Source organism: Electrophorus electricus, chromosome 20 (assembly GCF_013358815.1).
Source record: "Electrophorus electricus isolate fEleEle1 chromosome 20, fEleEle1.pri, whole genome shotgun sequence".
Taxonomy (NCBI): Eukaryota; Metazoa; Chordata; class Actinopteri; order Gymnotiformes; family Gymnotidae; genus Electrophorus; species Electrophorus electricus.
In genome coordinates, this window is record NC_049554.1 from 1008208 (window position 1) to 1148994 (window position 140787).

Genomic DNA, 140787 nt, shown 5'->3' on the forward strand with positions numbered 1-140787 from the left:
TATATACATTAAAATTGCAGCTTTTGTGGACATCGGACCCCCCCAAAAGGTTACTCAACCTTTATAGGGGATAACTGGCTCATGAGAACATGAAAATGTGAAGACAAAAGAATGAATGAATAAAAGACATTATGCTAGTTACTGAAGTATAAACATTTACATGTTACACACTTTCACATATACATTTTGTAAAGGAGGGGAAGCAGAGCTTTCTTGTTTGCATGGCGGATAGATGCACCTCCTTTCTCTTCACCAGTTGTTTTGTTTGATTCATCGTGTTAACTGTGCTGTAATGCATGTGAGTGGTGCAATGACCCTGGGGCCCAGGGAACCCTGTAGATCTGGATGCAAGTTCACACTCGCTATAGTTCAGTTGCCAGATGCCAGCTATCCACTGACCACTCTGCAGTACAAGCAGTCAAATAAACTTTGTGTTGAACAAAGTTTTAAGGCTTAAAGTCATGTATTTGAAAATGATAGGTTCCTGTTTATATGTGTGTCATATGTTTACTGGAAAACCCTTTTGTCCAGTCACTGTGACAAAGGATGTTTTGGCTCCTGTGAATGTGATTTCTGGCCGTTTGGTTGGATTTCCATTGGCTACGAAGCATTTTATTTATTCGGTCGAGTTTATGATTGAGTTTCTCCAACAAATGAACACAGAGGAGTGTTCAATTCCAGTTACATCTTATATTCTATGTGAAACAAATGACTCAAGTGTCAACAGTCATTGTGTTGCTGTATCAATGAGCTTCCATTTTTTGACATATTCATTTTATGTGCGTGACAGTCTCTTTTCAATGTAAAAAAAATGATGCATGCCAGAACTACATTAATTTGTAATAAACATGATTTCCAAAGTTTTTCCCCAATATTTATCTCTAGTGGAATATTAATATTGGCAGTCTTGCAAATAAACACAACCATACAGATGTGAATCCTCAGTGTCAAGCCACCATCAGTCCCACATACACTACTTTTACATTTTATCTATTATCTTTCAGAAGTGTAAAAACATTGTTTTTACTACTGGTGTCATTACATAACACCTAACAAAACATTAATTTGACTTTGACTTATTAAACTCATGGCATTTAATATTTTTCCTTGTATTTTGCACATTCTTACTTGATCATTATTAAGATTTGTTTTCTTCATTTTGTTCAGGTTCATGTTACTGCCCAAAGCACACACTGAGTTACTGCATTTTCATGGCTATATGCTTGGGTACATGGGCTCATTTAGATAGGAAAAAAAGCTCTTTTCCTACTGCCGTAAATTACGGTATGGTTTAAAAAAAAACAAAAAAAACAAACCAACAGTAAAACCTTTAATGTCAGTTTAGAGTATGGTGACACAAAATGCTGTTTTATGAATCAGCTATAAAAGTGACTGTACTGTGTATTGTTTCTTTTTTACAGTGAAATATTGTGTATTTAAATTGTAAATAGTAAACATTACTATTTTGCAATGATTCACTTTGTACTGTTGTAATAATTTAATAAATTACGTTAAAACACATTTAATTTCAGCACATTCTTTAATAAATGTGTGCCATCCTTCATCCTAACACAAAGATGGGTCTCAAATAGACCTTTAAATGTCCAAAATTAATATGATATAATATGAAGTAATATCTATTACTTTTTCAAATGTATTTTTATAAATTTCCTTTTATAGATTTCTTTTAAAACAATGAAATGGCGTAATCTGTATCATCATACGAGATTCAAATCCAGTTTCATCACCCACGTCTTTCCAAAGCCAGCTACTTTGTTTTTCCAGACATCAGTTGGCAGAGGTGTCCCCCATACTATTAATTTCTCCTCAATTTATTAATTACCAAAACACTGGCAGTCTACCTATTATATTTTTATATAAGTTGTTTCATTGTAAGCCGGATACTTTGGCTAACTACATTTTCCAGTACTCCAAACTTTACTTGTCTACACATCAGTGTTCTGTCATTTACATGAAACTTGTTTTCATACAGTCAGACACATTTTAAAACACTGGGCACACAGTTTGTTTTGGTTGACAGAAATGTGATTACAGTCATGTGTGGACAATGATGTCTGTATGGCACGGGATTGGTTGTCCCAAAGATTACATCTCACTTGGTATGTTCAACAAGACATTCTGAAATGTCACAAATATTCTCGGCTGTGGAGAACAGTCAGTACTGCTGTGAAGGCTTCATTAGGTCCTATTCCAGCAGGTGCCTGGCAGTGTCAGCAGACTGGCAGTTCCCACATCAAGTCTGTTCTGAGAGTGAGCATTCTTGAACAAACCCTAATAATAATAATGATAAAGATAAGGCCAGACGTGAGTCCACTGTCAATTTTCATGCGTCTCAATTTAGCATGTCGAATTAAAGTTGCAATGATGCAGTGTTATTATAAAATCTTCATTTTGTGATTTTTATTTTTTTTTGACTGACATTGCATGTGCTGGTGATCTCTCTCATATATATTCAAAATTGTGGTAAAATAGTTTCCAGAAAAACAGAACGTTTCGGACAAAGGTCCTTCATCAGCCATGCAAGCAGAGTGCTTCTGATTTAGTAGTAGGAGGAGCCAGTTTATATATGAAAAACTAGATGTTTAGATAAAAAAACATTCATTCCACAGGGTTCTAAAGTTTCAAAAGTGTAGATTTGTTCTTTTTCTTTGAGTTTCCTCATTGCATTGCTGCCATAGCAACAACTGGCAATGCAAACAGACATGTCGTTAATGCAGTGTCCATTAGTATTAAAATGTCTTGCCACTGGTGTTCAACAAATCAACCAGCAGGCCTTCTCTTGGTTTCTCCAATTTAAAGATGATTACATCTCTTACAAGTAACACAGTAGACGACTCCTGCAGTGATGCATGCGGTGGAATGGGGGATGACAATTGATCCTTTTGTGCTGGTTATTTTAGTGGCTGTGTTGATAAACTTACATACACATATGTATTTTCTTTTATAACTAACTAAAAATAAATACTTTCTTATAAGTAACTAAAAATAAAATTCAACAGTCAAAATTAATTTAACAAATTCTAACAATATAGTACACCCACCACTCTCTCTCTTTGGACATCGCTAATCGCGTACAGGTGACTTTGTGTACTAGAAGTTTGTGTATGTTGGAACCTTACTGTATAGTATGTGTGTGTGTGTGTGTGTGTGTGTGTGTATATATATATATATATATATATATATATATAAATAAATAATTTTTTTATTTTTATTTATTTATTTTTTCCCTACAGTAGCTGTAACCTTCGCAATCTGCAGAAACTCAAACAGCTCAGCTGCCCTGCAAAAACACAACAGGTGGCTATATTTACATCACTCCATGGTGGTACAAGTGACAAAATGTACAGACCTGAGACAAGTGCCTTTGTACCTATTTTGGTAGGCTGTCAAGATCCTCAGACCTGCCAAAATCAAGTTTGGTTTCAAGCAGGAACATGGATTGGTTCTCCGACTCAGCTGTTGACCTAAATAATACATTCATGTTCTACTGATTCCATTCATTTTCCTTGTTCTTATCAATGCTCTTATCAGGTCATTATAGTTTAATGACTGTGGAACCTACGCACATTAAATAACTCTCTTAAGCACATATTCTCGTAATGCCACACACTCATTACAATAAAGCCAAAATATAGTGTTTTTCATCATGGAGTAATATCCATACCTGCTTAAATTGCAGTATGAGTGAGTGCTGAATTGCACATGCCCTTGGGAGTGATGTATTGTTTTCTTATCCCAATTATGCAGTTTTATTGTACAGGTTTATTAAAAACAAAGAAAGGGATGAATTTCAGGACTGCTGATCCTGTTAATCAGTGATGGGTCAGGCCACAATTCTTATCACAGTGTAAATGCTATAAAAGACGATATATGAATATTGTATGGAAGATTAATAAACAGAAGCTGGGTAAACATAAACGTTTATTATTGTATATGAACAGGCTGAGCTGTTCATGAGGAAAACAAAACAACTCATCAACATCTGATCATGTTTTAGACTAGTTCTTTTAATGTGCAGTTCTTTATATTTACAAAAAATGTTATCTACATTCTGTAGTTATTTATAGTATAAACCCTCTCACATTACACATTTATAAAAATGACTGCAATTATTATTTTTTACTGACAATATTTCAAGCCTTTGAATCAAATTCCTTTACCTGTCAAGAGAGAAAAGAACACACAGATTAAAAGCAATATTAAAAAAAAAAAAAAAAGTTGTCATGGGGTTTCTGGAATTACACTCAGATAATAGCCAAAAGATTTGTAGTCAACCCCTGGCTGATTGAAATGGTTTTCCCTCCGTGTAGCGCAGCTCAATAAGTTGGATTTTGTATATGAGCTAGAAGTAGATCCAAAGAACTACAGAGATGACTTCTCTAATATGACTTTTTAATAATAATGCTTGGCTTGCAAGAGCTCTGCAACAGTATACCAGAGGCATGTGAGGGCTCCCCCTTGGCTAATCCATGCTTTAGCTGCGGAAGTCATATGAGATGTCTCTCATCTTAGCTCCTTCTGGGACTGTAGATATTTGTTTCCTACATTACCACCCTATACTACAGTATACACCCTAAACTCCGGATTTGCAATTGTAAGTGCACTTATTGCATATGAAAAAACCCCCCAACAAAAACTGAACTAAACGTCACATATAAAATGGCATGTCAACTGCACACTATAGGAAAGATTTAAGTTTAAGTCATACGAGTTATTTAAGATATCGCCTTGAGGACCTTTGTGAACAACGTCAAGGAAAAAGTCATATGTTAAGACTCCTTGCTGCTAGTACTTAATAAGCTTGGCATGCCCATCTGACTGTCATAAAAGTTATTATTGAAGTGCTTGCCTTGCATATTGCTTGCAACTGAAACCCAGTGGCATTTGACAGCTCCCCCATTGCCAAGTTAGGCATTGTTGAAGCGCTAGTGAGATTAGTTCAGATGGAGCAATTATACTGAGCCCAAGGACATGCACTTACAATAACACAGTAAATTATGTAACAAGATTAATGTCTGAAATACAATATATACATGTCAATTCATACACAAATATTGCAGAAATTTAGTTTGAACATGTTAAAGCTTTGCCCACATTTTAAACACTCCACGCATCGAATTTACTTTAAATTGTTTGCCAATTATTACTTTTTAATAAATACACATGATATTAATATTCTGGGCAAAACTAGAAAGCAGTTTTTAATCTGACATTTGTGTTAATAATATATAATCATGGGGTCAGACACCTATGCTGACCGAACAAGCCGAGTAAAGGAAGTAAAGGAACAGTTTCCCCAAGGACTGACCCAGTGAGGGTCAGACATGTATATTAAAGTTGTTCCTACATGCCTTTCATGATAAAGTTATTTTAGATGTAAGCATATGAACATTGATGTTTTTGTTAGATGTGTTTAGTCATCTGAGTGAGTTTTTTGTTCACAGAAACGGGCAATCATGGTAGAAGGAAAAGTGATGTGATTTGGTCCAGTGGCAAAAACCCAACATGGCAAAATGGAGGACATGGATGGCCCCTCCATGAATCTGCTGTATTGTATAACCTCAAAGAGCTTTATACAGTATGGATGATCAGTATGTTTAATAATCGATCACAATTACAGAAAATTAACATGAAAGAGTATTTTTTTCATGACCCCATGAAAATTTGTCTTGAAATTGTCTCTCAAACCTACTCAGAACTGTTGTGCATCACTGTGAACTCCTACAAGTGGCTCCCAGTATAGGATGCAGAGACAAAATGAAAACTGAAGCTCCGCCCCACATATTCTTCATCACTGATGATGACAATCAGTTGATGCTCACTGGTATGATTCTGTTCAGTAACTTTGAGGAAGACCAATATTCATGGGGCTTTTAGCATGGTTGTTCATGAAGGCTTACATTACTTGGGTTGATTGTTTTTAGAATCATATGCTTTCTGATACACTGATTTAATAGCTGGTTACGAATGTATTATTAAAAAAAAAAATCTATAGTGGCACTTCTATTCAAAAAAGTGTAAGTACATTGCTTATGGTAATGGAAATACTGTAAGGAATGACAGCTACTCTTCTCATAGATTCTTTGTGTGCATTTTGAGCTCAGACAAGCTCAGGTAAGAGTGACAGGAAACTATCTGAAAAGGATGAGGAGATTGAGCAGAAAAGGACAGCCAGAGGGTGTTTAAAGTCCATGCAAAGCACCCTGGACTCTGAGGTCAGGAGTAGGAATGAATCAAGAAGATGGAGGGAGACCTCAGTGAGATGGACATTCAGCTGAGACGCACTATCCACCAGGTTGCTGAGGCCCAGAAACAGCTGAGGAATGTCTATGACAGCTCAATGTAGGACTTTTTACATTAAATAAAGCTATATAAAATATGAATGGGTGCATATACTGTATTCTGCACACATGATTTACAATTAATTACATGCTAATTAAATTCATTACATGGCTCATACAATATATTATGGCAGAGAAGCTGGTAGAGAAGCTGAAAAAAGAGCAAGACACCAGTGCTCATCTGGATGAAGAAGAACCTTGAGGTCACAGTCAAAGATCTGCAGCACCGTCTGGATGAGGCTGAGAGTCTTGCTATGAAGGGGGGAAAGATGTTTGCCAGTGTTTGCAGGGCATCACATTAATAGCTCCTTGCTAACAGATGGAGCAGGCCAACACTCACCTGTTCAGGTTCAGGAAGATGCAGCCTAAGAGAGGAAGCTCATTCTGACATTTCTGAGTCCGAGGTCAACTATCCGAAAGCTGGAAAGGTGAAGCAAAGTCATTAGTTTCACAAAGTGATATTCACCTGATTTTATTGTCTTCATTTAAGGATAAAAATGAATGCCAAGGAAACAAGTCAACAAGACAGCATATATTATTAATGTGGTGAGATGACTTAAATTATGTATTCAGTAAAAAATGCAACCACAACTTTGTTTTTATGATATGGAACCTACTCAGGTGCAGTTTTAACCAGGGGGGTGTATTTATGTAAGCTGTTACTTCTTTAAGGTCAGTGACCTCTCTGTGTCAAGGCAAAATATGGTATTCGTGTTAGACGACTACCTACCTCGGGACAAGACTAGGACCTCTATAAAGTTGGACTAGACACCCTCTGAGTCTCGGTTCCTCTCAAGGTTTCTTTCTTATGTTCTAGGGTTTTTTTCCTTACCACTGTCACTCTTAGCTTACTCACTGGGGGCTTGGACTTGGACATTTGTAAAGCTGCTTTGTGACAACATCTGTTGTAAAAAGCGCTATATAAATACGTTTTGATTTTGAATTTTGAAAATAGACAAACCCTCCTAAAAACCTACAGTTCTAGCTTCATAACTTAATGCTAACACATTAAGTGTTTTGACTGGAAGAAATGTGACAAAATAAAATAAGGAAGCACAATTTACTGTCACATGTTTAATTCACAGTGCTTAAAAGTGTATTTGTAGTTATTAACATTCACATTATTATATTTGATCTAAACCTACATTTCCTCAGAAAGGTCATACAAAACCATGCCAGAAACTGCAAGTTTATGATACAAAAACAAATACATAACAGTAGCTATCTAATTTTGGCTATTTCACAAAGACGCTTCACTGTACCTTCAAAATTACAGTAATTAAAAATAAACAGAAAGGTATCTTTACATTTTTATATTCTATTTCACATTACGCACTTCTAAAAAAGCCTGCACCTGTTAAAAAGAAGCCAGAGTAAACTCTTTCACACTGCAATCAGAAGGGCAATATTTGTGCTTATTCCCAATAAGAACATTATATTTGTAATATTGAGTTTCACTTTGTTAATTTATTCATAAATCCAGTTAGTCATTTGCAAGTTTCAAAATTTTATCTGCCTTGTAAGCATCTACAAAAGGAAATAATATGGTCTGGGAAGTAAATGTTGTGCTAAGCCCCATCGTTATGTGTATGTGTAATGTTACTCAGATGATTTATACAAAACAACAAGGTTGAAAATGTGTATAATTTCAGTTGAAATTTAACTATTATCAGCAATCTATGTATATGAAATGACTAAGGTGATTCATAGCTTTATAAAATGCTTGTAGTGACCATGAAAGAGAACACCAGTGACATTAAATTGCTTCTTCACAGCTGATTTGCGTGTGTCTTCAGTGCCAAAATCTGGCATTTAAAAAAAATAATTATCAGACATAGATTAAAAAAGAACTAATTATTTAAAAAAATCTCTAAAAGGCCAATGGTATTTAGTCCTCCACATCTGTGCTTTGTATCAAAATCCATGTCATCCTGCCCCTACCCAAATATCTAACATTTTATTTTAAATGGTATTTATGAAACTTACATGTAAATAATAACAAATCACAAATTCTTATCCATTACACACTAAAGTATTCTCCCCAAACCTTTTGCATATAACTACTACATACTTAAACTACTGTTATTAACACAGAATGCATTGAAAGTAATATTCTTTAAAGTATTGTTATATGTACTGATTTTTCATGTGAGAAACACAATGACTAATGCATAAAAAATGTAACATTAATGATATGTAAATGTAGAAATCTTGTTGAGGTACATCAGTACAACAGTAGAATAACACAGAGACATTGTCATTGTATTGCTACTTGGAGCAGAAATACGTTGCATCAGCATGACCATATGTAGCTAGAAATTTCTGCTGCGTGAGCAATACCGGTGCTATATATGAGGCTTCCCCACGGCTGGAGTATGCCTCAAGCAGCCTGCAAAGGTGAGAGAGTTTCATCTGCTTCCTGCTTTTATTAAAATACACCTTCCATGTCTTTCACATTTTGAGATTTCAGATTTTTTTTTCAGTTTTTTTTTTCCTATAATGATGTATGATGCATTTCAAGACAATTTCCACACAAAATGTTTCAATTAGTTTTGTTTCTTTTTTCCATTGTCCACAATTTGCCAGGAAATCTGATACTTTTTCCTCTTGGCATCAGACAAGGTACAACATAATAATAACACAAAATAATAATGGTGACTTGTTAGCAGAGAATTTATCTAATTTAAATGTTTGTGTGTGGTAATATGCATGGTTGTTTCCTGTTTGAATTTTCTGATCCTAAATAGAAAACAATTTACATAGATGTACGTATGTACACTTCCCCATTTAATAACTAAACAAAAAACTGATATATATTAGAGGTTTGGGGTGGGGGGGGGGAATAGGCAATGTCATCCAGGGTGAAATATATAAAGCATGTATATGTTTGACTCCACAGTAAAGCCTCACCATGGGGGATGGAGAAATGGAGTGCTTTGGTCCAGCGGCCGTTTACCTCCGCAAGCCAGAAAAGGAGAGGATTGAGGCCCAGAACAAACCTTTTGATGCTAAAACAGCATATTTTGTGACTGAGCCCAAGGAGATGTACCTCAAGGGGACACTAAAGAGTAAAGAGGGGGGTAAAGCCACTGTTGACACACTGTGTGGCAAAGTAAGTGAAAATCCAGTTGATGTAGTTTTATAATCGTATTGGCACCTATTACCTACTATTCAATGCAATTTTTCTGAATTTGTCTGATTCTTGAACAATTTGTTTTATATGTTATTTCAGACACTCACAGTGAAGGACGATGAAGTTTTTCCAATGAACCCTCCAAAATTTGACAAAATGGAGGACATGGCAATGATGACCCACCTCCATGAACCAGCTGTGCTGTATAACCTCAAAGAGCGTTATGCAGCATGGATGATCTACGTAAGTTTAACAAAGACTAAGTATTATGCAGAATTAATTTGAAAGAGCATATTGTCATGATAATCTTTTGACTCTCATTCAGACCTACTCAGGATTGTTCTGTGTCACTGTGAACCCCTACAAGTGGCTCCCAGTATATGATGCAAACGTTGTGGTCGGATACAGAGGGAAAAAGAGAATTGAAGCTCCACCCCACATATTCTCCATCTCTGATAATGCATATCAGTTCATGCTAACTGGTATGAAATTGTTTACATTTTTTTTTTTAATTAAAAAATAATTTAATATCTGTGTTACATTTAGCAGATGCTTTTATCTAAAGTGACTTACAATTATAACTGAGTACAACTTGAGAGTTGTTCAGGGGCCCAGCAGTGGTAACTCGGCAGTGGCAGGGCTTAAACCAGTAACCATCTGATTGCAAGTCGAATACCTTAACCACTAAGCTACCAATGCCCCATGTTTGACAAATATGTATAATTTATTATTAATAAATATATAATAACACTGCTTGATATAAAAAACAGTATTGATGTAACTTCATGTGTAACAATATGCAATCATCCTTCAGATCGTGAGAACCAGTCAGTCCTGATCACGTAAGCTTACATTTCTTTCAAATGAAGTTTTGTAATGAGTGAGACTGATCTCTTGATGTCTATATTTGTATTAGAAAGCACTTGTTCATCTGTTCTATCCCCAGTGGAGAATCTGGTGCAGGAAAAACTGTGAACACCAAACGTGTCATTCAGTATTTTGCAATGGTTGGAATGACTGGACAGAAAAAGACAGAGCCTGTTGCTGGCAAAATGCAGGTAAGTCTTATGTATTAATACCTATTGGAAGAACAGCAGATTGTGACCAGTTGATGGAGTAACCTGAAATTTAGGTAAGTGAATAGTTTTCAAAATTCTAACAGCACTTGCATTTGTGCACATCAGTAAAATATTTGTCATCATCTCCAGGGTTCACTGGAGGACCAAATCGTTGCAGCCAACCCCCTTCTCGAGGCTTATGGTAATGCCAAGACTGTGAGGAATGACAACTCCTCTCGTTTCGTAAGTACACACAAACTACCTGCTTATATAAAAGGAAGGTTGCACTGTGTATTAAAGACATAGAATAACAATATTACATTAATGTAACTGTCTCTTAAATGTCCAGGGTAAATTTATCAGAATTCATTTTGGACAAACTGGCAAACTGGCCTCTGCTGACATTGAAACATGTAAGTTTCAGCAGAGTATATTTACATTCATACTAAATATGTGATTTAAAATAATAAAGCTAACAGTGAAACAGGCCCTGATGACAGTAATCAGTGGAAAAACACAATGCGGTTATTTGGCATTACTGCTCATTGAAACAAATCCACTTAGTAAGAAAAATAAATCTAAGTATATGAATAAGTATATAATAACATGAAAAGAGGGAAAGCTTAGCTAGATGCTTGTAAACAGATCTGCTGGAAAAGTCAAGAGTCACATTCCAGCTGTCTGCTGAGAGGAGCTACCACATCTTCTACCAGCTCATGACTGGACACAAGCCTGAGCTGCTTGGTAAGTCTTACTGCTATCAGACCTTTTTACATTAGCTGTAAAAGGTCTGGCCTATTTGGTTTTATTTTTTCCTGTCACACAGAGGCGCTGCTCATCACCACCAACCCCTATGACTACCCTATGATCAGCCAGGGTGAAATCACAGTCAAGAGTATCGATGATGTGGAAGAGTTCATTGCCACAGATGTAAGGAGAACCTGTGTAAACTTGTATGCTCCCATGAAAAATACACTATGTTTTGATTTGTTATCCCAATTAATTTCACTACACAGACTGCTATTGACATTCTGGGCTTCACTGCTGATGAGAAAACAGGCATCTACAAGCTGACTGGAGCTGTGATGCATCATGGCAACATGAAGTTCAAGCAGAAGCAGAGAGAGGAGCAGGCTGAGCCTGATGGCACTGAGGGTACATACGATTATCACCAATTTATTTCATCCTATAGAAGTAACATACATAGTCTTCAGTTTTCATGAATAACTCTAACACTTTTAAAATTCAGTGGCTGATAAAATCGCCTACCTCATGGGCCTGAACTCAGCTGACATGCTGAAAGCCTTGTGTTACCCCAGAGTGAAAGTGGGAAATGAGTTTGTGACCAAAGGCCAGACTGTACCACAGGTAATGTGATATAAGCCAACAGAGGTGTTAAATAAGGTTTTAATAATCTCCAGCAAATCACAAGTCTATGTTTAAAATTTCCAGGTCAATAACGCTGTCAGCGCTCTTTGCAAGTCTGTCTATGAGAAAATGTTCTTGTGGATGGTCATCCGAATCAATGAGATGTTGGACACAAAGCAGCCAAGGCAGTTCTTCATTGGAGTGCTGGACATTGCTGGATTTGAGATCTTTGATGTAAATATTTGTTGAGTCTACAATGTTTGCTTTACACAGTATAACATAAGTCAGTACTTAGAATATTAATGTTAACATTAATATTTTAAAACAGTTCAACAGCCTGGAGCAGCTCTGCATTAACTTCACAAATGAAAAACTGCAACAGTTTTTCAACCACCACATGTTTGTGCTGGAACAAGAGGAGTACAAGAAAGAAGGAATTGACTGGGAATTCATTGACTTTGGTATGGACCTGGCTGCCTGCATTGAGCTTATTGAGAAGGTAAGGCTGTACAGAGTCAGTAATACAGTCAGTATTCAGTAATACAAATATTTAACAAAGCAGTAGTACTTTAACCACTAATAATGTCATCTTGCTATCAGTGTCACTTAAATTGTTTATTTAAAAATAAATAAAAAATTGATACCAACAGCCAATGGGCATCTTCTCCATTCTTGAAGAGGAGTGCATGTTCCCAAAGGCTACAGATACATCCTTTAAGAACAAGCTCCATGACCAGCATCTTGGCAAAACTAAGGCTTTCCAAAAACCAAGGCCTGCCAAGGGCAAGGCAGAGGCCCACTTCTCCCTGGTGCACTATGCCGGCACTGTGGACTACAACATTTCTGGCTGGCTGGACAAGAACAAGGACCCCCTGAATGAGTCTGTTGTGCAGCTGTACCAGAAGGCAGCAAACAAACTTTTGGCCTTCCTTTATGCAGGCCATGCATCTGCTGAGGGTAAGATTAAATTATTACTGTAGCTATGACCTTGCCTGAGTATTTGCAGGGAGCTGAATTTAAAAAAGGCTAACCCTTTCAGGTAATCTTGATTATTCAAGCATTATTCATACAGCTTAATTCATACATCTTAATGATTACCTACTGATCTGTAGGAATTGTGCAGTTTATGGGCTTAAATGTAAAATTGAAACTAAAGTGTAACATCAATTCATTTGAACTCTGTTCACCAAACAGCTGAAGGTGGTGGTAAGAAGGGCAAGAAGAAGGGTGGTTCCTTCCAGACTGTGTCTGCTCTGTTCAGGGTAGGAACACGTTTATAGTGAAACATGTACATAAGAGGATCTTCTTGAACCAACACTAAAACTTGTAATTATAACAAAACGTTACCAACATATATTGTTTATCATATGTTGTCAACAATGTCAAACTCCACAGGAGAACTTGGGCAAGCTGATGACCAACTTAAGGAGCACACACCCTCATTTTGTGCGCTGCTTGATCCCAAATGAGTCAAAGACTCCAGGTGGGTGTCATGCATGCATGCATGCATGCATTCATTCATTTATTCATTCATGTATTTATTAGTAAGATACTCTAAATGTTGTACCTTTAATGTAAAACTATACATAATATAACTGTTACCACTCTAGGTCTGATGGAGAATTTCCTGGTTATTCACCAGCTGAGATGTAATGGTGTGCTGGAGGGTATCAGAATCTGCAGAAAGGGATTCCCCAGCAGAATTCTTTATGGTGACTTCAAGCAAAGGTTACTTATTTACTAATATTCAATGGAATCAGTGCAATTGTTTTTAAATAAATTGTGAAATGTCATATTTATTGAGCCATTTCCAATACAGGTACAAAGTCTTGAATGCCAGTGTCATCCCAGAGGGACAGTTCATTGACAATAAAAAGGCTGCAGAGAAACTCTTGGGCTCCATTGATGTGGACCACACCCAGTACAAGTTTGGACACACTAAGGTGAATGATATTCATGGCACAACTAAAATGGAATAATATGTCATGTTTTAAACACAGAAGTGGTTGGAGTATTAAAAATTGCTGCACATTTTCTGTTGTTAGGTTTTCTTTAAAGCTGGTTTGCTTGGTACCCTTGAGGAAATGCGAGATGAGAAGCTGGCAACTTTAGTGACCATGACTCAAGCTTTGTGCCGTGGCTACCTCATGAGAAAGGAGTTTGTCAAAATGATGGCGAGGAGGTATGTGTATGTTTAAATAAAGAATGTGCCAAATATCATATGTCATGGCAATGACACTACAGTAATTAATATACAAATTTAGAATGTATAGTCTAAACTAGATTCTAACCTGGATCTTGAATTCTAGAGAATCCATCTTTACCATCCAGTACAACATCCGCTCATTCATGAATGTGAAACACTGGCCATGGATGAAGCTGTACTTCAAGATCAAGCCTCTTCTGAAGAGTGCAGAGACTGAGAAGGAAATGGCTGCCATGAAGGAGAACTTTGAGAAGATGAAGGAAGATCTGGCAAAGGCACTGGCCAAGAAAAAAGAGCTTGAGGAGAAGATGGTGTCTCTTCTGCAGGAGAAAAATGACCTGCAACTGCAAGTGGCAGCTGTAAGTGCTTAAAATACACAGTTCGGCATGCCTTTGTAGTCTCTACAGGAAAAAAGCCTTTAACAAATCCATTTAAAAAAACAGGAAACAGAAAACCTCTCTGATGCTGAGGAAAGGTGTGAGGGGCTCATCAAGAGCAAGATCCAGCTTGAGGCCAAACTCAAAGAGACAAATGAAAGACTGGAAGATGAGGAGGAAATCAATGCTGAGCTGACTGCCAAGAAGAGGAAACTGGAGGATGAGTGCTCTGAGCTGAAGAAGGACATTGATGATCTAGAACTCACCTTGGCTAAAGTGGAGAAGGAGAAACATGCCACTGAGAACAAGGTTATAATTTGTTATACATTATTGCAATATCATTCAATGCAATTTCTTGCCCAGATAGCAAGTTTACACATATATAATTATATCAAGCAAGGCAACTTTTTAAAAATGGACAGAGATATATTAGGTTTCTTTTCTTCTTTTATACAGGTCAAAAACTTGACAGAGGAGATGGCCTCTCAAGATGAAAGCATTGCCAAGCTCACTAAGGAGAAAAAAGCCCTCCAAGAAGCACATCAGCAGACTCTTGATGATCTCCAGGCAGAGGAAGACAAAGTCAATACTCTGACCAAATTCAAGACCAAGCTTGAACAACAAGTGGATGATGTAAGAATTTAAGAAGCAGTATCTGTTGTATATTTAGAATACAGGAATGTTTTAATAGATTTGTCCTAATATGGTGCTCTCAAATGCACTGGTTTAAATAAAATTTAGCTTGAAGGTTCACTTGAGCAAGAGAAGAAGCTTCGTATGGACCTTGAGAGAGCTAAGAGGAAGCTTGAGGGTGACCTGAAACTGGCCCAGGAATCCATAATGGACCTGGAGAATGACAAGCAGCAATCTGATGAGAAGATCAAAAAGTATAACTCATCTCATGATATAAATAACAAACAAAGAAATATATAAAAATAATTAATTACATTTTGTTCTTTTGATAACTTGCACTGAAATCTTTTGCAAAACAGGAAGGACTTTGAAATAAGCCAACTATTAAGTAAGATAGAGGATGAACAGTCAATGGGTGCCCAACTTCAGAAGAAGATTAAAGAACTCCAGGTGATTCATCAGTACAAATTAATAGAATTTAATTTAAAATCCTCTAGTCATATGGAAATATCTAAAATTTTAAAACCTTCCTTCCAGGCTCGCATTGAGGAGTTGGAGGAGGAAATTGAGGCTGAGCGTGCAGCTCGCGCTAAAGTTGAGAAGCAGAGAGCTGATCTCTCCAGGGAACTTGAAGAGATCAGTGAGAGGCTTGAGGAAGCTGGTGGTGCCACTTCTGCTCAGATTGAGATGAACAAGAAGCGTGAGGCTGAGTTCCAGAAGCTGCGTCGTGACCTGGAAGAGTCCACTCTGCAGCATGAAGCCACAGCTTGCTGCCCTCCGCAAGAAACAAGCTGACAGTGTTGCTGAGCTTGGAGAGCAGATCGACAACCTTCAGCGGGTCAAACAGAAGCTGGAGAAGGAGAAGAGTGAATATAAAATGGAGATTGATGACCTCTCTAGTAACATGGAGGCTGTGGCAAAATCAAAGGTGTGTTTATTTCACATTAAGATGAAATTTGTTTAGAATAAACTGGAGGTCTAAAGTTACCTTTAAGCGAACTGTAATTCATGCACATCTTTAACAAGGGAAAGTGAGGTGAAATTTCTCTCAACACAATACATCTACGCCTAAATTTTGAAGCACTAGTTTTAGTGTCTGTCTCTTTATATTATTAATATATTTCTAGGCAAATCTAGAGAAAATGTGTCGTACCCTTGAAGACCAGCTGAGTGAAATCAAAGCTAAAAGCGATGAACATATTCGTCAACTAAATGACACAAGTGCACAAAGAGCACGACTTCAGACTGAGAACGGTAAGTAGTATCAGCACTGTAAAGATCAAATGGTTGAAATGTTGAATTTTGTAGCCTAATTTTCCAACATCCTTTCAAAGGTGAGTTTAGCCGTCAGCTGGAGGAGAAAGAAGCACTTGTTTCCCAGTTAACTAGGGGAAAACAAGCATATACACAGCAGATTGAAGAGCTCAAGAGACAAATTGAAGAGGAAGTCAAGGTGCTTTTAAAAATGCTGTATTTGATGCAATATAGTATGTAATAATTATTGCATAAACCCAATGTAACTCAAGTAGAAATCCATTAAGAAGTAAAGTTTCAACAACTGGCCACTCACTTACAGGCAAAGAATGCCCTTGCTCATGCTGTGCAATCATCTCGTCATGACTGTGACCTGCTCAGAGAGCAGTTTGAGGAAGAGCAGGAGGCCAAGGCTGAGCTGCAGCGTGGAATGTCCAAGGCCAACAGTGAGGTGGCTCAGTGGAGAACCAAATACGAGACCGATGCAATCCTGCGTACTGAGGAGCTTGAAGAGTCCAAGTAAATCCAAAGTTCACTGTAACACACTGTTACAGAAATAACAGACATTTTATTCAAATTTACAATGTATTGGTGTTCATCTCTTTACAGGAAAAAACTTACCCAGCGTCTTCAAGAGGCAGAAGAATCCATTGAAGCAGTGAATTCTAAATGTGCATCTTTGGAAAAAACCAAGCAAAGATTACAGGGTGAAGTGGAGGACCTCATGACTGATGTTGAGAGAGCCAATGCATTAGCTACCAACCTTGACAAAAAACAAAGGAACTTTGATAAGGTCAAGAATCCGTCATCTAAAAATTATTCATGAAGACATGCTGAGCTGTTGAATTAGAATAGCATCTGATTTTCCTTCATACTAACAGATCTTGGCAGAATGGAAGCAGAAGTATGAGGAAGGCCAGGCTGAACTGGAAGGAGCTCAGAAAGAATCTCGATCTCTCAGCACTGAGCTTTTTAAGATGAAGAACTCATATGAGGAAGCTCTTGACCAGCTGGAGACTCTGAAGAGAGAAAACAAGAATCTCCAACGTAAGCTAATTAAACATAAGTATACTTGTTTAAATAATTGTGGATACTGAAAAGTTGCATTCAAATAAGAACATAGAAATGGATTTGTCTTTTCTCCCTCAGAGGAGATTTCTGACCTGACTGAACAGATTGGGGAGACTGGAAAGACCATCCATGAGTTGGAGAAGGCAAAGAAGACAGTGGAGACTGAGAAATCTGAACTCCAGATTGCTCTCGAGGAAGCTGAGGTATGACTGTACATAACTTTATGGTGTTTGAAGGTAAAACTAGATTACACTAAACTGCTTAACATTCAGCATCAAATGTAATTCTGCAGGGCACACTTGAACATGAAGAGTCCAAGATTCTTCGTGTCCAGCTTGAGCTCAATCAGATTAAGGGTGAGGTTGACAGGAAGCTGGCTGAGAAGGATGAGGAGATCGAACAGATCAAGAGGAACAGCCAGAGAGTGATTGAGTCCATGCAGAGCACCCTGGATTCTGAGGTCAGGAGCAGGAATGATGCCCTAAGAGTCAAAAAGAAGATGGAGGGAGACCTGAATGAGATGGAGATTCAGCTGAGCCACGCCAACCGTCAGGCTGCTGAGGCCCAGAAACAGCTCAGGAACGTCCAAGGACAGCTCAAGGTATGACATGTTTTTTAAACTAGGTCCTTTAGACTTGGGCATCTAAACAATTGCTGCTTTCAAATTAGGATGCCCAGCTGCACCTTGATGAGGCTGTCAGAGGACAAGAAGACATGAAGGAGCAGGTTGCCATGGTGGAGCGCAGGAATAATCTGATGGTGGCAGAGATTGAAGAGCTGAGGTCTTCACTGGAACAGACTGAGAGAGGACGCAAAGTGGCTGAACAGGAGCTGGTTGATGCCAGTGAGCGTGTGGCACTGCTGCACTCTCAAGTTAGTTCTTTTCAGCTTCAAATATTGTTGTTCCACTGTTACTGCCTGCTAAATGACCTTAATGACATCTTCCTATACTCTTGCACCAGAATACCAGTCTAATCAACACCAAGAAAAAGCTTGAGGCTGACCTGGTGCAGATCCAAGGTGAGGTGGATGATACGGTCCAAGAGGCAAGAAATGCTGAGGATAAGGCAAAGAAAGCCATTACTGATGTAAGTGAGTGCATAGATTGTGTCCTCATGGTTTAAAATTAGATGGCATGCTAATAAAATCCATGACATGGCTTATACAATAGGCTGCCATGATGGCAGAGGAACTGAAGAAAGAGCAAGACACCAGTGCTCATCTGGAGAGGATGAAGAAGAACCTTGAGGTCACAGTCAAAGATCTGCAGCACCGTCTGGATGAGGCTGAGAGTCTTGCCATGAAGGGTGGAAAGAAGCAGCTCCAGAAACTGGAATCTAGAGTAGGTTGCACTCTTTATAAAAAGAATGTTAAAAGGCTCTTTTGTTTAATTATTTGGTTGTACTATAGTCAAATTTTTACTGGAGTCTTTAGTATGTTTTGTTCATTATACATATGAAAAACAAAGAACCATCAATTTATTAATTCAAATCTTATTATTATGTATGAAATAATCATAGGTCCATGAGCTGGAGGCTGAGGTTGAGGCTGAGCAGAGACGCAGTGCTGAAGCTGTTAAAGGAGTGCGCAAATATGAAAGGAGAGTAAAGGAGCTGACCTACCAGGTACAGCATATGCTTAGTAACAAGCAGGTAGCATTAAGAATAATTCAAAACCTGAAACAGTGGCAACATTTTGCAGACTGAAGAGGACAAGAAGAATGTGACAAGACTGCAGGATCTTGTGGACAAGCTGCAGCTGAAAGTGAAGGTCTACAAGAGACAGGCTGAGGAAGCTGTAAGTTTACCACTGGGTAAAAGGCACTGTGTATTTAGTACATGCATGGCATTACACTTAATGTTTCCTTGTTAATAAGCAATATCTGCAGTTTTTTTTATTCCATATTTGTAAGATGGCTCCAACCCGGGTCAGATAGGTGATGGCAGCAACAGCTTACTGGGTGAGCAACCACGCTCTAATGATGGTGGGCCTGTGTGCGAAACAGTTAGTTTGTAGAACCGGTAAAACAAGAAAAGTAAGTAACCAAAGGTGGGGTGTGAACCCCAGCTGCTTTGTTGCACGGGGGACAAATATCCACGAGACTGCGGCAGCTATAAAACTACCTGCGCAAATATATCGCCGTTCAAAGGAACGGAGGACAATAAAACTAGAGGGAAAAAAACTAAACACCACGCCGAGTGTCTGAAAATGGAGAACCAAGGATGCCACGGGAAGAATGGCAGCCCCAATGCCCTGGGGAAACCAAACTTCCCAAACAAAACCAGAAAACACGGAGGAACCGTAATGGCTAAGGGGAGCCTTGGGAGAGAGACAGATTTGAGGAGGAAAACTGGAGAGGGGAGGGGACGTGTAAAAACACGAACACCCTCGCAGCACAGAAATGAAATTTAGCATGAGGGCTCACAGCCCTCAATACCCAAAGTTACTGGCCAGGAGCTTGGCTCAGAACTTTGGCAAATACCCAACACTGAGTGACTGGGTCACTGGGCTTATATAGGTGTAGTCCAGCTGTTGGGCATTAAGCCTGATTAGTGGTGTGTCTGACTCGAGGCCTCCCTCTGGTGGCCAGAGGGGGCCTCGGCCTGGTACCGTCCCTTACAAAATTAAGCTATATTAACAGCAATAATTGGGGTGACAATTGTTTTTACCAGGAGGAGCAGGCCAACACTCACCTGTCCAGGTTCAGGAAGGTGCAGCATGAGATGGAGGAAGCTCAGGAGCGCGCTGACATCGCTGAGTCCCAGGTGAACAAGCTGAGAGCCAAGAGCAGAGATGTTGGAAAGGTAAATTCCATTCAGTTAAAAAAAAATATTCAAACTGAAGAATTTGAACTGACCCTGTGTATTTGTAAACTATGGTTATATGATAGGGATGTCTTAATTTCAAATAAGTTCTTGTGACAGATGTTTGTAGTTCTAACATTACTGCTTAGTAGCATAGCATATATTGGCACCCTCAAAACTGTTGCCATTTTTTAAATAAAAAGATTACTTATATAAATATTGTAAAGTGAAGAATAATAACAAATAACAAATCTTTTTTAGGGCACAGCTGAATAAAGGGTGAAGACCAAATGTGGCATCAACAACAATCATATAATTTACATTTCTTGTTGTTTGTCCTTATATAAAGTATGGTTCCACTAAACTTCAACTGGCCAAGTCAAATTTATTTATATAGTGCTTTTTAGAGTCCAAGCCCCCAGTGAGCAAGCCAATGGTGACAGTGGTGGGGCAAAACTCCCCAGAGCATGAGGAAGAAACCTTGAGAGGAGTCGAGACTCAAAGGGGAGCCCCTCCTCCTCTACATGGTACTCGGTTATTGCCAGGTGCCATTTCTTCTCATCAAGTTCTTTGTCTGAAAAGAAGCAGTTGAGGAACCATGCATTCAGATGTCAGATCCAGAAAAAGAAGGAGAAAATGAAGGATGTTTCAGTGTATGCTACATACAAGGTCATGTGGACACTTTAAGACAAACACAATCTTAATAAATAAATAGGTAAATAAATAAGACACAAAAATGAAATTATTTTTCCCTCTAATTGTATCCCATTTTAATCACCATGCCTATTCCCAAACACCAACTTCTTCCTTTCATACAACCATGTACAGTATGGAAGCATGTGCTCCTTCCAAGGAACATGACACCAAGCACCACATCTTTTCAAACTGCTGTTCATGTTGCAACAGAGGGGCCACACAACACATTTGGACGATAGTGCTACCTTCTCTTAGCAAGCACACACAGATGTCCACAATTAGCTAGAGTCACAGGGGCCCATTCAGAGAGCAGCACTAATTCCCTTGTACTCCCAGCCAGATGACTGTGGAATCAGCAGGGCTTGAACCAGCAAACTCACAATGACAGAGAGGGCACTTTTCCATTACACCACTCTCTCAGTAATGATGAATGTGACACTTGGCCACAAGTACATAATGGTTTTAAACCTTTTGTTCCAGATGGACAATCTTTTTATATTCTATACATTGTTTTGTGTCATTATAATGATCTTAAATATTATTTCAAAGATTGCAAATACATTTGCTCTAGAATTCATTAATGACAATAACAGAGTGGTATAAATAACAGTTGTACAAACTGATCCCACATCTGAAATGCACAACGCCCACACTCACTAACAACTGTTATCTCTCTTAGTTTTTATGATGAATACCTTCCATTTCTCTGTCTACACCTGTTTTAATTTATTTTTTTTAGCCTTCTGGTAGTGTCTGTTGTCAGCCAGAGGAGGATGGTGAGGTAATAAAAGAGTGTTAACAGGGAAAATAGGCCTAACAGTGCATTAGATATAATAATAATGTAAGGGAGTATAGAGATAAGGGAGTATAGAGATTCTTTGTCCTTTTAGAATGTTTTGTATACAGGGCAGAGGCCTCTGTAGAGAGTCAAAACAAATTGTCAAATTGTCAATGAGAATATAATATTGTAACAGTATAGTCTACACATCATAATGTTGTACACACTGCAATGCTAATACATAATCATTACAGAGAGTATGCATTTATTTATACCTCTTGGGTACCTAAGAAATTTTAAGAGGTGTGATAAAAATTTTAAGTAAAGTTTCAACAGTCTAGGACTGAGCTGCCAAACTATGCACTACGGAGTACCAACCCCTCTAATCTAGGCTAACATCAGAATCCCCAAGAGCACTGCTGTGTTGGTTGCTATATTTGTGTTTATTCCTAATGAGAACATAACTTCCATACTATCAGTTTTACATTACAGTGTATAACATCCAAGAGCATATGCCAAAAGAATATTTTCATTGTGGAAGCAAATTCTATAGTGTATGATAGGTAATAAATCTGCCTACGTGTTTGCCATACTAATTTGATCCCCTGCTGACCAAAGCTAGAGCCACAAGCCTAGTCTGCAACAAAACACCAGTGACATTAGTGTGCTTCTCCACATCTGATCCTGTTTCCTCTTTACTGCCAAGGCCATTAAATAGAACACATGTCCTTCAGGCCTTAATATCACTTTACAATGGTCATACACTATGGAAGTATTTTCCTTGGAGACAGCATATCACAGTCTTCAGGAAGCTGTGATGACAGAGATATCATAATGTTGAATCCTTTAACTCATAAACAGCAACAAATACATGGGCCCCATATTGACACAGATTGAAAGCATCTTGGCAAAATGAGCAAAAACAACTTTTTCTAGAAGCCTCCCCAGTTAACAGTGCCATCACTGTGGACTATAATACTGCTGGCAAGTTTGACAAACTATACCAGAAATTAGTAAACTTTCTGTTGAAGAGGAATATAAACTACACTAAATACACTGTTATTATAGAAACAACACAGTACCACTGCTAAGCAGAGTCCAAAAGTATCCAGCCAGTTGGCTTTCTGGGGTTACAACTGAGTTTTGATGAGTTGAAGGATTGCTAACACAAATTGTGCAATCCAACAGATTGCTGAACAGGGCTGTTTGTAAAAAATAAATGGTTGAAATAAAGGGGATGAGTCACATACCAACACTCACCTGTCCAGATGCAGCAATATGCTTTGGGTTACCATTCTAAGAAAGCATGTTGACATTGTTGAGCCATGTCAAGACAGCCAAGATCTGTAAAAGTGAGAAGGTTATGCAAAATTATTTTTTGACCAAACGCATCTCCTAACTTGTTTTTTTCAAGAAATTATACTGTTTCTATACAAGATCAAAATCAAAATCAAGGAATTGTTGAAATGTAAAGATGAAAAAAGGAAGAATTAATTAAATGAACAAAGAAGAATGAATTAGAGGTAATACATCAACACCATACCATCCAGTTTTAAGCCAAACCTCCACTGTTTTGTACAATTACATACCAAATATAAAACAAAAGTATCTAAGGTCAAAAGAAAATTTTTATTTCACCTGTTGACTTAAAAGACAGCATTATATCACACCTACATAAGTCACGTCACTAAAATAAACAGCTGGAGGATTAATAGCTGCAGAGTGCAGAAGATCGACTTTCACACATCCAAATATTAAGCCAGGCATTACTGAACGACATTTACAATAAAGCTTTTTCAAATTCAGGTTTTTACATTTAAACTACATTTAAACTCCAGTTTTTACATTTAAACTACCATGTAGTTTAACTACTTTAAACTACATGGTTATCAAACTGCAAATGAAAAATTAAACATTATACAACAGCATTAGTTAGCATGAAAAGAGGTATAATGCATCCACAGTACATATAATGCAACTGTACAAATTCAACATCAAGAGTGACTTACATCAGAAACTGCCCTTTTCAAACATTTGGAAAACTCTTTTGGCTAAACTCTTTTATACTGCCTTCACAAGTAGACTAAAATTCTTGTCCCATGAGTACTTGGCAGGGATGGGTTCTAAATTTTCACTAATTCCTAATATGAAGCTTATACTATGATATTGTGTTTCAGAGGCTCAAATTCTGACTCTAAATTATCACTGCTGACCGCAAGTATCGCATTGACTGAATGTCAGTATGTCAAATGCATATTATCTTTAATTTAGAAATACAATTTAAAATCTTTTACTAGTAATAAATCTTTAGTTTCATTTATTTATACTCTGCATGCCAAAACATGGAGCACTCAGCTGAGATAGCCTTGTTAGTGTGTCAGTTGGGTTAGTTTATTTTGGCTTTTGCTTATGTAAATTCATATACCTAAGAACCTTGAAGAAAAATGTACTTCAATAATTTTGTAGCTGGTACAAAATTATTTTGTAGCTGGTACAAAAAAAATGCAGTGAAATGTAAGGCAGCTGCTCCAAAGACTGTGCGAGAGGCAGATAAAAACAATATTTTTGTAAATACAAGTAAAAGTTAAATAATTTTAAAAATAGGAATAGAATAATAATAATAAAAAAAAGGTAAAGAAACGTATATACAATTTAGACAAGTCAAATATAAAAGTAGGGGTATAGGGGATGGGTTGGGGGGGAATATTGAAGAATATTAATGATACAAATAGTACAAGTGAAGTTAAAGTGACCAAGTGTTCTGTCTAAGTGTCTAGCTCAAGTGTCTTAGTGGAGTCCTGCATGTGTGCAAGTATGGATATGTGCTGTGTGTGTGTGTGTGTGTGTGTGTGTGTGTGTGAGTGTGTGTATGTATTTGAGTGCCTTGCAGTACATGTGCAGATATGGCTTGTGCACTTGTGTTTGTTTTGAAATAAGGGATTTTGAGTTAGCCCTTTTGTGTCAGTTTGGCTTGATGACTGTTGTTTTTCACAAACAACAACAATAGAAAACATCGCTACAATCGCAAGGCTGAAGTGACCCTGCAAAAGACCATCACACATCTTTCCCAAATATAATCTAGAATATCTTTTCATTAAATCAAAGACTCATCACTTTAAGGTTGCCATTCATATACACTTAATATTAAATATCCATTTAACCAGAAACTATCACATATTGGGATATTAATAAACAACTTATATTTAGAATGTATATATTATCTGTTTACTATAAAACTCTGATCAATCACACATAATAACAAATTAAAATAACTGTGTTTGATTTGTTCACTTTAGGACTATAAGTGATTATGCTACAGAACACCTTTACTACATAGTATATGTTACATGAGAACGTTGAGATGATTGCCAGTTAAGGAAAATATACATCAAGCAAGAATCCAGGACCAAACATAGCTCTATACTTCTGCTGAGTGAACATTTGCCATCCTATATAAGAGGCTTCCCCAAGCACTACCACTACCCCAGGCACCCTGCAAAGGTGAGGGAGTTGCAGTTTCTTAATTGCTGATTATACTGTTCAAAATCCCTGGGTAATGTTAATTATCTTTTTACTTGAATTGAATTTCCACACAACATTGAAACTGTTTTTCTTTTTTCCCTTTTCAGTATTCACAACCTTCCAAGGCTTTCTGCCTGTCAGTTTCCAAATTTGGGAGCTAATAAGGTAAGGATTTACAAATAACATTGCATTCAGGAAAATTATATTTAGTGTTTTCATTAAAAATTTTATTTTTACTTTAAAGTTCTCTCTCTATGTAAGGATCCAGTGAAAAGCACCAGAATGCAGACATGTACAGTTCAGGACATGATACAGAATAACAAGTAAATGATTTGACTCCACAGTAAAATCTCACCATGGGGGATGGAGAAATGGAGTGCTTTGGCCCAGCGGCCGTTTACCTCCGGAAGACAGAAAAGGAGAGGATTGAGGCCCAGAACAAACCTTTTGATGCTAAAACAGCATATTTTGTGTCTGAGCCCAAGGAGATGTACCTCAAGGGGACACTAAAGAGTAAAGAGGGGGGTAAAGCCACTGTTGACACACTGTGTGGCAAAGTAAGTGAAAGACCACTCATTATAGTCTACTTAAACCTTTTTTCTCAGTTTTGACATATTTACTTTAAAGATACTTATGGCATGATACTTGTTTCATATCAAAATGTTGAAAATTTATTTGCTATTTACTTTTTATATTTTAATTTACTTTATATATATATATATATATATATATATATATATATATATATATATATATATATATGGTCAAATGAAATGTAAATATAAAATTAATATTCTGTTAGGAATATAAATGTGCATGTAATGTATTCTTGTAAGTATTTTAATCAATATACTTTCACAGACCATCACAGTGAAGGAAGATGAAGTCTTTCCCATGAATCCCCCAAAGTTTGACAAAATAGAGGACATGGCCATGATGACCCATCTCAACGAACCTTGTGTGCTGTATAACCTCAAAGAGCGTTACGCAGCATGGATGATCTACGTAGGTTTAACGTAGAGTAACTGAAGTACATTTATAAATAGTAGGTTTTATCATTACAACTAAATAGAAATATTTTTCTTCTAGACCTACTCAGGGTTGTTCTGCGTCACTGTGAACCCCTACAAGTGGCTCCCAGTATATGATGCAGTCGTTGTCGCTGGATACAGAGGGAAAAAGAGAATTGAAGCCCCGCCCCACATCTTCTCCATCTCTGATAACGCCTATCAGTTCATGCTTACGGGTAGGATACTGTTCAGTAGCTTTGCAGAAGAACAGAATTCATGTTTTTTGACATTGTTTCTGATATATACAAGAACATATACTACTTGAGTAAATTTTTGGTTAATCTCAGATAGTGAAAAAACATTTCTCTGTATTAACTGAATGCTGTATTACATTTAAAAATTCTCACTATTTCTATAGATCGTGAAAACCAGTCTGTCCTTATCACGTAAGTGTTGACTGACTATAAGGTTTTCTATAGACTTCTTTGTATAGACTTACGTATTCTAAAGGACTTATTCTATCCCCAGTGGAGAATCTGGTGCAGGAAAAACTGTGAACACAAAACGTGTCATCCAGTACTTTGCAATGGTTGGAATGACTGCACAGAAGAAGGCAGAGCCTGCTGCTGGCAAAATGCAGGTAACTGAATTGGTAAAGTGTACAAAGCATTAAGAAGCGATCAGAGTCCACTCGGTAACAATCGCTTGTGTCTCTAGGGGTCGCTGGAGGACCAAATTGTTGCAGCCAACCCCCTGCTGGAAGCTTATGGTAATGCCAAGACTGTGAGGAATGACAACTCCTCTCGTTTCGTAAGTACATAAGAGCGGTGTCCAAAATTTTAATGGAGTGTAACTAAAAACAAAAACAGGTAAGATCAAAAATATATAAATATGAATATAAAACATCTTTTGAATTTCCAGGGTAAATTCATCAGAATTCATTTTGGACAAACTGGCAAGCTGGCATCAGCTGATATTGAAACCTGTAAGTTTCAGTGATTATGAGTGCATTCTTTTATATCGTTATATCAAATATGGGTTTATCTAACATGGGCATGAAAAAGGAAGTCTGCATGGGAAATAAATGTAAAACTTACGATAACACGATTAAACAGATAACCATACAGAAAACTCACAGCACTGCATATTGTACAGCCACAATCTTTTCAATAATGCTGTTGTGAAGTTATAAGGTTACTCCTTAAAATTCTATGGTAAAATTGAATATAAATATATCACCAGATTTACTGGAGAAGTCAAGAGTCACATTCCAGCTGTCTGCTGAGAGGAGCTACCACATCTTCTACCAACTCATGACTGGACACAAGCCTGAGCTGCTTGGTATGAACTTTAATTCCTATTCACTATGATTTTTCAGGCACTGTTTACATTGACACTTATATCTAAATATTATTTTTCCTATCCACACAGAGGCGCTGCTCATCACCACCAACCCCTATGACTATCCTATGATCAGCCAGGGTGAAATTACAGTTAAGAGCATCAATGATGTGGAAGAATTTATTGCCACAGATGTAAGTACAGCTTCATAGATCTTAAGTGACCACTTAAAAAATGCAGCATCTTCATTTGTCCTTCTTCTTCTCTTTACTACACAGACTGCTATTGACATTTTGGGCTTCACTGCTGATGAGAAAACAGGCATCTACAAGCTGACGGGAGCTGTGATACATCATGGCAACATGAAGTTCAAGCAGAAGCAGAGAGAGGAGCAGGCTGAGCCTGATGGCACAGAGGGTACATACGATTATCACCAATTTATTTCATCCTATAGAAGTAACATACATAGTCTTCAGTTTTCATGAATAACTCTAACACTTTTTACAATTCAGTGGCTGATAAAATCGCCTACCTCTTGGGCCTGAACTCAGCTGACATGCTGAAAGCCTTGTGCTACCCCAGAGTGAAAGTGGGAAATGAGTTTGTGACCAAAGGCCAGACTGTACCACAGGTAATGTGATATAAGCCAACAGAGGAGATAAATAAGGTTTTAATAACCTACAGCCATCAAATGTCTATGTATACATTTTCCAGGTCAATAACTCTGTCAGCGCTCTTTGCAAGTCTGTCTATGAGAAAATGTTCTTGTGGATGGTCATCCGAATCAATGAGATGTTGGACACAAAACAGCAAAGGCAGTTCTTCATTGGTGTGCTGGACATCGCTGGATTTGAGATCTTTGATGTAAATATTTGTTGAGTCTACAATGTTTGCCTTACACAGTATAACATAAGTCAGTACTTAGAATATTAATGTTAACATTAATATTTTAAAACAGTTCAACAGCCTGGAGCAGCTCTGCATTAACTTCACAAATGAGAAACTGCAGCAGTTCTTCAACCACCACATGTTTGTGCTGGAACAAGAGGAGTACAAGAAAGAAGGAATTGAGTGGGAGTTCATTGACTTTGGTATGGACCTGGCTGCCTGCATTGAGCTTATTGAGAAGGTAAATGGTTTAGAGATTAATTAGACCAACTTAAATCCAGCATGTACAATGAACAGACGTAGATGAAGGATATACTATGACAGCAGTCCCATGAGAAAATTCATACTGGAGAATCCTGTGATTTTACACTTATTATACTTATAGTTTCGTATGTAAGTCTACTCTAACAATAATGACATGAATAATAATGGAAAATTATAGTTCTATTTGCTTCTAGAGACTCTGGCCCAAAATACAGAAAAGTGGCTGATGCAACAAATTCCTTTAATAGTGAATAATGACATTTAACATATTAGAAAGGCACTCCAGCATTGTATGGTCAGTGGTCAGATCAGGTCATGGTCAGTGCTTCAGAACAATTCCTAGTTAATGCAACAACCATTTATCGAAGTAGTAATGCAGTGATTTCAAAATCTGTCACCAACAGCCAATGGGCATCTTCTCCATCCTTGAAGAGGAGTGCATGTTCCCAAAGGCTACAGACACATCCTTTAAGAACAAGTTGTATGACCAGCATCTTGGCAAATGTAATGCTTTCCAAAAACCAAGACCTGCCAAGGGCAAGGCAGAGGCCCACTTCTCCCTGGTGCACTATGCCGGCACTGTGGACTACAACATTTCTGGCTGGCTGGACAAGAACAAGGACCCCCTGAATGAATCTGTTGTCCAGCTGTACCAGAAGGCAGCAAACAAACTCCTGAGTTTCCTGTATGCAGCTCATGCATCTGCTGAAGGTCAGTTAATCTCTAAACTTGTTCACTTCTTGTCAAAGTTAAGGGTTAATGTTAAAATGTGATCGCTGTAACTAGCATTAGGACCTTCAACACCATCATTTTAAGGACTCAAACACTTTCATTCAGACAAAATTAAGGACTTCTTGCACACATATTCTGCTGCCATCAGTCCAGTAAGAAAAGACGATGGCTAAACTGATAGTGTGAGAATTCTTTCAAGTGTTACAAGTATTATTACTCAGTATAATAAAAATCAATCTTAATAAAACTAATGATGTGAATTGAAAAGTAAAAGAAATATGAGCAAAACATAAAATTTGAATTCTACCAAACAGCTGAAGGTGGTGGTAAGAAGGGCAAGAAGAAGGGTGGTTCCTTCCAGACTGTGTCTGCTCTGTTCAGGGTAGGAACACGTTTATAGTGAAACATGTACATAAGAGGACCAACACTAAAATTGTAATTATAACAAAACATTACCAAAATATATTGTTTATCATATGTTGTCAACAATGTCAAACTCCACAGGAGAACTTGGGCAAGCTGATGACCAACTTAAGGAGCACACACCCTCATTTTGTGCGCTGCTTGATTCCAAATGAGAGCAAGACTCCAGGTATGTACTCTTATTATTTCTTGGAATTCTAAATCTACTACAAATATTGTAATATTGACCTGGCCCTTCTAGGTCTGATGGAGAATTTCCTGGTTATCCACCAGCTGAGATGTAATGGTGTGCTGGAAGGAATCAGAATCTGCAGAAAGGGATTCCCCAGCAGAATCCTCTATGGTGACTTCAAGCAAAGGTAATTTCTTTAGTGTTTAGTTTTAATATTATTATAAATTGACTGTGCTGCCGCAAAGACTAACATATCTATTTAAAAACAGGTACAAAGTCTTGAATGCTAGTGTCATCCCAGAGGGACAGTTCATTGACAACAAGAAAGCTTCAGAGAAACTCTTGGGCTCCATTGATGTGGACCACACCCAGTACAAGTTTGGACACACTAAGGTGCAAAATGAAATGATGAGATATTTTCATTATTATTACTATTACTTTTCAATGTGCTCAAGTGTTTCCATCCTTGCCTCTGAACTAAGTCTGTATGCTTACACTTTTTGAAAACATACTGATTCATATTTTTATTAACATAATTATTTATTCATAATGATTATGAGTAGTGCAGTCCCTTAGAAGTATACTTATTTTCAGATGCTCTCACTCTCAGTTAAAATCTTTGATACACTTTTATATGTTAATGTGCCTTCATCATAAGCACATCACAAAAGAAAATTGTTGCAGACAAGACTGAATCAGCAAGGACAAATGATAAGCAACAGCACCAGGTTTGGCATGATTCAATAACAGAAAGAGCTCTTTAGCACAAATATGAAGGCAAAGATTTCTTTTTAAATTTGCCATCAAACAAGCCTAAATGCCAGAAAAAAAACAAATGTCTTGTTGGAATTTAATTGTCCCCTTATTATCATAGGTGTTCTTCAAAGCTGGTCTGCTTGGTACCCTAGAGGAGATGCGAGATGAGAAACTGGCAAATCTAGTGACTATGACTCAAGCCTTGTGCCGCGGCTTCCTCATGAGGAGGGAGTTTGTCAAAATGATGGAGAGGAGGTATGTTTCTGTTTAAAGCAAAATAAACAAAACAGCATTTTAAATTTTAAAATTCACTGCAAAAAAATGAACATGAAAACTTGACGGTTCTGATCTGGGCTATTTTCAATTGTAGAGAGTCCATCTATTCTATCCAGTACAACATACGTTCATTCATGAATGTGAAACACTGGCCATGGATGAAGCTGTACTTCAAGATCAAGCCTCTTCTGAAGAGTGCAGAGACTGAGAAGGAAATGGCTGCCATGAAAGATAATTTTGAGAAGATGAAGGAAGATCTGGCAAAGGCACTGGCAAAGAAGAAAGAGCTTGAGGAGAAGATGGTGTCTCTTCTGCAGGAGAAAAATGACCTGCAACTGCAAGTGGCATCTGTAAGTGCTTAAAATACACAGTTCGACATGCCTTTGTAGACTCTACAGGAAAAAAGCCTTTAACAAATCCATTTAAAAAAACAGGAAACAGAAAACCTCTCTGATGCTGAGGAAAGGTGTGAGGGGCTCATCAAGAGCAAGATCCAGCTTGAGGCCAAACTCAAAGAGACAAATGAAAGACTGGAAGATGAGGAGGAAATCAATGCTGAGCTGACTGCCAAGAAGAGGAAACTGGAGGATGAGTGCTCTGAGCTGAAGAAGGACATTGATGATCTAGAACTCACCTTGGCTAAAGTGGAGAAGGAGAAACATGCCACTGAGAACAAGGTTTGTTTATTATATTACATGGTAATGTATTTGTCCCTTTTACAAAATTGCAGAGAATGACTATAACATTTGAAACATTTGATATTATACAGGTCAAGAATTTGACTGAAGAGATGACCTCTCAAGATGAAAGCATTGCCAAGCTCACTAAGGAGAAGAAAGCCCTTCAAGAGGCCCACCAGCAGACCCTTGATGATCTCCAGGCAGAGGAAGATAAAGTCAACACCCTGACTAAATCCAAGACCAAGCTTGAACAACAAGTGGATGATGTAAGTATTTGACAAAGACTATATTTATTTTATTTATTATGTTGCAGTGGTTTAACAGAGGTGTCCTGGTGTGATGTTCTCAAGTCCTCTGGTTTTCATAACATTTAGCTTGAAGGTTCACTGGAGCAAGAGAAGAAACTCCGTATGGACCTTGAGAGAGCTAAAAGGAAGCTTGAGGGTGACCTGAAATTGGCCCAGGAATCCATAATGGACCTGGAGAATGATAAACAGCAGTCTGATGAGAAGATCAAAAAGTATACATCACCTCTCATTACAAATGAAACAAAATCTATTTACTTGACTGCCTCTCAATAAAAAAAAAAATGATACTTTTGCATCAACTATTATTCTACCATAGGAAGGAATTTGAAGTAAGCCAACTTTTAAGCAAGATCGAGGATGAACAGTCTATGGGTGCACAGCTTCAGAAGAAGATAAAAGAACTCCAGGTGATTCATCATTGTAAAAAAAACTGGATTTAATTTACAGTCCTCTGAAATGAAAAGACCTCTAATCTGGAATTCTACCTTCCAGGCTCGAATTGAGGAGTTGGAGGAGGAAATTGAGGCTGAGCGTGCAGCTCGTGCTAAAGTTGAGAAGCAGAGAGCTGATCTCTCCAGGGAACTTGAAGAGATCAGTGAGAGGCTTGAGGAAGCTGGTGGTGCCACTTCTGCTCAGATTGAGATGAACAAGAAGCGTGAGGCTGAGTTCCAGAAGCTGCGTCGTGACCTGGAAGAGTCCACTCTGCAGCATGAAGCCACAGCTGCTGCCCTCCGCAAGAAACAAGCTGACAGTGTTGCTGAGCTTGGAGAGCAGATCGACAACCTTCAGCGGGTCAAACAGAAGCTGGAGAAGGAGAAGAGTGAATATAAAATGGAGATTGATGACCTCTCTAGTAACATGGAGGCTGTAGCCAAAGCCAAGGTATGTTTATTTCACATTAAGACAAAAATATAATTTGTTTAAAAAATAACTGGTCTTTATTTATGTTTAAGTTTTTTACTTGTTTACATCTCTGTCAAAGCCAGCTGTCTTAAAAATTATGCAAAGCATACCAAACAAAATACCTTTTTATTCTGGTCTAAATATTTACCAACTTAATTTAAAATACCAGTTTTGATGCCTGTATTTCATTATTATAAATGTATATTCCTAGGCAAATCTAGAGAAGATGTGTCGTACACTTGAGGACCAGCTGAGTGAACTCAAAACTAAAAATGATGAACATGTCCGTCAACTGAATGACATCAGTGCACAGAGAGCACGACTTCAGACTGAGAATGGTAAATAGGGACAAATCAACAAACAGGTCAAATGACTGTACTTTGCTTGACTTTTGTAACCTACAAAATGTCTTCAAGGTGAATTTAGCCGTCAGATGGAGGAGAAGGAAGCACTTGTTTCCCAGTTAACTAGGGGAAAACAAGCATATACACAGCAGATTGAAGAGCTCAAGAGACAAATTGAAGAAGAAGTCAAGGTAATATTTAAAATGCAGCATTGAGTGCAACTGAAATAAGCATGTTTTATACTCAGGCAGTAATCCATTAAAAAAAATAATTTCAGCAAGTATGAATGCTCAATTCTAGGCAAAGAATGCCCTTGCTCATGCTGTCCAATCATCTCGTCATGATTGTGACCTGCTCAGAGAGCAGTTTGAGGAAGAGCAGGAGGCCAAGGCTGAGCTGCAGCGTGGAATGTCCAAGGCCAACAGTGAGGTGGCTCAGTGGAGAACCAAATATGAGACCGATGCCATCCAGCGTACTGAGGAGCTTGAAGAGTCCAAGTAATTGAATTAAATTAATAGTAAACTACACCACAAAGTGCAAAACTGACCCAAAGATCAAACATTTTTAGAAAAGCATATCATAACATCAAGTCATTGTTCTTAGGAAAAAACTTGCTCAGCGTCTCCAAGATGCAGAAGAATCCATTGAAGCAGTGAATTCTAAATGTGCCTCTCTGGAGAAAACCAAGCAGAGACTACAGGGTGAAGTGGAAGACCTCATGATTGATGTTGAGAGAGCCAATGCATTAGCTGCCAACCTTGACAAAAAACAAAGGAACTTCGATAAGGTCTGGTATTGAAAATGATCTATAAAACATGAAACCATGAGTTGGCATAGAATCTAATTTCCTTCACATTTTCAGGTCTTGGCAGAATGGAAGCAGAAGTATGAGGAAGGCCAGGCTGAACTAGAAGGGGCTCAGAAAGAGGCTCGCGCTCTCAGTACTGAGGTTTTTAAGATGAAGAACTCGTACGAAGAAGCTCTGGACCATTTGGAGACCCTGAAGAGAGAGAACAAGAATCTCCAGCGTATGTTAAATAGATCTAAGCATACTTGTTTGAATAATTGAGAATACAGAAAAGCTGCATGAAATGAATACCATAAAAAATGCATTTTTATCTCCCCCTCAGAGGAGATTTCTGACCTGACTGAACAGATTGGGGAGACTGGAAAGACCATCCATGAGCTGGAGAAAGCAAAGAAGACAGTGGAGACTGAAAAATCAGAAATCCAGACTGCTCTTGAGGAAGCTGAGGTAACATTGTACACAAATTTACCATGTTTAAAGTTAACTTGGTCTTTAGTAAATGATTTAACATTTGACATCATTCTTCAGGGTACACTCGAACATGAAGAGTCCAAGATTCTTCGTGTACAGCTTGAGCTCAATCAGGTTAAGGGTGAGATTGACAGGAAACTCGCTGAGAAGGATGAAGAGATCGAACAGATCAAGAGGAACAGTCAGAGGGTGATTGAGTCCATGCAGAGCACCCTGGATTCTGAGGTCAGGAGCAGGAATGATGCCCTGAGAGTCAAGAAGAAGATGGAGGGAGACCTGAATGAGATGGAGATTCAGCTGAGCCATGCCAACCGCCAGGCTGCTGAGGCCCAGAAACAGCTCAGGAATGTCCAGGGACAGCTCAAGGTAGGACTACATTGGTTATTATTTTTAAGCTTATGTATCTTGGGGCATATAGTCACAGCAATTACTTTAATATAAGGATGCCCAACTGCACCTTGATGAGGCTGTCAGAGGACAGGAAGACATGAAGGAGCAGGTTGCCATGGTGGAGCGCAGGAATAACCTGATGCTGTCAGAGATCGAGGAGCTGAGAGCTGCACTGGAACAGACAGAGAGAGGTCGCAAAGTGGCTGAACAGGAGTTGGTTGATACCAGTGAGCGTGTGGCATTACTGCACTCTCAGGTTAGTTATTTTAGCTTTTAACTTTGGATTTGCTCTGACAGTGATAGGTGAACAATCATAATGTTATTTTTATGTTCCCTTTCACAGAATACCAGTCTAATCAACACCAAAAAGAAGCTTGAGGCTGACCTGGTGCAGATTCAAGGTGAGGTGGATGACACAGTCCAGGAGGCAAGAAATGCTGAGGATAAGGCCAAAAAAGCTATTACTGATGTGAGTGAATATCTCTTCAGATTTTGTACCAGTGTAGTTTAAAGTTAAATGAGAACTAAACTCGTAATATGACTCATGCACTAGGCTGCCATGATGGCAGAGGAGCTGAAGAAAGAGCAGGACACCAGTGCTCATCTGGAGAGGATGAAGAAGAACCTTGAGGTCACAGTCAAAGATCTGCAGCACCGTCTGGATGAGGCTGAGAGTCTTGCCATGAAGGGTGGAAAGAAGCAGCTTCAGAAACTGGAATCTAGAGTATTTTGAATTCAGTCTAATTAGTATGAATACAGAACTACCAAATTTGAATAAAAGAGTGTTTTGTTTATTAATTCCAAATTGAAATTTATATCTTGTAGGTGCGTGAGTTGGAGGCTGAGGTTGAAGCTGAGCAGAGACGCAGTGCTGATGCTGTTAAAGGAGTGCGCAAATATGAAAGGAGAGTAAAAGAGCTGACCTACCAGGTACAGTATGAACTCAGTAATATAGAGACCAATTTTACTTACAAATCAAATAAAATCTAAATCAAAGCCAATCCCTGCAGACTGAGGAGGACAAGAAGAATGTGACAAGACTGCAGGATCTTGTTGACAAGCTGCAACTGAAAGTGAAGGCCTACAAGAGACAGGCTGAGGAAGCTGTAAGTTTACCACTGGGTAACACGCACAATGCATTTGGTATATGCACAGCATTATACTTAATTTGCACCCTGTTAATATGAATCAATATTTTACACTAACTCTAACTGGGGTCATGATTGATTCTTTACCAGGAGGAGCAGGCCAACACTCACCTGTCCAGGTTCAGGAAGGTGCAGCATGAGATGGAGGAAGCTCAGGAGCGTGCTGACATCGCTGAGTCCCAGGTCAACAAGCTGAGAGCCAAGAGCAGAGACACTGGAAAGGTAAATTCCATTTAGTCAAAGAAATGTGCCCAACAGTAGGTTTTTAATAAACAATAATAACAGATATAATAGACAGAAATAAATGACTCAAATAATATGTAAGTTTTAAAATTGAACTTTGCTAAGCTATACTAAACTAATTTATATGTCAATTTTAGGGCAAGGAGATGGCTGAATAAAAGACGAATACCTCATGGGACACCAGCAATCAGCGATATTTATTTCTTGTTAAATTTCCATGCACATTCAATAAAAAAAATCTGCAAATATTCTCAAGATTTTTTTACACCTGGTCAAAGTAAAAACTATAGTAATTCAGATTGACATTCACAATGCTGAAGTGTTTACATATTAAACTTTATGTTTTAGGATCTCACCAACATTCAGGTATATTTATTGAGAGGGACATTTGACTGTTCATTAAAGCTGTATGAATGCTATATGTAAACCTCTAATAACAAACAGAAAACTGATAAACAGGCCATTTCACAAAAGTTCTCCTAATTTATGAATGGATAAGAACAATATGCCCAGGGCAGTGGTATCAAGGTGGTTAAGGTACTTGACTTGTATTTGCATGGTTGCTGGTTCAAGCTCCAACACTGCCAAGTTACCACTGTTGGGCCCCTGAGCAAGGCCCTTAACCCTCATGTTGTACTCAGTCATAATTGTAAGTCACTTTAGATAAAAGTGTCAGCTACATGCTGTAAGTGCAATAATGGGATGGTTAAAAGAAAGGGAAAAAAACCACAACCTTACTCTAGTACTTATTCCATAAGGAAGGCACTCTCATTCCAAGAAGAGTAGGGCTGGGTCTCTCAAATTTATTTATGATGCAAATACACATGGCAACAAAACATACAATTCAGATCAGTACACAGGTGCATGGATAACCTGTTTATTAATAAAACTAACTCAGTAAAGGCAAAGACCCAAACACTTGCTAACAAAACAACAAGGATTGCAGGGGTAAAAGAATATTGATATATATGGCCATGTTATTCTCATAAATTGATCCAATCAAGTACACTAACTGTATACACAGAAGACTATAAAAGCCACATGCACAGTCATTTGCTGGAAACAAATAACAACATCAAAAGTGGTTAAGGCTGATGTCACTGAAGTGCACAAATTCAAAATGAAAATGAAGGAAATGAACTACCAGGTAAAACAAAAACCCATCAATAGGTGGAGTAAATGAGTGGTTCTACTAAATACATTAAGTACAGAAATTGTCTTATTTTATCAAAGAAACAGGCCAGCTCTCACCTTCACAGAAAGGTTTTTTGGTTACCAATCCAAGAGAGTATACTGACAATACTGAGTCCATGTGAAGAGAACCAAAAGCTGTGAAATTGAGGTGATTCCAAGTTACGTTTTGACACACCTCTCAACTTGTACATTTCCACCTAAATACCTGAAACACAAGATCCAAAACAAAAACAGAATAGTTGATATTATACTCCTCTACACTTCTTAAACAATAACAATGAAGAATAAATTAGTGAAAATGCAGCAACAATGATCTTATATAACTTACTTGCGATCATATGCATATCCACTAAACTTACACTGTTTTAAACAACATCTTAACAACACAGAAGCAACCGTGTGCAACATGAACCATGAAATCTTATATGGCAGTGCTATATCACACCACCATCTAAAAAATTAAGTTGTATGGCTCTAAAAATAAACAGGATGAGTGCCCAAGGATCTTATAGCTGCAGAATGCATTAGAAGCCTTTCAAACATGCAGACATTATGACAGGAATTTATCATGTTCATTTGTATCCCAGTGAGTCATCATCAAGCTATTTCAGTCTCGCTGATATCTGCACACCCATATTTCACTACAAATTCCAAACAAAAATCTTAAATCGCAGTTGTATGATGTAAAATTATTAAATGATAAAAACGTTTTGGTTAAAAAAGAAAAAAATAGACAAAAGGGTTTTATATAAAAATACATGTTCTTTTGACTTGAACACACAAAAATCAATAAGTATAATATTACAATATAGTACAATATAAATGTAATAAGTTGAATATTAAAAATGTACATTACAAGATATGGCTAAAAGAGCCTATATTAACTAAGCATTTGGAAGAGTTATTTCAAAGCTGCCTCAGTTATCAACATGCAATTTTCAGCCGAAGCCAATATCATACATCATGCCACAGTCTTAGTTACAGTAAAAAGTGGTATGTTGCATTCACAATAATATAAACTGAAATGTCTAAGGTTAATCTAAAAAAAAACAATAATTATGGGAAAAAATGTTATTTTATGGTTTAAAATTGAAGAGAGACTTACTTTAGAGACTGCCCTTTATAAATGTGTGGAAAACCCTTTGGGGACCTGGATAAACTCTTTTATACTGCCTTCATAAGTGGACTAAAAGCCTTGACCCCTGAGAGACAGCTTCTATATTTGCACTGATTCCTAATAAGAATATTATGCTGTGATATTGTGTTTCAATTTCAATTTATGAATCTAGAATATGGCAGGCATTGCCATCTCAGTTTTTATTGCATCTGCCAAAGCATATTACTTTTCATTTTGAAATACAGTTTAGAAACTGGCACTAGGAATAAATCAATGGTTTTATTTTCATTTGATTCTCTGCTTGCATTCTGCTCAGCTGGACTTATCACTATTTTGGTAGCATTAGTCTAGGTTTCAGGTTTTGTATATATGTAAATTAATTAACTTGATTAGGAAATTAAAACCCTGTAATTAAAATGATGTATCTGTGGGCATCTCAGATAAGAGAGCAGATGACATAAATGATGTATTATATGCTGCTTCTAGTTTAATTGTTTAAGTTTTAAAAAGATGAATTCGACCTGGTATTTTTTTTATAGCATTTTAGAAAGGATATTTGATATTTACACTTTGATTCCCAAAAGGCCTGGGTTTGTTTCTTGTCAAAAAATAGAACATAAATTAAACATAAATGAAATTAATCATTTGGATTGAAAAGGTATAGAATGAAAAAATTGCAATGAACATGTAACAAAACACTAATAACATGTTCTACAAATTTAATTTAGTTTTTTAAGTGCCACAACACTTTCAAAAAAATACTTTTCTTATGAATTTAGGATCACTTGCAGAGGAAATAATCTTATAAATTATATTAAGTGAATTACCCATTAAATCATTTAGCTGCCACACATTTAGGGTTGGATTCAAATATTGAAATATTCAATCATTTTCATTGTAAAAAATCCCCAAAAGCCATAAATGTATTTAAAAATTAATTGAAAAGAACTAAAGAAATTCTTTAAGAGATATAATACTATTTGAAGAATATTGTGTTACATTTTGTTTTGAAATATCTCAACTGTTTTGGTTAGAAGTTTAATTAATCAGCTACTGCAGTGACCAAGCTATAAGAAAACTAAATTTCATAGAATGTGATATGATACATGAGCACATTGTGATGATTTCCAATTAGGGATACTTAGAGCAAGAATCCATTACCAAACATAGCTTGATACTTTTGCTGAGTAAACAGTAATGTAAGAGTAACAGCTATATAAGAGGCTTCCCCAAGCACTAGGACTACGCAGAGCGCCTTGCAAGGTGAGTGAATTTTGGTGTAGTTGTTGCTGATTAAAATTATGTTTTATATTATTTATATTTATATACTATATTCAGAGTTCTTCAATGAGGCTAATTATCTTCTTGATTCAAATTTTGCTTTCACATGCAATTGCTGAAGTTGATTTTTACTTTCCAGTGTCCACAACCTGCCAACTCATTTCTGCCTGACATTTTCTATATTTGAGATCATATAAAGTAAGGTGTTATAAAAATTAGGCATGAGTCAAATAGTATATTGAACATTTAATAAAATATATGAATAAGAACTATATAATTTGACCCCACAGTAAAGCCTCACCATGGGGGATGGAGAGATGGAGTGCTTTGGCCCAGCGGCCGTTTACCTCCGCAAGCCAGAAAGGGAGAGGATTGAGGCCCAGAACAAACCTTTTGATGCTAAATCAGCAGTGTTTGTGACTGAGCCCAAGGAGATGTACCTCAAGGGGACACTAAAGAGTAAAGAGGGGGGTAAAGCCACTGTTGACACACTGTGTGGCAAAGTAAGTGAAAAAATGAGCATGAGTAATTCTAGATACACCTCTGATTGTTAATGTAAATGTGGATAGTCGGATAAAGATATGTTTAATTAATGTATCAAAAAGGATGTGCAAAAACTCACAGAGGGCCAAAAGAGCTACAATAATTTCAGAACAAGCTACTGTTGTGCAGACCTTTAATGTTGTCCTTTCACAGACCCTCACAGTAAAGGAGGATGAAGTCTTTCCCATGAATCCTCCAAAATTTGACAAAATGGAGGACATGGCCATGATGACCCACCTCAATGAACCTGCTGTGCTGTATAACCTCAAAGAGCGTTATGCAGCATGGATGATCTACGTAGGTTTAAAAAAGGATCATGACATTTGTAAATAATTATTAAAGAGTAGAGAGTAATAATGATATGAAAACCTCTTGACTCTCCTTCAGACCTACTCAGGGTTGTTCTGCGTCACTGTGAACCCCTACAAGTGGCTCCCAGTATATGATGCAGTCGTTGTCGCTGGATACAGAGGGAAAAAGAGAATTGAAGCCCCGCCCCACATCTTCTCCATCTCTGATAACGCCTATCAGTTCATGCTTACGGGTAGGATACTGTTCAGTAGCTTTGCAGAAGAACAGAATTCATGTTTTTTGACATTGTTTCTGATATATACAAGAACATATACTACTTGAGTAAATTTTTGGTTAATCTCAGATAGTGAAAAAACATTTCTCTGTATTAACTGAATGCTGTATTACATTTAAAAATTCTCACTATTTCTATAGATCGTGAAAACCAGTCTGTCCTTATCACGTAAGTGTTGACTGACTATAAGGTTTTCTATAGACTTCTTTGTATAGACTTACGTATTCTAAAGGACTTATTCTATCCCCAGTGGAGAATCTGGTGCAGGAAAAACTGTGAACACAAAACGTGTCATCCAGTACTTTGCAATGGTTGGAATGACTGCACAGAAGAAGGCAGAGCCTGCTGCTGGCAAAATGCAGGTAACTGAATTGGTAAAGTGTACAAAGCATTAAGAAGCGATCAGAGTCCACTCGGTAACAATCGCTTGTGTCTCTAGGGGTCGCTGGAGGACCAAATTGTTGCAGCCAACCCCCTGCTGGAAGCTTATGGTAATGCCAAGACTGTGAGGAATGACAACTCCTCTCGTTTCGTAAGTACATAAGAGCGGTGTCCAAAATTTTAATGGAGTGTAACTAAAAACAAAAACAGGTAAGATCAAAAATATATAAATATGAATATAAAACATCTTTTGAATTTCCAGGGTAAATTCATCAGAATTCATTTTGGACAAACTGGCAAGCTGGCATCAGCTGATATTGAAACCTGTAAGTTTCAGTGATTATGAGTGCATTCTTTTATATCGTTATATCAAGTATGGGTTTATCCAACATGGGCATGAAAAAGGAAGTCTGCATGGGAAATAAATGTAAAACTTACGATAACACGATTAAACAGATAACCATACAGAAAAATCACAGCACTGCATATTGTACAGCCACAATCTTTTCAATAATGCTGTTGTGAAGTTATAAGGTTACTCCTTAAAATTCTATGGTAAAATTGAATATAAATATATCACCAGATTTACTGGAGAAGTCAAGAGTCACATTCCAGCTGTCTGCTGAGAGGAGCTACCACATCTTCTACCAACTCATGACTGGACACAAGCCTGAGCTGCTTGGTATGAACTTTAATTCCTATTCACTATGATTTTTCAGGCACTGTTTACATTGACACTTATATCTAAATATTATTTTTCCTATCCACACAGAGGCGCTGCTCATCACCACCAACCCCTATGACTATCCTATGATCAGCCAGGGTGAAATTACAGTTAAGAGCATCAATGATGTGGAAGAATTTATTGCCACAGATGTAAGTACAGCTTCATAGATCTTAAGTGACCACTTAAAAAATGCAGCATCTTCATTTGTCCTTCTTCTTCTCTTTACTACACAGACTGCTATTGACATTTTGGGCTTCACTGCTGATGAGAAAACAGGCATCTACAAGCTGACGGGAGCTGTGATACATCATGGCAACATGAAGTTCAAGCAGAAGCAGAGAGAGGAGCAGGCTGAGCCTGATGGCACAGAGGGTACATACGATTATCACCAATTTATTTCATCCTATAGAAGTAACATACATAGTCTTCAGTTTTCATGAATAACTCTAACACTTTTTACAATTCAGTGGCTGATAAAATCGCCTACCTCTTGGGCCTGAACTCAGCTGACATGCTGAAAGCCTTGTGCTACCCCAGAGTGAAAGTGGGAAATGAGTTTGTGACCAAAGGCCAGACTGTACCACAGGTAATGTGATATAAGCCAACAGAGGAGATAAATAAGGTTTTAATAACCTACAGCCATCAAATGTCTATGTATACATTTTCCAGGTCAATAACTCTGTCAGCGCTCTTTGCAAGTCTGTCTATGAGAAAATGTTCTTGTGGATGGTCATCCGAATCAATGAGATGTTGGACACAAAACAGCAAAGGCAGTTCTTCATTGGTGTGCTGGACATCGCTGGATTTGAGATCTTTGATGTAAATATTTGTTGAGTTCATACTTTTTGCATTAGATAATATACTGAGAGTCCAACAGTTAGTCAACGTTAACATCCATGTTTTAAAACAGTTTAACACTCTGGAGCAGCTCTGCATTAACTTCACAAATGAGAAACTGCAGCAGTTCTTCAACCACCACATGTTTGTGCTGGAACAAGAGGAGTACAAGAAAGAAGGAATTGAGTGGGAGTTCATTGACTTTGGTATGGACCTGGCTGCCTGCATTGAGCTTATTGAGAAGGTAAATGGTTTAGAGATTAATTAGACCAACTTAAATCCAGCATGTACAATGAACAGACGTAGATGAAGGATATACTATGACAGCAGTCCCATGAGAAAATTCATACTGGAGAATCCTGTGATTTTACACTTATTATACTTATAGTTTCGTATGTAAGTCTACTCTAACAATAATGACATGAATAATAATGGAAAATTATAGTTCTATTTGCTTCTAGAGACTCTGGCCCAAAATACAGAAAAGTGGCTGATGCAACAAATTCCTTTAATAGTGAATAATGACATTTAACATATTAGAAAGGCACTCCAGCATTGTATGGTCAGTGGTCAGATCAGGTCATGGTCAGTGCTTCAGAACAATTCCTAGTTAATGCAACAACCATTTATCGAAGTAGTAATGCAGTGATTTCAAAATCTGTCACCAACAGCCAATGGGCATCTTCTCCATCCTTGAAGAGGAGTGCATGTTCCCAAAGGCTACAGACACATCCTTTAAGAACAAGTTGTATGACCAGCATCTTGGCAAATGTAATGCTTTCCAAAAACCAAGACCTGCCAAGGGCAAGGCAGAGGCCCACTTCTCCCTGGTGCACTATGCCGGCACTGTGGACTACAACATTTCTGGCTGGCTGGACAAGAACAAGGACCCCCTGAATGAATCTGTTGTCCAGCTGTACCAGAAGGCAGCAAACAAACTCCTGAGTTTCCTGTATGCAGCTCATGCATCTGCTGAAGGTCAGTTAATCTCTAAACTTGTTCACTTCTTGTCAAAGTTAAGGGTTAATGTTAAAATGTGATCGCTGTAACTAGCATTAGGACCTTCAACACCATCATTTTAAGGACTCAAACACTTTCATTCAGACAAAATTAAGGACTTCTTGCACACATATTCTGCTGCCATCAGTCCAGTAAGAAAAGACGATGGCTAAACTGATAGTGTGAGAATTCTTTCAAGTGTTACAAGTATTATTACTCAGTATAATAAAAATCAATCTTAATAAAACTAATGATGTGAATTGAAAAGTAAAAGAAATATGAGCAAAACATAAAATTTGAATTCTACCAAACAGCTGAAGGTGGTGGTAAGAAGGGCAAGAAGAAGGGTGGTTCCTTCCAGACTGTGTCTGCTCTGTTCAGGGTAGGAACACGTTTATAGTGAAACATGTACATAAGAGGACCAACACTAAAATTGTAATTATAACAAAACATTACCAAAATATATTGTTTATCATATGTTGTCAACAATGTCAAACTCCACAGGAGAACTTGGGCAAGCTGATGACCAACTTAAGGAGCACACACCCTCATTTTGTGCGCTGCTTGATTCCAAATGAGAGCAAGACTCCAGGTATGTACTCTTATTATTTCTTGGAATTCTAAATCTACTACAAATATTGTAATATTGACCTGGCCCTTCTAGGTCTGATGGAGAATTTCCTGGTTATCCACCAGCTGAGATGTAATGGTGTGCTGGAAGGAATCAGAATCTGCAGAAAGGGATTCCCCAGCAGAATCCTCTATGGTGACTTCAAGCAAAGGTAATTTCTTTAGTGTTTAGTTTTAATATTATTATAAATTGACTGTGCTGCCGCAAAGACTAACATATCTATTTAAAAACAGGTACAAAGTCTTGAATGCTAGTGTCATCCCAGAGGGACAGTTCATTGACAACAAGAAAGCTTCAGAGAAACTCTTGGGCTCCATTGATGTGGACCACACCCAGTACAAGTTTGGACACACTAAGGTGCAAAATGAAATGATGAGATATTTTCATTATTATTACTATTACTTTTCAATGTGCTCAAGTGTTTCCATCCTTGCCTCTGAACTAAGTCTGTATGCTTACACTTTTTGAAAACATACTGATTCATATTTTTATTAACATAATTATTTATTCATAATGATTATGAGTAGTGCAGTCCCTTAGAAGTATACTTATTTTCAGATGCTCTCACTCTCAGTTAAAATCTTTGATACACTTTTATATGTTAATGTGCCTTCATCATAAGCACATCACAAAAGAAAATTGTTGCAGACAATAAAAGACTGAATCAGCAAGGACAAATGATAAGCAACAGCACCAGGTTTGGCATGATTCAATAACAGAAAGAGCTCTTTAGCACAAATATGAAGGCAAAGATTTCTTTTTAAATTTGCCATCAAACAAGCCTAAATGCCAGAAAAAAAACAAATGTCTTGTTGGAATTTAATTGTCCCCTTATTATCATAGGTGTTCTTCAAAGCTGGTCTGCTTGGTACCCTAGAGGAGATGCGAGATGAGAAACTGGCAAATCTAGTGACTATGACTCAAGCCTTGTGCCGCGGCTTCCTCATGAGGAGGGAGTTTGTCAAAATGATGGAGAGGAGGTATGTTTCTGTTTAAAGCAAAATAAACAAAACAGCATTTTAAATTTTAAAATTCACTGCAAAAAAATGAACATGAAAACTTGACGGTTCTGATCTGGGCTATTTTCAATTGTAGAGAGTCCATCTATTCTATCCAGTACAACATACGTTCATTCATGAATGTGAAACACTGGCCATGGATGAAGCTGTACTTCAAGATCAAGCCTCTTCTGAAGAGTGCAGAGACTGAGAAGGAAATGGCTGCCATGAAAGATAATTTTGAGAAGATGAAGGAAGATCTGGCAAAGGCACTGGCAAAGAAGAAAGAGCTTGAGGAGAAGATGGTGTCTCTTCTGCAGGAGAAAAATGACCTGCAACTGCAAGTGGCATCTGTAAGTGCTTAAAATACACAGTTCGACATGCCTTTGTAGACTCTACAGGAAAAAAGCCTTTAACAAATCCATTTAAAAAAACAGGAAACAGAAAACCTCTCTGATGCTGAGGAAAGGTGTGAGGGGCTCATCAAGAGCAAGATCCAGCTTGAGGCCAAACTCAAAGAGACAAATGAAAGACTGGAAGATGAGGAGGAAATCAATGCTGAGCTGACTGCCAAGAAGAGGAAACTGGAGGATGAGTGCTCTGAGCTGAAGAAGGACATTGATGATCTAGAACTCACCTTGGCTAAAGTGGAGAAGGAGAAACATGCCACTGAGAACAAGGTTTGTTTATTATATTACATGGTAATGTATTTTGTCCTTTTTTACAAAATTGCAGAGAATGACTATAACATTTGAAACATTTGATATTATACAGGTCAAGAATTTGACTGAAGAGATGACCTCTCAAGATGAAAGCATTGCCAAGCTCACTAAGGAGAAGAAAGCCCTTCAAGAGGCCCACCAGCAGACCCTTGATGATCTCCAGGCAGAGGAAGATAAAGTCAACACCCTGACTAAATCCAAGACCAAGCTTGAACAACAAGTGGATGATGTAAGTATTTGACAAAGACTATATTTATTTTATTTATTATGTTGCAGTGGTTTAACAGAGGTGTCCTGGTGTGATGTTCTCAAGTCCTCTGGTTTTCATAACATTTAGCTTGAAGGTTCACTGGAGCAAGAGAAGAAACTCCGTATGGACCTTGAGAGAGCTAAAAGGAAGCTTGAGGGTGACCTGAAATTGGCCCAGGAATCCATAATGGACCTGGAGAATGATAAACAGCAGTCTGATGAGAAGATCAAAAAGTATACATCACCTCTCATTACAAATGAAACAAAATCTATTTACTTGACTGCCTCTCAATAAAAAAAAAAATGATACTTTTGCATCAACTATTATTCTACCATAGGAAGGAATTTGAAGTAAGCCAACTTTTAAGCAAGATCGAGGATGAACAGTCTATGGGTGCACAGCTTCAGAAGAAGATAAAAGAACTCCAGGTGATTCATCATTGTAAAAAAAACTGGATTTAATTTACAGTCCTCTGAAATGAAAAGACCTCTAATCTGGAATTCTACCTTCCAGGCTCGAATTGAGGAGTTGGAGGAGGAAATTGAGGCTGAGCGTGCAGCTCGTGCTAAAGTTGAGAAGCAGAGAGCTGATCTCTCCAGGGAACTTGAAGAGATCAGTGAGAGGCTTGAGGAAGCTGGTGGTGCCACTTCTGCTCAGATTGAGATGAACAAGAAGCGTGAGGCTGAGTTCCAGAAGCTGCGTCGTGACCTGGAAGAGTCCACTCTGCAGCATGAAGCCACAGCTGCTGCCCTCCGCAAGAAACAAGCTGACAGTGTTGCTGAGCTTGGAGAGCAGATCGACAACCTTCAGCGGGTCAAACAGAAGCTGGAGAAGGAGAAGAGTGAATATAAAATGGAGATTGATGACCTCTCTAGTAACATGGAGGCTGTGGCAAAATCAAAGGTGTGTTTATTTCACATTAAGATGAAATTTGTTTAGAATAAACTGGAGGTCTAAAGTTACCTTTAAGCGAACTGTAATTCATGCACATCTTTAACAAGGGAAAGTGAGGTGAAATTTCTCTCAACACAATACATCTACGCCTTAATTTTGAAGCACTAGTTTTAGTGTCTGTCTCTTTATATTATTAATATATTTCTAGGCAAATCTAGAGAAAATGTGTCGTACCCTTGAAGACCAGCTGAGTGAAATCAAAGCTAAAAGCGATGAACATATTCGTCAACTAAATGACACAAGTGCACAAAGAGCACGACTTCAGACTGAGAACGGTAAGTAGTATCAGCACTGTAAAGATCAAATGGCTGAAATGTTGAATTTTGTAGCCTAATTTTCCAACATCCTTTCAAAGGTGAGTTTAGCCGTCAGCTGGAGGAGAAAGAAGCACTTGTTTCCCAGTTAACTAGGGGAAAACAAGCATATACACAGCAGATTGAAGAGCTCAAGAGACAAATTGAAGAGGAAGTCAAGGTGCTTTTAAAAATGCTGTATTTGATGCAATATAGTATGTAATAATTATTGCATAAACCCAATGTAACTCAAGTAGAAATCCATTAAGAAGTAAAGTTTCAACAACTGGCCACTCACTTACAGGCAAAGAATGCCCTTGCTCATGCTGTCCAATCAGCTCGTCATGACTGTGATCTGCTCAGAGAGCAGTTTGAGGAAGAGCAGGAGGCCAAGGCTGAGCTGCAGCGTGGAATGTCCAAGGCCAACAGTGAGGTGGCTCAGTGGAGAACCAAATATGAGACTGATGCCATCCAGCGTACTGAGGAGCTTGAAGAGTCCAAGTAATCAAATTCAATTAACAGCAAACTACACTATAAACTATGCAAAATTGACCTAATGACAAAGTTCTCAAACAAGCATGTAAGGGCATCATGCAATTATCCTTAGGAAAAAACTCGCTCAGCGTCTACAAGATGCAGAGGAATCCATTGAAGCAGTGAACTCTAAATGTGCCTCTCTGGAGAAAACCAAGCAAAGGCTACAGGGTGAAGTGGAAGACCTCATGATTGATGTCGAGAGAGCCAATGCATTAGCTGCCAACCTTGACAAAAAGCAGAGGAACTTTGATAAGGTCAAGCATCTGCCATTGAAAATGGTCTATGAAATATGAAACCATGAGTTAGTACAACATCTAATGTTCTTTCCAATTTTCAGGTCTTGGCAGAATGGAAGCAGAAGTATGAGGAAGGCCAGGCTGAACTGGAAGGAGCTCAGAAAGAGGCTCGCGCTCTTAGCACTGAGCTTTTTAAGATGAAGAACTCATATGAGGAATCTCTAGACCATTTGGAGACCCTGAAGAGAGAGAACAAGAATCTGCAGCGTATGTTAAATAGATCTAAGCACACTTGTTTGATTAAATGAGGTTTCTAAAAAGCTGCATTACATTAAGCAATATTAAATGAATATCTTTTTTCCTCTCAGAGGAGATCTCTGACCTTACGGAACAAATTGGGGAGACTGGAAAAACAATCCATGAGCTGGAGAAGGCAAAGAAGACAGTGGAAACAGAGAAATCTGAAATTCAGACTGCTCTTGAGGAAGCTGAGGTATAACTGTACACAATGTCACCATATTGATTGCAGAAGTGGGTTTGCAGTATCTTGCTTAACAGTGAACTTCCAACATTCTTCAGGGAACACTCGAGCATGAAGAGTCCAAGATTCTTCGTATCCAGCTTGAGCTCAGTCAGGTTAAGGGTGAGATTGACAGGAAGATCGCTGAGAAGGATGAGGAGATCGAACAGATCAAGAGGAACAGTCAGAGGGTGATTGAGTCCATGCAGAGCACCCTGGATTCTGAGGTCAGGAGCAGGAATGATGCCCTGAGAGTCAAGAAGAAGATGGAGGGAGACCTGAATGAGATGGAGATTCAGCTGAGCCATGCCAACCGCCAGGCTGCTGAGGCCCAGAAACAGCTCAGGAACGTCCAAGGACAGCTCAAGGTGCATCTCAGTTTTGGTACATTTATGTTTACATACCTCTTAAAGTGATTAACAATGATTCTTTTTACATAAGGATGCCCAACTACATCTTGATGAGGCTGTCAGAGGACAGGAAGACATGAAGGAGCAGGTTGCCATGGTAGAGCGCAGGAATAATCTGATGCTGGCAGAGATTGAGGAACTAAGATCTGCACTGGAACAGACTGAGAGAGGACGTAAAGTGGCTGAACAGGAGCTGGTTGATGCCAGTGAGCGTGTGGCACTGCTGCACTCTCAGGTTAGTTGTTTCAGTTTGAGACACTAGTGTTCTTTTGTTAGTAGTTGGTAGTCAATCATAATGTTTTTGTTTGTTTGATTTGCTTGTCAACAGAATACCAGTCTAATCAACACCAAGAAAAAGCTTGAGGCTGACCTGGTGCAAGTTCAAGGTGAGGTAGATGATACAGTCCAAGAAGCAAGAAATGCTGAAGAAAAGGCCAAAAAAGCTATTACTGATGTAAGTGTGATTAACTCTACACATTTTGCATCACTCTGATTTACAGTTGCATTCTAAACTATGATATGTTTTATATACTAGACTCACATACTAGGCTGATGTGAGTGAATATCTCTTCAGATTTTGTACCAGTGTGGTTCAGAATTACTAAAAACTAAAACCCATACATGGCTTATGTACTAGGCCGCTATGATGGCAGAGGAGCTGAAGAAAGAGCAAGACACCAGTGCTCATCTGGAGAGGATGAAGAAGAACCTTGAGGTCACAGTCAAAGATCTGCAGCACCGTCTGGATGAGGCTGAGAGTCTTGCCATGAAGGGTGGAAAGAAGCAGCTCCAGAAACTGGAGTCTAGGGTAGGTTACACTCTTTACATGTAGTAAAAACTCCTGAGTTTGGTTATAAAAATGTTTTGTTTATACATGAAATATGTTTATACATGAAAATATGTCCTATATGTCATATGTCCTATAGGTGCGTGAGTTGGAGGCTGAGGTTGAGGCTGAGCAGAGACGCAGTGCTGAAGCTGTTAAAGGAGTGCGCAAATATGAAAGGAGAGTAAAGGAGCTGACCTACCAGGTACAGCATGAATGCTGTAAGATGCACATACTATATTTGCTTTCAAGTCAAATGAAGTCTAAACTAAGGTCTATCTTTTCAGACTGAGGAGGACAAGAAGAATGGTACAAGACTTCAGGATCTTGTAGACAAGCTGCAGCTCAAAGTAAAGGCCTACAAGAGACAGGCTGAGGAAGCTGTAAGTTTGCACCTGGATAATTTATAGTGTCCAGTGCCTCACACTTTAAATGGCTCTTTGCAAACATGAATAATTAACAGCTGTAATTGGGGTGATTTTGTATTTTACCAGGAGGAGCAGGCCAACACTCACCTGTCCAGGTTCAGGAAGGTGCAGCATGAGATGGAGGAAGCTCAGGAGCGCGCCGACATCGCTGAGTCCCAGGTCAACAAACTCAGAGCCAAGAGCAGAGACACTGGAAAGGTAATTTTCACTTTGTCAAAATATAACAGAATTGTCATTTAAAATAATATATTTATTTAGATAAATAAGTAATCAGCAGTAGTGGCATAGGTTAGTGTTCTTTCATATCATTACTCAAAAATACAGAAAGAATGGCAAAGACAAGATAATGATGAGGTTCACTAATGATGTATTCATCAATTTTAGGGCAAGGAGTTGGCTGAATAAAAATGAAGACCACTTGGGACACTAACAAAAAGTCGTTTGGATTTCTTGTTAACTGTCCATGCACAAATGCAATTAAATAAACTGCTGTAAAAATACTACAAAGTGCATATTGCTTCTACATGATCAAAACCAGGCATGAAAATTTGAAAAAGGTGACAAGTTCAGAAAACACAACACATTGCATGAAAGCCTGAAAGCATTTTCACCAATGAAATTTTTGTCATTTTAATGTGAAAATTAAACATTCTGGTGTACATGACATTATAATTATGCACAGGATAAGATGTCAAATATCCTATACCAAACCATTCAAATTTCATATTGGGCCCAGCCCACTCGTTTCATACTACAATATTGCAAGTTCTTCACAGGGGTCATCAGGTAGACACTTCTCTTCATATGTGTCTTGCTGAATTAAACCCACAACACCTCAAGAAGTGAGCTCTGGCAGTGAGGCCTGGCAGCCGAGCCCAATCCCCGTAAATTTCACATTTAAACCTCTTTAGACATCAACCCAGATTGGCCTCTCTGGTGACTAAGACCATAAGCAGTCACACTAACACCATTAATGCATGCTCCGTGCCTCCACATCCATATGGGCTTTATGCACTAAAATCTACTATACCAACAGCAAACAGAGTTACCTCCCTATATTTACCTACTTCCTAAACATACTGCCCCCCCAACGGCTAACGCCATATCCCACTGGCACTGCTAATGCATGCTTACTGCTGCCAGTTCCATATGGAACTTACTACGCCACCAAGCATTTCCCAACACAACAAATCCATACTGGCTATACACAGCCTCACTGGCACCGTTAATGCATGATACCAGTTCCATCTGGATCTACCATATTAGAAATGATAATGACATGACAACAATCCGTTCACATGTCTAGTCTTCCATGTACCTGAAACAAGAAACACCTCAGCCATTCCATTTTTATAATGCATTTCCCCAACTATAATGCTCTCCTCATCCACAACCATTGACTAGCCCTTTCAGCTGCTTCTGATACTTCCTTCACAGCTCCCCTTACTGTAGTTTAGTTTCTAAAAGTAAGTTTGACAAGATGTGGCAAACCTAGATAAAAATCCTCTAGCACCTATCACTACCAGTCTTATATGCACTTGCCACCAGCGTTCTCTCACCTCAGCCACCAAGTCTACGTATTTCATCTTCTTTCTTCCAAAAGCTTAATCAACTGCATATTCAAACGGAATTGTTAATTATCTTTTTACGTTCAGAGTACAACCAAATCCAGTTATGCTATCCTTTTACTTTCAGAGTACAACCATATCCAGCCTCAGTGCAGTGAAAGCAATGCATTTTGGGACCTGTAGTTTTTACATGTACATCTGCTAATTTCCAGTCTCATGCTTCAACCCATTTACTAATTAAACTACAGGGAAGATATTTGGTTCAGTTAGCCAACACAATTTTATTCATAAGAAATAAAGGTATGGGCATGATCTTCTGAGGCACTGAAAAACACTGAAAAGCTTATAATTCCTGACCAAAAATTTAAGAAAACAATAAATTAGGGCTTTATTTGGACATTTATATGTATAAGAGTATTTTCAAATAGCTCCTCAGTTACCAATTCAGAAAGAAGCAAGAGGCTGTAGTTGGTTTCTTGCCCAGGCTTTGGTTCCACCTTAAATGATGCAGCAGTTGTCTTCTTATTCAAATGTTCCATTCCACCTTAAATCTAAATTTAAGATGGTACTGCAAATACGAATAAAAAGTTCAGCTTCATGAATGACGCAATATGTTTATTTTAAATAGGAAGAAACAGAAATACAAGGGGTGCTTTAGATGACACACCTTTTCATCAGTGCTGCTTCCTTTGTTTCAGGATATTTGTTTCTCGACACTCCAAGTTTCACGTGCCTAAATGAGTTTACATACAAGAAAAAATAAGCCTATGTAAATTTTTTAAACAACTGCATAAATTAACAGTTGAATGTTATGTAGCAACAATTAAACATACACAAACAGCCTCAAATCTGTTCGCTATTGTTCCATTTGACCTGAAACACTAGTTTTACATTAGATAGCTAAATCACAGAAAGCTTCAAATATCTTCAGAACGACACTGTAGATATTAGATCTTATGATTTTTCCATTGAATTAAAATAATAACTACAGATTGGCTGACAAATGACCATGAACTGCTGTTTTGTTGTTTGAATTCAGGGATTCAAGTCTCAAAACAACTTGAGCCTACGTGATTCACATGCAATTTTCTTTTTCATTAAAAATTCCAAATTTCACTTATAAGTGATATGTTTTTATGCAAAACAAATGCTATTGCAAACAAATACTATTAAAACATCCTGCAGAGTAGCTGGACAACAATCTTAGCAAGGCAAAAACCAAAGTAGAATTACAATTACAGAATTGCTCAAAATTACAAAATTATAGTGTTGACCTAAAATACAAAAATTACTCTGATGACACGCATCTATCAAACCCTTCTATACTTTTCTTCTGCACTGATTCTCACACTCCTTGAATTTCAAAGGTTGACCAACCAGACTTGGAACGAAGCCTAAAGAGACCCAAAACATAAAACCCACTTCATTCACTCTATCTGGTCCTTCTTTTTATCAGCATCCTATCATCCCATAGAAATCAGCTGATTATGACACTTATTGAAATGTTTGTTCAATTCAGTATAATTCAATGCAACTTTATTTACCCCATAGGGCAATTACATATAACAAACGTAATTAAAATGCAAGACACTCAAAATGAGTCATAAACACACATGCACAGAGCATCCAAACAAATATGCCATAGCACATAGACACTGTAAATATAATTCAAATACTCTACCTAAAGATTAAAAAGATACATTAATATTTTTAATAAAATAGAAGAATCAAGAAACAACTTATACTTGTCCCACTATTGTGTTCAATGGTAGAAGTGTATAAGTGCGAAAAATAATGGACAAAATTCTCTGAGTAGGTAACAAGCAAAATTAGATGCCAATCTAGTCATTAGTGCAAATTCCTTCCTAGACCACAACAGTGCTGCAGTACCTTTATAAAGAAACAGACCTCTCTGAGTTAATTAGTGGGTTACCAAGGGTGACCTGTCAATGTAAATGGGATGACTAAAGTCGCTTATGTACAAGTCCGCATTGAGGTCTGGTCTCCCCCAAAGATGGAACTATTTACTGGCCGTTTACCGGACAGCCATACAAGCCTTTCTGCTCCAGTGTCAAGGCAAGCTAATCAGCATTTTGAAGAGATTAGCCATATTTCATTTAACTCACTTCAGTCATCAGAATTAAATCTAATTCATGAAATTAAAAATGTTTGAACTTTTATTTGATTGGGCTATATCAACCATTTTCAGTAAAAGATGGTCGAACGTTTAGGAAAGAATTGTATGAAATTTATAGCTGGCTCAAATACAGCCCTGCAGCTGATCAGACTTTCTTCAGCACTGTGCTATCAGAAGAAATCAACTTTGATCAATGATTAGCACTTTTTAAATCTAGGGGATAGTCTAGTAAATGCCTGTAACCTGTTCCGAGTTGTTCCTGGCTGTGAGAATGAGCACAGCATCATGTGCTTCATTTTCTTGCTTGTGCTGACTGAAAACCTATATGAGAAACATTTTGAGTCAAGAGAGAATGATGTTGCAGTGCTGAATATGGGCCACTCTTTGCCGGTGTTACATACCATACAATGGTTTATACTCCCATGATGCTCCTCCTTATTTCTATCCTCCCTGGGTTTCATCTGTCTGAGGTACTCACTAAGCACTTCTTCACTTGGGGCTATCATCCTGGTGTACTCCTGGATCTTGGTTATTTCATCCTGGATAGTGGCTCTGATGTTCAACAGTCCACAGCCCCACTCCTTCCGCTTAGTGTAGAGTATCAGAGTGCTGAATTTGGGATGAAACCCTCTGTGCATTGTGAGGAGTTTCCTTGTCTTGATGTTAGTGACTTCTATCTCCTCCTTAGGCCATCTTATTATGCCAGCAGGGTATCTGATGACTGGCAGAGCATTAGTGTTGATAGCCCGGATCTTGTTCCTCCCTTTCAGCTGACTTCTCAGGACTTGCCTCACTCTTTGTAGATATTTGGCTGTAGCTGCTTTCTTTGTGACCTCTGCATGATTCTAATTTGCCTGGTGCTTATACCTGCACTCAACATCTGTTATGTTACCTTTTGTGCTAGCTACTTTCCCTTTCCTTGTAACCATCTGACCAGTCCGAATGACATTCCAATGGCATAGCTGTATACCCTGGTGATATGGATTAGTGAGTCGATGTCTAGTTCACTTCTGGCATACAGCATAATGTCATCCATGTAGAAAAGGTGCCTGATGGTAGCTGGTATCCATAGCCACTCTTGGTGATGATTTCACAGGCCTATGCAGAACAGCAGCGGAGACATCTCCTTGGTAAATGCCACACCTGATGATGACTCATGCTATTGGCTTGAACTTGGCCTCTAATTTCATCTTCCACAGCCCCACCACCAAGTTCTTGATGAAGGCTCTTAGAGTCCTGTTGATGTGACACAGCCTCGACCATTCCAGGATCCATGTGTGGGGCACTGAATTATAAACTTTCGTGTAGTCAATCCAGGTGATGCACAGGTTGGTCTGTCTGGTCTTACAGTCTCGAGTGACTGTTTAATCACTCCTCACTTGGCCCCTCTGGTGTTCTTGCCAATGTCTTTTCCTGGTCCCACTCATGTATGTAACCATGTGAATATTCATCTTAGCCACAATGTCCTACAGGAGCTTCCATGTTGTGCAGAGGCAGGTTATTGGCCGGTAGGAGGATGGAACTGCCCCTTTCTGGGGTCCTTCAGGATCAGGACTGTTTGCTTTCGGTTAACCATTCAGGGTGGGTTCCATCCATTAGCAGCTGCCAGGCTCTCATGCAGGCACTTTTTTTAGTGATATAGGCCCCAGTATATAGTTGACTGAGATGGATTGCCCCCCGCATAAGTCTCAAATGTCACCCATGCCCCCAACCATGCATCAGTAAAAACACACATGTGCCTCAAGATCAACAGTTTTGTTGCAGATGAACTGCATGTCTGAAAGCAATATTCACAATAGCTGAAGACTCCCCTGTCTATCAGTTAAACCCAATCTGTGAATTCTACAGTTCATCCCTCCCATCTGCACTCTTCATGGTTTATTTTAGTATTGGCCACTTTTTCACTGAACACTTATGAAAGGGAGAATGTTGAGAAATATTTTCAACATCAAGGCAGAAGTTGAGAATGATGAGGAAGGAGAATAATCTCACAACTGTAAAAGCCTCTGCAACAGCAGCCAATTTTTTTCCTTACTCAAGATCACAGCTGAGAAAATGCCACATAAACACAGACACAAATTGATGCTAATGACACACATTTAACTTCTGTATTTTTCTTCTATCCCCCGCAGGAATCCCCAATTTTAATAATAGATACCTAAAACTATGCAGCCCTTCATAGTGATGACGTTTGTATAGCGCTTGCTTTTCTGTTTTTGCCTGTCTATTCTTCCAGAGAAAACTACTGGTTTCTGTTAGATGCATGTTGTGTTCTGACTGGAACACAAATAATGTAAACTAGTGCTGCAGTTTAGAATATTTACATATTTAACAAAGTATGACTTTAAATAAAAAAAGAACATATTTAAATTAGAATAAATCCACAGTCAATAAATAATTAAAAGATCATACTATATAGTTATTTATTGTGTAAAAAGTGGCATAAAATTCATGTACAATAATATAAGAAAGACTTACTTCAGTGAATGTCCTTTTAAGCATCTGAAAAACTGTTTGGAGATCTGGCTAAACTCTTTTATACTGCCTCTAAAAGTGGATTAAAATTATCAACCTCTGACACCATGGTAGAATGGTTTCTATATTTGCACTAATTCCTAATAAGAAGATTATGCTATCATATTGTGTTTCAGAATTTCAGTTTATGAATCCATTTCATCACAGGCAACAGTATATGCACTTTTATTGCCAACTTATCATCTGCCAAGAGTATATTATCTTTCATTTGGAAATAAACATTATAATCTTGCATTAGTAATAAATCTTAAGTTTATTTTTCATTTCACACTCTGCTTGCCAAAACTGAGCTGTACTCAGCTGAGTTGAAGGTCTCAGTAGTTCAGCTGGGTTACCTTATTCTAGCTTTTTGTCTAAAAAGAAAACCAGTAAACCAAGAACCTGCTCAAATTCTGTTATTGTACACATCTGAGAAGAGAGAGTGGAAGGCAGTCATACAGACAATGTATTATATATACTATATGTATTTGTCTTGCTTCTTTTTTGTTGCTAGTGCTTTATTTTGACAGTATATTTGCCCGAAAGGCTGATGCCTCTATTTGTCAAAAATATCACAACATACTAAATACAAAAAGGTTGCAGTGACAGTGAAACACCCCAACATGAAACTAATGATTTATTCAGTGCAAAAACCCATATAAAACAAAACTATTTGTAACATTCTAAAACTGCAAGACAAACAATATTTTCAAAATTGCAACACACAAACCTAAATATAAAAATAACATATATACCCATTACAACAGTAACTACTACACATTTTATTCTGATAGTGAAATGTAAAATTATTTTTAGAGTTTAAAACTGACCAAACACAAATAAAACATTATGAGATTATGTTCTCTCTACAATATATTTTTGTGCAAAAAAACAGATCTGTATAATGGTGTGATGATGACCAATTAGGGAGGAAACACATGAAGATATAAATCCATGTCCAAATATAGCCGGATACTTTTGCTGAGTGAAGAGTAATGGCACTATATAAGAGGCTTTCCCGAGCACTTAAGACTACCCCAAGCACCCTGCAAAGGTGAGAGAAATTTGCTGATTAAAATAATCTTTTCAAAGTATAATTTTTCCAAATTCTTGAATACGACTGAAAATTGACTGGCTAAATGTAATTAGTGTTTGAAGATCCTATTCACTTGGGAAGCTGTGTGCATTAGTTTATAGCTCAAGTAATACTTTCTATTGGATTCTAATTTCATTTCCACACAAAATGTCTTAACTGTTTTTCCTTTCCTTTTTTTTAGTAGCCTCAAACCGTCAGCCCTTTTCTGCCTGCCATTTCCTATATTTGTAATCAAATAAAGTAAGATGTTACTTAAAAAAAATATTGTGCATGAAAAACATTTGAGCTACATAAAATATTTTAAGTTAAATATGTATGACTGACAACCATGTCATCTGACCCCACAGTAAAGCCTCACCATGGGGGATGGAGAGATGGAGTGCTTTGGTCCAGCGGCCGTTTACCTCCGCAAACCAGAAAGGGAGAGGATTGAGGCCCAGAACAAACCTTTTGATGCTAAAACAGCATATTTTGTGTCTGAGCCCAAGGAGATGTACCTCAAGGGGACACTAAAGAGTAAAGAGGGGGGTAAAGCCACTGTTGAAACACTGTGTGGCAAAGTAAGTGAATGCTGCTAGTTAATGTAACTGTTGAAACTATGTTCGAAAACATATTTAACCAGCAAAAGGATGTGAAGCCATGTATGCAAATCTTCAAATGTAAACAAATAATTGTTTTGTTAAGAATGTGGTGTCTTATATTACTAAGATTTTTAGTTTGTACAATTTTAAATCCAAGATTCTTAATGTTCTAAATAGTCGTGTACATTTGATTAATTAATATACTCGATTAGTCTTTCACTTCTACTGTGCACATCTATGAAATTCACAGTACTGAATCTCACAGGGCCATTAGACAAGCCAACTGCATTGCTGTGCAGTACTTCAACCACTGTCATTTCACAGACCCTCACAGTAAAGGAGGATGAAGTCTTTCCCATGAACCCTCCAAAATTTGACAAAATGGAGGACATGGCTATGATGACCCACCTCAATGAACCATCTGTGCTATTTAATCTCAAAGAGCGTTATGCAGCATGGATGATCTACGTAAGCATAACAAAGACTCAATGAATTGCACAATTTGTAGAACATAAATTATACCATCATAATAATGTCTAAATATATCTCTTAACTCCTTCAGACCTATTCAGGGTTGTTCTGCGTCACTGTGAACCCCTACAAGTGGCTCCCAGTATATGATGCAGTCGTTGTCGCTGGATACAGAGGGAAAAAGAGAATTGAAGCCCCGCCCCACATCTTCTCCATCTCTGATAACGCCTATCAGTTCATGCTTACGGGTAGGATACTGTTCAGTAGCTTTGCAGAAGAACAGAATTCATGTTTTTTGACATTGTTTCTGATATATACAAGAACATATACTACTTGAGTAAATTTTTGGTTAATCTCAGATAGTGAAAAAACATTTCTCTGTATTAACTGAATGCTGTATTACATTTAAAAATTCTCACTATTTCTATAGATCGTGAAAACCAGTCTGTCCTTATCACGTAAGTGTTGACTGACTATAAGGTTTTCTATAGACTTCTTTGTATAGACTTACGTATTCTAAAGGACTTATTCTATCCCCAGTGGAGAATCTGGTGCAGGAAAAACTGTGAACACAAAACGTGTCATCCAGTACTTTGCAATGGTTGGAATGACTGCACAGAAGAAGGCAGAGCCTGCTGCTGGCAAAATGCAGGTAACTGAATTGGTAAAGTGTACAAAGCATTAAGAAGCGATCAGAGTCCACTCGGTAACAATCGCTTGTGTCTCTAGGGGTCGCTGGAGGACCAAATTGTTGCAGCCAACCCCCTGCTGGAAGCTTATGGTAATGCCAAGACTGTGAGGAATGACAACTCCTCTCGTTTCGTAAGTACATAAGAGCGGTGTCCAAAATTTTAATGGAGTGTAACTAAAAACAAAAACAGGTAAGATCAAAAATATATAAATATGAATATAAAACATCTTTTGAATTTCCAGGGTAAATTCATCAGAATTCATTTTGGACAAACTGGCAAGCTGGCATCAGCTGATATTGAAACCTGTAAGTTTCAGTGATTATGAGTGCATTCTTTTATATCGTTATATCAAGTATGGGTTTATCCAACATGGGCATGAAAAAGGAAGTCTGCATGGGAAATAAATGTAAAACTTACGATAACACGATTAAACAGATAACCATACAGAAAAATCACAGCACTGCATATTGTACAGCCACAATCTTTTCAATAATGCTGTTGTGAAGTTATAAGGTTACTCCTTAAAATTCTATGGTAAAATTGAATATAAATATATCACCAGATTTACTGGAGAAGTCAAGAGTCACATTCCAGCTGTCTGCTGAGAGGAGCTACCACATCTTCTACCAACTCATGACTGGACACAAGCCTGAGCTGCTTGGTATGAACTCTAATTCCTATTCACTATGACTTTTGAGGCACTGTTTACATTGACACATATCTAAATATTATTTTTCCTATCCACACAGAGGCGCTGCTCATCACCACCAACCCCTATGACTATCCTATGATCAGCCAGGGTGAAATTACAGTTAAGAGCATCAATGATGTGGAAGAATTTATTGCCACAGATGTAAGTACAGCTTCATAGATCTTAAGTGACCACTTAAAAAATGCAGCATCTTCATTTGTCCTTCTTCTTCTCTTTACTACACAGACTGCTATTGACATTCTGGGCTTCACTGCTGATGAGAAAACAGGCATCTATAAGCTGACTGGAGCTGTGATGCATCATGGCAACATGAAGTTCAAGCAGAAGCAGAGAGAGGAGCAGGCTGAGCCTGATGGCACTGAGGGTAAATATGAGAAATTGTCAGGTTTATTGGGCCATATTACTGTGCATGTCAACCGTTTTAAATGAATAACACTACAATCTTTCACACTTCAGTGGCTGATAAAATCGCCTACCTCTTGGGCCTGAACTCAGCTGACATGCTGAAAGCTTTGTGCTTCCCCAGAGTGAAGGTCGGAAATGAGTTTGTGACCAAAGGCCAAACTGTAGCACAGGTAATGTGTTAATAGCCAACAAAAGAGGTAAATAACACTTAAATAACCTCCAACATATATGTATATGAATAATTTTTCTATGTATAATTTTTCAGGTCAACAATTCTGTCAGTGCTCTATGCAAGTCTATCTATGAGAAAATGTTTTTGTGGATGGTCATCCGAATCAATGAGATGTTGGACACAAAACAGCAAAGGCAGTTCTTCATTGGAGTGCTGGACATTGCTGGATTTGAGATCTTTGATGTAAATATTTGTTGAATTTACACTGTTTGCTTTATATTATATACTCATGGTTCAACAGTTAGTACATTGATGTTAACGTTCATGGTTTAAAACCAGTTCAACACTCTGGAGCAGCTCTGCATTAACTTCACAAATGAGAAACTGCAACAGTTCTTCAACCACCACATGTTTGTGCTGGAACAAGAGGAGTACAAGAAAGAAGGAATTGAGTGGGAGTTCATTGACTTTGGTATGGACCTGGCTGCCTGTATTGAGCTTATTGAGAAGGTAAGGGGTGTAAAGGTATTAAGACCTAGGTCCCATATACAAAGACATGGAAGTAGAACTATGTACCCTGAAAATGTTCCTGAAATATGATGATATTCACACATGAAAATATACACTGCAGTGACAAGTCAGACAACAACCATTTATCCAAATACTAATGCAGTAATTTTAAAATCTGTAACCAATAGCCAATGGGCATCTTCTCCATCCTTGAAGAGGAGTGCATGTTCCCCAAGGCTACAGATACATCTTTCAAGAACAAGTTGTATGACCAGCATCTTGGCAAAAGTAATGCCTTCCAAAAACCAAGACCTACCAAGGGCAAGGCAGAGGCCCACTTCTCCCTGGTGCACTATGCCGGCACTGTGGACTACAACATCGCTGGCTGGCTGGACAAAAACAAGGACCCCCTGAATGACTCTGTTGTCCAGCTATACCAGAAGGCAGCAAATAAACTCCTGAGTCTCCTGTATGCAGCTCATGCAGGTGCTGAATGTAAGTTAATCGCTAAATTGTTCGCTTCTTTCAAAGTTAAGGGATAATGTTTAAAATGTGAACTCTGTAACTAGCGTCAACACCTTTAACACCAGCAGGTTTAAGTCTCAAACATTTTCACTGGGGCAAAATTAAGGACTTCTTGCACATATATTCTGTTGCTTTCAGTCCATTAAGAAAAGATGATGGCTAAACAATTTCAGAATTCTTTCAAGTGTGAAAAATATTAAGATTACTCAGTATAAAAAAAAAACTCAGCCTTAATAAAACTAATGATGCAATTTTAAATGTATAAAAAATATGAGGAAAACTGTAGCATCATATTTGAATTCTACCAAACAGCTGAAGGTGGTGGGAAGAAGGGCAAGAAGAAGGGTGGTTCCTTCCAGACTGTGTCTGCTCTGTTCAGGGTAGGAAAACGTTTATATATATATATATATAAAAATGTGTGTGTGTGTGTGTGTGTGTGTGTGCCGATGGTAAACACAGCAGTTTGTACAGATGTAATCTATATAAACTGTTCGCAATGTCAAACTCCACAGGAGAACTTGGGCAAGCTGATGACCAACTTGAGGAGCACACACCCTCATTTTGTGCGTTGCATAATTCCAAATGAGACCAAGACTCCAGGTATGTACTCTTATTATTTCTTGGAATTCTAAATCTACTACAAATATTGTAATATTGACCTGGCCCTTCTAGGTCTGATGGAGAATTTCCTGGTTATCCACCAGCTGAGATGTAATGGTGTGCTGGAGGGAATCAGAATCTGCAGAAAGGGATTCCCCAGCAGAATCCTCTACGGTGACTTCAAGCAAAGGTAATTTCTTTAGTGTTTAGTTTTAATATTATTATAAATTGACTGTGCTGCCGCAAAGACTAACATATCCATTTAAAAACAGGTACAAAGTCTTGAATGCTAGTGTCATCCCAGAGGGACAGTTCATTGACAACAAGAAAGCTGCAGAGAAACTCTTGGGCTCCATTGATGTGGACCACACCCAGTACAAGTTTGGACACACTAAGGTGCAAAATGAAATGATGAGATATTTTCATTATTATTACTATTACTTTTCAATGTGCTCAAGTGTTTCCATCCTTGCCTCTGAACTAAGTCTGTATGCTTACACTATTTGAAAACATACTGATTCAGGTGTTCTTCAAAGCTGGCCTGCTTGGTACCCTAGAGGAGATGCGAGATGAGAAACTGGCAAATCTAGTGACTATGACTCAAGCTTTGTGCCGCGGCTTCCTCATGAGGAGGGAGTTTGTCAAAATGATGGAGAGGAGGTATGTTTCTGTTTAAAGCAAAATAAACAAAACAGCATTTTAAATTTTAAAATTCACTGCAAAAAAATGAACATGAAAACTTGACGGTTCTGATCTGGGCTATTTTCAACTGTAGAGAGTCCATCTATTCTATCCAGTACAACATCCGCTCATTCATGAATGTGAAACACTGGCCATGGATGAAGCTGTACTTCAAGATCAAGCCTCTTCTGAAGAGTGCAGAGACTGAGAAGGAAATGGCTGCTATGAAGGAGAACTTTGAGAAGATGAAGGAAGATCTAGCAAAGGCACTGGCAAAGAAGAAAGAGCTTGAGGAGAAGATGGTGTCTCTTCTGCAGGAGAAAAATGACCTGCAACTGCAAGTGGCAGCTGTAAGTGCTTAAAATACACAGTTCGACATGCCTTTGTAGACTCTACAGGAAAAAAGCCTTTAACAAATCCATTTAAAAAAACAGGAAACAGAAAACCTCTCTGATGCTGAGGAAAGGTGTGAGGGGCTCATCAAGAGCAAGATCCAGCTTGAGGCCAAACTCAAAGAGACAAATGAAAGACTGGAAGATGAGGAGGAAATCAATGCTGAGCTGACTGCCAAGAAGAGGAAACTGGAGGATGAGTGCTCTGAGCTGAAGAAGGACATTGATGATCTAGAACTCACCTTGGCTAAAGTGGAGAAGGAGAAACATGCCACTGAGAACAAGGTTTGTTTATTATATTACATGGTAATGTATTTGTCCCTTTTACAAAATTGCAGAGAATGACTATAACATTTGAAACTTTTGATATTATACAGGTCAAGAATTTGACTGAAGAGATGACCTCTCAAGATGAAAGCATTGCCAAGCTCACTAAGGAGAAGAAAGCCCTCCAAGAGGCCCACCAGCAGACCCTTGATGATCTCCAGGCAGAGGAAGATAAAGTCAACACCCTGACTAAAGCCAAGAGCAAGCTTGAACAACAAGTGGATGATGTAAGAATTTGACAAGCACAATCTTTGGTTTATTTACAATATTGCAATGGTTTAACAGATGTCCTGGTTTAATGTCCTGGTGTTGCGTTCTCAACTGTTCTGGTTTTCATCAAATTTAGCTTGAAGGTTCACTGGAACAAGAGAAGAAACTCCGTATGGACCTTGAGAGATCTAAGAGGAAGCTTGAGGGTGACCTGAAACTGGCCCAGGAATCCATAATGGACCTGGAGAATGACAAGCAGCAGTCTGATGAGAAGATCAAAAAGTATAACTCACCTCACATTACACATGAAAAAGATAATTATTGACTGCCTCTGAATAGAAGCATTTATTGAATCTACTATTATTATACCATAGGAAGGATTTTGAAGTAAGCCAACTTTTAAGCAAGATCGAGGATGAACAGTCTATGGGTGCCCAACTTCAGAAGAAGATTAAAGAACTCCAGGTGATTCATCAGTACAAACTAATAGAATTTAATTTAAAATCCTCTAGTCATATGGAAATATCTAAAATTTTAAAACCTTCCTTCCAGGCTCGCATTGAGGAGTTGGAGGAGGAAATTGAGGCTGAGCGTGCAGCTCGCGCTAAAGTTGAGAAGCAGAGAGCTGATCTCTCCAGGGAACTTGAAGAGATCAGTGAGAGGCTTGAGGAAGCTGGTGGTGCCACTTCTGCTCAGATTGAGATGAACAAGAAGCGTGAGGCTGAGTTCCAGAAGCTGCGTCGTGACCTGGAAGAGTCCACTCTGCAGCATGAAGCCACAGCTGCTGCCCTCCGCAAGAAACAAGCTGACAGTGTTGCTGAGCTTGGAGAGCAGATCGACAACCTTCAGCGGGTCAAACAGAAGCTGGAGAAGGAGAAGAGTGAATATAAAATGGAGATTGATGACTTGGCGAGTAACATGGAGGCTGTGGCAAAATCAAAGGTGTGTTAATTTCACATTACAGCAATTTATTTTGAAAATATCCAAGGAACTTTTCTTAATTTAAGTCAAATGTTCTACTTTATGCACATGTCAAAGGCAAGTGGGGTGAAATGTCTCTCACATATTAAGTTATTAAGATATGGTCTATAACAAAAATATTTTGCACTGGTCTACATTATTCACCAACGTCATTTAAAGTTAACATCTTAATTGTCCATATTTTCTATAATGTATATATTTCTAGGCAAATCTAGAGAAGATGTGCCGTACCCTTGAAGACCAGCTGAGTGAAATCAAAGCTAAAAGTGATGAACATATCCGTCAGCTGAATGACATAAGTGCACAAAAAGCACGCCTTCAGACTGAGAATGGTAAGTCAAAACAACTAAAGAAGTCAAATGGTTGAGATTGTTTGACTACAGTAACTAGATTTACCATTTTTTAAAGGTGAATTTAGCCGTCAGCTGGAGGAGAAAGAAGCACTTGTTTCCCAGTTAACTAGGGGAAAACAAGCATATACACAGCAGATTGAAGAGCTCAAGAGACAAATTGAAGAAGAAATCAAGGTACTGCTAGGACTACATTACTCAATATCTTTGGAATATACACCTTTTAACAACTGAGCAGCAATCCAGTAACAAATGTGCTTACATTTTCTGAATTTGCTAGGCAAAGAATGCCCTTGCTCATGCTGTCCAATCATCTCGTCATGACTGTGACCTGCTCAGAGAGCAGTTTGAGGAAGAGCAGGAGGCCAAGGCTGAGCTGCAGCGTGGAATGTCCAAGGCCAACAGTGAGGTGGCTCAGTGGAGAACCAAATATGAGACCGATGCCATCCAGCGTACTGAGGAGCTTGAAGAGTCCAAGTAATCAAATTCAATTAACAGTAAACTACACTACAAAGTATGCAAAATTGACCTAATGACTGAAAGTTCTCAAACAAGCATGTAAGGGCATCATGCAATTATCCTTAGGAAAAAACTCGCTCAGCGTCTACAAGATGCAGAGGAATCCATTGAAGCAGTGAACTCTAAATGTGCCTCTCTGGAGAAAACCAAGCAAAGGCTACAGGGTGAAGTGGAAGACCTCATGATTGATGTCGAGAGAGCCAATGCGTTAGCTGCCAACCTTGACAAAAAGCAGAGGAACTTTGATAAGGTCAAGCATCTGCCATTGAAAATGGTCTATGAAATATGAAACCAGGAGTTAGTACAACATCTAATGTTCTTTCCAATTTTCAGGTTTTGGCAGAATGGAAGCAGAAGTATGAGGAAGGCCAGGCTGAACTGGAAGGAGCTCAGAAAGAGGCTCGCGCTCTCAGTACTGAGCTTTTTAAGATGAAGAACTCATATGAGGAATCTCTAGACCATTTGGAGACCCTGAAGAGAGAGAACAAGAATCTGCAGCGTATGTTAAATAGATCTAAGCACACTTGTTTGATTAAATGAGGTTTCTAAAAAGCTGCATTACATTAAGCAATATTAAATGAATATCTGTTTTCCTCTCAGAGGAGATCTCTGACCTTACGGAACAAATTGGGGAGACTGGAAAAACAATCCATGAGCTGGAGAAGGCAAAGAAGACAGTGGAAACAGAGAAATCCGAAATTCAGACTGCTCTTGAGGAAGCTGAGGTATAACTGTACACAATGTCACCATATTGATTGCAGAAGTGGGTTTGCAGTATCTTGCTTAACAGTGAACTTCCAACATTCTTCAGGGAACACTCGAGCATGAAGAGTCCAAGATTCTTCGTATCCAGCTTGAGCTCAATCAGGTTAAGGGTGAGATTGACAGGAAGATCGCTGAGAAGGATGAGGAGATCGAACAGATCAAGAGAAACAGCCAGAGGGTGATTGAGTCCATGCAGAGCACCCTGGATTCTGAGGTCAGGAGCAGGAATGATGCCCTGAGAGTCAAGAAGAAGATGGAGGGAGACCTGAATGAGATGGAGATTCAGCTGAGCCATGCCAACCGCCAGGCTGCTGAGGCCCAGAAACAGCTCAGGAACGTCCAAGGACAGCTCAAGGTGCATCTCAGTTTTGGTACATTTATGTTTACATACCTCTTAAAGTGATTAACAATGATTCTTTTTACATAAGGATGCCCAACTACATCTTGATGAGGCTGTCAGAGGACAGGAAGACATGAAGGAGCAGGTTGCCATGGTGGAGCGCAGGAATAATCTGATGCTGGCAGAGATTGAGGAACTAAGATCTGCACTGGAACAGACTGAGAGAGGACGTAAAGTGGCTGAACAGGAGCTGGTTGATGCCAGTGAGCGTGTGGCACTGCTGCACTCTCAGGTTAGTTGTTTCAGTTTGAGACATTAGTGTTCTTTTGTTAGTAGTTGGTAGTCAATCATAATGTTTTTGTTTGTTTGTTTGGCTTGTCAACAGAATACCAGTCTAATCAACACCAAGAAAAAGCTTGAGGCTGACCTGGTGCAGATCCAAGGTGAGGTGGACGATACGGTCCAAGAGGCAAGGAATGCTGAGGAGAAGGCAAAGAAAGCCATTACTGATGTGAGTGAATATCTCTTCAGATTTTGTACCAGTGTGGCTCAGAATTACTAAAAACTAAAACCCATACATGGCTTATGTACTAGGCCGCTATGATGGCAGAAGAGTTGAAGAAAGAGCAGGACACCAGTGCTCATCTGGAGAGGATGAAGAAGAACCTTGAGATCACAGTCAAAGATCTGCAGCACCGTCTGGATGAGGCTGAGAGTCTTGCCATGAAGGGTGGAAAGAAGCAGCTCCAGAAACTGGAGTCTAGAGTATTTTGCATTCAGTCTAATTAGTACAAATTCAGAACTACCAAATTTGATTAAAAGGGTGTTTTATATAATAATTCAAAATTGAAATATTCTTCGTAGGTGCGTGAGTTGGAGGCTGAGGTTGAAGTTGAGCAGAGACGCAGTGCTGAAGCTGTTAAAGGAGTGCGCAAATATGAAAGGAGAGTAAAAGAGCTGACCTACCAGGTACAGTATGAACTCAATAATATGTATATACTACATTGCTTACAAATTAAATAAAATCTAATTCATGGCCAATCTCTTCAGACTGAGGAGGACAAGAAGAATGTAACAAGACTGCAGGACCTTGTGGACAAGCTACAGCTGAAAGTGAAGTCCTACAAGAGACAGGCTGAGGAAGCTGTAAGATGTAATCCTGCACTGCACAATCAGTGTGCAGTGCATTACACTTACTGACTCTTTGCTAGCCTCAACTAATGTTTTACTTCATATTAACATCACTGATGGGAGTGATGATTATGATTCTCACAGGAGGAGCAGGCCAACACTCACCTGTCCAGGTTCAGGAAGGTCCAGCATGAGATGGAGGAAGCTCAGGAGCGTGCCGACATCGCTGAGTCCCAGGTCAACAAGCTGAGAGCCAAGAGCAGAGATGTTGGAAAGGTAAATTAATTTTTTTAAAGTAATTACCCTGACAGTGAGATTTTTAATAAACATTTTCAAATGGGATATTTAGATAACTTGGAGAACTTACCAATAAATCCTAGTTGCACATATCTGTTCTTTCACTTAAATATGTCATTGCCATTTGCAAACCCTTAAATCAAAAGAACCTAAAAAAAAGAAAGTACAGATTTGTAAAGTACAGATCAGTCTTAATGACATGTGACTCTATTTTAGGGCAAGGAGATGGCTGAATAAACGATGACAACCTGATGGCATGCCAAAAAGCAATGATAAAATATGCATTTCATGTTAAATGTCCATGCATAAATTGAATAAAACAGCAAAGCTTCTTTGAAAAATACTTGCAGTTTATTTAGCTATTTTCAAAAAAGGACTACAGTATTCAGTATTCAAATTCAGACTGAGACTTATATTATAGAACAGAAAAAATCTTCATACTAAACATAATATCTACAATCATACTTTGGTGCACACTTGTTTGTGTTAAAAACAAGTATCCAGGTACCAGCATATTTGACTGTTTACAGAAAATCTGAATGCTACGTCATATATATAATACAAACCTGTCATGAGTACTAAAAACAACCAGCACAGATTACTAGTTTGTAAAAATAATAGTCATAAGAGTATTATTTCACGTATGAACAGAGACAACAACCAATCAATGTGATTTAATACATTAAATAGGTTTAAGAGACATTTGTTTATAATTCAAATGATGGGGACACCACTGATTTTAAAAAGGTGAAAGCATTTGATATGTAAATGCTTTATTTATTATGATTTATTATAATGTGCTTCAACAGGGCAAAATCTCAGATACTAATAACAAGTGCTTCATGATTTTAAAAAAAAACTTAAGATTTTTGTAGCTACTAGATATATTCCCGATTTATTTATCTAGGAACCTAAGATGCTAGTGAGCTGGCTAACTAGATTTCACGGAATTATCTATTAGCTAAATAACACTTGGCTAGATAGACCATTTTAATGCATAAGGGGTAAAAACGGAACACCAAGAGACGGTGATAAACTTACTTCTCTCTCACTGAGATGAAAATATTCGTCTTTTGACACTGTTCCCTCCTTTCACAGAAAGCGTAGATAGTTTAGCAAACTTGCGCAGGTTAAAAATGCGTAACCTTATCTAGCTACATTAGCTATTAATTTTAGGAAATCTCCCGCGCAATGTTCTACGTTGAGTCGTCCCCATAGCAACAGAACTAGCCACGAGCTCTGGCATTTAACTGCGCTGTCGAAGGTACATATCCCATAATTTTCCCACAGTTGTCCTGTATTTCACATTAAAGTGGATATCTCAGGAGAAAAGAATGAGTTCACGGCTGTAAATCGGATAGAGCCCTATTTATATCCAATCAACCCTGTATCAAGTGTCACATAAAAACAGAAGTCCGAAACCTCTGCTGATGGTGGAAGCCAAGCACCTCAAAGGATGCTGATGGAAAAATGCCACTAATTATGGTCTCGGAAATCTGTAACATGTAAGAGTATAGAAATCAAAATCAATGTAAAACCTACAGTCTGCATACACTGGAAACGTGACAATGATCTTAAGTTGCTCATATAAGCAATTTAGGAATGTTGTTCTTGCATTAGGCACTATATCTATATTACATTAAAACAATGACTAAAAACAGAAGCACATTACTCATGTTAGTATATAGTAGTCTCATAAGTGCAGAAGAATAACATGCAGAAGAATAACTTTTATAGATATAAAACTTTTATAGATATATAATATAATGGAAGGAATTTGTGGCAGACCTTTGTAGCTAAGTGAGGTCATTCCAGTGTTTAATGACCTCATTAGGAAAAGACAAAAAATGCCAGTGGCCCATCTGTTTGACTAAAATAATCCTGGATTACACTCAGGCTAACTTCAGGTCAACTAAAATCTTAGTCCCCAATTACATATTAATTTAACTAGCAGTCTTAGATTTACATCAAACATTTCCAGTAAACATAGTTGATGTTATAAGCAAAGAATAATAATTGTTTTACCAATAGGGAAAGGAGCATCAAAACATATTTGAGGAAGGTTGATCAGACAAATCCAGGTTTCCTCAACATGACTTTGCACCATTTCACAAGGCACATATCACCAAATGTTACCAGGAACATAATAGCTATTTTTATTGCTTCAGTGGCCTGCACTCTCCTGATATCTCAACTCTATCAAGCAGCTTTGGGATGATTTGGAAAGGACTGTTTGCAGGACGTCTGTGCAGCAATCTAGATTACATCAAAACAGTCATTTCCATATGTTACAAAATTAAACAATGTTACAAGCAATAAATAAGCAATTAGCCATCAGCTATTCATTATACACTACAAAGGCCTATGATGATAATAAAGTAATTCCCCAACAGCATTTCCCTTAAGTAACAAGCATGAGGTGTTTCAGTCTTGCTTCTGACCACATCACAGCACAGAAGTGCAGCATAGCGTAGTAAATTTTGTGCTTACCTCAGAGTTCAGGTTTCACATTTGATACTGCTGGATGTGAGTACAGCACTTGGCACATACATATATATTAAATATGTGTATTAGGTACACTATTTTGATGGACAGGCTTGCAAACAGAGTTTAAAGTTTAAAGGAAGTAAAGGATTATTTTTAAAGAGCGTAAAACGGCAATATGGTATTCCTTAGGTTTTCATATCCTACACAAACACCCTTAGGTGTTTCCATAATCTGGAAAAGTTCAGCCGCAGGTATCATCACACATACACACAATGGAAGATTAACTTCCTTCTTCTGAAGTCAAAGAAAGATTGTTTTATCCAAGACCATGATGGTTATTCTGTAAAACCAAACGCTACAGTAAAGGTAAAACCCATGATATAAATTATATTACTATAAATCCATTTTATCATTTAAGAAAGATATCCAGCATAAGTCATATGCTAACCCTACATAATGCTGAGAAACTAGTACATATCTTCATACTCTTTTCAGCCTTAGGGCAGAAAATACAAGAAAATTCTTAAATACAAGTTGGGTAGGGTTGGGTATCGCTTGTTTTTTCGATACTTTTAAAAGTAATGTGCCAGTGCCTGACCAGTACTTTTAAAAAAGACAAAAAATAAAGGTTTACTACATTAAAGAATGTCTTTAAATTTGAACTTCAAAGTGAACAATATATTCCTTAAATATATAAAATGTATAAATATAAATAATATACACTCACATTATCCCGTACACCCAACGTGGAGCACATGACAATCAAATGCTACCCTTTCTTTTTTTCCTCTGAAATTTATTTTTGGTCCATAGTCGGTGCTGTTTGTAGTCAGACAGACATGGACATTGCCTTGTGTGAACTACATGAGGCTCTCATCCAACACCAGACTCATAAACTAGATGCAGCACTGATTGTGGTGGGGGATTTTAACAACACCATCCTCAAGCATGTAATGCTTTGCCAGAGGCAAAAGGACACTGGAATACTGTGACACTCCATTCAAACACAAGACATAGTGTCATCCACCATTTAGGAAATTGAACCATGTTGCCATCTTCCTCATGCCTAAATATAAACAAAGGCTGAAACAGGAAGCTCCTACTTCTAGGGAGGTCGCTCACTGGAAGGACCAATCAGTGGCCACTTTGCAGGACACGTTTGATGACACAGACTGGGATATGTTCAGGTGCAGTTCGGAAGATATCAGTGATTTTACAGAAGCAATTGTTTGATTTGTTGGAAATCAGAACATTTCCCAACCAGAAGCCATGGGTGGATTAAACCATCCATATCACCCTACAGTGTATTACCTACAACAAAGGGCTCACCACAGAGTACAAGGCTGCATCCTACAGTGTGTACAAAGCAATGAAGGAGGTGAAGCAACACTACAGGAGGATACTAGGGTCACAATTCCAGCAGTTTGGCTCTAGGAGCCTGTGGCAGGGACTGAGAACAATAACTAACTATAAACAACCACCACCCACCAGAATGGTGAATGCATACATGTCTCTGACAGAAGAGCTGAAGGTCTTTTATGCTTGCTTCAAGGCTACAGCCAGTGGTTCTAATCCTGCTAGCAGAATCAACGGCACTGATGGCAATATGTACAAAGAGTTCATCATCATGACTTCACCATCACAGAGCACAAAGTGAGAAAAGCTTTAAGGCGAGTGGACATCAGTAAAGCAGCTGGACCAGATAGGATCTCAGGTAGGGGCCTCAGAATCCTTCTGGGTGAATGTTACCCCAGCGGAGCGTGTGGACAGCTTCCAATACCTTGGAAGCTGTCCACTGATTCATTGGACTTGTTATGGTCCTGCCACATAAAGACCCTGGTGAAGAAGGCCTGTCAGTATGTTTACCACCTTAGATGCTTGAAAGACTTTAAAATGCCCTCCGCAGTGCTAAAGAACTTTTATACCTGTGACATCTAAGAGTGTCCTCACGAGATGTATTACAGCCTGGTTTAGGATCAACACCAAGCAGGATAGGCAGGCTCTCCAGAGGGTGGTGTGATCAGCTGAGCACATCATCTGAATGGAGCTCCCATACCTGCAGTCTATCTACAGCAAGCAGTGCTGAACTAAGCCACAAAAGGTAGTGAAAGATTTCAGCCATCCCAACAATGGATTATTCTCTTTTGCAGGGAGGGAAATGCTTGCAGGCCATTCTGGCCTTAAGATGGGATGACAAATAGGACAATAAATATTCTAAAATATTTTATACATATTAAAACTGTTTTATATATTTTAGATTTCCATATTCTTCCCTTTGTATATCTTATTCTTTCTATTGTATTTTGTATATTCTGTTTTTACCTGGCAATGGACAATTGTACAAGCTTTTCACTACATGTTGTGTATGACAGTTTGTACTGTCATGGCAAGGACCCCCTGCTCAGACTGCACCCAGGTCTTAGTAAAGGTCTCATAGACCTTTATGTACTGTTAAATGACAGTAGTATACGTAGTGCGGGGTTGGGAGGGCAGCTGCTACACTATCTGTGCTTATATAACAATCTACGCAGGAAAACATGAAAACAAAGGACATCATCAATACGCGGTGGCGCCCTCCATCACATCCTAGGATCACTTTCACTTAAATAGCTCATAAACTCTTGAACAGAGTTCCAGAAAGTATTCACAGTGAAAGCTATAGGGTGTTTAAAATTAGTGTCACATTATTTTCTATGTAAAGTACTTTAGACTCAATATCTTGAGAACACAGATAGTGAAGCGCAGTCAAAAATAATCAGCCTTTAATCTAATAAGACAGCCTCTTACTTTCACTGCTCCCAGAAACCCAAATGACAAAATAAACGCAGGTATGGGTATGCTGATGGCTAGGAGCCTTCATTTGTACAAGGTGGAATAAGTATAGTAACTGAATAAACTAGTTTTGAAACTTAATGAAACCTAATATCAATATTTTCTCATTACTAAAGAGTAACCTGTACATACACATGATAGGTTTTCATTAGCTGTACCTCAAAGCCAGAAAATAAATCTTAGTGAGAAGGTGGCTAGAGAATGATGGTTCCTGGACACAGACTACTCCCATGTAGACTGGGGTTTCAAATGATCAAATTATACTCCTGGTTGCATCTCCACTTATCTTTCACGTAACTATAACATCTATATATCACTTAACTATAAAATGTAAAAACAATGCTATACAAAATCATCAAAATATATTATGCTTAATCAATACCACTTTGGTAAGAATGAGAACAATCCTTATTGTTATTGTTATTGATGGACAGTGTCCCCACAAGATAAATATGTGGCAGTGTATGCCTGTGCTGGAATATATCCAACACTGTGTAGGAACAGGTAAGACTATATTCATGTGTGCCAGTGCAATTATACTGAAATTTTAAGAGTGGATCCTACACTGCAGTAAATACTGTGTGTCAGGGATGAATAATAACAATTTGACAATAGGAAAAACAGGCTATTGAAAAAAAACACAATTCTACACCTTTATTTAGAACCGTAACCTTAAAAAGAGCATCAAATTCCAGTTCAATTACCATTTGTTTGTTTGATTTTTTTTTATTATTAATTTAAAGCATACAAAATTCAAACTGACTGGAGCAACTGCTTGAGGTTACGGAATTGAGAGTAATCCAAAGATTTTGGTTGCTAATCCACATATAGAGAATCATAAAGCTTTCTTAACTATTAAGACTCATAAATGGACAAATTAAGAACTGCATATCATGACCAATAAACAGTTTTACTCACATTAAAGATAAATTTAAATCACAAAAGTTAATTACTGTCAAATGTCAATTGTCACAAAAGCTGCACTGTAGGACTAGCTAGTGAATTCCAGGGGAAACCCATGACTCATAACATGCACACTGTTCACATACACAATATACCGTATTTGGCAATTTATCAATCCATTTCATGTGAAAACACCAAAAATGTAGTAATTGCAGAAAATAAAAATCAACAATAACTTACTTCACAGACAGTCCCTTCCAAGTAACTGGGAAACTCTTCAGTGATATGAGTAAACTTTTTTTTATCCTACTTTCACAAGTAGATTAAAATTCTGGAGTCCAATAGCATACCCATGAGAGCACTGCTGAGCTAGCTTCTATATTTGTATTTATTCCAAATAAGAACATTAAGATATTGTGTTTCAGGATTTCATTTTGTGAATGCAGGTTATGACATCCAGCAGCCTCTGAACTTTAACAGCCAAGTAACCATCTGCCAAAAGAGTATTGTGTTTCAGACTGTCTGGTAGTAACAATTATATTTTGATACTGTTTAAAACACAGGGAGCACTCAGAGGGCTTACAGTTTTGTTAAAAAAAAAAAAAACAACAACAAAAAAAAAAAAAAAAAAAAAAAAATGTAGACAGATATTTTATTTCTGGGTATCTTCTATTTCAGAAACAAAATGAGTTCTAAGGATTTTAGGACTCTGGATAATAAGGCATCATACACATTGCAAATGCACTTTAAGTTTTAAGTGTCAGTTTTAATGGGTTTTGATGGTTTCAAAAGGTTTTACCAGAGAAACCATGCTTGTTATTTTCTTAAAACAAACACTGAAGTGACACAGACACATATTCATAATTATACACACAATTATTAATGGAATTTTGTGTGTAATTTAATGCTGTATAAGCATTTTGTTTGTTTAGAACACAAATGGAAATATAACCATTATACATATGACAGTTGAAGGAACCATGATTTTAAAACTAGAGTCATCAATAATTTGAATAATATCTTGAGAATTTATGAGCTGCTTGATATAACTACAAAGTGACTAAACATGGGGAAAGAACTGTACTTGCACAACAGTGTCCACTGCTCTTTAGTGAAATAATAACATCTGTGATGTGTGACCCTATGACAGGACACCAGGTTGAAGAAGCATGATATTCTACACGAGGATGTTGTCTCTATGGCAATGTTTCCACTATGACCGTGTTGCCAATTAGGGAAGAAATACAGCACATCAAGCAAAAACACATGACCAAATGTAGCTTGCTCATTATGCTGGGGGAACATTAATAGGGCTATATAAGTAGCCCTGTTGGCACTGAGGCTCCAGCAGTCACGAGGTAAGGGTGAGGAAATATCTCGTATTTTATTGTAACCCTGAGTAAATCAGCCTTCTTCACATTGTTTCAAATTCTTGAATTGTGCTGTTTAAATATTTTATTATGATTTTTTTCAGGTCTCATAATCAATCAGCCATTTTCCTACTGCCATTTAATTTACTTGGAATTAAAAAAAAGGTATGTTAATGCATGTAACTGTATTTCATTGTGTAGTTGTGTAGTCCATTGTGCAGCTTTGAGAACATTTTGTGTTTAGTTTATATATTTCTACTTAATATTTTTTTGAAAGTATAACACAACACACAAAATACTGAATATTAGATGAAGACTACATGAAGTACTAATGTGAACATACCACAGAAATTACATATCAAAATTGACTCCACAGTAAAGCCTCACCATGGGGGATGGAGAAATGGAGTGCTTTGGTCCAGCGGCCGTTTACCTCCGCAAACCAGAAAGGGAGAGGATTGAGGCCCAGAACAAACCTTTTGATGCTAAAACAGCATATTTTGTGTCTGAGCCCAAGGAGATGTACCTCAAGGGGACACTAAAGAGTAAAGAGGGGGGTAAAGCCACTGTTGACACACTGTGTGGCAAAGTAAGTGAAAAAATTCTTCTGATTCTGAATGTAACCACCAAGGATATTTCATGTTTAGTTGTGTGTTTTTATGCATAAAGGTCATAGGCCACCCAGCTTGGTAGAATTTACCATGTGACCACATTGGTTTAAAGTGAATAAACACTTGAAAAATGTAAACATTTAATCATAATTTCTTTGGGTGGCTTAATTACATTTGCATAGCACTGCAGAGTTAAATTTCTTTATGAGATGGAGCCATGTTAATGTTCAAATGTAACTCTATAATTATTAATTTAAGATTATATTGTAATTCATGATTATGCATGTATGCATACCTAAAGCTAAAATGAATTTAGCTTTAAGTTTCTAGTATTCAAATCAGATAAGCAGCCCTTTCACCTATGCAGTGTGATTATAGCCTAAAATAACTTATTTAATCATTTTCTTTTCACAGACACTCACAGTTAAGGAAGATGAAATATTTCCAATGAATCCACCAAAATTTGACAAAATAGAGGACATGGCTATGATGACCCACCTCAATGAGCCTGCCGTGCTGTATAACCTCAAAGAGCGTTATGCAGCATGGATGATCTACGTAAGTTAACAATTATTAAATTGTATGACTGGTAAATAAGGTTATACTAACATGAATATAAATATCATGAGTAAATGCAAATACTCCCATTTACTCCTTCAGACCTACTCAGGGCTGTTCTGCGTCACTGTGAACCCCTACAAGTGGCTCCCAGTATATGATACAATCGTTGTGGTCGGATACAGAGGGAAAAAAAGAATTGAAGCCCCGCCCCACATCTTCTCCATCTCTGATAACGCCTATCAGTTCATGCTCACGGGTATGACGATGTTTGACATCTGTATTAAAAACCGTGTCCTCGGTGATGCAACAGAAACGTACTCACCATATCATTGTGGGTTTGCTGGTTCAAGCCTTGATGCTGCTACAGCCCTCTGTGACCAGAGGTCCACAGGAGCAAAACTGGCACACCCCTCTGTGGGTGTGGCGGATGGCATTCCTCTGTGCCCTGTCATTCACAGCAAGATTAGCCAGTAGCGGCAGTCTGTGCACTTGCACTTGCTGAAGAGAGCAGTTAGTGCTTTCCTCTGAGTCAGTTCAGCTGTCCTTTGTTGCAGTATGGACGGCAGTTTGAAAAATGTTTGGCTTCATGTCTCAGAGAAAATACTGTGTTTACCACACCCTCCATTTTGTATGAGAGGACAAGGCTAGATAGCTGATCAGTGAGTGGGAATTTGCATAACGACTAAAAGCTGGGAGAAAAATGGGATGTTTTCTTAAAAACAAATATTACTCCAGTCTCACAGATATTGCTCATCACATATAACAATTCTCAATACTTCTTTAGATCGTGAAAACCAATCCGTCCTGATCACGTAAGTGCAAACCTGCCTTCAACTTGCCTTAAAAACACTGTTTTGTGTATGATAACTCAGCTGATAACCACAAGAAGAGTGGGTGCAGATGCACTGATGGTTGATCTTAATATTACCTATTAAACAAAACATTCGATAGAGCACATAGAACATATACAACAGATTTAACATTACTAATGTAAGACTGTGATTTAGATGTAATGATGTTAGGCACCTATTGTATTCTGACATACATAAGTTATGCTAACTATCCTCAGTGGAGAATCTGGTGCAGGAAAAACTGTGAATACCAAACGTGTCATTCAGTATTTTGCAATAATTGCCATGACTGGACAGAAGAAGGCCGAGCCTGCTGCTGGCAAAATGCAGGTAACAATCATTATTGCCTATATATGATTAATCAGTCATAGGATTCCTGTCATTAACCATAGTTCTTCTTCATAGGGATCGCTGGAGGACCAAATCATTGCAGCCAACCCTCTGCTGGAGGCTTATGGTAATGCCAAGACTGTGAGGAATGACAACTCCTCTCGTTTTGTAAGTGCAGTGTACAATTCACAGAATATATTGAATAATCAAAATAGACAAATGTGGGTTGCACTAATTTACAAACATTTTGAACTTCCAGGGTAAATTCATAAGAATTCATTTTGGGCAAACTGGCAAGTTGGCCTCAGCTGATATTGAAACCTGTAAGTTTTTCACAGTGGTGCATTCTTCTATTAAGCATAATTTTATCTTCAAATTCATGAATGCATGTGTTAAATAAGCATAATAATATATATGTGAATTAGAGTTTGTTGTAGAATTAGGATGGGAAAACTAAACAAATATATATATCATGCATCCATGGAATAAATATTTTATCTTCTCTATTCCCTTTAGTCTATGCCTGAGGGGTTCATAATTTGATCTACTTGTTTTCTCTTTGAAATAAAGCCACAAAAAACAGTGAAATAAATTTCATCAAAACAGAATGAATAATAATACATATGTATGAACAGATTTACTGGAAAAGTCGAGAGTCACTTTCCAACTATCTGCTGAGAGGAGCTACCACATTTTCTACCAGCTCATGACTGGACACAAACCAGAACTGCTTGGTATGGAATCTATGACTTATTGTTACCATGTTTTACAATAAGTATAACTGTAAGACTCATCAAGCTGATTTTATTTTACCTTTCACTCAGAGGCGCTGCTCATCACCACCAACCCCTATGACTACCCTATGATCAGCCAGGGTGAAGTCACAGTTAAGAGCATCAATGATGTGGAGGAATTCATTGCCACAGATGTAAGTACAACTTCACTAAACTTGTATGACTTTTTAAATTATGCCTGATCTTAATTTGTCCTCCACTCCTTTTCACCATGCAGACTGCTATTGACATTCTGGGCTTCACTGCTGATGAGAAAACAGGCATCTACAAGCTGACTGGAGCTGTGATGCATCATGGCAACATGAAGTTCAAGCAGAAGCAGAGAGAGGAGCAGGCTGAGCCTGATGGCACTGAGGGTAAATATGAGAAATTGTCAGGTTTATTGGGCCATATTACTGTGCATGTCAACCGTTTTAAATGAATAACACTACAATCTTTCACACTTCAGTGGCTGATAAAATCGCCTACCTCTTGGGCCTGAACTCAGCTGACATGCTGAAAGCTTTGTGCTTCCCCAGAGTGAAGGTCGGAAATGAGTTTGTGACCAAAGGCCAGACTGTGCCACAGGTAATGGGTTAATATTTACCATTAAAAGAGGAAATAATGTTAGAACAGAGAACCAAAAAAACTGTATAAATTTTCCAGGTCAACAACGCTGTCATGGCCCTTTGCAAGTCTATCTATGAAAAAATGTTTTTGTGGATGGTTGTGCGTATCAACGAAATGTTGGACACAAAACAGCAAAGGCAGTTTTTCATTGGTGTACTGGACATTGCTGGATTTGAGATCTTCGATGTAAGTGTGCACTATTTGCATTCCACAGTATGTATAACATTTACCATGCAATAATTAGTACACTAATGCTAACCACTTTATGATAATACAGTTTAACAGCTTGGAGCAGCTGTGCATTAATTTCACAAATGAGAAACTGCAACAATTCTTCAACCACCACATGTTTGTGCTGGAACAAGAGGAGTACAAGAAAGAAGGAATTGAGTGGGAGTTCATTGACTTTGGTATGGACCTGGCTGCTTGTATTGAACTTATTGAGAAGGTACGTGGTTTAGAGAAGTTGAGATTTGGACTAACTTGGCTTATTTGGTATGTCAGTACCTAGTGAAATATCTACATAGGCAGCATTTTTTTTAAATCATCAAATAAATCTCCCTGACACAAAGGCATTCTCACTTCTTAAATACCTTTAAAATGCTTCATTATAGTATTGAGATATTATAATATTGCCAGTGCATAATGTGTATTTATAGATTAGCATGCTAGCTGCTTCAGTTGCCTTGGCTATTAAAGGCTTCAGGAAACACAGAAGCTTACAAGGAATTGTGGCCTACTCATTGGAAATGAAAATTGTATTCCAACTGAGGCTCTGACCCAAACTGATCAAGCCTAGCAGATCAGTAACAAAATTGCAATTAAATGGTTTAATAATTTGGACAAAGATCCTGAAATCTGCAGTTTCAACTTAACGTGTCAACTGTTATCTTTGAAATCAGTAAATTGGATGATGATCACTTGAGTAATACCACAAAGGTTCCAAGTTCCAACTGCTAATCCAGTCATTTATTCAAAATGTAAAATCTGCCACCAACAGCCAATGGGAATTTTCTCCATCCTTGAAGAGGAGTGCATGTTCCCCAAGGCTACAGACATGTCCTTCAAGAACAAGCTCCATGACCAGCATCTTGGCAAAAGTAATGTCTTCCAAAAACCAAGACCTGCTAAGGGCAAGGCAGAGGCCCACTTCTCCCTGGTGCACTATGCCGGCACTGTGGACTACAACATTTCTGGCTGGCTGGACAAGAACAAGGACCCCCTGAATGACTCTGTTGTCCAGCTATACCAGAAGGCAGCAAATAAACTCCTGAGTCTCCTGTATGCAGCTCATGCATCTGCTGAAGGTAGGGTCATGGTTAGGAGTGAAGTGATTCAATTAAGGCTATGTACCTTGTAAGCCCACATTTCTGCTTTATTTTAAAATTAAAAAAAACAAAGAATTAGACATGACTATTTGTTTCATAATAAATGCACAAAGTTGTTACTATTATATTACATCTTATTTGGAGCTAATCAAAAATGGGTAATGGGTGACAGTGTTAAGAATAAGGAAAATTCCAGATATTCTTGTAGTAATCTTGAATATCTGAAATAGTATAAATGTATACAATATCAATGCAAGTAACAAATACCTTCAAACACATACCACAAGATTACAGAGATGCTAATTGTAGCATCATTATTCTAAAAGATTATGATTGTCAGTAGATGCTGAATGGACAAAAAATTATGATGCATCTGTTTGAAATCTTTAGGTAACAAGCAAAAAAAGTAAAGTCAATTATTTTTAATTGTCTACCAAACAGCTGAAGGTGGTGGTAAGAAGGGCAAGAAGAAGGGTGGTTCCTTCCAGACTGTGTCTGCTCTGTTCAGGGTAGGAACACGTTTATAGTGAAACATGTACATAAGAGGACCAACACTAAAATTGTAATTATAACAAAACATTACCAAAATATATTGTTTATCAGATGTTGTCAACAATGTCAAACTCCACAGGAGAACTTGGGCAAGCTGATGACCAACTTAAGGAGCACACACCCTCATTTTGTGCGCTGCTTGATTCCAAATGAGAGCAAGACTCCAGGTATGTACTCTTATTATTTCTTGGAATTCTAAATCTACTACAAATATTGTAATATTGACCTGGCCCTTCTAGGTCTGATGGAGAATTTCCTGGTTATCCACCAGCTGAGATGTAATGGTGTGCTGGAGGGAATCAGAATCTGCAGAAAGGGATTCCCCAGCAGAATCCTCTACGGTGACTTCAAGCAAAGGTAATTTCTTTAGTGTTTAGTTTTAATATTACTATAAATTGACTGTGCTGCCGCAAAGACTAACATATCCATTTAAAAACAGGTACAAAGTCTTGAATGCTAGTGTCATCCCAGAGGGACAGTTCATTGACAACAAGAAAGCTTCAGAGAAACTCTTGGGCTCCATTGATGTGGACCACACCCAGTACAAGTTTGGACACACTAAGGTTTCATCCCTTTTCTGAAAAAAAATAAAAAAAATTGGAACTACTACATTATAAATACACATTTCATAAAACATTCTCACATAAGAATATAGCATGTAGAAACATATAACATGGACAATCAATCAATGATTAAGGCTTTGAACAAGATTCAGATTTTCAATACAGTGCTTGCAGTTTAACAGAAAAAGTATTAAACTTTTTTGCCTTAACAAATTTAATCATATGTGTTTAAAAATCACATTTTGACTGCAAAACATGTGGATGTTCAAAAACATACTACAATACAGCCCTTGATCTTATATCGGTAGGTGTTCTTCAAAGCTGGTCTGCTTGGTACCCTTGAGGAGATGCGTGATGATAAATTAGCAATTCTAGTGACTATGACTCAAGCTCTGTGCCGTGGCTTCCTCATGAGGAGGGAGTTTGTCAAGATGATGGAAAGACGGTATAGTTTACATAAACTAAAACATAATTAAACACAAAAGGCACTGGAAAATAATAAGTATAAAAGCTTCTGTACATGTGTACTTATGGAACTGATCTGGGTCATGTTACTTATGGTTCTGATCTGGGTCATGTGCAATTCTAGAGAGTCCATCTATTCTATCCAGTACAACATACGTTCATTCATGAATGTGAAACACTGGCCATGGATGAAGCTGTACTTCAAGATCAAGCCTCTTCTGAAGAGTGCAGAGACTGAGAAGGAAATGGCTGCCATGAAAGATAATTTTGAGAAGATGAAGGAAGATCTGGCAAAGGCACTGGCCAAGAAAAAAGAGCTTGAGGAGAAGATGGTGTCTCTTCTGCAGGAGAAAAATGACCTGCAACTGCAAGTGGCATCTGTAAGTGCTTAAAATACACAGTTCGACATGCCTTTGTAGACTCTACAGGAAAAAAGCCTTTAACAAATCCATTTAAAAAAACAGGAAACAGAAAACCTCTCTGATGCTGAGGAAAGGTGTGAGGGGCTCATCAAGAGCAAGATCCAGCTTGAGGCCAAACTCAAAGAGACAAATGAAAGACTGGAAGATGAGGAGGAAATCAATGCTGAGCTGACTGCCAAGAAGAGGAAACTGGAGGATGAGTGCTCTGAGCTGAAGAAGGACATTGATGATCTAGAACTCACCTTGGCTAAAGTGGAGAAGGAGAAACATGCCACTGAGAACAAGGTTTGTTTATTATATTACATGGTAATGTATTTGTCCCTTTTACAAAATTGCAGAGAATGACTATAACATTTGAAACATTTGATATTATACAGGTCAAGAATTTGACTGAAGAGATGACCTCTCAAGATGAAAGCATTGCCAAGCTCACTAAAGAGAAGAAAGCCCTCCAAGAGGCCCACCAGCAGACCCTTGATGATCTCCAGGCAGAGGAAGATAAAGTCAACACCCTGACTAAAGCCAAGAGCAAGCTTGAACAACAAGTGGATGATGTAAGAATTTGACAAGCACAATCTTTGGTTTATTTACAATATTGCAATGGTTTAACAGATGTCCTGGTTTAATGTCCTGGTGTTGCGTTCTCAACTGTTCTGGTTTTCATCAAATTTAGCTTGAAGGTTCACTGGAACAAGAGAAGAAACTCCGTATGGACCTTGAGAGAGCAAAGAGGAAGCTTGAGGGTGACCTGAAACTGGCCCAGGAATCCATAATGGACCTGGAGAATGACAAGCAGCAGTCTGATGAGAAGATCAAAAAGTATGCAGAATCTCACAAAATAAATGAAAACAAAATCTAGTTTGCCTTTGAATACAAATGTCTAAATTATGAATCCATTATTATATAACAGGAAGGACTTTGAAATAAGCCAACTTTTGAGCAAGATAGAAGATGAACAGTCAATGGGTGCCCAGCTTCAAAAGAAGATTAAAGAGCTTCAGGTGATTTCTTAGTGCAAAAGACGGACATTTTATTTAAAATATCTGAAACAGAAACCTATAAAATCTAAAACCTACTTTTCAGGCTCGCATTGAGGAGCTGGAAGAGGAAATTGAGGCTGAGCGTGCAGCTCGCGCTAAAGTTGAGAAGCAGAGAGCTGATCTCTCCAGGGAACTTGAAGAGATCAGTGAGAGGCTTGAGGAAGCTGGTGGTGCCACTTCTGCTCAGATTGAGATGAACAAGAAGCGTGAGGCTGAGTTCCAGAAGCTGCGTCGTGACCTGGAAGAGTCCACTCTGCAGCATGAAGCCACAGCTGCTGCCCTCCGCAAGAAACAAGCTGACAGTGTTGCTGAGCTTGGAGAGCAGATCGACAACCTTCAGCGGGTCAAACAGAAGCTGGAGAAGGAGAAGAGTGAATATAAAATGGAGATTGATGACCTCTCTAGTAACATGGAGGCTGTGGCAAAATCAAAGGTGTGTTTATTTAACATTAGGACAAAAAATGTCATGGTTCTAAAATTATAGGAAATTTGTACAGTAGTTGATTCCATGTTTTAGCATGAACCCAGGATACAAGATGAAATCTTGCTCAAAATCTACTGTTTGAAAGGCAAGAGAGTATCTCAGCCTATACTTTCACACACAACTTACACAAAGGTAAATTGTTTTTCTTCAATAAAACTTTTGCATTGTATAAACCTGAATCTATTTCCAGGCAAACCTAGAAAAGATGTGCCGCACCCTAGAGGACCAGCTAAGTGAATTCAAAGCTAAGAATGATGAACATGTTCGTCAACTGAATGATATAAGTGCACAAAAAGCACGACTTCAGACTGAGAATGGTAAATAGTCATAAAGTTTGGACAGTGCAAAAAGTTACAAGTATACTCTTGATTTTCCACAGCATAATTTATCCACTTCTCTTCCAAGGTGAATTTAGCCGTCAGCTAGAGGAGAAAGAAGCACTTGTTTCCCAGTTAACTAGGGGAAAACAAGCATATACACAGCAGATTGAAGAGCTCAAGAGACAAATTGAAGAAGAAGTCAAGGTATTGTTAGGACTACATTATTCAGTATCATTGGAATATATACCTTTTAACAACTGAGCAGCAATCCAGTAACAAATGTACTTACATTTTCTGAATTTGCTAGGCAAAGAATGCTCTGGCTCATGCTGTCCAATCATCTCGTCATGACTGTGACCTGCTCAGAGAGCAGTTTGAGGAAGAGCAGGAGGCCAAGGCTGAGCTGCAGCGTGGAATGTCCAAGGCCAACAGTGAGGTGGCTCAGTGGAGAACCAAATATGAGACCGATGCCATCCAGCGTACTGAGGAGCTTGAAGAGGCTAAGTAATTGAATTCAATTAACAGTACACTACATAACAAAGTATGCTAAATTGACCTAATCACTGCAAGTTCTTAAAAAAGCATGTAAGTGCATCACGCAATTATCCTTAGGAAAAAACTCGCTCAGCGTCTCCAAGATGCAGAAGAATCCATTGAAGCAGTGAATTCTAAATGCGCCTCTCTGGAGAAAACCAAGCAGAGACTACAGGGTGAAGTGGAGGACCTCATGATTGATGTCGAGAGAGCCAATGCATTAGCTGCCAACCTTGACAAAAAGCAGAGGAACTTTGATAAGGTCAAAATTCTGTCAGCTGAAAATAGTCCATGAAGCCATGCTGAGTTGTTGAGTTAGAATAGAATCTAATTTTCCTTCACACTTTCAGGTCTTGGCAGAATGGAAGCAGAAGTATGAGGAAACCCAAGCTGAACTAGAAGGGGCTCAGAAAGAATCTCGATCTCTCAGCACTGAGCTTTTTAAGATGAAGAACTCATATGAGGAATGTCTAGACCAGCTGGAGACTCTGAAGAGAGAAAACAAGAATCTGCAGCGTATGTTACTCAGAAATAAGCACACTCATTTCAAAAGAGTTAAGAAACTTGTATTAAATGAAGCACGTTTAAGTTCATTTCTATCTTGCTCTCATTTGTTTGTATATTTCAAAATAATGAAAAGTTTCATGAAATGGATAACATTCAAGTGAAATTCTGTTTTCCTCTGACCAAAATCTGTGGATTTTTACCTCCCCCTCAGAGGAAATTTCTGACCTGACTGAACAGATTGGGGAGACTGGAAAGACTATCCATGAGCTGGAGAAAGCAAAGAAGACAGTGGAGACTGAAAAATCAGAAATCCAGACTGCTCTTGAGGAAGCTGAGGTAACATTGTACACAACTTTACCATGTTTAAAGTTAACTTGGTCTTTAGTAAATGATTTAACATTTGACATCATTCTTCAGGGTACACTCGAACATGAAGAGTCCAAGATTCTTCGTATACAGCTTGAGCTCAACCAGGTCAAAAGTGAGATTGACAGGAAACTTGCTGAGAAGGATGAAGAGATCGAGCAGATCAAGAGAAACAGCCAGAGGGTGATTGAGTCCATGCAGAGCACCCTGGATGCTGAGGTCAGGAGCAGGAATGATGCCCTGAGAGTCAAGAAGAAGATGGAGGGAGATCTGAATGAGATGGAGATTCAGCTGAGCCATGCCAACCGCCAGGCTGCAGAAGCCCACAAACAGCTCAGGAACGTCCAAGGACAGCTCAAGGTGCATCTCAATTTTTGTTACATCTATGTTTAGATGTCTCTTAAAATGAGGCTACGTCTTGATGAGGCTAAGTGATCTGACTTAGGATGGCTTTTAATAATGAATACTTTCACAATAGGATGCCCAATTACACCTGGATGAGGCTCTCAGAGGACAGGAAGACATGAAGGAGCAGGTTGCCATGGTGGAGCGCAGGAATAACCTGATGCTGTCAGAACTTGAAGAGCTGAGAGCTGCACTGGAACAGACAGAGAGAGGCCGCAAAGTGGCTGAGCAAGAGTTGGTTGATGCGAGTGAGCGTGTGGCACTGCTGCACTCTCAGGTTAGTTGTTTTAGCTTTTAATATGGTTGTTCCACTGTTACTGTCTGCTAAATGACATTAATGTTTTTTAATTAATAGAATACCAGTCTAATTAATACCAAGAAGAAACTTGAGGCTGATCTAGTACAGATTCAAGCTGAGGTGGACGATACAATCCAGGAAGCAAGAAATGCTGAAGAGAAGGCCAAGAAGGCTATTACCGATGTATGTGTCAAATTAAATACCCACACTTTTTTACCCACTCAAACTATGATTGATTGAAGACATAATCAATTGCCTGATTCATACAATAGGCTGCCATGATGGCAGAGGAGCTGAAGAAAGAGCAGGACACCAGTGCTCATCTGGAGAGGATGAAGAAGAACCTTGAGGTCACAGTCAAAGATCTGCAGCACCGTCTGGATGAGGCTGAGAGTCTTGCCATGAAGGGTGGAAAGAAGCAGCTCCAGAAACTGGAGTCTAGAGTATGCTGCACTCTTTATACCCTGAAGAACCAGTGAATTTGCTCACATACCTTTTAGTTTACCAGTTCAGTTCTTATATTGTTCAAATTTTAATTTGTTTCTGTTCTAGGTGCGTGAGTTGGAGGCTGAGGTTGAGGCTGAGCAGAGACGCAGTGCTGAAGCTGTTAAAGGAGTGCGCAAATATGAAAGGAGAGTAAAGGAGCTGACCTACCAGGTATCAATATAAACTGTAATGCTTTGATTCAGTATGGTTACAAACCAAACAAAAGCTGAGCCATGGTGTCTCTATCTAGACTGAGGAGGACAAGAAGAATGTGACAAGACTGCAAGATCTTGTGGACAAGCTACAGCTGAAAGTGAAGGCCTATAAGAGACAGGCTGAGGAAGCTGTAAGTTTTCCACTGGGTCACAGGCACTGTGCATTTACTATATGCATGATATTACACTTAACTGCACCCTGATAATATGAATCAATTTTACACCATATTACCAGCTCTAACTGGGGTCATGATTGATTTTTTACCAGGAGGAGCAGGCCAACACTCATCTGTCCAGGTTCAGGAAGGTGCAGCATGAGATGGAGGAAGCTCAGGAGCGTGCCGACATCGCTGAGTCACAGGTCAACAAACTCAGAGCCAAGAGCAGAGATGTTGGAAAGGTAAATGCTATGCATTCAAAGAAATGTACTCTAGCATAGAATTTGTTTAATTTACAAAATTATGAAATGCTTACAAGATATACTACCTCAATCAAATATTACCATTTTGTAAGTTTTAAGTATGATAATAGACTAAAATTAAATGAAATTTTAAAAATTAGCAAGTCGTAAGAATTATATAAAGTTCCTAAATTAAGAAATTTCATAAGAGCAACAATAACGATAATAATAATAATAGTAATTCATTTTAGGGAAAAGAAGTGGCTGAATAAAGGATGAAGACCATATGGGACAACAACTAATCGTATAATATGTATTTCTTGTTAAACGTCCAAAGTATGGATACAATAAAACTCAGTTTCATTACACTCAAGTGTGCTCATTTGTTCAGACTACAATGGACAGATTAGGTTAAATGCAGATTAGGTTTTACATGTGAAAAAAAAAGTATGGCTACACGTGATAAAATACAAAATGTAGGCAATTAACCCATGTATAGTTTTTGTTACTTAAAAATCCTTACTTTAAAAAATACACACACACATCTTTTTTTCAATTTTATATCTGTATTTATAATGCAAAAATAAATTAAAGAGGACATACTTGGCCAAAACCAAGCACCATTTGACTCAATATTTGGTGATCACTTGGTGAAGTCAAGGACACATTCCAGTGCAATTTATTAAAATTTCTTTCTTAATCAGACAACGCTCAGGATGCTCCCAGTGTCTGTAGTGGGACTAAGAATGTCTCAGTATGTGCATCTGACATTTCAGTCATAAGTTTGATGACTTGGTGACAACTTACATTCTTCCTTAGAGAAAGGTCAAGGTTGTCTAAAAGGAGGGAACACTCCAACAAGTCTTATATCCTAATAAAGAGTGGAATAAATTTTTTCACTGTATGTTTTTCAGACATAAAAAATAGCCTATAAAACCATGTCATTGTCACAAATATTACATTGCAGACCATAATCTCCAATATTTCATTCATTTGAATAAGACCGTCTAGATGATAAATGGTATTGTAGCAATCAACTATTTTTATAGTTTTAGGTGTTTTATAGTTTTATGATTTCTGATCTTCAACTTCAAGTCTTCAATAGAACAGTTCACTGACTCTTGTGAGGTATAAATATTATCCTCACAAATTTACAGAATTGCATCTTCTTGTGCCTACATTTCCTTCTTTGTCAGATAAAACTCTTCCAAGACCTTTGGAACAGTGTTCCAGTGACATATGAGAGCTTTTCCATGACTAATCTGAGCTCTACGCTACATCCTTATGCCAAGGTACATTAAAGAGATTGAGCTCATCGTAAGACCTAAACAATGTCTGCACTCCTGAAAATGATACCCTTCACATAACAAGCACCCACTCAAGTGAAATGTTGCCACAAATCATATACTAAGACACTTCTTGGTGGTTTATTTTCAAAATGCTATTTAGCACAGTACTAACTGGAAAAATTATTTTATATTATTCTCAAATGTATTCCTTAGTGAGGCCAAATGGAGGTCAAGAGCTTAAAATCTTAAACATTACAGCATCAAGCATCTATAATAAATCATTACAATATACACATACCCCTTTGTGTAAATTGTGTATATTGTCTTTGGTATTGACATGATTGAAAACAGAATTTTGCCTTCATGGAATTTTTGAAGTATGTACACGTGAAGTATGCAAAAAATTCACAACTAAAACGCATGCCCAAATACAGCAAGTCGGTTTTCCTGAGTAAAATTTCTCTCTCTACAAGAAGCTTCATCTGTCTATATAAATGCCACCTTAGACTCCCAACACTGACAAGACTAGGTAAGTTATAATGGAAATACCTATGTTCTAACACTCCTATTTAAAATTATGCTGCTGTCTGAAATGTAGCCAAAAGGTCATTTAATGAAAAATTGTTAAGTGAAAACTAAGTTGAATCTCCCTTTCACAATCTCCAACCTGCAACACATTTTCTCCACAAAATTTCCTCAACAATAGCTCATAAAGGGTCAGACTTATTAAGCATTTTGTATGTGCTAAGATAATTTATCAAAGAAGCCCGTGGAGACAAGGTCACATCTGAGTTTTAGTGCTAAAACTGTCAACAGAAAGAGAATATTTCAGCAGTGAATTACTAGTACTAATAAAGTCATATAGACTGCCAAGTCATGTTATATTGTCATTACTTAATTAAATTAATTAAGAATTACAAATACTGAGGAACAAGCCCATTCCTGGCCTTACAAAACCTTTGCCATTTGTTTCATTCCAGCATATGGTGACAAGATATGCAGGCATTTTGCAGTCTGCTCTTTCCTTTACATTGTCAACATTTCTGAGGCCAGTGATGTGTCTAGTGGGATATTATGTAGTTTCAAGAGATATTATCTATAGCAGAGGTATGTTTTTGTGTATATGAAGTTTAGCAAAATATTGTGTTGAGTATATAGAAAATAATTAGAATTGTGGTTAACATGCATTCTTTACAATTAATAGAATTCAAGGGATTGAATATTCCATGAAGTTATCACCATCAGACAGTGTGGTTATGTGTGTGGTGAGATGAGAGGTAAAAAAAAAAAAAGCCCTGTTCTGAAAAAGCTCTCACTACTCAATCACTATTCAATCAAAAAATCACTATCCAAATGTGGGAACATTGTGAAATAGTTTGTCAGTCCAAAATACTCCCATGTTCTCCCCCTCCTACAGTTTCACAATCACCTCTGTTCCAGCCCTCGTGGAAGGCATTGTCTGCAATCGCAAACACATTGTATTATTGTTGGCAAGTGAATAAATAACTCTTAGACAATTAGAAAATAGTCTTCCTCTAAACAGTAAAACAAATCTTTAGGCTGTCGCTTGCAGTTCGTTGAACAGGAGTTGAGAGGTCATCTTTTTCATATCGCTAATGATTCGTATTCTTCAGACCATAAACCCCAAGAGGGAGTCATGTAGAGAGTCGTGACTACACACAGCAGTCACAGACAAACTCAAAGGTCAATGTCCGCACAATAGCTAGGTTCACTAATGTAATCTGGACTATAGATGGGAGTCATGTTTATGCCTCCATTTCTTGCTGATGAAACCTTGTTCTGGATAAATCTTATATTAGGGATCTCTGGAATGTTTGCTCGCTTCTTAGTAAATCTGTGTGACAGCCCGAATGCTGCAGGATGAGAGCAGGACGCATAGACCTCGTTGACGTAGACAGACATGTATTGAAAAAGACGGAAGACAAAGACACTCACATATAACGTAAACAATGAACACTGACATAGTGAAAGTGGACACGAATACGTTTAACATTAACACTGTGAACATTAACAGGCACGGAAACGACACGAAGAAAGGCAATGACCGACCGCGCTGCACACACTGAAGGGGGTTTAAATACACAAAGACAAAACACTAACCAGGTGCAGGTGTGTGCAGGCGTGGTTACAAATCCACTAAACAAACAAGACCCTCCCACTGCACGCCACGGACCAAACCACGTGACTCGTGGGAGAAGAGCGTTCCGTGAAAATCTGAGCCAAAAAGTCAGAAAGCAACTTTGGATTAATAATAGTGGTGCAATTTAACAGTACAAGTCATGTGTTTACAATAATCTGCATTATTAAACTTTATATTTACAGACTCTAGATGCATGTGAATTAATGTGTCAATTAAGCAATAGAACATGATAGGGAGTGTGTTGTTGCAAATAACGTCATGGTCATGATTTGGTCGCAGACATGAGCCAAAGGGAACAATTAGAACACATTGTAAAAAATACACAGAATAAGATGTATAATATCCCATACCATTAGAACTCCATTAGAGCTTTACATAGGTGTCTGCTTATTGTCTTCAATACAGCAGCCACTACATCGAGCTCTTCTCAGGGGTCATCATCTGTATCTCATTGAATTAAGCCCACAACAACTCCAACAGTGAAGTCTGGCATCCCACACTCACCCTCCTCCAAGCTCACTTTTAAACCAAGCCATACCTCTTTAATCACTATGACAAACATAACCCATAAAAATCCATCATGACCTTCCCAGGGTCTAAGCACACTACTACCATTAATGCGTACTCAGTGCTGCTAGTTCCACGTGCATTTGACCTACTTTATCAGCAAATATTTTCCAACACAACAGACTGGTCCAAGCCTCCCCATTGACTTAAGATGACACTATTAATGCCTGCTCCATGCCACCGGTCCCATCTGGATCTGCCACTTTACACACAGACACAACCACCTCAGCCACTCAACCTTTATGGGGGCTTCTTTCTGGCATTACATAGATGCAGTGGTAGCTCAGAGGTTAAGGTACTTGACTAGTCATCAGGTCATTGGTTCAAGCCAAATGGCCACTGTCACGGGAGGCTGATCCACTCGTAGTGGGAATCACGCCACTTTCCATCCTTGCTCCCAATCCCTGGAGTATTAATTGGGTGCACCTGTCCTTGCACCTGTCCTCACTAATGAAGTGTCTATTTAACACCCACAGGTGCCTGAAGACAGTGCTGCACATTAGCAGACTAATCCCCAGCATAAGCAGGTTATTGTCGCTGTGTTGCCTTCAAGACGAGGACTACCTTGGATAACATATGTGTGTTTTGTGCATCAGCTATTGCATTAACTATGGATAATAAAATGCACTTCCCCGCAACCCTGCCTCTTACTTTCTCCAAGCTGCCACTGTTGGGCTCCTGAGTAAGGCCCTTAACCTTCAATTTCCCAATTTCCCAATCTGTCAAAATTGTTCGTCGGCTTGGATAAAAGCATTAGGCAAATGTAGACTCTATGAATATGACTCTTTTAAAAATACAGTACAACAGCTTGAATTAAATTAATTTATAGACACACCACCAGCTTTATTAGAAACATTTGTTAATTACAGATATTGTACATATATAATGAAAAGCTATAGCATATCTGTTGACATGGATAAGTTGTGTTAGCCACACTACAGACAACCACACAACTGCTGATGGCTGGATAGTTTAATTCTCAACCAAGCAGTGACACTGACACATAAAAACTCTATTAACTCATTTCACAATTCCACTACAATACTACTACATCAGTGTCACAACTGGGTTGAAAGTGGTCCAACACACAAATAAAATCCAGTCAGCACTGGTTCTGCAGTCATCTGAAGGGAAGCTAACACAAACTGAACAGAGTGGCTGACAAGGCAATGGATATGTGGACATTTACCGTAATTGTTATAAGGACAGAAGTCTACCATATTGAATGAATTGGCATGTTTGAGCAGGCTGTTAGGACCAACATGTTTGTACATCACACAGTATTAAATGCAAGTGACATCTCAGAAGGACAAATTTACAAGGTGAAAGCTGCAGAGAAAGTTTTGGGCTCCAATGATGTGTACCACACTCATTACAAGTTTGGACTCATCAAAGTCTAAAGAATTCTTAATATTAATAAATTTACTATATGGTGAAATTATTTGCTTGATTAGTTTTATTAACCTGACAAAATTAGCTAATCTTCCAATAAGTCTGATGCTGAGGAATAATTCTCTTAGAATAAAGATGAGGATGGAAAGACACCTGAATGAAATGGTGATTCAACTGAGCCATTCTAACCATCAGATTGCTGAGGTCCAGAAACAGCCCAGGAAAGGACAGGTCAAGGTATTATGTACATAATATTTTACTATCCTATCTCTTAGACCTTCTGGGATTAAGTAACAGTTCTGACTATTCTTGATGATGCTCTTGAGGAAATCAAAATCCTGATACAGGTCTGTGAGCTGAAGAGAGAGGTTGAGGCTGAGCAAAGACACAGTGCTGCTGTTGTTTAAGGAGTACACAAATAAAAAAGGAGGGTAAACTATTTACATACCAGGTTTGAACACATTGCATCTTACATGCTGTACCTAATAATCAGAACTTAAAAACACCTACCTGTAACGGCCCGAGTGCCGTCGGGCGAGGAGCAGGACGCGCAGACTCCATCGACGTAGACAAACATTTATTAACAAACAAAGAAGACAACAGCACTGTAAATGGTGAACATGCAGGTGAATATGCGTAACATTGACGATGTGAACACAAACAAAGGCAACATGAACATGATCAATAACCGACAACCCTGCACACACCAGCAGGGGTTTAAATACATATAGACAAACACTAAACCATGTGCAGGTGTGTGCTAACAAGGAAGGTGTGTTTAAAAACAAGACACATACAATGACTACCCACTGCACGCGGCGGGCCAAACCATGTGACTAGTGGGGAGAGGAGCAGTCCATGACAGAAACCCCCCCAAGGGGCATGGCTCCCTACGCGTCCATCCCGGGACTGCGTACCCCAGGCCTCCGTGTATACATACACACAAACACATACATCAAATGGCAAAACCTGGTGCCCACCCAACACAAGGCAGGCAAGGAACCACCAACAAGAGAGACCTCCCAGTATGAGGGAGAAAGGCAGAGTTTGTGCCTCTCTCAGGGTAGTCCGGTTGTGCTCCTTGGTGGGTCCTTCTGCTCCAAAGGTGTGGCTACGACTTTCAGCAGTTGGACCAAAGGTGCAGCCAATTTGTTCAGCAGCAGGTCCAGAGGCGTGGCTAGGTCGTTCAGCAGCAACCACTTTTTTGGAGGGACCCAGCCTGCACATACAACATATAGCACCCACCTGCACTGTGGGGGGCACACTCAACAACAAACAAACGTGCCTGCTAACACAAACAAGGCGCGGATACACAAACAGATACGCCTATATTCACACGCACAAAAGGCGCAGTAATGCAGCGCCCACTGAGAGCGCAGGCGCTGGAGGCGTGTCCTTGGCCCCACTGGACACGCAAAGGTGCACGTCTGCCCCAGCTACGAACGTGCTACTTCCCTTCACGGTCATCCTCCAGCCACCATGGAGTGCCCCAGAGGCAGTCCACCTCCTGGGCTTTGGGCGGACCCTTCCAGTATTCCTGGCATGTCCGCAGAAGAGAAAGAACCTGGGCTTTATCCTCACCAACCAGGGACCAAGCCGGCTCACCAAACCGCCTTCAACACGGTCCTTGCAGAGCCCCGCGATCCTGGCTCGGTAGCTCTAGGCCCCCCTAAGAAATTCCAGGGGGCGTTCCCCTCCTCCTTTGGAGTGGCCGCAAACACCTGTTGCAGTCCTCTCCCCAATATCCAGGGATCCCGGCAGCAGTTTGAGACGTGTCTAAGCACTTCCCTCTAGGAGGTCCTGGCATCCTGTGGTGGTCGGTTATTCTGTAACGGCCCGAGTGCCACAGGGCGAGGAGCAGGATGCACAGACTCCATCGACGTAGACAAACATTTATTAACAAAGACGACAACGGCACTCACATATAACCTAAAGGCGAATATGTGTAACATTGACGATGTGAACACAAAGGCAACATGATCAACAACCGACAAACTGCACACACCAGCAGGGATTTAAATACATACAGACAAACACTAAACCATGTGGGAAGAGGAGCAGTCCATGACACTACCAAATATCTGAGCAAGATTGATTAATATTTAAAGGCACAGACCATGAAAGACAAGAAGCATGTGACAAAAGAACAATTGTCGGCAATCTTCCACTGAAAGTGAAGGCCTATCATAGAAAAGCTGAGGAAACTGTAGGCTTACTAATTATTGATAGTAAAACCTTCTTCAACAAGGTGATTTAAAAAGAAATAAAATTAAACCAACCAAATTCACATTGGTCCAGTTTCTGAGTACAATTAATAATGTAGAAATCTTTAATAATGTACTTAATAAATGAATTCCAGAAAGCACTAAAGTCCAAGTGTACAGATATTCATATGGTTCCTAATATTCTGTCAGACCCCTGTAGTTATAAAGTGCAAAACCAATAATCCAGAATAACACTATTATAATGCTATTACTGTTATATAGTGTGAGGAAACTAATGTGAGACGTTGTATAAACACTGATACTGATGTAACAATAAGATACCAAGATGATACTTCTGAGATGCTACAAATAAGATTGCTTGAAGTATACAATTGGACATAAAAATGCATGTCAGACTGTACCTTATTTACACATCAAACTGATTTTTTGGTTCGCTTCATTAATTAATTCTAGATGGACAAAATTCAAACTCTGCGGCCTCCATACCTAGTGGCTTAATTGTGGTTTAGAGCTGATACAACTATCAGGCACAGCAGGGATTTTTTTCATATCTTAGTATGACTGTTGGATCAAACTGACAGGTTTATTTAAAAATAAATAATCTAATCTAATACACCTTCCTCTAATCTTCATACACTCCTGAAGGCCTTGATTAACTGGATGAGGTGTGGAACTAATATTAAATTAGGGCTAGAAATAACCTTTGAAAGGTGTTAGATCTCACAGACTGGAGCTGGGTGACTGTGGCCTGTATTCTCTAACTGTATGTCTACAAGATACGTGTTTTTAAAATAATAGCTGGTGAGTATTATTTTGGGGTTATTCTGCCTCTACAAAAGGCAGCAGCAAAGAGATGAACTCTTTCATTTAGCTTGGAAAAAGCAGGCACTATGGTATCTGTCACAGGAGAGCATCACAGACATCATAGACAAGATTTTCTTTCTACTTAAACTACCTGCTATTACTGGCACGTTCATGACTTACATACATACAAAATTTTTTGGTCAAAATACTTCTTCATAATAGGTAAACCAGAACAGTCAAAATCAACAAAACACTGGCATATAAATAAAGAGTAGCATTAATAATAGGGAAACAAATGTTTATGTTGCAGATATTCATCTAGATCCATGACATGCATGAGAATTCTCCAAGAAACAAGCAGCCATGCTGAATAACTTGTATTTCTAAAATATTCACCATTAAAAAGTACTTACATCAGTAAAAGTACTTACATCAGAATCTTATGTGCTCTGGTTTGCTTCAATTGTGTGCAGCTGTGGAGGTCGATTTGGTTATGACAGCCACAGATTCTCGTGTTGTTCAGTAACCATGTCACAATGAGGCTCAAACACTTGTGCCAAACAGTGATGCTGTGAGATCATTCCTATAAACAAGAAGGTATGAGTATTTTATCTTCTTCAAAGGCTGCCAAACAGATGGCTATCAAGTATCACTCTTTTATTAAAGTCATAAAGCCTTCTTCTAGTCTAGATAGGCCTATTCTAAAATAAACTGACCTCTGGACACATACTTTTTCCTCAGATACAAATAGTGTACACTTTTAACAAAGAAAGTGTAAAAGCTCTGGGTGGAGAAGTACAACTCTTCTTGTTGGAGAAGAGGTTCCTGACCTCCTCCAACAATGCCACTCTAATAAAGAGTCCTGTTCAAGTATTTTAATTTATTATTCAACCAAAATAGCCAAATGAGCCAAATAATACACTCAATTGTGTTATTTCTCAAAGGGGTATTTTCTCATTTGTTTCACTGATCAACACTTGGTAAAAATACAATTGTGATGAGCGAATATGGGGCGGAAGCATTCACTGAGAAGAGCAAGATTTATTAGGGGAAAATCCAAAATCAGACTCATAATCACAGTCCAGGGTCATAGAGCCAACACAGAGAGAATGGGAATACATAATAAAAAGGAACACAAACACAAAAAGGGAAGCAGGCTACAACAAAATAATGAACACAAGCAGCGATATCAACAAACAACTAACAGAAATGAGGCACAGATTAACAATGACCAGCAAACTAAGACAGAAAATAGAGGGTATATATACACACAGACTAATGTGTGCTAACAAGGAACAGGTGATATAAATGAGAGGCAGAGAAAACAAAACTAAGGAACATAATAATAACAAAGAAAAAAACAAAAACAAAGCAAAGAAAAACAATTAAATAAAGCAAGGTAACCAAGGAGACAGGATGCTAAGAGGGACCAATCATGACTGCAATTTTGAAAGTACAGAAAAAGAGCCATTGTTAGAAGACTTCACACCCTGACATATCACAAATACAAGCCTAAACTAAAGTGACATTTACCTGACTCTTTTATCCAAAGTGACTTACAATTATGACTGAGTACAACCTGAGCAACTGAGCATTGCTCAGGGGCCCAGTGGCAACTTGACAGTGGTGAGGCTTAAACCAGCAACCTTCTGACTACAATTCAAGGACCTTAACCACTGAGCTACCACTACCCATTTCATTAAGCCTTCATTGAAGTTTCCTTCAAATATTTATTTTGGTGGACGTTTGGCCTAAGATCAGCCTTGCTTCAAATGTATGCAAATGTTGAGTTCCATTTGATTAAGACAGCTACAGATTTTCAGGTTGTTTAGTAACCATGTTACATCGAGGTTCAAACACTTGTGCCAAGCATTGATACTATGAGCCTAAGGTATACTGCAAATAAATGCTTGACGTGAGCATGATAATCACTGGTATTATTTTTGGTTTCGCAGGGTCACAGCACTTTAGCATCATATAAAGGAATCAAATTTTTGCAATATTTTTCCAGCACTGTCCTCAGGGACCCCCACACAGTTCACATTTTTGCTCTATCCCACCTGTTCTAAGCATACTGTTAGACTCTGGCCATGCTGAATAAAACTGTCAAATGTTTCTACCAGGAACATGTCCCTGGCCTCAGCTAGAAGGTGTGTTAAAGTCCTGAAAAGCTATGACAAACACTAAGAAATAATGAATGAGTTTAGTTTTAATAAAAGAATGGCTACTGACTGATAAGACTATAGGTCAAAGTGTTCTTTTGCATCTACAGTTTATATTAATAATCATGTAGACAATCTACCTAAGTAACAGTCACAAATGGTGAAATTAGTAATTATTATTATTATTATTATTATTATTATTATTATTATTATGTTATTATTATGCTATTGCATTATTACATTATGATGCTATAGCATTTCAGATCCCCCAAAATGCCCAGATAGTGCTGATTATGCTAGGATATGAAAGATTTTTCTGTCATTCTAAAATCTCAGCGTCTGCCCAGTTTTGATTTCTGATGGTTGCAGATTATTAGGCTTAGATTTTAAAAGGGGTGCATGATTAAATATGCAGAGATAATGGTGAGGACTTGTTTCTCTCTTTATTACAGCAAATTAAATAGTTAAATTGGGTTGATTAGTGTAATCTGCTTTGAAAAGAGTGGAATACAGATCAATGGAATCCAAAACTTGGTGTCTGCCTATAATAAACTAGTTATTTTTGACCAGTGTGTGGTTCCTGTCAAGACAACCAAATTGAGACTAATGTTACATTAGGAGAAAAACATATTTTGTGTTCACAAGAACATGTCCAAATAACAAGCTGTTAAAATAACTATAGTTTGTATGAATTAGATAAGTTCTTTAACATTAAAACAGCAGCAGCCAGCTTGAATAATTATACAATACATTTCTATAGTTACTCACTGACACTTTTACTGCTTTTTCAGGAGGAGGACCAGCATCAGGACTGCAACTTTATACCAGTGACCTTTGGCTACTCCCACACAGCCAAACTAGCAGCTCCTTTTAAGACAGTCAGCTAAACAGGTTGCAACCTACTTCATCAGTAAAAGGGATAATATCTAAATTTCAAAATAGCAGGACAAACTCCATGATTGGGAGGAGAACTGAGTGTGCTGACATCTGTTTATCTGTGATTTATAATTGTCACCATTCCCCACTTAAAGGTGTTGTGGTTCTCATGGAGCTGTGTGTCATGTTGTTCTGTGTTTTCATTTGTTGAGTTTAGTTTCCAAGGCAAAAAACAGTTTAATTTTGGTGGTTGTCTCCAACCTTTATCTCCTGTGGTGTGAATCCCCTCTCTCTATTCTATTCACCTGTCTCATTTCCCCGTGTATATAAACCTCTTGTTCTGGCCTTAGTTGTCGGTTCTTTGTTGCTGTGAAATTGTGGTTTGTATAGTTGCTCAGTGTACTCATGTTTAGCTCAGTTGGATTATCTCCTGAGTTCTTTCTGTTTTATCCCAGTTACGCTTGGTTTGTTCTTGTTTTTGCTTTTGTTTTATACCTTTTAATAAAGTCCACTTGCTCTTCTATCCTGCATTGTGCCCTGCCATCAGCATGTGACAATTAATAAAATAACTTTTACATAAGATTTAACAAAACAGATTTTCTGTTGTTCCTATATTAATTTCTGTCCCGGTGATGAGTTAAATATTTTTAAAAACAGAAATATATAAACTGAAACTGTCTCATCCCAATAAATAATACAGTCATCAAGAAGCTACCAAGGAAACTACATGCCGATGTTTGCCATTATTTTACATTTATTTCATAAACTCTGACATTCTAACTAAGAACCTAACCAAGAAAGAGATTTAAAGAGATAAGGTACCAATTTAGGATAATGATTTAATTCTGAAGGAACACATCTCAAACAGCTTCTTGATTATAACTTTGGGTAATAACGTATCCCATTTCATGTGCATATAAAAGTTCAATGCCAGATGATAAAATCTAATTAATCTAATTTAACTGCAGCACTTGGTATTCTGTAAGCATAACTAGGCCTACATGGACAACATTAAAACAAGGTAATGTTGAAGGCTGGCCTTAAAGACCAGCCATGCCATTGTCAACTGTGAAATGAATTTAATAATATGGATCTTTAAGGTCTCTGCCTCAGACCCACATAAGTGAAAAATAGAGAGACAAGATAGTAACCAAAAAGAGCAAATGCATCACTACGCACTTGCTCAAACCATATTCAAGAAACATTAGGGTAACCCTAATGACTGTGATCAAACATTGATATGTACACATATACAATTGGAAAATCTACTTTAAGATTCGAAACAACCTTTTTTATTTAAATTAAGTGAAATGACCATTTCAAGAGTTATAAGAGTTATTAAATGGTAATTTATTATTATGAAAAAATATAACACCCTGGAGCCATAACCACACTTTTTTTCCACAGAGAAACTTACTTCAGATTATTATTAATGACGTTATTTTTTAAAACAAGCAAGTGTTCCTTGTGAGTCTTTTTAAAAATTCTGGATGACATTTTACTCATACCTTCAGCTCAAGAGACAATTTGCTACTTCCAAACAGTTCTTCAAGTTACGTTTGTTAGTAAAGTTTAAAGAGGTCTTTTCTGTCTCTGACCACTTTAACACAGAAGCAGAACAGAATTGTCCCACTGCATAGTAATTAGGTGATTATTACTCCTGTTTCCAAATCATTTTTGAGCAAAAATAGGTTAATGCAGTACCTATTTGAACTACTGCATTCTCCAGATTGTTATAAGAGATGCCAGTTGTTCATCCGGGTCATAGGCTAAACAGCTGCAACTCACACCAAAAGGTTAGGGCAGTTAATTTGGGAACTGTTTTAAAGACCAGAGATATGCCCACTACAGCTGTTTCCACGCCCAGCCCTCATTCTTTGAGAGCATACATTATTATTATTAGCTTCTAAAACAATTTTTCTATACACACAAAGACATTATTAAATGAAGTATAGTCACTTGATTTAGTTGCTGTCTATAAACACACAACAATGTAGGAAACACCCAATAGCAAATTTCTAATATTTCATTTTAAAACATACATTCTAGTCCCCCAGTGATGGGTCCACTGAAAAGGCAGATATTACAGCATCATTATAAAAGATTAAAATTTTCAGAAACAGAAATACAAACTTTCTATGAGTTAAAACAACACAACAGTCTGTTAGGCTATTTTTCCCTTACAAATATCATTAATCTGTCCATACTGAAATGGCTCAATTGATAAAATCTACAAAAATAAATAAGGGAGATAAGTTCTATTGATACAACATAAACAGCTTACATCATTTCCTACATATAAATCTATGGATCTATTAATGGCAAACACTCACAGCCAAATGTAGTGAAAGTCATCGAACAGACAAAAACATCCTGACCAAATAGAGAAAGTGGTTTCTGCTGAGTGAACAGAAGCATTCCTATAAAAGAGGCAGAGGCAGGCATCCACAGTCACAGACACAACACAGTCAAGGTGGGTACTAACAGGGTTGAATGGTAAACAGGAACCATAAAATAACCATTAAATGTTTGATATGTCGATTTTTGTTAATTATGAGTGGACCAAAAGGTAAATACAGCTGTTTTTTTTCTTCTCAGTATCAGTTATCCACAAAACTACAGTTATTCTCTTTCAGAACATTAAGAAAGGTAATCTAATTGTTCAACAAGGCACTCGGTTTTAATTTAAATGCGGCTGAGAATTTTTCCTTTACACTCTTTTCTCTTTTTTGAAAACAAGGACAAATATGGGAGACAGTGAGATGGAGTGTTTTGGCCCAGCGGCCGTTTACCTCCGCAAGCCAGAAAAGGAGAGGATTGAGGCCCAGAACAAACCTTTTGATGCTAAAACAGCATATTTTGTGACTGAGCCCAAGGAGATGTACCTCAAGGGGACACTAAAGAGTAAAGAGGGGGGTAAAGCCACTGTTGACACACTGTGTGGCAAAGTAAGTATAGGCTGTCAATTTATTTGCACACCTTTACGGATATATCCATGTTTAACATCAAATCAACATTCCTGCACCTTTATTATCTATCTATTCCAACGGTCACCTCTCTATGATTAACAGACTATCACAGTAAAGGAGGATGCAATCTTCCCTATGAACCCTCCCAAATTTGACAAAATAGAGGACATGGCCATGATGACCCACCTCAATGAACCTGCTGTTCTGTATAACCTCAAAGAGCGTTATGCAGCATGGATGATCTACGTAAGTTTTAAATGAACAAGTAGTCTGTTTTATATCAGTATGGTGTAGGGCAGGTGTTTCAATGGTTTCAACACTTGCTAATGTAATCAAGATGACTTAATTTGTATCCAATGATGCTTAATAATCTGTCATTTTTGCAGACCTACTCAGGGTTGTTCTGTGTCACTGTGAACCCTTACAAGTGGCTCCCAGTATATGATTCAATAGTCGTGACTGGATACAGAGGCAAAAAGAGGGTTGAAGCACCACCCCATATCTTCTCCATCTCTGATAATGCCTATCAGTTCATGTTAACAGGTATAAAGAACATAATATTAGCAGCATAAACACTTCCTACCTTCACTTAGACTGTATTACTCTATATAGCTTCTCTGAAGTTCCAAGGACACCTGTGTAGACCCATAAAACATGGAGAGAGTGAATGAATAGTGGATTTCATGGCTTATCACATTTTCTTTGACTCTTCTAGATCGTGAAAATCAGTCTATCCTGATCACGTAAGTTTTTTTATGCAAGTCAAAACAGTCAAAAAATTTAAAGTGATTTTTGGACCCAAATAAAATATTTTATTCAAATAACACCTCATTAATACCAACCAAACATTGCTTGTTTTACCCTCAGTGGAGAATCTGGTGCAGGAAAAACTGTGAACACGAAACGAGTCATCCAATATTTTGCAACAATTGCAGTGTCTGGACAGAAGAAGGCAGAGCAAGTTCCTGGCAAAATGCAGGTCTGTGCATTAGTTATCTAATGGCATCTGATCTCATACTCTTAAGTTCTCTTGGACATATCTATAATCATGTCCATACTCTTGAACATATCTATTCATGTCCAGGGGTCACTGGAGGACCAAATCATTGCAGCCAACCCCCTGCTGGAAGCTTATGGTAATGCAAAGACTGTGAGAAATGACAACTCCTCTCGTTTCGTGAGTAATATTCAAGTAAAATAGTCAATGTATAACAGCTCTTGTGAATATTATACAATAGTGGGCTAAACATGTATTTTTTTCTGACACTGTTCAGGGTAAATTCATAAGAATCCATTTTGGATCCTCCGGAAAGCTGGCTTCTGCTGATATTGAAACATGTAAGAAACACCTACTGTTTACTAAACTGTCAGCCATCTAATAAATAGTTGCGATTTAGTGTGCTAGATTTTTTTCATTTCCTGTAGATCTCCTGGAAAAGTCAAGAGTAACATTCCAGCTGTCTGCTGAGCGAAGTTACCACATCTTCTACCAGCTAATGACTGGACACAAGCCTGAGCTACTAGGTATGAAATCTGAAAGTCTGATTTCTGACAAATCTTTCAATATTTATGTTACCAGCTACAACGTCAAATTTAAAACCTCTCTTTCGCAGAGGCACTTCTCATCACCACCAACCCCTATGACTACCCTATGATCAGCCAGGGTGAAATCGCAGTGAAGAGCATCAATGATGTGGAAGAGTTCATAGCAACTGATGTAGGTCACCATTCCAAAGCACATGCCAAGTTAATGCTGTAGGAATTATTTACCTAATTCTGTTTTTTCCATTGGTTTTAAAATAAAGGTTGGTTAAATTTGTGATTGTTATCTTATATTAAGTGATAAAAGCAGAATAATGTTATCTGTCCTTTTCTTACTCAAGACTGCTATTGCCATCCTTGGCTTCAGTGCCGATGAGAAAATTAACATCTACAAGCTGACTGGCGCTGTGATGCATCATGGCAACATGAAGTTCAAGCAGAAGCAGAGGGAGGAGCAGGCTGAGCCTGATGGCACAGAGGGTAAATATGACTAATTATCACCAAAACTTTAGTGCAGTATTGTTAATTTTAAAAATGTGATATAATCACCTTTTTCCACTTCAGTGGCTGATAAAATCGCCTATCTCATGGGCCTGAACTCAGCTGACATGCTGAAAGCTTTGTGCTACCCCAGAGTGAAGGTTGGAAATGAGTTTGTGACCAAAGGCCAAACTGTACCACAGGTACTATATTCTCTGTCTGTCTGTATGCCTATCTATCTAGCTAATGCAATTACTCTAATATTTCTACAAGGTAAAGTAAAAACTCATATAACCTTACATACATGTTGTATTTCAGGTCAACAATGCTGTCATGGCTCTTTGCAAGTCTGTCTACGAGAAAATGTTCTTGTGGATGGTCATCCGAATCAATGAGATGTTGGACACAAAGCAGCCAAGGCAGTTCTTCATTGGAGTGCTGGACATTGCTGGATTTGAGATCTTTGATGTAAATTTTTATACATTTGTACATTATGATACCATTCTTCTATTATACTTTAGTATTTTAAATATATTTTTAATAATATAGTTAAAAGATGTTAAGCATTTGGCTATACTTTTGACAGTTCAACACTCTGGAGCAGCTCTGCATTAACTTCACAAATGAGAAACTGCAACAGTTTTTCAACCACCACATGTTTGTTCTGGAACAAGAGGAGTACAAGAAAGAAGGAATTGAGTGGGAGTTCATTGACTTTGGCATGGACCTGGCTGCCTGTATTGAACTTATTGAGAAGGTAAGTGGCTTAATGCAGATCTCCAAGGGCAAATATTTCTGAAATTATCAAGCTTATATTTTTCAGTATTGAAAACTGAATATCACCCACAGCCAATGGGCATCTTCTCCATCCTTGAAGAGGAGTGCATGTTCCCCAAGGCTACAGACACATCCTTCAAGAACAAACTCTATGACCAGCATCTTGGCAAGTCCAAGGCCTTTGAGAAGCCCAAACCAGCAAAGGGCAAGGCAGAGGCCCACTTCTCCCTGGTGCACTATGCTGGCACTGTGGACTACAACATCGTTGGCTGGCTGGACAAGAACAAGGACCCCCTGAATGAATCTGTTGTCCAGCTGTACCAGAAGGCATCAAATAAACTTCTGGCCCTTCTTTATGCAACTCATTCCTCTGTTGATGGTATGGCATTTAATAATTGGCAGGGGGTTTTTTTTTTATTAACTGCAATAATTTGTAATAATTAAATTGTAAGGAGAAAGGCTTCAAATATAACCAACTTAACATTTATAATTAGAAATGATTGAAGATGTACAAGAATAATGCTGAATAATTTATTTATTGATTTATAATGATAAACAGATACTGCTGGCAGCAAGAAAGGGGGCAAGAAGAAGGGTGGTTCATTCCAGACTGTATCTGCTTTGTTCAGGGTATGTGCTGTGATAAGCCAACACTTATGTTACGAGGACTTTTAAATATCTTTAGGTTCATTCTTAACATTTCCATTCCCCTAAATGTAGTCAATAAGCAAGATTGGTGTCCACTTTGTTTTTTATTTTTGAACAGGATCTATAATGCTAATGAAGCTAACATAAGTTTTTGCTCACCAAATATGTTTATGCCCACCAATTACCATCATGCAAACTGCATGCCCAAATTATCACACTCTTAACTTAAATCATGTTAAGGAGTTAAGAAATTGTATGATACTGATGGACATACCAGTATATTTGTAGCTTCAAGATGGTGGATACTATTGCATTTAGCTATGTGATATACTTTGTACATTCCTAGAATTTACACAAAAACATTATTTTCTACAGGAGAACTTAGGAAAGTTGATGACCAACTTGAAGAGCACTCACCCTCACTTTGTGCGTTGCTTGATTCCAAATGAGTCCAAGACTCCAGGTGAGTGAAATTTAAAAGAATATCAACTCTACTAAACTCTATTACAGTGGTTAAAATACATGTCACAACAATGTACCAAGATGTTATTCCCCTACATGCTTGCTTGGCTAGGTCTGATGGAGAATTTCCTGGTTATCCACCAGCTGAGATGTAATGGTGTGCTGGAGGGAATCAGAATCTGCAGAAAGGGATTCCCCAGCAGAATCCTCTATGGTGATTTCAAACAGAGGTACAGGATTTCCCTACAACTAAACACTCTAAAAACTCAAAGAGATAGTGTTTTTTTATTTAGCAAGTTCATAATAATGTTTCTAAAATACATAAATTTGCAGATACAAAGTACTGAATGCAAGTGTCATCCCAGAAGGACAGTTCATTGACAACAAAAAAGCTGCAGAGAAACTCTTAGGCTCTATTGACATTGACCACACCCAGTATAAGTTTGGACACACAAAGGTAAGATATACATGTAAAAGTGTTTAATCACCAAAATGTTAGCAAAGTCTGACTAGTTGTAGTGCAGTGCACATCAGTGTTGTAACTCTACTACCGAGCGCAAATAACCCTATGTATTTGCTATACCTACACAAACAACCTTTGGACTGCACATTATTTTGATTAACTCTTGCCATAGGTGTTCTTCAAAGCTGGTCTCTTGGGTACCCTTGAGGAGATGCGTGATGATAAACTAGCAACTCTTATAACTATGACTCAAGCTCTGTGCCGTGGTTATCTCATGAGGAAGGAGTTTGTCAAGATGATGGAGAGGAGGTATATTTTGTTTATATAAACCAAATGAACAGATATTAGTATATTTTCATAGTGATAACATACTTGAATTAACCCGAGTCATCTTAACTTCTAGAGATTCCATCTATTCTATCCAATACAACATCCGCTCATTCATGAATGTGAAACACTGGCCTTGGATGAAGTTGTACTTCAAGATCAAGCCTCTTCTGAAGAGTGCAGAGACTGAGAAGGAAATGGCTGCCATGAAGGAGAACTTTGAGAAGATGAAGGAAGATCTGGCAAAGGCACTGGCCAAGAAGAAAGAGCTTGAGGAGAAGATGGTGTCTCTTCTGCAGGAGAAAAATGACCTGCAACTGCATGTGGCAGCTGTAAGTACTTAAACTGTAGTTAAAATGTCTCCAGACCATGCAAGAAATAAAATTTAATAAAATTAAACTAAATTAACAGGAAACTGAGAACCTTGCTGATGCTGAAGAAAGATGTGAGGGGCTCATCAAGAGCAAGATCCAGCTTGAAGCTAAGTTGAAAGAGACAAGTGAGAGACTGGAAGATGAGGAGGAAATCAATGCTGAGCTGACTGCCAAGAAGAGGAAACTGGAGGATGAGTGCTCTGAGCTGAAGAAGGACATTGATGATCTAGAACTCACCTTGGCTAAAGTGGAGAAGGAGAAACATGCCACTGAGAACAAGGTTGATATTTGAATCAAATGCCATGTACCTTTATAAGAACAAAAACAGAAAATTTATACACTGCTCTTTTTCACAGGTCAAGAACTTGACAGAGGAGATGGCCTCTCAGGATGAGAGTATTGCCAAGCTCACTAAAGAGAAGAAAGCCCTCCAAGAGGCACACCAGCAGACCCTTGATGACCTCCAGGCAGAAGAAGACAAAGTCAACACCCTGACCAAATCCAAGACAAAGCTTGAACAACAAGTGGATGATGTAAGAACTTAATTTTTAATGCAGAAATATTTAATGTGTGTCATAGAGGGTCAACCTTAACTATAACATTTTCCACAAAAACATAGCTTGAGGGTTCTCTAGAACAAGAAAAAAAGCTCCGTATGGACCTTGAGAGAGCTAAGAGGAAGCTTGAGGGTGACCTGAAACTGGCCCAGGAGAACATAATGGACCTTGAGAATGATAAACAGCAGGCTGAAGAGAAAATCAAAAAGTATGTTTTTTTCCCCAAAATATTTATTTTAATTATAAGAATTAAAAATGACAATTTATTTATAAACACTCTCCTTTTAAATTACCTGCAATAGGAAAGACTTTGAAATAAGCCAATTTCTAAGCAAGATTGAAGATGAGCAGACAGTTGGTGCTCAACTTCAGAAGAAGATAAAGGAACTGCTGGTAAACATTCATTTTTGTACATTAGTTGACATTACCGGTTGAGAGAGAGGGATGTTTAAAATAATGCATTTATATCATTTAGGCTCGCATTGAGGAGTTGGAAGAAGAAATTGAGGCTGAGCGTGCAGCTCGTGCTAAAGTTGAGAAGCAGAGAGCTGATCTCTCCAGGGAACTTGAAGAGATCAGTGAGAGGCTTGAGGAAGCTGGTGGTGCCACTTCTGCTCAGATTGAGATGAACAAGAAGCGTGAGGCTGAGTTCCAGAAGCTGCGTCGTGACCTGGAAGAGTCCACTCTGCAGCATGAAGCCACAGCTGCTGCCCTCCGCAAGAAACAAGCTGACAGTGTTGCTGAGCTTGGAGAGCAGATCGACAACCTTCAGCGGGTCAAACAGAAGCTGGAGAAGGAGAAGAGTGAATATAAAATGGAGATTGATGACCTCTCTAGTAACATGGAGACTGTAGCCAAAGCCAAGGTATGAGTAGATGACCTTATCATTAGACTGAACAGACTTCCATAACTTGAATATAAACCAATTTTTCTGACAGGCTAATCTGGAGAAAATGTGCAGAACCCTTGAGGACCAACTAAGTGAAATAAATGCAAAATATGATGAAAATGTTCGCCAGCTGAATGACATGAGCATACAAAAAGGCAGACTCATTACTGAGAATGGTAAGTCAGAAAGAATACTATAAATTTCTGATTTATTTTAAATGAAAATGCACTAAACCAAAATCACTAAACAGGTGAGCTTGGACGGCAGCTAGAGGAGAAAGAATCTCTAGTTTCTCAGCTGACTAGAGGGAAGCAGGCCTACACTCAGCAGATTGAGGAACTCAAAAGGCAGATTGAAGAGGAAGTGAAGGTAAAAACAGTGTCAACTGTTAAATAAATTTGACAACTATTCTGTTTTAATAGAGAAAAAAACAATCCAAAATTTTAATGTCAAGTGTATAATGTAAAGCGTTTAAATGTCATGACACTATGCAATAACTAATAGTTATTCAAATAAGTTCCTCAAAAATGTATTTTATTAGAGTCCATAACATCGTCTTACAATTTAGAATCTTATATAGCCCAATCAAACTTCTAAAGACTGGAAAGTGGAAAAAATGTTTAAAAGTCTTTAACTTCCCACAATGGAAGTGGAACATCACTTAAAATTTGGAATGTCACTTAAAAACTGCTTTAGGCAAAGAATGCCCTGGCTCATGCTGTCCAATCAGCCCGTCATGACTGTGACCTGCTCAGAGAGCAGTTTGAGGAAGAGCAGGAGGCCAAGGCTGAGCTTCTACGTGGAATGTCCAAGGCCAACAGTGAGGTGGCTCAGTGGAGAACCAAATATGAGACAGATGCCATTCAGCGTATTGAGGAGCTTGAGGAGGCTAAGTAAATAAATCTAACTTACTAAAAACAAAAATGTCTCCAAATGAAGCAGCTTTGATTTTTAAAAATCCCATTGTTTGCAAATCTATCCATAGGAAAAAACTTGCCCAGCGTCTACAGGATGCCGAGGAAACCACTGAAGCTGTAAACTCGAAGTGTGCATCTTTGGAAAAAACTAAACAGAGACTACAGGGTGAAGTAGAAGATCTCATGATTGATGTAGAAAGAGCAAATGCAGTAGCTGCCACTCTTGACAAAAAACAAAGAAACTTTGACAAGGTAATAAGAACTTCAGAAGTTTTTAGAATTCCATGTCTCCATCAGTCACTCCTCATGTAAACTAATCACCCAAATAACTCTGGTGTTGTCAGATCTTGGCAGAATGGAAGCAGAAGTATGAGGAAGGCCAGGCTGAACTGGAAGGAGCTCAGAAAGAATCTCGATCTCTCAGCACTGAGCTTTTTAAGATGAAGAACTCATATGAGGAAGCTCTTGACCAGCTGGAGACTCTGAAAAGAGAGAACAAGAATCTGCAGCGTATGTCAACCAAGCATAAGCATCTACATTTTTTTTTGCTGCAGGATATCAAATACTAAATAAATGTGTGCCTTTTTTCCATAGAGGAGATCTCTGACCTGACAGAACAGCTTGGAGAAAATGGAAAAACCATAAATGAGCTGGAGAAGGCAAAGAAGACAGTAGAGACTGAAAAATCAGAAATCCAAACTGCTCTTGAAGAAGCAGAGGTATTTCATCTTTGTTGGTTATTTTGCATTAGGTCATTCATGTTCAATATGACATTCCTATATTATTAATAATTTGATACTTCTCATCCATGAATACCAATAATCTTATACTCTCCAGGGCACACTTGAGCATGAGGAATCCAAGATTCTCCGTGTACAGCTTGAGCTCAACCAGGTCAAAAGTGAGATTGACAGAAAGCTATCTGAGAAGGATGAAGAAATTGAACAGATCAAGAGGAACAGTCAGAGGGTGATTGAGACCATGCAGAGCACCCTGGATTCTGAGGTCAGGAGCAGGAATGATGCCCTAAGAGTGAAGAAGAAGATGGAGGGAGACCTGAATGAGATGGAGATTCAGCTGAGCCATGCCAACCGCCAGGCTGCTGAGGCCCAGAAACAGCTCAGGAATGTCCAGGGACAGCTCAAGGTACATCTCAGTTTTCAATTTATGTCTCAGTTTAAAGGCTTGATATATCTCTTAACAATGATTCATTTCACATCAGGATGCCCAACTATATCTTGATGAAGCTGTCAGAGGACAGGAAGACATGAAAGAGCAGGTTGCCATGGTGGAGCGAAGGAATAATCTGATGCTGGCAGAGATCGAGGAGCTGAGATCTGCACTGGAACAGACAGAGAGAGGACGCAAAGTTGCTGAACAGGAGCTGATTGATGCCAATGAGCGTGTGGGACTCCTGCATTCTCAGGTAAGCTTACCATCTTATAAGTCTGTTCCTTTAATATTCCTTCACAAATGATCTCAATGCCCATTTTGTTTTCCCTTTAATCAGAATACCAGCCTACTTAACACCAAGAAAAAGGTTGAGGCTGAGGTCATGCAGATCCAAAGTGAAATGGAAGATACAATCCAGGAAGCAAGAAATGCTGAAGAGAAAGCCAAGAAGGCAATTACTGATGTGAGTGTTTAAGTACATACATTTTGCACCCATGCACACTTTACAATTTAAAATGAATTACCAGTAAACAAAACCCATGACATGGCTTATACAATAGGCTGCCATGATGGCAGAGGAGCTGAAGAAAGAGCAGGACACCAGTGCTCATCTGGAGAGGATGAAGAAGAACCTTGAGGTCACAGTCAAAGATCTGCAGCACCGTCTGGATGAGGCTGAGAGTCTTGCTATGAAGGGTGGAAAGAAGCAGCTCCAGAAACTGGAGTCTAGGGTAGGTTGTGCTGCATACCAAGTAAAAACATAAATAAAGAAATAGACAAACAAACAAACAAACAAATAAATAAATAAATAAATAAATAAATAGAGGGGTAATTTTTGTTGTTGTTAAAACAACTTTGTTGCTAGGTTCGTGAACTGGAGGCTGAAGTTGAAGCTGAGCAGAGACGTGGGGCTGATGCAATCAAAGGAGTTCGAAAATATGAAAGAAGAGTGAAAGAGCTTACCTATCAGGTACAATTCCAGCTATTGTGATTTTTCCTCCCAATCCTTTATAGAACTCTAACTATCCTCTTCTGTCTACAGACTGAGGAGGATAAAAAGAATATGATCAGATTGCAGGATTTGGTGGATAAGCTACAGCTGAAGGTGAAAGCCTACAAGAGGCAGGCTGAGGAGGCTGTAAGTAGACATAACCTTAGGCTGAATTATTCTACAGAGTAGTTAAATGTGGGATGGTATACTGAAACGCTCCGGGAAGACATATATGTCACTCATGAAAACAAGACTCAAATTCACTTTTTTTTTGTTTGCTTGCTTGCTTGCTTGCTTTTTTGCTTGTTTATTGTCAACACAGTATATTCAGAATAATAGGGAAATGCAAATTGCCTCATTATCTGAACTTACTGTAAGAATTAAAAAATGGTTTCACCATGCTCCAACATATTTCTGTTATTTTCTAAGAGCCCAATAACAGTAATTGATGACAACAGGAAGATTTGACTACAGGATTCGCAATTGCTAGTGCATTAACAAAGATTCAAGAATCACTGCTTCTAGCAGTTAACTGGGTGAACACTATACACTTTTTTACACCATCCATTTCTGCCCATGAACACAAAGTAACCCAAGTATCTAAGGTTTATGGTCCGCAACAGATTTCAATTACAGGTTTTTAGAATTACCAAAATTGTAATGACTATTTTGAAACAAATGAGGTAGGCTGTTTATTAATAATAATTCGTTATTTAAATGGTCATATGGCATTATGTTAATGTTGCCTGAGAGGAGAATAAAATATTCTTATGAGCATCTTATGATGCTTAGCATCGTTAGCTGCAAGGGAGTTGATGCAGTTGACCTGCCTTACATGTATTTCTCTTGAAGGTGGGTCATTCAAAGCACAGATTAGCACTCTCTCCATTTGTAAATGACAGATTTATTTATCTGATTTGTTATGTAACGTATGTCATTAGTTAAACAGTTCAATGTATTGCACAAATTTTATATATAGTTACCTGTCCAGCAAGAACGTCACTAATTCTGCATAACTGGCAAGCTAGCCAGCTAGCTAACCTAAGTAATTAACTAGCTAGCTAACTTAGTTTTCAACCCTAACGTATTCATTTACCTCTTGCATGATGCTACTTAGCAAGCTAAGCTAAACGAACTAAACTGAGCCCCCCCTATTTACAACCTTCTGACCGTTTTGCCAAATAAAAATTTTATATGTAGATAGTAAAAGACAAATAAAATACTTATACTCTGAGTACAATCAATAAAAATACACCTTTGTATAAAAAAGTGACTTTTGCAATTACGTAAGGAAGAGGCTTGTTAAGATAATTGATATAAAGCACAAACAATGAAGAAATTAAAGTGAACAAAACCGCATAAATGTATAACCTACATTTACCTGAAGTGTTTTTGAGGGGAAAATTATGTTATAATATACATCTGCCATTTCACAAAGCCCCATGTTTATCGTCCTATTTTCATATTCTATAGGAGGAGCAGGCTAACACTCACCTGTCCAGGTTCAGGAAGGTGCAGCATGAACTGGAGGAAGCTCAGGAGCGCGCCGACATCGCTGAGTCCCAGGTGAACAAGCTGAGAGCCAAGAGCAGAGACACTGGAAAGGTAAGTAGCACTTTCTGCATGATACTGCTTATCTGAGTGAATTTCTTGAAAACACCTACACTCAAAAACCATCGTGAGATGCTAGAACAGATTTCAGATGTTAAAACACTCTCACTAATATTGTGATGACCTTAAGAAACCATAGTTTCATTAATTTATTTTTATTTAGCCTGGCCCAAGAGTGAAAAATGATGTCAAGTGAGAGATCTGTGTTTCTTCCTTTCATTTCAGGGCAAGGATACCCTTGAGTAGTGAAGGAACACTGGAAGGATGTGGTAACAATTGTTTGGTAGTTGTGTGCAATGTAAAAACAAATACCTCCCATGTTTTTACCATGAAAGTGTCTTAATTCCTCCCAATAAGAGTTGGTCAGTTTCATTGTGCTGTGCTAAATAAAATGTTTTAATACAAGCCTACAAGGTATGAGCCTCATTCATAAAAGTCAAGCAATTTATAAAAACCTAGCAACAGTAACAAACAAGCACCTCACACAAAGTTGACGTGAAAAATATGAATGTCTTTATCACCAGTTCTCTTATAAATGTTTTTTTTTTCTTTAGTTTCTCAGGTGAATGACTCAATATGATACAAAGTTAGCATTTCTGAACATTTTTGTGCCATCTGTACAAAATGGAGTAATACGGAAGACTGGAGAAAAGAGGAAAATCTTCACAAACAGCAGAAGGAAAAAAAGGCATGAGGCAAGCATTCCTATTGACATTATTAAATCCATCGCAATACAGAAGGCTTTTACATAATGTATAATATAACATATTATGACTACATAAATAAAATAGCAAATAAATAGCCATAAATTTAAAATATTTTAATTTTAAACATAAGTACATCACACCCATTGAAAGTCAAGCCTTAAAACCAAGTGATCCCAGTGATGCATTATCACCTGCTCAGTCTGTGGCTTCCTCATTGTGCTCTTTTAAATAAATATTTCCGGGAAATACTTCCAGGACTAACTATTAAAACATTTTCTGTGTTTTCTTTACAAGCCTATGCTAAAAATAGCAATTCCATTGAAGAATTCACACTTACCATCCAATATAATTCTAAAACTTGGTTTACAAGAAAACTGCCATTTGGGTGTGGAAAAGACCATGCATTTCAGCTGGTCAATTTCTGTTCCTTCTCCTACTAATGCCAAATGCTGAATTTTTATTTACTAATCAAAGCTTTGGGATCTCTTGAAGATAAACAAAACATTCCCATTAAATGTAGGCATAACTAAACTTCTAAAAAGATACATCTCAATAAACATTTTCCATGCAGTACACATACGTCTATCTCAAAATAAAAGCTCTAAAAAAACCACGAAGATATTTGAAATACATTTTTGAAAATGCATGTGCCCAATTAGACCAACAGTTGCAGTTCGGGGCAGTTTCCAAGCTATGAATGTGCTCCTGTGGAAAAACAACTCTGAAACAACTCCTTAATTGACATACAGTGCACTAAACAGGATTTAAAAGTTTTTAGCTTAAAGCCTGTACAGTACATTTCATATCAAACTGAAAACCATTTTGGGATTAGCCCTGGAACTATGAGTCAGCTAGCCACTTTCCCATCATGCACAGGGAAAGCAACAATCAGTGAACATTCTCATAAAAAAAACCAAAACAAAACAAAACAAAAAAAAAGCTGAACTCATTTTGCTCAGCACTGTCCTAGAACCTCAAATTGACATTAATACAACTCACAGGCAAAGTAGTATATCGCTTTCCTACAGACAGGCAAGAGTATGGGCCAAGAGTTCAAAAAAGGGAGCATAAGGCCATGCCAATTCTAGAGACTAAGCTAAAAACCAGGAATCAGTGGTGTTGTGATCCTTTGTCAGGGATCCAATTGGAAGTATTTATAACCCATCACTATCCTTCTTAGGTATTCACATTTGCTTAGGACTGGGCAAACTCCAGACCCCTACTTCATGTCTGTCCAATAGGAGTAGTGCACCAAGGCACTGTTGGGTAGCAAACCAGGCAGCCATTTTTGTACACAATACACTTTTGTACACCTTTGAACATTCTACAAATATTGTATCTGGTATAATGTTTAAAATTGTCTTTTTTTAATTTTTTCTTTCTTTTTATTACAAAGAAAATGGTCAGAAAGGGAGCATCCTCTCTAGACAGAGAACATATGCATTAAAGGGAAACCATATAGAACACATTTAAAACCCCAGGTTTTTAGCAACCATAAAGGCCTGGGCATCTTCAATCCAATAAGAGAAAGAAGGAACAGAAAGGCTAAGAAACCAGAAGCCATACTAATGCAAGATGCACATGTTCATAAGAAGGGCTATAATGACCAACAAAAAGTAGCAATATTATAAACACTGGTCAAGATCCAACAGACATCTTGTCATCAATGAACTGTTGGATTTGGCAAACACTTTAGAACACAAACTGATGTTTATTTATGGCAATTTTACTTTTTACTTAAATAAAAAATAATAACAATTAACTTCATACATGTTAGTTGCAGAGGAGTCTGTAGAAGATCTCAATCAACCTGTCCAGCTGTGCTGTGAATGTCAACTGATATTTTGGAAAAAAAAAACACTTCAAAATGTGGTGCAAATGAGGTGGAAATGGGTACAGGGGTTTTGGGAGGCCAACGGGAACTAAGAGGAGCACAAGGGTATAGAACAAGGGATTTGGGTTTGAGGAGGGCACACAGGAGCAAAGTATAGAGAGATAGAGACTGCTTAAGGTTGAAGGATGAGGCAAAGAAATGTTAACTGGGCCCAGATGAGGACTCCTACAGGACAGTGCAAACAGTGGGCCCTCCCACATTCAGAAGTATTCTCCTGAAGCAGAGACAGAAAGGGGCAGAAGACAGGGATCGGGGAATAAATGAAGGAGGAGAATCACTGAGAGTGAAGTTCTATGGACCTTGGTAATTCTTTGGAACAAAGGACCCACTTACCTTCTCACTGTAGTCAAAGCACTTATCAGGTCCTTTCCTGTATCGAGCAGAGCTCAAGACTTCACATGGAATCTCCTCTTGAACTTGACAAATTAAATTAAGGAAAAACTACACGATTTGTTTTCCCATTGCTTACTTAGGGAACCATAAAGAAAAGGCTTGCATGTAACACTGTATCAGTTGTCAGCTACAAAACAACAGAAACATCACATGAAAAAGGACTCTTGTACTGAGTAAATCACAAGTACAAAACCAACTATAGAGGCAAGCTGTCCTATGCTGGAGGGATACGCTCGGTCCTGACCTGTGAGAGCCTCTCAATCTCACACGAGCTGCATGGTAGTGTCTCAGCCACCACAAACAGGAGGTTGGTGTTCTCTATCCTCTTAGCATGGAACAGTCTGGAAGACAGAGATAAATATAGTCAAAGATAAGGTCAGTCACATTGTGCATGTGTATGTGTGTGAGAGAGAAAGAGAGAGGTTGAGAGAGAGAGAGAGTGCATTCTGCATTTAGTCAGGAGTTAATGATTCTATAATATTCTAAATACACAAATTCAACCTCGCCAATATACACAGGCACATATACATACAACACACTATTGCACCTGGAGCAGTTTCCACAGTCTTGTAGCACATTGAATGAGTTGGTGGTGTTGGTGAAGAAGAACTGACTCTGAATGGTCACACAGCTGGTGCTTCCTTTGGTCTCAGTTCCCTCAGCAAAGGTATCACCTATAACCCAGCACAGCCATAGCTGCAGCACAGCTTATGAAACATCACTAAATCTATGAACAAGGGTAGTCAACCACCTGCAGTGAAGGCCAATTAAGAAACAAACATGGTAATTTTACACAGAGTACAACACACTGACCTGTGCTGAGCCAGCTGTTGTAAGCCAGGCCATAAAAGACTTGTTGCAGTAGGGACCTAAAACAGGAGTGAGCTACAGTTTTTCCTTTGCATACATGAACAATAATCATGTCAGTTGAGTCTAGATAGGTGCAAGTTAAAGATGAACAATGGTGTAAAGAATGAGGTTTCCATACACACACGATGTATACAAAGCCCTCCTGCCTACAGGTTTTAGCAACTGATTGGCTTGGTATATATGGTTCATAAACTGTGAGCTGGGCATGATAAAAGATTTCACATAAAACTCAGTTGCTTAAGAAAGGCTTACCATGCTACTGCAGATGTCCACCAAGCCAAACTAAGCAAGTCGGCAATGGAGGGCTATGAAAAAGAGAAACACGGCAATGGAGACAAAAACGACTAATAAAAGCAGAAGGAAAGTGACCTGAGATAGATACAGGCACACAGAGATAGAGAAGACATCTCTCAGTATGCTACTGCATGGCTGCCATAGAGCAGTCACAGCAGAAAACACCAGAACACCGTATTACCTCTGCCAGTTTCGCTGCAGGAAGTTGTCGGCTAGCGATAGACTCCAATTCCAATGACGGGTACTCACTGATAGCATTATTAGGTCTAGCATCTTAGATTATCTTCTGCATGGTGCAATACAAAAGCCACTCAAAGGGTCAGAGAAGAGAGCAGAGGCAACAGCTTCCTAAAACCCACCACAAAGACACGTCGCGGTGCAGCTCCTGTGCGGCTGCTGGCAGTGGGCTCGCAGGCCGACAGGTACTGGAAGGACTGACGGCGGCCGTAGATAGAGTTGTTGTAGAGTGCATGCATTAGGTAGGGATCCACGTCTCCGAAGAACAGCCCCACCTAGGAGGGTGGTACAGTGAGCACTGGGTCGGGCCTCTGTCACGGCTGAGATACCTAGCTCATGCAGCCAAAACTAGTTTTGATGCCTCTTTTTCATATCAGGGGCAGGAACCGACAGACAGTAATTCACTCAACAATAAATGAACTACCTGAATGTCAGTTTTTGGTTAAACCTATGCTACTTGGTAATTAGCTGGAAAATGATGTTTATTCATGCATTCAGTCTAAGAAGAGTGCTTAGGTTCAGTCTGACAGTGCTGTCCACCTCAGATGCTAGTTGGCCTTTTAAGCGTGTAGGAGCTTCAATAAAATTGGCCAGGACAAAAACATTCCTAGCAACACTTTTTTCTTACCTTACACTGGGTCAAATATTACACTGTGTGCACTCTATTCACTAATTCATTCATTTGTTAAATTCCCAGTTATCTAGTTACTACACCTCACCAAGTGTAAGATACCATCCCTTGCATAAGTAAATAAACTGAGATAGATTCAACAAAAATATATATGGAAACTGAGTCTGAAAGAGTCTGAAATATATGATTTGGGGAAAATACTACCCTGCCAGTAAAGCCAGGTTGTGTTTATCTAGAAAAGACAAAATGACTAGACATGAGCATTATACCTTTTTCCAGTGGTCCCTCTGATTAGACATGATCAGAAATCCACCATCATCGATCAGATAGCAAAGCAGATCCTATAACATCAGCAGCGTTAAGTCGATGTTCAACCTGGGACACAACTGCATAACCAATGCATGCCTACACAATGGATATAAAAACAATGCAAGAAAAATTCCTTACATCACTGTTGACTTCACAGTCCATCTCACAGGATCTAGAAGGTCCACACTGCACAACACACACACACTTAGATGTGAGTTTCATTTTATACGTTTACCTCAAGATGATTATATTTTTCTGTAACACACTCCAAGCCAATATCTGTCCCCTTTACCTTATGAGAACCCTGTCTGCTGTCTGACACATTGCTGGCCAGGATCTTAAACTTGTCGACCCATGCCTCCAAATCCAGCTTAACCCCGACCACTGAAGAACACACACACACACACACACACACACACACACACACACACACACAGTCACAACAGTCACAAACCAGCAAAAATATATCATATATTGTCATACCATGAAGGACAGCAAAGAATAGCATAATATTTTCCCAGATGTAGCAAACTCATTACAAAGCCTTTCATGAGCTGCTCTTTTTTGCTGCATAGCACACACTAAACTGTGCAGTGGTGTGGCCCCCCAGGACCTGGGACTGACATAGTATACGCTCTCAAAATAAGACACACACATGCATATGCACTCACCTGCCGGCTTCAGGGTTTTGCCTCCAAGTGTGATCTCCACCGCAGTTGTGACAAGGATACCCACTGTGCCGTTTTCCGTGATCAAGGGGTCATCCATAGCTTCAGGTCAAAGGCCAGAGAGTCAGAAGTGAATGTGCTACATTTCAACAAAGGGATATTGCATGTGTACATCAGCATAAGTAGATATACTAAAGCAATTAGCCACGAGAAGCCCCGCGTTACAGCTATTTTTTCATGTGTAAGGCCATTTTAAGCATGATGCGAAGCAGATCAATAATTTAACACAATAAGCACTTGTTCACAATAAACACTTGTTCAACCAGGCAATGTGGTCTGCTAACAACCTTTTTTAGCAGAAGATGAATCCAGAATCCAGACATTGTGAGGTGGTCAGAGGTGTGCGTATATCAACGATTCTAGAATAGCTTCCAAAACGACTCAGCCAATCAGATTTTATGACTGAAAGTATCCATTTAATAAAACATGATTTGCATTTACACAGTAGTCATGTACTTATGTACTTCATATCTCAATCCCAACCTGGGGACTGCCATCCATAGTACATCTGGGTATTCCAGGTAAGTCATGTTTGGAGGCGGGGGGGAGTGTGGCTGAAGAGCTGTGTAACTCACACGTGCGAGTCGGGGCTCTGAAGATATATCCCTTAGAATCCAGGCTGCGTCGGTAGAAGTTGGAATTAAGTGGCTCTAAATCTTCTTCCCATGATTCCGAAGCTCTGAACACACACACAAACCCAAAACCACATACACATACACACAAAAGGAGTTTACACACAAAATCATATTTTCTAGACAAAGAATTTCATAGCAACTCGGACTCCCCTATGTAACCCTATTCTCCTTCCACATGCCCTTGCAAACTACCATGTTCTGCCAATTCTTCAAACACTCACATGTTTGGATACACTCTTGTAACACCTCCATCTGTGGATGCAAACAATGCCAGAAAGCCATACCTGCCAAGGACAGAAGAAAATGGCAAACCTTGATCAATTTCACTAAATAACGCTTCTAATAAGGGTTGTCCTTGGTTACAACCCTCCAGGCTGGACAGCGTGTTTATGGGCACCCTCACGTATTCAGATCTTTGTTCTTCCACACTCTTGTGGCCAGCTGCCAGACTATTCCAGAATCCAGAATGAGATTATGGATGAGGCCCTGGTCACCTGTATGAGAGACACTGTATCATTAAACAGATCTTCAGGATGTTGTTTTGACACACTAAAGGTTCTGTTCCCAGCATTCTCCAATGACAGTTCAACCTGCATATGGTGTGGAGAAAGAGGGGGAAGAGAGAGAGAGAAGCATGAGAAAAATGAGAAAATGTCCAATGTAAATGTAAAATGGAATGGTGTCATGTATCGTGGTCAATGGTGACATTTCCGCATGCCCACGGTGGAGAGAGAGAGAGTGTGCGTGTGGGTGCGTGTGAGTGAGAGAGAGAGAGAGAGAGAGAGAGAGAGAGAGAAAGAAAGAAAGCTGGGGGGTTGGGGTGAGAGAGACAGAAGGAGAGTGAGAGAGAGAGAGTGAGAGAAAATGAGACGCTGTTGTGATAGTGTTATGGTGAATGGAGAGTACCACTTGTACTAACAGTCAGTCAACACTGGAGTTTTTCTTAGCTACTGCTTAGTTCCAATTTATCAGCATGACAGATGGAAACCCTAAGCAATCATATATCAGCATGACACAGCTCAGCTTTGGAGGGGGAAAGTGGTTCAAGTCTGTTGTAGGAATAAGTCCACTCCCAGAGGAGTCTGAAGACTAGGCCATACACCGTGCAGTAGACTGTTCATGGGCTTTAATCTTTAAATCATGGACCATTCGTGAAAAAGAGCCTACTGGGATGTTGACAGACTGAAGGAGAAACAGAAGGAAGGAGAAGAAGAGACAGGAAGGATAAAACACATACAGTCCTCAGACTCTGGCGTGATCTCCACCATCAGAGACAGGAAGTTCTCCAGAAACTGTGTGTTATTCTCAGCCATGTGCAAGCGTTTGCAGTACTCCCTATAGGGGAAAAATCATCACACCATCAAACCCACTCCTCTCTCTCACAGTCCTGCAGAATTTATTTCTCTCTCTCTCTCTCTCACACACACACGCATGCACACAAACACTAGGCTCTAGTACCACAGCTTCTCGTTATCTCTCTCTCTTTCACTCATACATCTTTCTCTCTTGGCTTAGCACTAAGTCCACATAGTACCTTGGGGCCAGGAACACGTGGCCCGCTGACTCAAAAGAGCTTGGCAGCAAAGACTGCAAATCTAGAAGAAAAAAAAAAACAAGAAAACGTTTTCTGGACAGAATCTTCTGCATATAGCATGGCAAAGATGGTATTTCAGTTAGAAGATTCTGTTTGGAAAACTACACCAAGGACTGCATAAGATACATGTATACCAGTGCAATGCTGGTAAGAGTGATGTTGTAGCTCCCCCTAGGGGTAGTATTAATAAAAAGCAGTCAAAGGATTTGTGTTGTTGGTTATTGAGGGTTACAACCCAGATGAATAAAATGTCTTGTAGGTTTTATGTGCTTAGTATCTCACCCCTGAAAAGGGGAGCAGAAAATGCAGTGAGCAAAGTTTGAGGACACCTTCAGAAACAATCTGTTGTTATAAAGAATTCTGATGAACAGCATGTGACAGCCAGCGATCCTCTCTGGATCCAGGCTGATCCTCAGTATGTATGAGTCAAATTTCTGTTCTGCTAAGGGTAAAGGTCACAACATTTATACAGGAGTCTCTAGGGGTGTGATGTATTAAGAATAGAGCATAGAAAAGAGCACATAGCCTTTAAGACCTCCTGTGCTGAGGGTCAGACAGCGTGAGGTATGCTTTTCCAGTTGCACACTGTTTCAGTCAGGAATCCTGGAGTGTTGTGTCTTTTGCCAAGCCGTGAAGGGTAAGTCTCAAGTTCAGTGACCAGCTGAAGATGCAAGTGTTGACTCTCAAGTTTCATGCACTCAAGTCTCAAAACAAATGGGTTCTCTGGCAAATCCACCATTTTAAATGATCTGCATGTCGTAGTTTGCCAAGCCAAGTCTCAGGTCTCATGACTCAGACCACAAGGCAGGTCATGTTGACCTCCCTGGAGCAGTTTCCCAAAATCCTCACAGTGCTAAGATTAACTCTAGAAGTAATTACACAGAACATTTTGCTCCAACACAAATAATGTCCAGCAAGTGTCAAAAACAGAGCGCAAAATGCCTCTCAGCTTTCACAGGTGCCCTTATCTTAAACTTTTACAAAGTTTCCCAGATGCCTTGTACAACATTAAACATAAAACAACAACGTTAAAGATTAATACATAAATTTTAAATTCATTGTTATATAAGATTCTGTCTTTTTAATCAATTGCTAAATTGTTAATATTAATATTAACAACTATAAGGACTACTGCTGCACTTTGCCCTCTGCACAATCCCATACATCTAGGAAATGCAAATACATTTGCATTGATTTATGGACATTAGAATCCCACCAGATTTTATGTCCACGTCTGTTGTAGGACTGTCAGGCATACCCACACACCCCCTAATTCGAGCCTTCAAGTTGTCACTTGGCTTCAGAAAGTTCCAGAAAAAGAGATGACAAATGAACAGGTGGGGATAGAAGAGGACCTTCTAGAAACTTCTAGAAAGGCTGCCTTTGTATTGTAATGGGTTTTTTTTCTTGAGAAAGCTGCATTACTTTTGACTTTATACTCCCTCTGCTAAAACACTAATTCTTCTTTTCTGTGTCCGTAAAAAAAAAAAAAAAAAAAAAAAAAAAAAAAAAAGGTTGATTATGTAAGAATAATTACTCACATTGCAGCTGAAGCATGACGTCACTGAGGTCAGCCTGGATATAGTACTCGCTGTACAGAGGCAGTACCAAGCCAAGACTGGAGGGGGCAGCAGCAGATCAGAGAAGGAATAAAGTAGCATGCGATATGAAAAAGGGACAGACAGCAAAGTAGAACATCCAGCTAAGGCTCACCTGTAGTCAGTGTCATTGACAGGAGTCCAACTATACATCCGAATTGCCTCTTCTATGTACCGCTGGACACAAAGAACAAACACTTAGTCACACTTTAAATGTTAAATAAAAAAACCATAGCAAAAGCAAAGCTTTGCTTGTAGATGAGTTTAAAGAGTTTGTTGAACTTAGATGCATCATAAGGCTTCTTAGTCATGTACGCAAATCATTTACATTGTCACATTGTGAAAATGAGTTAAAACCATCACTGGATATTTACAAGCATACACACACACACACACACACACACACACACACACACACACACACACACACACACACACACACACACACACACAGTGTATACAAAACAGATAATATCACATAACACTAGTCATATACCTCATCCATTGACTTAACAAGGGTCTTAATGGTCATCTCACCCACTCTACCATCTATCATTTGTCGTCGAATCTTAGAAGTAGAAATGAACAAAAGGTCATATTATTCTAAATACATTTTCACAGCGGGCTTAAAAAACACCCATTCATTGGTTTAAGACACCTTGGCATTATACTTGACACAGAGCCAACTCAAGAGTACTATGCGCTAAACATGAATAAGAACAAGCAAGACATGCAAAAAGTTGGTAAGAGAATATTTTAAAAGGCCCTTACAGTTGAACATTTTATTTTCCATTTAATGCTATATTTTAACATTTTCTAGAGTTATTCCTGTTCCTAATTATATCTGCAGTACAATGGAATCTCCCTTTAAAGACATTTGAATCAAAATCTCGGAAAGCAGAAAGGCTGTTTATGTTTATGTATACCTCTTGTTTACTGCTGTCTTCCACCTCAGCATCCAAAAAGTCCAAAGTCACAGGTTCAGGGAGGTCAACCACCTTGGATACAGAATTTACCCCATTATTCTGTTATAATTCACCTACTTCAGGCATGATACTGATAGTACCATCCATTGCCATATACTACTCTTCTAATCAAATCCCTTAAGTATATTAATATCAAACCGCAAAAGTGTCAGTTGGACTTATTTTTTTAAACAAAATTGGCTTTGAAAGGCTTTATCACAAGATTAAGTGTTAGATGTTAGTCATCAGTGTGATTCATCATCCAAGACTCCATCTCATAATCAGTGTCTATGTATCATTAATGTCCCTCACACACCAGACAACCAACAACTTCCAAATCCAGACATTGCTTTTCCAAAGGCAGCATTCCAATGTGCTGAAGCTGTGTGAAATGGGCGAGAACATTCTAGACTTCCCATCAATCGCATGATCCTCCGTATGCATTTTTAGGGTTGGCTGCCATTTCTTTTAATAGTGCAGAAAAAGCTCCTGTATACATTCACTCGAACTGGCAGAAATATTTATGCAGTCCATGATGGATATATCTCTGCATTAACATATAGTGAGTGAGCTTTTCTCCTTCTCTGGCCTAGAAACTCCAGCTTAGAAGCTTTTTGGACCTTGTTCTGAAGGTTAGGGTGGAGTAGCAGGTATCCATTTGGGTCAATGGCGAAGATGTATCCATTGGCTCCCAGCTATAAATAAAAACAACAACAAAAGTCTATGTATTTAGCTCTAATGAGGATATGGCTAAAACAGAAGGCCCAATATTGTGTGAGAGCAAAGCTCACATGGTAACGTGGTGCAAGCCTCTTTAGTTCATCCAGGTGCACATCTACTGCCATCACGCCCAGAATCAGTTGGTTCTGCAGAAAAGTCATGAACACAGAACAGGTTGAGTAAATAAGACACAAACCAGTGTACCAAGTATACAAAAATGGACATACCATGTGTGTAAGGATTAACTGCAGCGAGAGTGACAGTAATGGCGAAAACCTCATTTCAGTGCGAAATCCCTTCTATTTACTGACTTCACATTTATAGAAGTATTACTTCCTCACACCCAAGTACAGTGAGCACATACTTACACAGATTTAGAATCTTTGCTAGCAATTATGTGCTACATGTATAGCAGTTGACTATATGACTTCTAACAAGTTAAGGACATACCTGAGAGTTTCCATCCTTAGTGAGATTAAAGACAGGCATTGTCCCGGTCACCACCAGGCCCAGACCCTGGCAGGACCCACATAATTACATAATCATTACAGGAGCAAAAAGGCCTTCTAAATGGTACATTGCCTGGTACTGGGGTTATGAAAATAGTGTTTACAAGGAAAAGAGGTTTAAACATTTAATTAGACATATTAATAACACAAAACATAAAGAGATTCCTCATCCTCATAAAATGAGCAGGGGCCTCTGTAGGCCTTTGCAAAGGATTCTGGGTAATCCTCTGCAGGCCTCTGTATAAGACACATCATCCCTACACCAGGTACAGAAAAACAACATTATCTTGCAGATGTAAGATGGTCATTTAAAAAAAAATTTTTTTTTTAAAGAGAAGTCCTCTCTTGGAATATAATGGTACCAAGCTCCTACTGGTGTAAGTACCGAATATCAATTTGCATGATGGTAAATGTAGCAGTTGGACATAATGGTCAAAAATTCAAAGATCAATATGTAAAAAGGCAATTATATAATCACCAATGAAAAAGAGAATCAAAATTAAACTCCTATGTATCCCTCAGACTTTCTCCGGAGAGTACCTCAAATGCATGCCAAAACTTGCAATAAAGACAGGGACCAACTATTCTCTTCAACTAATTCTGAAGTCTGCATCTTTATTTTCTATTTGAATGTATAACTTTAAAACCAGCAAATTGGGAATTCAGGAACAACAGTACTTCCCTCACAGTATTGTTGCTTGTTTCATTTACCCTCCCAAGCACTTTAAAAGAACCAGAGAAAGGGAGACACAATGTGGGGGGTCTTTTGAAATGCTGCTTTGGAGACAACCAAATGAGCTACAGTGTCAAATGCCCCTTAGGGACTTGCAGTTCATTATTGTAATTTATTTATTATGGTCTCCTATTCCTCTTTCACATAAAATCCCCATGACACCTTACTGATTAAATAAAAGAGCACCCGACATGGTTAAAGGGCAAATGTCCAGAGAGGGGACATCACTGTTTCCCCCTTGGATCTAACTCTGAATTTGGGTGCTCTTTTTACCACTGCTTCTGCACACCACTTAGATGCTATAAAAGGAACAGCACACGCAGTGCAAACATAATGGATTGACCAGTTACCACAAATGCCTCTCAGAACCTGCATCAAATATGCACTGTTTTCCATGCTGTGCCAATAAACAAGGCAGAAGAATATAGAAGATTGGTAATGAGCACAACAACAGTGGTAGTAGTGGTATGAGTGAAGCCTGCTCCCACATCTCCTTGTGCTGCCGCCTGAGCTGCACATCCCAGCTCAAGGTGTTGGGAGGAGATCTCAAACAGAGACCCAGTGGATCTACACTATCCTTCAGCCTCTGCCGACATACCCATCTCAAGCCCTCCACATTTGGAAGGGAAAAGACCAACTTTTTAATCCAATCCCTTTTCCCTTAACCCAGTTTCAAAGCTCAGCTAAATAGTATCAGTAAGAGTGGCAATAGACAGCTTTACACCCATTTTTGCAGATTTGCAAGTCGTGAACCACATTCAATTTATCCAATATAAAGTTCTGATGCACATTCATTGACAAAGTATTTGGATCAGCTAACTCTCACCTTCAGTCATAGTATCCTTTTATAGGCTTGCCTGACGTTTAGGTGCATTATATACCTCTATATCTTTATAGTTAGTTAATGGTTGGTTGGGAACCAAAATGTTCCCAGTGGCTTCTGTAGTGGTTGACTGTATGGTAGTGGGTGTTGTGTGGGAATTAATGTGTCAGGAACAGCAGTGTTGGAGTTTTATTTTATGGGTCTGTCACTGCAGCACTGAGAGTCAGTGACAGTCAATGGCATAAGAGATGAAGAGTGACTAAAATTGTGCATGGCAACCTGTAGTTACTTACAGGCTAAAGGTAAACAGGTATATATTGCACCTATAAGATATTAGTTGAGTGTACTGAATCCTTTGTAGACCACTTTACTCCGGTTTAGAGATATTAAAACCCTTTTGCTTTTTACAGTATTCGAGTAACTATATCTCATCACAGATATCGCTGCATAGAAATGGATCACTCTGTCTGAGTGTTTCTTTATCAGTGCCAAGGCCTTCAGTGGTACCCATATGGCAGTAACACAGCAGAATGCCATTCTGGAGCTGGTGAGTAGAGAATAATGAATCAGAGAGACCCACTCACCAGGGCATCTTGGTAGACATTGGTCCACTGCACCTGCTTGGCCCCAGCCAAAACCATGGGACGACCCAGCACGTCCAAATACTCCTATGACACACACACACACACCCACCCACACATACGTCAGACATACGCAAATGTGTCAGGCGCACGCCAACGCATTAGCCACACCCACATGTGTTAGGCACACACATGCAGGTATGGCTTGATTAGCATAGCATGGCTTTGTATTACATCCATTATAAGTAACTTAGGTTCAGAGCATTGAAGTGTGGCGTGTGTGTGTGTGTGTATGTGTGTGTTTGTGTGTGTGTGTGTGTATGTTTGTGTGTGTGTTTGTGTGTGTGTGTGTGTGTGTGTGTGTGTTTGTGTGTTTGTGTGTGTGTGTGTGTGTGTGTGTGTGTGTGTGTGTGTATGTGTGTGTGTGTGTGAGTGTGTGTGTGTGTGATTCTCACCTGAGTGTTAATCCTTATGGCACAGATGGAACGGATCTCAAAGTAGTAACCTTCAGGAGAGAGATAAGGAGGGTGGGGAGATGACGAATGAGTGAGTAAGAGGATGAGAGAGAGAGAGAAGAGGGGCGGAATCTTCCTTCTCAACAATGTAAATGCATATGCAAACAGATCAGCAGATACAGCAGAGTAAACAATGTAGGCATCACATGGGAAGATCATATAAATGTACATACCAATATGTATCCCACACATAGACACAGTGGGCCAATGCACTATTACAGTAGTACTGACCCTTTGCTCAGAGCAGTGCAATGCATAACTCTATACCAATGGTTTGTGTGTGTGTGACTCCACCCCCCCAAACTCTACCTTCACCATCCTCCTGACCAACACACTCACGCAAACCCCACCTTCACAGTCCTCCTGACCAACACACACACCCACACCCCCACAAACCCACACACACAAATACACCCAAACCCCACCTTCACCCTCCTCCTGATCAATACACACACACACACACACACACACTCACACACACAAACCCCACTCACCTACCTCCTGACCAACACACACACACACACACACCCAAATCCCATCTTCACCGTCCTCCTGACCAACACACACACACCCACAAACCCCACATTCTCCTCCTCCTGACCAACACACCCACACCCACAAGGCACACCTTCAATGTCCTCCTGACCAACACACACACCTTTGTTTGCGCAGGCGATCCACTGCAGCGGAGTGACGTCGTAATTGTGCTGTCCCACGGAGAATGTAAACACTCGAACCTTCAGGGGAGAGTTCAAACATCCAAATTTTACTCTAAACTATACATACCAATGATAAATATGAGTATGATAAATATATAAATACACTTTTCAGCTCAGAGTGGAAAATACTGGCAACACATCCTCTCAGAGCAGAGAGGACAAACATTTGTGAGTTCATATTGACTGAGGATGTAAACATCTGCCATCTGTAAATTGAATTAGTTGCTGCTAGCGACACATCATGGTAGGAAAGTGTTTCCGATTGATCATATCACTGCTCCTACAAGCACACCAACAGTAAAAGCAGGGGCAGTTAAGTACTGAAAGGGGCCATGACCAACACACAGGTAAGTTAATTCAGTGGCAATTCAGTACTGAGAGTAGTACAACACCAGGTTTTACTACTGAAATCTCCTTGCCAAACAAGGACATCTAATTAGTGAGTTCGGGTGACACTATGATAGGTTGGACTAACTGGAGATTAAGGGAGGAGCTGAATCAGAATATGGTATTTGGAAAAGCACAAATATTTTTTAATGAATAATTATTTTGTACAATTTATTTTTAGTATGTAATAACAATTTAAATGATTATATAATTTTTTAATTATTTGCTTTCAGTGTTCCTCATAACTGGGAGGTATTATAACATTACTTGTCTTTTGACCTGCAAAATGTCAAACGTGAGGAGATTAACCTATGTTAGCTCTGGCAGAGTAGTTACTAGCCAGTTCCTCTACACGCTGTACTCACTGCTCAGTCAGCCTGTGTGTCACATGATTGCAGCTATCACATTGGAGAAATAGCTATTTATGATTGTCCTAGCAAAGCTGCTGTGCCAGATGCAACAGAGCTTGTCTGACTGGGAGATTAGCGTTCAACTGTTAACCCTGAAATTTAGCCTATAATGTTGGAAATAGAGAAGTATCACCTTTGGGGTGATTGTTACAAATTACAGTTGTTAGGACTGAGATTAGGCAATTTTCCTTTTTCAGACAGCAAGATCAATAGAGATAATTAATTCCATTTTCAGCTCCATTGTCTACCAGTTACCTTCATAGTTTTGACCAATCATTTGCAGTCCCAAAACAACTACCTCATTTCCAACATGGATGCCCTTTTATTCAAATACAAATAATTTTGCTGCCTCAACAAATACAGACATATACAAATACTGAGCTCTCTGTGCATTCCTACTGGAGACCAAAATGTCCCAATACTTATGCCAACTCCAGCTTGATGCCCATGTGCAGTACAGATTTGTCATTTTTTATTCTAACCTGTGCAGTAAAGTGATGAGGAGCTGCGAGAGAGGCAGCTGCCTAACACTCACTGTCTTGTTGGGCCAGTTGTACTGCTCAAAGACATCCTGAGCTCGATCCTCGCCACCGTCCGTAAAGAGCATAACTATTTTATTGCAGTTCGCTCTGGGTACGTTCGTCTTCTGTGAAAGAGTGCGAGAGGCAGAGAGCAGAAGAGAGGAAACCGGGGAAGGAAAACGTCAGTGGCAGAAGTTTTATGTTTTTACAAATGCAGTTAAAAAATCAATAATGCAAACCCATCATTATGCTAACTCAGTAATCGGTGAAGTCAAATTATGATATACTGTTTAGTATTACATGAGCACTCTGACAACCTGAAGATTTCTTATAAGTAAATAAACAACACAAATGTATAAATCAACTGGCTTTGTGATAGGGTTCATTTTCCTAAACACATTAAAGCAAAGGGATCATCATAAGAAGTTAAAGCGCATTTTTTCAAGCATGCTCTCTCTCGACCACTGATCTTTATAAAATGTTATGTAGCTTTTGGTGACTTAGTGTCTTACATTTAGCAGCTGATTGAAAGCAAAGTGGAAGCCTGATTTGTAGTCAGTCGTGCCTTTGGCCTGCATCTGTGCCACATGCTCCTTGAAGATCTTTTTGTTCCGCACATTCGCCTGGACCAGGTGCTTAAAGCATGGGACCACTGCCTCAGCCTTCTCATTAAACTGGTGAAAGAGAGGACAGGGTTAGTGCAGTGAGGCAGAAACAGCACGGGAAACAGACAGAAAGCAGTAGAAAAAGTGAGAGGCCGTGAGGAAGACACGAGGAAGAGTGGGAGTGGGCAGAAAGCGAGAAAAGAGAAACTGTGTGAGGGACAGAGGCAGAAAAAAGATCAAAAGAACGGAACTTAGAAAGAGAGACGGAGGAAAAAAAGAGAAACTGCAAGTCATAACACTCCCTGAGGACTTGAGGAAGTCTATATGGAGACAGCTCTCACAGTCTGTAAGCGCGCGTGCGTGCGTGCGTGCGTGCCCGGTATCACCCTGCTCACCCGAGCCACGTTCACGTAGTCGTCATCAGACAGGGTGTCCAGCATCTCTGTCACTGAGGCCTTGATCAGTTTCAGAGTCAGACCACTCACACTGCCACTCCTGCCAAGAGAGTCAGAGAGGAGATGAAGTGGGGAGGGAGAGAGAGAGAGAAGGGGAGGAGAAAGATTACATAAAAATAAAAGAAGAGAAAGATACAGATTCATTTGTTTCATTTTGATGCATTATTTAATACATACACAACTTTACACCTGCACAATAAATACATTCATTTTTTGGACCAGTTTAATAAATGACATTGTAAGCTTTATGAATTTACAAAATCGTCCAGTAACCCAAATGTGTACACCATGGCAATCACAGCCGAAAAATCCTAGAAAATCTCTCTAGCTGTATACTCACACATCCACGAGGATCACCATGTCTTTTGGGGATGAAGCTCCCTGAATATACCTGCCATTCAGAGGTAACAATGTCCAGAGGTAATACAACGTTCAGTGGTAACACAAAACACAATCACATTTATTCATATGATGTCACTCACATCCCAAACGTCATTAAAGAGATTCTTCATTCAAAAATGCTTACCAGGCCAACACCAAGACAAAAGTCCGCAGAGCGAAATATATTTTAGCCGAAATGCTCTAGCCCTTATTGTCTTTATTGTTAACACTGGTTAGCATACTTTGGTGAAGTATTCGCAGACAAGGAAGAATTACAAAGACAAAGACTAACCAGGGTCTGCGCCGCACATCATATAGGTCGATCTTATCTGGTGCTCTCCACGGCGTAGCTGCAGAGAGAAACAGCAGCCTAGCTTAAAGCGATATTTCACTTAGTTGGAATGAGGGCCTACAAAAGTATCTTAATGTACTCTTATGTAAGTGTTACAAAAACAACCATATGGGGATGTGATGGTGTTCTTTCATCTCAGTGAAGATAAATGGGGTCTGATCTGTCTGGTCTGGTTTGTCTCACAGGCAGGAACTGAATGTCGCGTCGCTGTACCTTAAAGGAGTAATTTACCCAAACACGCTAACCCTATGTGGTTGCTATAGTGTAGTGAATAACAATGCAACTGCTCCTTGGGGAACTGGGGTTCACTTCCTGTCTAGCTAAGTGTTCTATGCTATACTTGTAAGGGTCCTTAGGTGAGACTCCTAATGCTACACTTGCCTACCTTTGTAACAGAATTGTAAGTTGCTCTGGATAAGAGTGTCTGTAACAAGTACATAACAGACCACGATGGCCAGTAACATTATGTAAGAGTTTATGCTATCCAATTCTCATTGGATTTCATTTACTGCCATTTTTAAGGTCAAGGATTCTATTGCTGAAAATTTCGCTACATCAAGATAAATACATATGATATGGCATAAGTGGGTCAGAGGTCGTACCTGGATAATACCTGGTGACCCCGGTGGCACTACCAAATGCCTGCCAAAGCAGTGAAGGATCCTCTCTGCTGTTTTCCATAAACACCCTCTCCAGAGCCTGCGTCCAGTTCAGCTCATTCAAAATCACTGGCGCTGTAGTGCAGAGACGGAGATATGGAAATAAGAAATAGTTAGCAGGGTAGAGGGACAGAGAAAGAGGCACACAAAGACAGAGGCAGTGACAGAGTCAGAGACAGAGGCAGACAGACCAGACCAGACTTCATCACCTTATTTATAGCCCAACTGGGACTCCAATCTTTCTCAGCTATCAGTCAGCCATCTCTGCCTCTCCGGGGTACCATAACATCACACCTACACTCTGGAAGCCACATTTCTTTTTGGTGAGTCACACAATTTCCACTACAGGGCTGTCATGCACCAGCTAGCCTTGACAAGTTCCCATCATCACAATAAGTTTGGCTGAAGTTTGGATATGGTCAAATTTTACTGCTGTGAAACGGGACTCTACGAGCAGGTCTGATTGGTGGCGCATATTCAAAATATAATCTATCCTTCCCAAATTCATCTGCAGTGCAGTGCTCTGGTACAGTTGCCCCAAGCTCAACAATACATGGAAACAATTTCTTCATCTAAAATAAATACACAAACTTAAATCTACTGGCCCTGCTCTAAGACAACAGGATTCACTTTACTAAAATTGTTGTAGCAGGAAGACCATTTGAAGTATTTAAAGTTAACTTAACCTTGAGCTGTCTCTCTTACAGCTGAGATGATATGAATCAGCTTGTATGACATCATAGATAATTGGTTAGAACATTGCTTACATCATCAGAGGAGATCAGACCTGTATCATCTATCCAGACAAATAAGAACATCTTTTGTTTTTTTGTATATTGAAAGCAAAAGTAAACCCCAAGTTTGATTCATACCGCCTTTGTAGATATCAGTGGGGATCTGTACAGCAGTGTAGGAGTAGTTGACATTATTTTTGAAGTTTGGGTCGTACACAAACTCTAGCTTCAAGGATGTCTGAGCCTCCATCTCATCTCCGTCCTAGTGAAAAAATTTGTATCTAGTAAAAAGGTTTTGCACACACACACGCACACACACACACACACACACACACACACACACACACACACACACACACACACACACACACACACACACACACACAGATAACAGATACACAACCTGCACATGTACTCGCACATTCACTTGGATGCACACTGAGACACACACATGCAAACAAACACATTCTCCCACTCTGAATACATCCAAGTCCCACTTTACCAAAGTTAGTGTCTTAGGGAAACTCCAAGCTTTATTAAATGAATGACTGAGGAAACAGATAAACCAATGTAAGCAGTGCACTCACATAATCCAGCTCAGACTTGGAGTCATAGTACTCAACGTCCCACTCCTGCAAAATCAGAAATTATTTTATAATAAACCTGTGAAATTCCAAATTGCACACAAAGTTAGAAGCTGGAGCAGGCAAAAGTTAATATGGTGGTGCCCTGCCCAAACTGTGATGCATTAGACATACACAGATGTGCCAAAAGGGACTTTCTGTCCATTGCTAAAATGCACATAAATACATCCAAGGGATTTCATGTTTAACATTTATTGTTAGCTGTAGCTATAACTAACAGCAGCAAAGTACAAGGTAGACTAATAATCTGTCACATTACACAGCAGATTAGCTACCAGGAGAGCAACGCTCTGGGAACTGAGCACATTTTTTCGGCAGAAAAATACAGAAGACACTCAGATTGTTTCCTTCTGAGAGTCTAAGCATTTCAGACATTGTACTGTTGAACACACATGCATGAAAGATGCTGTGTTGTAAATGGAGGCCTGCCAAAATTAGACTTGCCTTGTGTTCTTTTCATATGTGGCCCTTACACAATTTCAAGTTTCAAGTTTCAAGTTTGGTTTATTTGTCACATACATAGTCATACACAGTATAACTCACAGTGAAATGGTTTGAGAGTGCTCTGTCCAAACTGAGGGAAAAAAAAACAGGGGTGCATAGAGAAATATATATCTATATATATACAAAATATATGAACAATGTATGTACAATATACGTATATTATGTTTATATACACAATGTACAATGTATATATGGATATGTATATATGTATGTACACAATGTACAGTTCCATCTTGCAATTGAACATATTTACAGTTACATGTTACATGGTGGTGGTGGCCCCCACAGTTTATCAGTTTCCCTGATTCAGGGCCGAATGGCCTGTGGGAAGAAGCTCCACTTCAGTCTCTCTGTCTTGGTCTTCAGGGAGTGAAAGCGCTTCCCTGACCTCAACAAAGAGAACAGCCTATTGTTGGGATGGGTGGGGTCCTTCACAATCCCCCTGGCCTTGGTCTGGCACTGCTTGTAATAGATGGTCTGCAGGTCAGGAAGTTTCGTATGAGTGATGTGCTCTGCTGAACGCACCACCCTTTGGAGTGCTTGTCTGTCCTGTTTGTTGCTGTTCCCAAACCAGACCGTGATGTTCCCCGTGACGATGCTCTCGATAGTGTAGGTGTAGAAGTTCCGCAATACCTTGGAGGGCAGTCTGAAGTCTCTTAGGCGTCTGAGGTGGTAAAGAGGCTGACGAGCCTTTTTTGCCAGGAAGTTGGTATGGTGGGACCAGGACAGGTCCTGCAAGATGTGAACACCAAGGTACTTGAAACTATCTACTCTCTCCACCGTGGTTCCACTGATCCTCACAGGTTGGTAGTGCCGCTCCTGCTTCTTGCTGCAATCCACGATCAGCTCCTTTGTCTTACTGACGTTTAGGAGGAGATTATTTTCCTGGCACCAGTTCTCCAGGTGTTTAATCTCCTCCAGGTAGGCCCTCTCATCGTTGTCCGAGATCAGGCCCATTACGACGGTGTCGTCAGCAAACTTGACAATGATGGTGGAGCTGGAAGTGGCTGTGCAGTCGTAGGTGTGCAGTGAGTAGAGCAGGGGGCTTAGGACACAACCCTGAGGAGCTCCAGTGCTGAGGGTGAGGGTGGATGAGACACAGTTGCCCACCCGTACTGATTGTGGTCTGTCTGTTAGGAAGTTGGAGATCCAGTCGCACAGGGATGTATGCAGTCCTAGATCCTCCAACTTAGTAGTGAGTAGGGAGGGAATGATAGTGTTAAATGCTGAACTGTAGTCGACAAACAGCATTTTAACATAATTACCCCTCCCTTTGTCCAGGTGGGTCAGTGTGGTGTGGAGCAGATGTGCAATTGCATCATCAGTGGAGCAGAATGCAAACTGCAGTGGGTCCATGGAGGCTGGCAGTGAAGATGTGATGAAATCTCTTAAAATCTCAATTTTAAGTATTATTGGACATGAACATGCCTTATACAGTAAATATGTTTTTAATATTATGTATTATGTACATTATAGAGCTACTATATTTTAATATGTAATTGACATGCTATTTGTATGTCACATTTTTATCATATATGCTATACCTGATTTTATGATATATAGGTACTTTTGCATATTTATGGATCCAGTCTGTTACAAGAGTCTACAATCACATTTTTTTTAGCTCTCAGTGGCGAGCTCTATTAAAAGCGCTTCATTATCACATATATATGTTTAAGGCAATGCAGTTGTGGCTGTGCCCACATGCGTGTCACCGCATTCTACCCTTGTGTGTGAATGTGTTTTTGGAGGAGGCCAGAGTCTCATGGACTCCATGTGAATATGCAGACGTGGGTTTTGGATCATTTTCTGGCGTATATGTGGGGGCTGTTAGACTTTTTCAGTGGATGATATGCCAGCCTTTGACCTGAGCCATAAACCAGCTAGAAAAATGGACTGCCATTATCTGCCTATCTTAAGACCCTCCAGCAACACATCCAGTCCAAATCTCCATCTCCATGTTGAAGTGAACTCTGCTACCACTAAGTCAGTGACTCAGAGAGTGTGTGTGTGTGTGTGTGTGTGTGTGTGTGTGTGTGTGTGTGTGTGTGTGTATGTGTGTGTGCACACATATATGGAGCCCCTATCTGTCTCTTTATGAACATTCTGCTGATATAAACACATTTAAAATGGGCTCAGATGAAGAGCAGCAGTTCCTCACCCTCACATCCTCTTAATTAAACGTTTATCAGAAGCACCTGAGCTTCTGAACCCTTTATCATTTTGGCCTATGTGCTTCTGGTGACAGTAGATTTAAAGCAGATTTCTTACATGGTAAATTACTAAATCACAGCACAGGTATCTGTCCAGGTCTTTTACTGATCGAATCGGCATAGTCCGTCAGAAGCCCAAGCTGTAATTTATCCATCTTTTAAAGATATGCTTAATTTCTCCACACAAACAAAACCAGAAGGAACAAATATGGTTGTAAACATCAGCCCCCATTAACTGATACCTGCAAATACTGTATCAAATATCCCCTGACCTTGATGCTGTCCTGCCATCGATGTTCTTTCTGCATCTTCTCTGCTTCATTGGCTAGTTTCTGTAAAAAAAATGTACAATTGCTATTTTTTGTCATTCTGACCAATACTCAAAAGTATGAAGTACTGCATTTTTTTTAACTCACATTTCAATACCTGGCAAGCAGGCTTACCAAGGTGCATCAATTCACTCACCTCTAACGCTTTCTTTTTCTTCGCCAGGAGTTTCTCGATGTCCGATGCAACCTTTTCCACTATGTCTCTGGGATTGTTCCGCACGACACTATATTGCCTCCTCTTCTCACTGTAGATCTGAAAGAAGAGTCAGAAACAGGTGATTCATTTTCAAATATTGAAGACACTCATTCCAGTTCCAAATAGCCACCTCCTCCTCATCAAACATAATTAACTCTCCAGCTGTCCTTACAAGTTTTAGTACAAAAACCAGACTTTCAGTGCTTAATAAATTCTTATTTTCTGAAAAGCACCACTGCCAGAACATTAATTGAACTAGAACAATTTTAACTAGAGAATTCTGTCCCATATTGTGAGAAAAATTGCAAATATGTTTTTCCATATGATTGTGTTAATTACGGGCCGGACGCGATCTGAGACGAGTTCTTTAAATATGTAATTTTGATACATGTGCTGCCCTCATAAAGCCACTGCTTTCCTCTGGTAAGATATGCTGCTTTTTACTAATTGAAAGCTACTTGGTAAATGTTTTGCTGTGAATGTCCACAAGTGTTGCCCTACTGAAGCAGTCAGGAACGGTGAACCGTTTATCCTTCACTTTCTGCTTGCTGTCTGCTGGTTGCTTGCTGGCGTGTGTGCGTCATCTAGCCATGTTGACAATGTGTTTCCCTGGTGAAAGACGTGAGGGGGCGGTGCTTAAAGGGGCAGGCCGGCTAACGAGGATGGCTCGTTACTTCTGTGAATAACCTGTTCTGGCGGCTCATCTCTGGGACAGCCTCCACAGCTTAAGTGCTCAGATCAATATGAAGACTGGGCATGACTCCTACTTGCAAATCTGACTGTCATTCACACACACACACACACACACACACACCCAAAACACTGCATCTCCATCTTCCAGAACCAGAGATTATATACTGCATGTACAAATTAATGCAAAGCATGCTTGCTCTTTTCCTTTCGAACATCCTCCAACATAAGACACACGTTCACATTTCTCAAGTGTTTCCTGTCTCCTGATTCCTGCGCTAAGTTCAGGTTTTGTAGCATTAAAAAGCTGTGAGACCACGCTGTTTGTGAGCAGCAGTGCCTGTACCAAAGCTGCGGGGGGGCAGCAGCCTCACATGGAAAACCAAGCACAAACCCCCAGCTGACTAAAGCCCACTGTGCCATCTGTACAGTCCTCACAAAATGAGCACTGGTTTCAGAACACGGGTCAAAGGAAAGGTTATATGGTCATGGGTCAGCACTGGGGAACACTGTAGATGTGCACCAGGTTTTATACAAATGCGAAGGCTTCAGTTTATAGAACCAACTATAGTTACCATGGAAACTGATAATACCTCCATCCCCCATGCTGCACAACTCTGTTTAGCTCTGTGCACATGTGTGTGGTGCACCGCTACAATATGAAGCTGTTTCTGAGAATATTTAACAGATCTATGCACTAAGTAAAAGCTACTGAACATTCCAATATAGGGAGAGTCTATTGACTGGATCAGCGTGATTGATCATTGTGAATGACAGGATTGTTGCCCGTCTTCCCTGTTCAGTTTTCTTACCACTGTGGGCAGGACTGCTGAGTGGTATTTTAAATCCTCTGTGACAGTATCTCCTTCTAGAGAAACAATGCTACAGTAACGCAGTGCACCCCCTCACTTCTGGCTACGGGTGATGTGTTTCAAAAACAAGCCAGTCCTCTAATTCTAGCAAATCAAATCATCTTAGAGACATTCCAGGGCAGCATTTACCAGCCTAATAGCTTTCCACACAAACCAAGCAACCAACCCTTGTGACTATCTTCCAGTGTGAAACTACAGTTTCAAGTTCACAGCAGAATCAGTGATACCCGAGTCACTACTGGGGACTGTGTCTCAGATAAAGAGGTCACGCATGCTCAATTTGTCTTCCAGATACAGAAATGTGTACCTTCTGAAAGCCATTGTAATTCACCTGAAAGGAGCTTTATCCAAAGAATTATGGAGTAAAATGAGGTAGGCGAGCTAGCACGGCAAATCCTGTGGCCTGCCAACCTTCCCGAATGTTCCTCATGCTTCCCAGAGTCTTCATGGCGTTTCCGCAAACCACTTGCCTTGCTGATTAAATCTTGTCACAAAATTGTAATAGGATCTCAGCCAGTCATGGTCAATTTCAGAGAGCTTCATTTCAGACACCAACAGGCAAAAGTTTCTCCCCTCTAAAAGGTCACAGCACAGTGGTTCAGAAAATGTTTTTAAATTAATTTCCTCTGACAGCCCAATAGTAATTATGCCATATGTTCTTTGTGGCATGCTGGATTTTTTTTATTGCTTTTTATTAATTTCACTTTTATTAAATAAACTGAATAAATTATTCATAAGTATCCACTCTCCCAAGCACTATACATGTTCAAACTAGCAAAAGCCACGCAATAATAATATAGCCTCTACATCACTAGTGGTGGGTTTGGAGTGGCAAATTTAAGATAGTCTGAAGAGTAAGAAGACTAAGCTAGTCTGTACTGCTTCACTCACTGTTGGATTATGGTGAAAGTAATGAGGAAATAACAGCATGGATCTCATCTGCAGCAGTAACACCATCTGCTCAGCTCAAAGTCAGTATGAAGGGCGTCCATCCATCCATCCATACATCTATCCATCCATCCATCCTACCATCTATCCATCCATCCATCCATCCATCCTACCATCTGTCCATCCTTTTCTGTTTTTCAGACACAACCCTTCCTCATCCCACTTACTAACACTGTTC

The 140787-nt window shown here is 38.9% G+C and overlaps 10 protein-coding genes, 2 long non-coding RNA genes and 2 pseudogenes across 15 annotated transcripts in view; 11 read left to right on the forward strand and 3 right to left on the reverse strand.

Moving 5' to 3' along the window:
* Positions 1 to 1521, forward strand: part of LOC113583593 (plexin-A2-like) — a 90424-nt gene extending 88903 nt beyond the window's left edge. Inside the window, exon 32 of the mRNA XM_035520207.1 lies at positions 1 to 1521. This exon is cut by the window's left edge and continues 310 nt beyond it. The gene's annotated coding sequence lies outside the window, so the exon portion shown is untranslated.
* A 9673-nt stretch (positions 1522 to 11194) lies between these two features.
* Positions 11195 to 12263, forward strand: LOC118240379 (myosin heavy chain, fast skeletal muscle-like; the record flags this gene model as incomplete). Its single annotated transcript, XM_035520584.1, has 5 exons — positions 11195 to 11297; positions 11380 to 11483; positions 11570 to 11708; positions 11803 to 11921; positions 12006 to 12263. Coding segments are annotated over 5 exons (630 nt in total), but the record flags the coding sequence as incomplete, so codon positions are not given.
* Positions 12232 to 14308, forward strand: LOC118240380 (myosin heavy chain, fast skeletal muscle-like; the record flags this gene model as incomplete). The annotated part of the gene is made up of 7 exons (XM_035520585.1): positions 12232 to 12420; positions 12572 to 12878; positions 13116 to 13183; positions 13317 to 13404; positions 13532 to 13649; positions 13741 to 13864; positions 13967 to 14308. Coding segments are annotated over 7 exons (1047 nt in total), but the record flags the coding sequence as incomplete, so codon positions are not given.
* On the forward strand, positions 14127 to 15242 carry LOC118240381 (myosin heavy chain, fast skeletal muscle-like). Its single transcript, XM_035520587.1, has 4 exons — positions 14127 to 14150; positions 14205 to 14486; positions 14571 to 14813; positions 14961 to 15242. The coding sequence occupies exons 1-4, from the start codon at positions 14127 to 14129 to the stop codon at positions 15147 to 15149; spliced, it is 738 nt and encodes a 245-aa protein (XP_035376480.1). The 3' UTR covers positions 15150 to 15242.
* A 3-nt stretch (positions 15243 to 15245) lies between these two features.
* On the forward strand, positions 15246 to 16929 carry LOC118240382 (annotated as a pseudogene).
* A 45-nt stretch (positions 16930 to 16974) lies between these two features.
* LOC118240383 lies at positions 16975 to 18554 on the forward strand (annotated as a pseudogene).
* Positions 18555 to 20143: 1589 nt separating this feature from the next.
* Positions 20144 to 40043, reverse strand: LOC113568867. The gene is made up of 6 exons (XR_004775354.1): positions 38719 to 40043; positions 37671 to 37818; positions 36288 to 36390; positions 23001 to 23084; positions 20747 to 20840; positions 20144 to 20236 (listed from the first exon to the last, which is right to left on the reverse strand). It is a non-coding gene; the product is annotated as an uncharacterized LOC113568867 (long non-coding RNA).
* LOC113568865 (myosin heavy chain, fast skeletal muscle) lies at positions 25604 to 36992 on the forward strand. The gene is made up of 39 exons (XM_035520210.1): positions 25604 to 25819; positions 26124 to 26267; positions 26352 to 26508; positions 26691 to 26718; positions 26801 to 26912; positions 26990 to 27082; positions 27194 to 27257; positions 27515 to 27613; positions 27704 to 27807; positions 27892 to 28030; positions 28126 to 28244; positions 28328 to 28477; positions 28572 to 28742; positions 29170 to 29476; positions 29812 to 29879; positions 30002 to 30089; positions 30162 to 30279; positions 30362 to 30485; positions 30967 to 31103; positions 31219 to 31474; positions 31559 to 31801; positions 31894 to 32070; positions 32179 to 32324; positions 32429 to 32519; positions 32605 to 32994; positions 33227 to 33353; positions 33432 to 33550; positions 33660 to 33856; positions 33963 to 34146; positions 34222 to 34387; positions 34490 to 34614; positions 34696 to 35004; positions 35081 to 35284; positions 35372 to 35497; positions 35582 to 35752; positions 35854 to 35958; positions 36039 to 36134; positions 36267 to 36398; positions 36557 to 36992. Exons 1-39 carry the CDS (start codon positions 25619 to 25621, stop codon positions 36575 to 36577), a joined length of 5808 nt encoding a protein of 1935 aa, XP_035376103.1. The 5' UTR covers positions 25604 to 25618; the 3' UTR covers positions 36578 to 36992.
* A 100-nt stretch (positions 40044 to 40143) lies between the features above and the next one.
* LOC113568831 (myosin heavy chain, fast skeletal muscle-like) lies at positions 40144 to 69206 on the forward strand. Of its 2 annotated transcripts, none has more exons than XM_035520205.1 (40): positions 40144 to 40209; positions 40302 to 40514; positions 40708 to 40851; positions 40942 to 41098; positions 41281 to 41308; positions 41391 to 41502; positions 41580 to 41672; positions 41784 to 41847; positions 42105 to 42203; positions 42294 to 42397; positions 42482 to 42620; positions 42716 to 42834; positions 42918 to 43067; positions 43159 to 43329; positions 43757 to 44063; positions 44399 to 44466; positions 44589 to 44676; positions 44749 to 44866; positions 44949 to 45072; positions 45559 to 45695; positions 45811 to 46066; positions 46151 to 46393; positions 46488 to 46664; positions 46773 to 46918; positions 47023 to 47113; positions 47199 to 47588; positions 47788 to 47914; positions 47995 to 48113; positions 48237 to 48433; positions 48540 to 48723; positions 48807 to 48972; positions 49074 to 49198; positions 49285 to 49593; positions 49667 to 49870; positions 49964 to 50089; positions 50273 to 50443; positions 50562 to 50666; positions 50749 to 50844; positions 50956 to 51087; positions 69082 to 69206. In XM_035520205.1, the coding sequence occupies exons 2-40, from the start codon at positions 40314 to 40316 to the stop codon at positions 69100 to 69102; spliced, it is 5808 nt and encodes a 1935-aa protein (XP_035376098.1). In that variant the 5' UTR covers positions 40144 to 40209; positions 40302 to 40313; the 3' UTR covers positions 69103 to 69206. The 2 variants fall into 2 exon arrangements, with proteins under 2 accessions (XP_035376098.1, XP_035376097.1); XM_035520204.1 differs by lacking the exon at positions 69082 to 69206 and adding an exon at positions 51274 to 51389.
* LOC113583818 (myosin heavy chain, fast skeletal muscle-like) lies at positions 40149 to 88945 on the forward strand. The gene is made up of 40 exons (XM_035520206.1): positions 40149 to 40209; positions 76834 to 77046; positions 77483 to 77626; positions 77729 to 77885; positions 78414 to 78441; positions 78699 to 78810; positions 78886 to 78978; positions 79070 to 79133; positions 79446 to 79544; positions 79635 to 79738; positions 79822 to 79960; positions 80053 to 80171; positions 80250 to 80399; positions 80491 to 80661; positions 81214 to 81520; positions 81983 to 82050; positions 82173 to 82260; positions 82333 to 82450; positions 82533 to 82656; positions 82965 to 83101; positions 83246 to 83501; positions 83586 to 83828; positions 83921 to 84097; positions 84217 to 84362; positions 84454 to 84544; positions 84627 to 85016; positions 85258 to 85384; positions 85473 to 85591; positions 85695 to 85891; positions 86000 to 86183; positions 86272 to 86437; positions 86640 to 86764; positions 86846 to 87154; positions 87273 to 87476; positions 87555 to 87680; positions 87770 to 87940; positions 88050 to 88154; positions 88234 to 88329; positions 88467 to 88598; positions 88850 to 88945. The coding sequence occupies exons 2-40, from the start codon at positions 76846 to 76848 to the stop codon at positions 88868 to 88870; spliced, it is 5808 nt and encodes a 1935-aa protein (XP_035376099.1). The 5' UTR covers positions 40149 to 40209; positions 76834 to 76845; the 3' UTR covers positions 88871 to 88945.
* LOC113568830 lies at positions 51476 to 57545 on the reverse strand. 3 transcript variants are annotated; one of them, XR_003409647.2, is made up of 3 exons: positions 57073 to 57545; positions 53125 to 53190; positions 51476 to 53025 (listed from the first exon to the last, which is right to left on the reverse strand). It is a non-coding gene; the product is annotated as an uncharacterized LOC113568830 (long non-coding RNA). The 3 variants fall into 3 exon arrangements; XR_004775355.1 differs by lacking the exon at positions 57073 to 57545 and adding an exon at positions 54838 to 57033; XR_003409648.2 differs by lacking the exon at positions 57073 to 57545 and adding an exon at positions 54996 to 57029.
* LOC113583819 (myosin heavy chain, fast skeletal muscle-like) lies at positions 58386 to 69206 on the forward strand. Its single transcript, XM_035520203.1, has 40 exons — positions 58386 to 58444; positions 58552 to 58764; positions 59110 to 59253; positions 59348 to 59504; positions 59687 to 59714; positions 59797 to 59908; positions 59986 to 60078; positions 60190 to 60253; positions 60511 to 60609; positions 60698 to 60801; positions 60886 to 61024; positions 61117 to 61235; positions 61331 to 61480; positions 61577 to 61747; positions 61936 to 62242; positions 62585 to 62652; positions 62785 to 62872; positions 62945 to 63062; positions 63145 to 63268; positions 63396 to 63532; positions 63648 to 63903; positions 63988 to 64230; positions 64323 to 64499; positions 64619 to 64764; positions 64857 to 64947; positions 65035 to 65424; positions 65669 to 65795; positions 65872 to 65990; positions 66094 to 66290; positions 66399 to 66582; positions 66666 to 66831; positions 66933 to 67057; positions 67144 to 67452; positions 67526 to 67729; positions 67823 to 67948; positions 68032 to 68202; positions 68302 to 68406; positions 68488 to 68583; positions 68713 to 68844; positions 69082 to 69206. The coding sequence occupies exons 2-40, from the start codon at positions 58564 to 58566 to the stop codon at positions 69100 to 69102; spliced, it is 5808 nt and encodes a 1935-aa protein (XP_035376096.1). The 5' UTR covers positions 58386 to 58444; positions 58552 to 58563; the 3' UTR covers positions 69103 to 69206.
* Positions 88946 to 102821: 13876 nt separating the features above from the next.
* Positions 102822 to 115890, forward strand: LOC113583807 (myosin heavy chain, fast skeletal muscle-like). The gene is made up of 39 exons (XM_027020367.2): positions 102822 to 103022; positions 103146 to 103289; positions 103430 to 103586; positions 103759 to 103786; positions 103911 to 104022; positions 104128 to 104220; positions 104318 to 104381; positions 104469 to 104567; positions 104657 to 104760; positions 104927 to 105065; positions 105150 to 105268; positions 105384 to 105533; positions 105652 to 105822; positions 105915 to 106221; positions 106402 to 106472; positions 106866 to 106953; positions 107065 to 107182; positions 107286 to 107409; positions 107588 to 107724; positions 107819 to 108074; positions 108154 to 108396; positions 108473 to 108649; positions 108736 to 108881; positions 108976 to 109066; positions 109149 to 109538; positions 109612 to 109738; positions 109813 to 109931; positions 110259 to 110455; positions 110548 to 110731; positions 110824 to 110989; positions 111074 to 111198; positions 111317 to 111625; positions 111702 to 111905; positions 111990 to 112115; positions 112213 to 112383; positions 112518 to 112622; positions 112695 to 112790; positions 114117 to 114248; positions 114480 to 115890. Exons 1-39 carry the CDS (start codon positions 102822 to 102824, stop codon positions 114498 to 114500), a joined length of 5811 nt encoding a protein of 1936 aa, XP_026876168.2. The 3' UTR covers positions 114501 to 115890.
* The window catches only part of cacna2d2b (calcium channel, voltage-dependent, alpha 2/delta subunit 2b), a 34264-nt gene continuing 8536 nt past the window's right edge, over positions 115060 to 140787 (reverse strand). Inside the window, exons 3-38 of the mRNA XM_027020387.2 lie at positions 138040 to 138156; positions 137847 to 137906; positions 134801 to 134845; positions 134352 to 134475; positions 133423 to 133554; positions 132761 to 132818; positions 132428 to 132478; positions 132028 to 132127; positions 131540 to 131701; positions 131042 to 131152; positions 129649 to 129727; positions 128931 to 128980; positions 128479 to 128562; positions 126280 to 126345; positions 125901 to 125975; positions 125730 to 125804; positions 125071 to 125142; positions 124641 to 124712; positions 124260 to 124321; positions 124088 to 124164; positions 122487 to 122547; positions 122190 to 122287; positions 121356 to 121446; positions 121174 to 121236; positions 120893 to 120996; positions 120261 to 120359; positions 119882 to 119973; positions 119728 to 119775; positions 119550 to 119621; positions 118772 to 118924; positions 118371 to 118423; positions 118062 to 118117; positions 117796 to 117922; positions 117480 to 117589; positions 117189 to 117271; positions 115060 to 117069 (exon numbers count right to left, since the gene is read on the reverse strand). Coding sequence (XP_026876188.1) covers positions 116968 to 117069; positions 117189 to 117271; positions 117480 to 117589; positions 117796 to 117922; positions 118062 to 118117; positions 118371 to 118423; positions 118772 to 118924; positions 119550 to 119621; positions 119728 to 119775; positions 119882 to 119973; positions 120261 to 120359; positions 120893 to 120996; positions 121174 to 121236; positions 121356 to 121446; positions 122190 to 122287; positions 122487 to 122547; positions 124088 to 124164; positions 124260 to 124321; positions 124641 to 124712; positions 125071 to 125142; positions 125730 to 125804; positions 125901 to 125975; positions 126280 to 126345; positions 128479 to 128562; positions 128931 to 128980; positions 129649 to 129727; positions 131042 to 131152; positions 131540 to 131701; positions 132028 to 132127; positions 132428 to 132478; positions 132761 to 132818; positions 133423 to 133554; positions 134352 to 134475; positions 134801 to 134845; positions 137847 to 137906; positions 138040 to 138156 — 3084 coding nt within the window. The 3' untranslated portion in view covers positions 115060 to 116967. The remainder of the gene's footprint in view (positions 117070 to 117188; positions 117272 to 117479; positions 117590 to 117795; positions 117923 to 118061; positions 118118 to 118370; positions 118424 to 118771; positions 118925 to 119549; positions 119622 to 119727; positions 119776 to 119881; positions 119974 to 120260; positions 120360 to 120892; positions 120997 to 121173; positions 121237 to 121355; positions 121447 to 122189; positions 122288 to 122486; positions 122548 to 124087; positions 124165 to 124259; positions 124322 to 124640; positions 124713 to 125070; positions 125143 to 125729; positions 125805 to 125900; positions 125976 to 126279; positions 126346 to 128478; positions 128563 to 128930; positions 128981 to 129648; positions 129728 to 131041; positions 131153 to 131539; positions 131702 to 132027; positions 132128 to 132427; positions 132479 to 132760; positions 132819 to 133422; positions 133555 to 134351; positions 134476 to 134800; positions 134846 to 137846; positions 137907 to 138039; positions 138157 to 140787) is intronic.

What these genes read in the sequence shown, in the direction of transcription:
- LOC118240381 (XM_035520587.1), top strand. Translation starts at nt 14,127, where the DNA reads ATGTGCCAAATATCATATGTCATG. An exon ending in TGCAACTGCAAGTGGCAGCT is followed by an intron (nt 14,487 to 14,570) that starts GTAAGTGCTTAA and finishes TTAAAAAAACAG; the next exon opens with GAAACAGAAAACCTCTCTGA. An exon ending in AACATGCCACTGAGAACAAG is followed by an intron (nt 14,814 to 14,960) that starts GTTATAATTTGT and finishes TCTTTTATACAG; the next exon opens with GTCAAAAACTTGACAGAGGA.
- LOC113568865 (XM_035520210.1), top strand. Translation starts at nt 25,619, where the DNA reads ATGGGGGATGGAGAAATGGAGTGCTTTGGCCCAGCGGCCGTTTACCTC. An exon ending in ATCAGCTGATATTGAAACCT is followed by an intron (nt 27,258 to 27,514) that starts GTAAGTTTCAGT and finishes ATATATCACCAG; the next exon opens with ATTTACTGGAGAAGTCAAGA. An exon ending in AAGAATTTATTGCCACAGAT is followed by an intron (nt 27,808 to 27,891) that starts GTAAGTACAGCT and finishes TTTACTACACAG; the next exon opens with ACTGCTATTGACATTTTGGG.
- LOC113568831 (XM_035520205.1), top strand. Translation starts at nt 40,314, where the DNA reads ATGGGGGATGGAGAGATGGAGTGCTTTGGCCCAGCGGCCGTTTACCTC. An exon ending in AGCTCATGCATCTGCTGAAG is followed by an intron (nt 44,064 to 44,398) that starts GTCAGTTAATCT and finishes TCTACCAAACAG; the next exon opens with CTGAAGGTGGTGGTAAGAAG. An exon ending in CCAAAAAAGCTATTACTGAT is followed by an intron (nt 50,090 to 50,272) that starts GTAAGTGTGATT and finishes CTTATGTACTAG; the next exon opens with GCCGCTATGATGGCAGAGGA.
- LOC113583819 (XM_035520203.1), top strand. Translation starts at nt 58,564, where the DNA reads ATGGGGGATGGAGAGATGGAGTGCTTTGGTCCAGCGGCCGTTTACCTC. An exon ending in AGAGAACAAGAATCTGCAGC is followed by an intron (nt 66,832 to 66,932) that starts GTATGTTAAATA and finishes TTTTCCTCTCAG; the next exon opens with AGGAGATCTCTGACCTTACG. An exon ending in TAAAAGAGCTGACCTACCAG is followed by an intron (nt 68,407 to 68,487) that starts GTACAGTATGAA and finishes CAATCTCTTCAG; the next exon opens with ACTGAGGAGGACAAGAAGAA.
- LOC113583818 (XM_035520206.1), top strand. Translation starts at nt 76,846, where the DNA reads ATGGGGGATGGAGAAATGGAGTGCTTTGGTCCAGCGGCCGTTTACCTC. An exon ending in CTGCTGCTGGCAAAATGCAG is followed by an intron (nt 78,811 to 78,885) that starts GTAACAATCATT and finishes TCTTCTTCATAG; the next exon opens with GGATCGCTGGAGGACCAAAT. An exon ending in TGGCACTGCTGCACTCTCAG is followed by an intron (nt 87,477 to 87,554) that starts GTTAGTTGTTTT and finishes TTTAATTAATAG; the next exon opens with AATACCAGTCTAATTAATAC.
- LOC113583807 (XM_027020367.2), top strand. Translation starts at nt 102,822, where the DNA reads ATGGGAGACAGTGAGATGGAGTGTTTTGGCCCAGCGGCCGTTTACCTC. An exon ending in AACATGCCACTGAGAACAAG is followed by an intron (nt 108,397 to 108,472) that starts GTTGATATTTGA and finishes TCTTTTTCACAG; the next exon opens with GTCAAGAACTTGACAGAGGA. An exon ending in AGAGAACAAGAATCTGCAGC is followed by an intron (nt 110,990 to 111,073) that starts GTATGTCAACCA and finishes TTTTTTCCATAG; the next exon opens with AGGAGATCTCTGACCTGACA.